The 144,179-nt window shown below is 47.5% G+C and overlaps 1 protein-coding gene across 1 annotated transcript; it reads right to left on the bottom strand.

Moving 5' to 3' along the window:
* Positions 1 to 49,660: 49,660 nt before the first annotated feature.
* LOC142295232 (amine sulfotransferase-like) lies at positions 49,661 to 134,204 on the bottom strand. The gene is made up of 6 exons (XM_075338325.1): positions 134,045 to 134,204; positions 86,559 to 86,767; positions 74,712 to 74,838; positions 70,854 to 70,948; positions 66,973 to 67,153; positions 49,661 to 49,791 (listed from the first exon to the last, which is right to left on the bottom strand). The coding sequence occupies exons 1-6, from the start codon at positions 134,202 to 134,204 to the stop codon at positions 49,661 to 49,663; spliced, it is 903 nt and encodes a 300-aa protein (XP_075194440.1).
* Between the last annotated feature and the right edge of the window lie 9,975 nt (positions 134,205 to 144,179).

The following is a 144,179-nucleotide window of genomic DNA, read 5'->3' as shown; positions in this document are numbered from 1 at the left end:
AAATTTATTTTATATTTTGATATAGAGCGGGCATTTCTAAAAGAGGGGATTCAAAATATGTGTTTTTGTTTGTCTTTTAATTGTTTTATTTTCAATGGAGCAAAAGGGAGGTGATTTGCACTAAATATTTGTTTTTTAATTTTCATCATATTTTTTTTTTTAAAAAATTTTTTTTGACACATTATTGTTTTTACAAATCCATTTGCTTAAATGCAGCCCCAAGCGTTCAAGGAGACTCCACCGTGTTTTACAGTTGCTTGTCGACACTCATTATCTGTGATGTACTGAAGTGCCATGTGTCCACCAGAAACATTGACTTTGAGGGCCCATTGTTCAGTTACATGCAAATATTACTTTGTTCTCTTTCACAAATTTGAATATGGCTCTATATAATAATAAACTGGGTAGTTTGTTAAATGAGTCACAACATTCTTCGGGTCTGCACCTAGTTACAGGTGTGGCCAGAAACTAAAACCTATTTTAAAGGGAACCTGTCACCACTTTTTTGGACTATAAGCTGTGGCCACCACCACCGGGTTCTTATATACAGCATTCTAACATGCTGTATATAAGAGCCCAGGCCGCTGTGACAACATAAAAAACACTTTCTAATACTTACCTAACGGTCGCGCTGTGGTGGAATAGGGCCATATGGGCGTCTCCGTTGTCCGGTGCCAGCGCCTCCCCTTTCGGCCCTAGCCACACTCCTAGCCACACCCAGTTGGCAGTAAGGGTCATTCAGCAGATGCCCCGGACTGTTCATTCATACTCATAGCAGTCATAATTTTCTTATATTTCTATGTGTCACTATATGACATGTTGCTTATTTGTGTCTATAAGGCCGTGCTCACACGTTGCATAAATTCTGTGTCTTTTTGTTTCTGCCGCTGTCTGCACCAAACTACACAATAACAATCTTCTCAGATTTTTCCATTTTTGCTGCATTTTTTCTGCCTTTTCTCCATTATTTAATGTGTTTTTGGTTCAGATGTGAATCTGCGTTTTTAAGTGTTTTTATGTACAGAGAAGCTTTTTCCTGCATTTTTTTAAGCTCCACATAGAAACCTCCAGAGAAAAAAACCCTGAAAACCGCAGAATTCAGGAGCGTCTTTTCATGGAATCACATCCACTTTGCTTGGACAATTAAACACAGCAGAATAAATGTGCAAAAAAACCAGCAGAAAAAAATGCAGCATTTACACTACATGTGAATATGGACTAATTGTCCAAGTAAACTGGATGAGACGTCATGAAATCTCCGCCCCTGGTGCGTGTATAGATGCCGCTGATCTGTGTGGATTTGCTGTTTTTTTCTTTATAAGCTTCAGGATTCACATCTGCAACAAACATGTATCAAATAAGGGGGACAATGTATAAATAATACCGCAAACACACAATAATCAGAGGAGATTGCTGCTCGTGGTGCAGACACCTGCAGAAAAAATGCAGCATTTACGCTACGTGTGAACACGGCCTCAGTGATACATTTTTATCACATTTTTTATGGGTTTTAATAAAGAAAAATATTAAATTGCGCCATTTTTTTCCGCCATTTACCGATCCCCATAAATAATCTGATCACTGCATTGTTCGGGTCGTTACGATTACAGGGACACGAAATATGTCCATGTTATTTGCTGATTTGTGATGTTTAATATTTTATAAAAAAGTGTAATAAAATTACATTATTCTATTTTTTTTATTATTTTTAGTAATTTTATTAGAAGAAAAAAAAACCCCTCTTTTCCTCTCCCTCTAGAATACAGGAGATAGACGCTGCTCTGTACAATGGAGCTCTGTGTCCTGTGTAATCAGGGCTTCTTTGTAGGTTCATTTATGTAAAATCCTCCTTTTGACATCATCACTTCCTAGTCGTGGCTCAACAGCTTAGACCAGGAAGAAAGCCTAGGAGGGCTGCTGGGCACAAGTTTTGATAGTTGCTGGTTTGAATCCAAGGTGGTGAAGATAAAAAAAAATAATTGTATTTGTATTTTTTTCCCCTCATTTCTTTATAGTAGTTTTACGGGAACAAATTAATCTGACTCCTTCACCTACAAAGAGATGCAGTATCTATCTATCTATCTATCTATCTATCTATCTATCTATCTATCTATCTATCTATATCTATCCCTCTATCTATCTATCTATATCTATCCCTCTATCTATCTATATCTATCCCTCTATCTATTCATCTGTCCATCTACCTATCTGTCTGTCTATCTATCTATCTGTCTGTCTGTCTATCTAGCTATCTATCTATCCCTCTGTCTGTTATTGATCTATTATATATCTATCATGTATCTATCTATCTATCTATGATTCTTTCTATCTATCTATGATTCTATCTATCTATCTATCCATCTATCAATGATTCTATCTATCTATCTATGATTTTAGCATTCTATCTATCAATGATTCTATCTATCAATGATTCTATCTATCTATCTATGATTCTATCTATCTATCAATGACTCTATCTATCTATGATTCTATCTATCTATCATGTATGTATCTATCTATTATCTGTCATGTATCTATATATCCCTCTATCATCCATCCATCCCACAATCATCCATCCCACAATCATCCATCCATCCCTCTATCATCCATTCATCCCTCTATCATTCATCCATCCATTCCTCCTTCTATTCCTCCCTCTATCCCTCCCTCTATCCATCCCTCCCTCCATTCATCCATCCATCCATCCATCCATCCCTCCATTCATCCATCCCTCCATCCATCTTTGCAGCTGAATAATCTGCTTCTGGTTTTTCACCTGCAATATAAAGGTCAAGATAACCAAAACTTCCTATGCTTTTCAATACAGGCAGTGGCTCAGTGGTAGAGCTGCTGCCTATGGAACAATGAGCTGCCCCGAAAATCCAGACCTGATGAGAATTTAATTTGATTTATTCACTGCACTGAGGGGAGGAGCCGGGACATCAGCTGTGGGCTGCGGGACACACCTCTAAAATCGGAGCAGTCCCGAAAGAATCCCGAACGGTTGGGAGGTATGTCACTAGGCACCACCAGTTGTCTACACTTTATACCCAACCCCCATTTCCTTCACTATACATCATTTACTCCCATTTTTTTCTAAACTTTTACTTTAGATACATACAGTTAGTTCCTATTGATGAAGGTCAATATTGTGACTGAAACGTCTGATGATGACTGAACTGTTGGCTGTTGTTAGTTGTTAATAATAAAAAAATCATCAATTTTGCATCGTTTTGGAGTGCCTAGCCTGATTATATGGTTTTAAGTTACAACATATGCCCAGTAGTTCCTGGTCAGTTTGCAATATGCACAGTGACCTTTCACTTATTCAAAGGCACTGTTTAGAAATAACAAGCTTGCAAGACAGTGCACTGTCAGTGTGCATTGCAAGAAGAATAGCAAGAAAAGCAGAAATCAGTCACTCCCCCACAAATGACATCACATGCAGTGACCAGAATCTACTGAGCATATGCTGGAATTGACAACCGATGCATGCTGAGTGGATGTGCAGCATAGCCCAAACCCTGATACAGACGTCACTGATAATGTTTAATTTCATGGAGAAAGCAGAGGCTGCTGCTTCTGATGATTACTCATTTAACTATCCCAACATTCACTGTGATTCTCAAACAAAGCAGGGAAGTAGAAAACAAAAGCATTAGAGTAATGGGGAAGGGGTATGGATTTATTAACCAAAGTACAGGGTGGGCCATTTATATGGATACACCTAAATAAAACGGGAATGGTTGGTGATATCAACTTCCTGTTTCTTGTTCATTAGTATATGAGAGGGTGGGAAACTTTTCACTATGGGTGGTGACCATGGCAGCCATTTTGAAGTTGGCAATTTTTGATTCAACTTTATTTTTTCCAATGGGAAGAGGGTCATGTAGCACATCAAACTTATTGAGAATTTCACAAGAAAAACAATGGTATACTTGGTTTTAACGTAACCTTATTCTTTGATTAGTTATTTATAATTTTATGACCACTTATAAAATGTGTTCAAAGTGCTGCCCATTGTGTGGAATTGTCAATGCAACCCTCTTCTCCCACTCTTGACACACTGATAGCAACGTTGCAGAAGAAATGCTAGCACAGGCATCCAGTATCCGTTGTTTCAGATGCTGCACATCTTGTATCTTCACAGCATAGACCATTGCCTTCAGATGACCCCAAAGATAAAAGTCTAAGGGGTCAGATCGGAAGACCTTGGTGGTCATTCAACTGGCCCACGATGACTAATCCACTTTCCAGGACACTGTTCATGTAGGAATGCTCGGACCTGACACCCATAATGTGATGGTGCACCATCTCCCTGCCGAGTTCTACTAAAAAATATTGCATGCCACTGTGCCTAGAGTAATATAGGCTTTGTTACTGTTTTGAAGACACATGGTGGTCACTCCAATAAAATAATGATTTAAATTAAGATTTCTGTATTGTTCATGCAATTTGACATTTCTTAATTGATAAAGAAATAAACTCTAAACACTTTTATTAAGTATTTTATTTCTATAATGCCAGCCAAAGGCATAGCTAGGGGTTCAGCTCAAGGGAGGCAAAACACTTGATCGGCCCCATAACAAGATAGCCACTTTACAACTAAGGTTGCGAACCTTGACTGTATGTATATGGGACTCCAGCAGATAATGATGGTGTTTATGAAAAAGGCCACTAAAGGGACAAAAATAAATGAAAAATAAAAAAAAAACAAGTTTTTAAAAAAATTTAAAAACTTAAGAACTAAAAAATTTGAATAATAATTTAGAAAATAATAAATATATATTTGGTATTGCCACATCCATACAAGTTGGATATATTAAAATATGAAATTGTTCGCCCCGCAACTCTTCTTTGCCACTTTGTCCCATCACACCGGATGTATAGTATCTGAAATTCTCAGCTCTGCTACATCTGAGTGAGAAAGTCAGATATAGCAGAGCCAAATCAAATGTAGCGTCTCTGAGAGTCTCAGCTTTCCTACATCTGAATGAGAGAGTCAGATATATGATCCTGAAGTTTATTTCTTATCTGTCCAGTTTCTTATTCGGGGCTGCAGTTGGTTTCTTATTCGGCAGTTTCTTATTTGGCAATTAATTCTTTTCTTTTTTTTTTACAGGTTTAACAACAAAAATACGGTATCTCAACAATAAAATAAAATGCAGTGAGGTACCCTAATGTGAATACACGTAAAAGCAGCTAAAATAATAAAACTGGCACAAAAATGTGCATCAAATTGGGCAATAAAGTATGTCATTGAAAGGGATAAATTGCTTTGGGCCACTGATATGGCAAAGAGCACACACACACAGAAAGTGATGCCCTACATCTCATTCAGGTCACTCAAGCCCGGCCCAAATGAGTTCTGGGCATTAGAACTGGCATCAAAATGGGCAAAAAGCCAATTTTCAAGGATTTGAATAAGTAACTGGTGTTTTTATGGCTTTGAGCCACTTATCTCACATCGCCAATACACTAAGGCTATGTGCCCACGGGGACAGTGTCCTGCGGATATATCCGCAGGACATTCCGCAGGTGCTCCCAGGAAACAGCACCACAACTTCTGTCTGTTTCCATGCTGCGGAATGTCCTGCGGATATGGTGCGGGCATTCTGCATTGAGGATACAGTACCATGGCTTCGGCTCTGCATCTTCAATGCAGAACAAGTGCTGCAGTGATCTGGGGAGTTCATACTTACCTCCATCATGCAGCACCTTGCTTTCCGGCAGCCGGGTCACTCTCTCAGCGTCTGCAGGAGAAGGTGGGTGGACCTGAACTAGCTCTGGCTGTCACATGACCGCCCACCTCTTCCTTCCTGTACCTGGATTCACCGCGCTTCTGTACACCGGACGAAGAAAGTGACTCTGGTGAGGCAGGTAAGTATATGGGACCCTGCGGAGAAATCCGCAACAATAATTGACATGCTGCAGATTTTTCCACACGAAAATCCGCACGATTTCCACTGCAGAAAAATCCGCAGCGTGGGCACAGCATTTCCCAAATGCCATAGAAATGGCTGGGGAGTAGCTGTGCTGCAGATTTCTGGAAAATCCGCGGCAAAATCCGCGCATTTTCCGCAGCGTGGGCACATAGCCTTATAGTGATGCCCACTTCAAATTCAGGGCACTCATGCCTGATCCAAATGGTTTCTGGGCATCAGAACTGGCATCAAAGTTAGCAAAAAGCCAATTTTCACAGATTTGAATATACTAGAGGTCAAAATTAGAGAACAATGTGCTTTTTCAGAAATAATGTAATCTACATTGATGAACATTTGAAAGCTTTTTTGTAAGGGGTACACCATGCCACCAGAACAGTGTTTTACAAAAGAGCCAAAGTTTATCAACATAAACACTTTATTTTGCCCAAAACGGGATTATCATAATCAGAGAACAACAATGACTGTAGCACAGAGAAATATTATAAGTAAATTTTCTGAAATTAACAACCGTCATCAATCAGTAGGATGTGTACAGGCCTTTGCTCTTAATGACTTCAGCACATCTGCGGCCACAGGACATCTCTAATCTTTCACACTGCTCTGGTGTGATTTTGGTCCTCTCTTCTTCCAGCCTCTTCAACAGTTTTTTGACTGTTGTGGGTTTCTTGGCCATAACTTTGTCACCAAGGATATTCCAGAGGTTTTCTATTGGGTTTAGATCAGGACTCTTGGCTAGACATTTCATTTTTTCAATGTTTTCTGTTTCAAGGAACGGCTTTACCCATTTTGCTGTGTGACCGGGGATATTGTCCTGCATGAAGATTGCTGGCTGAGTGATGAACTCAAGTAATGAACCATGTGTTGTTGAAGAAGGTTCTGGTACTCACTTGTGTTTACTCTACCATGCAGCTGTAAGAGAGGTCCAACTCCTCCTGCAGAAAACATTCCCCAAACCATGACACTTCCTCCACCACCTTTCACTGACTTCTTAACACACTTTGGGTTCAGTCTTTCCCCAGGTTGTTGATGAACATAATGTTTCCCATCAAGCCCGAATGATTAAACTTGCTTTCAACACTAAAATGAACTGTGGACCACTTCTCCTCTGTCCACACAACACTCTCCGTTTGATTCTTTCTGCTAATGAGAGGTTTTGTCACGGTACAGTGAAATTCAGCCCTAATACTCTTAAACGTCATGATACTGTATGACAAGACATATCCTTACTAGAGATGAGCGAGCCTCTAGAGGCTCGAGTTCGGTTCAGTTCGTCGAACGGACGCAACGTTTGAGTTCGGTTCGGCGAGCCGTTTGACGAACCTCTCGAACCCCATTGAAAACAATGGGAGGCAATCACAAACACATAAAAACACATTATAAATGCACACATACAGTTAAACATTGCCATAACACTTACTGGTCACCGTGATGCGTCTTGCACTCTGTCTCCTGCCGCTATTCCTTCCGATGATCGCTGCATCCTCCCTATAACCAGCACTGATGATAGGACCTATCGTGACGTCAAAATAGCATGTAACCAGTCACGTGTCTGTTATCTCATTGGCTACAGACTGGTCACATGGCTTTGACGTCATGCTAGGACCTGTCAGTGCATCTCTCCAGTACGCGGTGATCGTTTGTGTATCTCCGTGTACCGGCGACATGCTCTGGTACACGGTCGGGTTCCCGGTCTGCTTCCCCGTTCCCTTATTCACCGGCTGCCACAGCCAGTCAATAACGGAGATCATCGTTGCTATAGCAACGCGCCTGTCAGTGGTGATGTCACCGCTGACAGCACGCAGCCTCTGATCAGTCACGAAGTGAAAAGACTGCATGGGAAGCAGCACCGTCTTCTTCCAATGCAGCGCTACTGATGTAGCAAAGCTGCATGTGTTGAAGGAGAAAGAAGACAGAAGAGTAGGATCGTGGAGGGATAAGAGGGAGTAATAAACATGGAGTCTCTAAGTGTGTCTGTGTATTTATTTCTATTAAAGTATTTTTTCTCTGTGTGGTGTCTTTTTTAACCCTTTATTGGAGATTCTTAATGGCCGGGTCAAACTTGCCTGACATTAAGAATCTCTGGCTTAATACTAGCTAGTAAAACAAAGCTAGTATTAACTCATGATTACCCAGCAAGCCACCCGGCTCCAGAGCTGTTGGAAGATTTGGATACAGCGCCAGATGATGGCGCTTCTATGAAAGCGCCATTTTCTGGGGTGGCTGCGGATTGCAATTCGCAGCAGAGGCACCCGGAAACCTCGGGCTAGCCTGTGCTGCGGATTCCAATCCCCAGCTGCCTAGTTGTACCTGGCTGGACACAAAAATATGGCGAAGCCCACGTCATTTGTTTTTTAATTATTTCATGAAATAAGTGAAATAATTAAAAAAACGGGCTTCCATATATTTTTGGTTCCCAGCCAGGTACAAATAGGCAGCTAGGAGTTGGGGGCAGCCCGTAGCTGCCTGCTGTACCTGGCTAGCATACAAAAACATGGCGAAGCCCATGTCATTTTTTTTGGTGGGCAAAAACTCCTGCATACAGTCCTGGATGGAGTATGCTGAGCCTTGTAGTTCTGCAGCTGCTGTCTACTCTCCTGCATACACTAGTGAATGGAGCATGCTGAGCCTTGTCGTTCTTCAGCTGCTGTCTTCTCTCCTCCATACAGACAGCAGCTGCAGAATTACAAGGCTGAGCATACTCCATCCAGGACTGTATACAGGAGTTCTTTGCCCCCCAAAACAATTATGTGGGCTTTGCCATATTTTTGTATGCTAGACAGGTACAGCAGGCAGCTACGGGCTGCCCCAACCCCAGCTGCCTATTTGTACCCGGCTTGGAACCAAAAATATAGGGCAGCCCTTTTTTTATTAATTGTTTCATGAATTTCATGAAATAATTAAAAAACAAATGACGTGGGCTTTGCCATATTTTTGTATGCTAGCCAGGTACAGCAGGCACCTATGAGCTGCCCCCAACCCCCAGCTGCCTATTTGTACCCGGCTGGGAACCAAAAATATAGGGAAGCCCTTTTTTATTATTTCATGAATTTCATGAAATAATTAAAGAACAAATGACGTGGGCTTCGCCATATTTTTGAGTCCAGCCAGGTACAACTAGGCAGCTGGGGATTGGAATCCACAGCACAGGTTGGGTTTTCTGGGCCCCTCTGCTGCGAATTTCAGTGTACAGCCGCCCCAGAAAATGGCACTTTCATAGAAGCGCCATCTTCTGACGTTGTATCCAACTCTTCCAGCTGCCCTGGTGACGGGTGGCTCCCTGGGTAATAATGGGGTTAGGGCTAGCTGTATATTATCAACTGGCCCTAAGCCCGAAATTCATGGTGTCATGCCAATATTAGACATGGCCACCATGGATTTCTAGTACCGATAAAAAGAACCCCAACACACAGAAAAATATTTTTATTTATTTTTATTCTAAATAAAACACAACACAATGAGTGACTCCATCTTTATTGAAATAAAGAACCCCCCTCCGCAGTAATCCTAGGTCAAGGGTCCCGCGCCATCCAATCCGGATCCAATATCACCTGATCGGTTTGCTGGAAGGCAAAGCGATCAGATGATGTGTCAGGTTCAAGGGCCTGAATCACATGACACAGCAGCTGATTGTATAAACGGCTTTCATACAATCAGCTGATGCATCAGTGAAAACAAAACAAACTACACACTTCAGTGCAGACTCCTGTCCGACAGCATCAGCTGATATTTTAGCCGGCTCGGCGGTAAAAAGCCGGCCTCACTGCTCGACTTATAGTGTCAGCTAATTCCGTCACGTGACCGCATCAGCTGATCATCACCAGGTCTGAGAAAGAGAGAGAGAAAGAAGAGAGAGAGAGAAAGAAGAGAGAGCGAAAGAGAGAGAAAGAAGAGAGAGAGAAAGAGAGAAAGAGAGAAAGAAGAGAGAGAGAAGGAGAGAAAGAAGAGAGAGAGAAGGAGAGAAAGAAGAGAGAGAGAGAAAGAGAATGAAGAGAGAGAGAAAGAAGCGAAAGAGGAGAAAGAAGAGAAAGAGAGAAGGAAGAGAGAGAAGAGAAAGAGGAGAAAGAAGAGAAAGTAGAGAAAGAAAGGAGAGAGAGAAAGGAGAGAGAGAAAGAAGAGAAAGAGAGAGAGAGAAAGAAAGAAGAGAGAGAGAAAGAAGAGAGAGAAAGAAAGGAGAGAGAGAAAGGAGAGAGAGAGAGTGAGAGAGCTCACAGCTGATGTTCCGCTCTTCCCCTCAGTGTATAATTAAATTATAATTATAAATATATTATAAATATAATTTAAAATTAAAAATAAAATAAAAAATTCTTTACCGGGTCTAGAACTCATGACCTTATGCTTCTTAGGTGAGCGCTCTATCCACTCAGCTATTGCCTCTAATTTGAATGACAGGCAGTAATTTGGTAATCTTGAAGTCTGGATTGCTGAAGTCTAAGCTGACCACGCGATTCATTTGATTGATACGTGGACCTGATAGAGCACTCGTGTTCTGTAGCAGAGATGACAGTGTCGTGTGGATTACGTCAGACCTGGAGGGGTATTGGAGGATTTTAATAAAATGGTAAAACTGTGTTTTTTTGTCTTTTATTCCAAATAAAGGATTTTTCGCGGTGTGTGTTTATTTATAAATAGATAATAATTATAATTTAAAAAAAAAAAAAAAAATTAAATTCTTTACCGGGACCGGGACCAGAACTCCCAACATTCTTCTTCTTAGGCAGGCACTTTATCCACTAGTCTAGTGCCTCTAATGATACAGATAGGCAGATTTGGTAATCTTGAAGTCTGCAGTGCTGACTTAAGTCTGCCAACCACGTGAGTCACTTCATTGCTATGGTGCCACTACATCTTCACGGAGCAGAGCTGACAGTGTCGTGTGGATTACTTCGGACCTGGAGGGGTATTTTGGGGATTAATAAAGGAGTGAACCAGGGTGTTTTTTGTCTTTTATTCCAAATAAAGGATTTTTCAGTTTAATCATGAAAAATATCTCAGGGAGACGCCTTACATGATTAAACTCATTATTACCCTGATTGCCACCGCACCAGGGCAAATCGGGATGAGCTGGGTGGAGTCTACCGGGACTATCGCACCTAATGGATGCGGCTATTCCGGCTGGCTGCTGGGTGATATTGTTAGGCTGGAGGGCTCCCCATACCGTGGCGCTCTCCATCCTGACAATACCAGCCTCCAGCCGTGTGGCTTTATCCTGGCTGGTATCAAATATGGGTGAAACCGCATTTTTTTTTTATTTATTTATTTTACTGCACAAAATAGACCCGCCCACTGTGATTGGTTGCAGTGAGACAGCTGTCACTCAGCTTGGGGACGTGTCTGACTGCAACCAATCATAAGCGCCGGTGGGCGGGGAAAGCACGGAATAACTAAGTCACTAATCAAGCGGCAGCCATTTTCTAAAGAGGAAAAGACGCCGCAGATTTGTGACAGACGTGGAGCGAGACGCACGTGATCAGTAAGTAGGAAAGGGAGAGGGATTGTGCTGGGGACGCAGGACGCATGCAGATAGTAACATGTGGACATAGCCTTACTGTGAAAAGCCACGTTTATAGTGATCGAACTGTTCTCGAACGTAACTCGAACTGTCGAGCTTTTAGCAAAAAGCTCGAATTCGAGTTCGATCTCGAGCTCCCCCCAAAAATCACTCGAACATGAAATTGGCGAACCTCGAACATCACTCATCTCTAATCCTTACACTGTTCAGTGCTGAACTGGCGAATAATTTGAGCTGCAATGTTGAAACGATTGCTCATGGAGGTTCTCCACATTATCCTGTCCTCTCTTGAATTAGTCTTTAGAAGGCGAACAGCCTTCTTAGGGAATTTTAAAGAATTTGTGATGTTGTAAAGAAGCAATATTCTAGAAATCAAAGACTTGGAACGACCGACTTCTCTTGCTATAGCCAATAGGGTCACCCCTTTGACCATCATCTGGACAACCTGCTGCCAGAGGCTTTCAGTCACTTTGGAACCGCACACCATTTTTGCAAGTTAGTACAAACTGGAAAGCTTGGCTGCCAGTTAAATAGGGTGTTTCAGATAATTAAGGAACTTAGCACCAGATGTCAGATTAACAACAATAACTTGCAGGTATCTGAAAGTGTTCTCTAATTTTGATCAGTGTTTACATTTTTATTATGTGCTTTAAAAAAAATTCAATTTATGAAATAAGTTTAAAATACTGCTAGTTTACTCATGTTAGGATATAAACAGATAGGACTACACAATGACCTTAACATTTAGGAAATTGTGTGTTGTTCTCTAATTTTGATCTTCAGTGTATGGAACGGGTGTTTTTAAGGGATTAAATAACTTTAATAAGTCTTTATCCAAGTCGATAAATTACTTTGGATAAGTCTTTATCAGCTTTCCACATTCTCTGCCACTGGGATTCTTGCCCATTCCACAAGTCAACACTGCTCCAGCTTCTTCAAGTTAGATAGTTTCCTCTGGTGAACTGCAATCTCCAAGTCCGACCACAGACTCTCAATTGGAGTCTCAATTGGAGTGACTTGGCCACTCCAATGCATTGACACGTTTCTCCTTAAACCACTCGGGTGTTGCTTTAGCAGTATGCTTTGGGTCATTGTCTTGTTGGAAAGTGAACCTCTGTCCCAGTCTCTCAAATCACCAGCAAACAGTTTTTGCTCAAGAATATCCCTGTATTTTGCACCAATTATCTTCCCCTTGACTGGCACCATTTCAGCTGTCCCTGCTCCTGAAAAATGTCTTCACAGCATAATGCTGCCACCATTATATTTCACTTTGGGAATCGTGTCTTGGGGTGATGGGCTGTGTTGGTTTGGTGCCAGACATATTGTTCACTTTGGTGGCCAAAAAGTTCAATTTTGGTTCCATTTTACCACCTCTATACATTGGGGGAGGCTCCCACAAGTCTTTTGGCAAACTCAAAACGAGCCTTCCAATTTTTGGCTGTAAGTTATGACTTTTTTATGGCTACTCTTCCATTAAGGCCAGTTCTATGGAGTGTATAGCTTATTGATCATATGCACAGATACTCTAGTCTCTGCTTCAGAAGTCTGCAGCTCCTTCAGAATTACCTATGGTCACTGTGCTGCCTCCCAGCGGAGTCCACGGCCTGAGAAAACTGTTAAGGTTGCCGAGGAGCAGCGAGTGTCCAGGAGTGGACCCACTGGGCCGTACACTGGACTTCTCTGGAGGCGCTCACTTTGAGCTACTTCCTATATAGGGAGTATCAGGCGCTGCCCCAGGGGTCCTACATGCACGACTGCTAGGACCAGTGGTATCGACTCTTATGGACAGGAGAGTCTCTGAAGTCCTATACGGGTGTGCACAGATGTAATGGCATGGACGAGGAATCACAGACGTGGTATCAGGGACGTGGCAGCACGGAGGTGGTAACTCAGATGTGGCAGCATGGAAGTAGTGGTAGTGGCAGGCTCTAGGAAGAGACACAGATTAGCGGGTACAGGTAACTGGTACTGTGACATGTGATGTAGGACTAGACACAGTGATGCGTAAGGGCAGGGCCGGCTCCAGGTTTTTGTGGGCCCTGGGCGAAAGAGTCTCAGTGGGCCCCATGCACACGTAGACACCCACATACACAGATACATACACATACAGGCATACATACACATACATATTTAAAGACAAATTCACAAAAAATACATATAGACAGACATAAACCTACACAGTCATATACACTGACATACATAGATACACATCTTGGAAAATCTCCAATTCTGCAGAAAGTCCTTACCAATCAAAGATTAACCGCTAGTCGTCATTTTCACAGCCCGAAAAAAGCTGCATGCACCGTTTTTTGGGTCATCAAAATGAAGAGCCCCAGGCAGAATCGTCAGCTGTATGTGTACGTCTAATATATAAAGCTGAGTGAATGTGTATGTGTGTATGTGTAACAAACTGTGGAAATTTCTTTCCTTATCCAGCAACACGTCCGAGAGTATTTGTGTAGAATTAAAACTTCATTTTATTGAAACATTTTTAAAACTAACAATCGTTAGAAGGATATCCAACATTAAAAGAAGGCGTCTTACGCGTATCAGGCCAGTGTGGCCCTTAGTCATAGACATATGCTAGCCAAATGAAACACATAATATATAGGGAAAAAAAAACCATCACTCTCAGGAATGCTACATCCGGTCAAAGATGCACAGGTTCACTTAATTAAATTAGCAAGGCAACAGCCAGAACATTGCAACAAGTGTGCTTCCAGAATCAATTTAACCCATCAAAATACGCTTAGTATAATCCATTACATTCCATAAGATCCCATTAAATAACAATATTACTATTCATTAGACTTGTTAAGTTTGCATTTGCCAAAAAAACACATCAGTTATAAATTAACTATTACAGTCATGAATATACTTGTATATAATCAATACCAGACCATTAGGACAATACTCAATACAATCAATATATATACATTAAATCGCTTTTAATATTCATACCTGTTGGCATACAGGTGTTGTATGTCAAAATCCACCTGGCTTCTCTATCCCGCAGCATGTGAATGCGGTCACCACCTCTTCTTGGGGAATGGAATCTGCTCTATAGCATTTACCCGAAAGGAGCTAACATCCCCATTATAATTATATAAAAACTGTTGCGACACTCCCGACAGGTTTCTAGAGGTGGAATTCATGATATCATATAAATGTTCCCCAATGCATCTCCTTAAAGTGCGGCTTGTAGAGCCTACATACTGCTTGCGACATTTTTCGCAGGTTATGACATAAACGCAGTGGTCTGAACTGCAGTTGATGAAGGAATTGATTTTATAACGCTTCCCAGTAGTGGAACTGACACACTCTTTAGTGTTATACATATGAGAGCACGTTCCACATTGCTTCTTGCCGCACTTAAAGGAGCCGCATGTAGGTAACCAGTTTTTTACTGTACTACATGCAGATTTTGCCAAGTATGCATCCACAGTTTGTTGCTTTGCATTCCTGAACACAGAGTTTATGTCCCTGCACTGTCCTGGATCCCGGAGCCAGTTGGAATGATCATGTGGGTGAGCTGAAAAAGACTTTTTTCCTTGCTACTAATTGTGTTCGTTTCTTGCTCCCCTTGGATGTGATTTTTCCTGAATAAGAATGATGGAGATTTTCTTTCTATCTGGATTTTGAATCTATATACTGGCTCCAGGGTATACATACATAATTAATGACTATTTTTTTTACATAAAAAACTATTTGTGAAAAAATCCTTGTCACTTTTCAGTATAAAATGGCCCTTTTCATTCCAGACAATACTGATAGACTCAACAGGGCAGCTGCCATTTTTTCAATGGATCATTCCACTATTGGTGTTGAACCTGTGGATTTAAAAGAGTGCATGCAGAAAATGGAGAAATCAATGTCCTCCAGGGTGCGCACCTGGTGGGATTGCATGACGCTACAAAAGTACATTGAGAATTCTATGATACCTTGAGGCTTGCGAATCCAGAAGTAGCCTACTTTTATGTTTGATTCGGAATTTTTGGTATCATGGAATGCAATTTTATCGGAGTGCTCCACTAAATTAATGAAGCTCATAGTGGAGAAAGAACAATCCAGGATCACAACTCTGGAGGAAGAGATTAAAGAATTGGATGCATCGCTTGTGAAATACAAAGATGATTCCTCATATACAAAACTCAAAAAAGATGTTTTTGAACGACTTGAGAAATTAGAAAATAATATTACTGAGACGAAACGGAGAAAGTGCACTCATGATAGGAGAGATTATGATAATAACGAGGTGTACACTTGGCGGGACACCAGAGGTATGAGAAATCCTAAATCCATACTAAGAAATAACTCGGATAAGTACAGATCAAACCGGCATGAATCACGAGTGAGTTTTTCTTCTACAGAATTGGACACTACTGAGGGAGAATCAGACCCTGAATCCGTGGCTGGAACATCAGAGCGCAATAGTAATTTTTTAGGCCAGGGAGGAAAAAAAGCCAAAAATCAACAAGGAGGTCGAGGAGGAAGCATAAACCAAATAAAAACTCATGGTTATTCGTTCAGGAACCGCAAGTTCTGATCCGACAGGGATGTGACCGTAGTTTGGAGAGTATACAGACAGGTGTCCACTGATGTCATAAAAGCCAACATGCAAAATTGGGTCTCGCCTAGTCGTGTCATCTCTTGTTGTAATTCGGCCAGCTGGGACGCTAGTGTTCCGGCGGAATCCATAGCTTGATCAATCTGTAACGTCCTGGTGGTGGATTCACTTGGCCGTGCACCGGAATCCCCCAGCGAGGCAACCCGGAGCTAACCCCTATACAGGGACTGTCCGGTCACTCCGCCAGAGGGCCTAGATGCATGGTAGCCGGAACACGGGAGGTACGGAGTCCAAGTCCTACAGACGTCTGCTAGAGTCCAAAGGGAACCATAGGCAGGACGGATGATGGGAACCGGGTTCAGGTGGCGAGTAGGAACAGCAGACAGGATCCGGATCCAGGCGAGATGTGCAGGGTGAGGATACCAGAAGCCGGTGATGGGATCAGGCTGGCGGATGATGGCGGGATCCACAGCAGACAGTCACGGGACATTTTCTGGGGACTCCGTAATCGGAAGAATGTCAGGACGATAGACAGGCTCTGCGGAAGAGATAGAGTTATTTGGGAGACAAGCACAAAGGGACCTGAACACCAAGCTATGGGATCACGTTGATCAGGCAACGCCTACCTGGAAAGGGAAGTCTTATATACCCTGTACCTGTATCAGCAATTTCCTGTTCCCGGGACGCTGGCCCTTTAAGACAAGGTGAGTGAGCGCGTGCGCGCCCTAATGCGCATGCGCGAGTCCCGAGTGCCGGAGACCAGCGCAGGAAGAAGAGAGGAGATGCAGGGGAGCCAGGCAGTGAGATCCGGGTTGCAGCTGGATGCCGTGGCCGGCGTTCGGGAGGCACGGAGGACGCACAGGAGGGAAAGCGGGATGCACAGCCATGGACAGAAGGATCAGGGACCAGAGCGGTGAGTGTCAGCCGACGCCGGGACCCGGGGAGCGTGACAGACACACAGGGAATGAGAGGGACAGGGAGACAGGGAATGAGAGAGAGAGACAGGGAATGAGAGAGAGAGACTGGGAATGAGAGAGAGAGACTGGGAATGAGGGAGACAGGGAATGAGAGAGACAGACAGGGAATGAGGGAGACAGGGAATGAGGGAGACAGGGAATGAGGGAGACAGGGAATGGGGGAGACAGGGAATGAGGGAGACAGGGAGACAGGGAATGAGACAGAGAGATAGGGAATGAGAGAGACAGGGAATGAGAAAGACAGGGAATGAGAGAGACAGGGAATGAGAGAGAGACAGGGAGTGAGAGAGAGACAGGGAGTGAGAGAGAGAGACAGGGAGTGAGAGAGAGACAGGGAATGAGAGAGAGACAGGGAATGAGAGAGAGACAGGGAATGAGAGAGAGACAGGGAATGAGAGAGACAGGGAATGAGAGAGACAGGGAATGAGAAAAACAGAGACAGGGAAACAAACAATGAGAGAGACAGACAGACTACATGCACAGTTACACACATTATACATTACCTCATCTTGCAGTTCCTGATTGTTGGAGAGCAGGAGAGAAGTCACTAGGAGCTGCACGGAAGTTGCAGCAGCTGAACAGCAGGACCTGCCATTTCACCGGTCATGTGATCAGGCAAGGTCCTTCACCTTCTCAGCCTATGTTCTGGTCAGTACATTTCCTGTCCTGCTCTAACGATTACATAGATCAGTGCAGAGCAGGAAGAGAGAGGGCAGCTCTGTGAGCGACCTGCGCCCCCTCATTGCCCTGATGGCGGATCCGACCCCTGGGGCCCAGTGAGCTGAGAGATGAAAGTGGAGGGGCCTGGGCTGTCAGCAGCTCCGCCACCTCCTGGATTCTGCTCGTGGGGCCCCTTACAAGAGTCACGGTTGAAATGCCCTGACGGCGGTCCTGAGTGCGGCTGCCAACCAAAGCACTGCAGTCGCCGAAACTCAGCCTGGGGCCTGCAGGACTGAAGATGGCAAGTGGACCCACGCAGCTGTCCAGGGCCCCGGCATTTGCCCGTGTGTGTCGGGTGCTGACGCCGGCCCTGCGTATGGGGCCTGAGAACTCCTGGCAACACACTGTAGACAGGTAACATTGCTCAGGGACCCCCCCCTAATGCGAGGGTGCCTTAAATACCTGCAGGGACATTGCTGACCTCAAGGGTCACTTTTGGGTAATAGGACGCTGGCCCTTTAAGAAAGGGGGCGTGACTGCACACGCACCCTTCGGGCACTCCCAGAAGGCTTGCGTGTGGTTTGGAAGCAGGAGGAGGCTACATAATTCACCACACCTTTGAACAACTGTGCAGATATGGAGTTTCTATTAAGGCCTACTTCACACATCCGTGTCTCTGGTATGTGTGACGTCCATTTTCACACGTACTGGAGACACGGACACACGTAAACCCATTAAAATCAATAAGTCTGCACACGTCCATGTTTTCATAAAAAAATGTGTGTCTAGGTGGAGCCCACTAAAACCTGGCAAATAATATGGGCCAAAGAAGTTAAATCATCCTTATGTTCTAAATAAAAGGAACAACAGTACAATATTTAATTTTTTGGTACCATACCTTTTTTTCTCATAGAGTTAACACTAGAACTACTGGACTCGTGACACCTATATAGAAATACATAGTGCAAAGTAGTCAAAATGACTATCTCAGTAGTTCTAGTGTTAATGCCACCTAATGTATGTTGGTGATGTGGAGAGTCAGGGGCTGACACTACTCACATATTTTAGTACTGTGATTTAATCAAATCTTACTGGATAGAAGTCCAAAACCTTTTTTTAATGGTAACCAATAGGAAATTTAAATTTTGAGTCCCAATGAGAACAGTGTTGCTGGTTTATGTGAGGGCTGCGGAATATGTTGGCAATATATAGTAGAAGTGTGACGACCTGGCCTATCAGGTCATCACAGGGTATTGTGCAATCTGCTCTTCTGTGCAATATCCACCTCCTCTTTGGTTAGGGGTCCTCCAACCAATGGTGTTGCCAAACCCAGCTAATTAAAAACCTAGAAACACTCTGCACCACACACACCAGACACACCAGTGGACAGCCTGAGTGGAATAGGGTCGCCCACTTGGGGGGGTTGGTTAAGGGGAGGTCAGAAGTGTCAGGAGTCAGTCAGAGAAAGGGAGAGTGTAGTGTTGGAAGTGAAGGAGAGAGGAGGTCAGGAGCTGGGCTCCTTGGAGTTACTAGGTAGCAGACGTTGGTCTGGGCCTAGTAGGAGCTGGACCCCCGATCGCAGGGGATCGTGACAAGGGGCTCGCCATTATCGTGAAGTACAGCCGGCGGCCTTGTACCATCACCGGGCTGGGACCAGGGCATGTCGGGGTACGTGGACCCTAGGTCAGGGAGTAGCTTCAGGCAACCTGACAATTTACCTAACGAGAACAGAGTCTTCAAGATCCACTCCCCACCTGCTCCAAAATCGGGGTACTAGCGCAACGAGGGGGATAGGACTTTCCACACATACGGTCCAGGAAATCCCAAGCGTGAACCCTGAGAGCAAGCTCCCTCAGTTAGCCATACTGGGGAGCAGGACCCAACTAGTTTCAAGCTAGAGGGGCCAACTAGGGAGAGAACAAGGTGCCAAGGGAAAGGTCACAGATCAACAGGCAACACCAGGAGAAACGGGACCCAAACGTGCTCCCATCAGCAGCAGCGGTGTCTAGAACTTTGGTTTACTAAGTTGTCGGTGTCAGCGTCCTTGGACTGAGTGACTACGGTACGCAAGTGACCCTGACCTCCCCAACGGCACCCCCCCGTCACCATTACCGAGTCCCGGGGCACCCCCCTACCCGTGGAGGAGTTAAACACCTGGCTGCCCACTCCATCACCACCGGGTACTCCCCAGCTGCAGCGGTGGTACTCCACCTTACCACACACCACGGGTGGCATCACGAACTGTAAATACACCGCCCCCTGTAAATATCCTCTTAATTGGAGTGGCCGAACGACCCCCAGGTCCAGACGCTCCTTGAGCCACCGCGGATCCGGATCCGAGCAGCCCGGCTGCTGATGCGGGGGCGGCACAGAAGCACCCCTCTCCGATATGACAGATTTTTTGGTGGAGCTTTGCTGGATACATTTGAGACAACTCCATGGGCTCAGAAGGAGTACCAGAGACCACGGGTAGTGGCATGATGGGACTGTGAAATAAAGGAGCAAGGTGCAATGACCTCCTCTCTTGGTTCATTTCACTTGATCATTCTTGGAAACCGAGGTTAATGCGGTGTAAGATGGTGACAGGTGATGTGGTTAATGGAAGGTATGTACCACGCGAGTGGTGTGAGCCTCGAAAATGCTGGCACTTGTAGTACCACAGTTTATGTTTTTTTCTTTCTTATTTTTGCTTCAGGATTCACAGAGGAGGCTCACAGGTGGTTAGAGAGATGGGCGGTTCTGGCCACCTACATAGCCCTGCCCATGGGAGGTCTACACAGGAATGTAATGGAGTCCGGTTTTTGGCACATGGTATGTGAGAGTGTTCTGGGAGACAGTTTGGTGGAGACTGAAAAGACAGCAGCCTGGCTGGAAATTGCTGGGGCTGCAAGAACCTCTGCTAGAGGTACGTACACTTGCAGGAGCTAGTGTGGGGAATGTTGCAATACTTCTCATATGGACTTTTAAATGGACTGAAGCCCACGGTGTGTGGCGGAGTGTGTTTTTCCTTTTTTTTTAAGCCAGGAGAGGCTTCTTTATGTTTGTTGTTTATGACGTGTTTTAATAAACGGCTAGAATTTTTAAATTTGTGTCTCTGCCTGTGCGAATCCCTACAATGGTGGCCTGAAGCAGGCAGGTGGTCCAGTGGTACGGTTGGGAAGATCACAGCTCTATATTGTGGTGCATCAGCTGGATCCACAAAGCTTGCTGGATACTGAGAGGTGTTGTTTCTGTGAATCAGCCAGGTCCACAAAAAGTTTTGTTTCTGTCTACACTGCATAGGTGCTATTGCTGTGGATTAGCCGGGTCCACGAAAACTCCGGAGAGGCGGCCATGAGTGTAGTAGCATGGTCAGAGATAGTGGAGGAGCTGTTCACATGCCTACTGCAGGAGCTGGCAGGGTATCCCAAATCCTGTGGCGCAAATGGACAGTCACCAGAGATAATGGTGTGGCTGGGACTCTGAATTTTTTTTAAGACTTGTGAGAGCAAGGGGAGGTGTCTAGCTGCTGAGGTAAGAGGCGGAATTGCCCCAAGGAAGCCTCCCCCACAGCGGGAGGCTAAAAGGGTTCCTTGTTGTATAATTATGTGTGATAAGGAGGAGCTAGCGCCTCTTAAAGTTGACTGTCCTAAGTTAGTGGGGAGCAAAGAAAACGGTGGACATGCACAACTTAGCAAAATGATGTGTAAAGAAATAATTGACAATGTGACCGTTAGTAACGGAGGAGCTCCAGAAATGGGCGCCGACACCTGGTTAAGTGGGAACATGTTAGTCCAGGACACCAGGAGGCATGACGATGACTCCAGTAAGGACAATCTCTCTAATAAAGTGACGTACAATGAGGTACAGATGAGCAAGAAGGGTAACTCCTCCCACCGCAGAAGGTGCAACAGGCGCGTAGGGGCAGAGCAAGTTGCACTCTCTGAAAATATGGTCTGGGTAGAGACAGTGTTGTGTGTTTCTGTCCAAAATTTAGATTTTCTTCCAGAATCTGAGTGTGCAGAGAAGGTTGAGGAAGGAACGTTGCCAGTAGCATCCGCTAATGTAGAGTCAGACAGCGATATCCTGCAAAAGAAAGAATCAGACCTGGAACTGACACATTGTAACAACAGAAATCAGCAGGGTGAAAAGGAGCCGACCAAGGCAGTAGTATTGGTGTCCCTTATGATTTCCAAGTATGAAGCTGATGGGTCTGTCAGATGCAAGTGCTATAGGAGATGAAATCCTGGGAAGCGCTGTAAAAGATGACATCCTAGAGAGTCGTAACAGGAGAAGGAATCCTGCTGGTGAAGGAAAAATCCACAAAGGTCATGGAGAGCGGCCCAGTGAACCACCCATTGCTGGGGTGGTTAACAGTGAATACAGCGCCCAAGCTCTAAAAGGAACAGAGTACAACACTGAAGGGTGGGATACGCTGGTGTTACGCCCTGGCCTATCAGGTCATCACAGGGTATTGTGCAACCTGACCTTCAGGACAGTATCCACCCTCCTTGGTTACGGGTCCTGGTCATTTGGTGTTGCCAACAACTGAGCCAATCGATACCCTAGGAACACTTTGCACTGTACCCACCAGACACACCATTGGTGGCTTCAAGGGAATAGGGCCGCCCACATGGGGGGTTAGTAGAGGAGAGTGAGAAAGTGAAGTGGTAATGGAAGGAGAAGGAGGTGAATCTCGTGAGGAGAGGTCACAGGTGGAGCAGGGCTCCCAAGTACTAGGTGGCAGATGTTGGTCTGGCCTGGTAGGAGCTGGAACCCCGGTCACAGGGGAAAGTGTCAGGGGGCATGGACTGCCGAGGAGGGCGGCCGGCGGCCTTGAGCTATCACCGGGCAGGGGCCAGGGCACGACGGGGTATGTGGACTCTAGGCCGGGAAGTAGCTTCATGCGTCCTGGTAATTTACCTGACGGGGGGTGAAGACGTCAAGTGTCATCCCCAACCTGCTCCAAAATTGGGGTACTAGCACACCGATGGGATAGGACTTTCCCAATACAGTCGAAAGAAATCCTACGCGTGAACCCTGAGAGCAAGCTCACTCCGTTAGCCATACGGGTGAGCGGGACCCAAAAAGTTTCAGACTTGAGGGTGCAAAGAAGTAAACCCAGGTGCCAAGGAAAGGATCACGGACTAGCTGCAACACCAAAGACATGGACCCAAGCGTGCTTTCTCACAGCTGCAGAGGTGCTCAGAACTCTGGTTTACAAGCTGTCGGTGTGGTTATTTCTGGACTGAGTGAGTACACTGAACAACCCTTCTCCTATCCTCAGCGGCACCCCTACATCACCATCCTCAACGGCACTCCTACATCATCATCACCAGGCTCCCGGGGCAAAAACCCGCTACCCATGGAGGGGTTAAAACACCTTGCTGCCATACTACCGCTACCGGGTGTCCCCCAACTGCAGCAGTGGTACTCCAAATTACCACGCACCGTGGGTGGCATCACAAACTTTCCTAATCCCGTGTATATACTCCCCCACTCCTTTTTAATTCGAGTCTCCGCGCGGACCCCCCGGGTCTGGAGACCCCTCGAACCACCGCGGCTCCGGATCCGAGTGGCTCGGCTGCTGCCACGGGGGTGGTACACTGGCAGAAGGTGATGCTGCAGAGACCCAAAAGAAAGCTGAACGTGACACTGCAGAGACCCAAGAAGTTGAAGGCAGTGGTGTAGCAACTAGTGGAGAACTACAAGGCTCAGCTAGCAAACCGGAGGCTAAGGCTACTGCAAGTACCGAAGCCACGTCCATACATAACCCGCTGAAAAGGTGACCACATAGGACCAAGGGACAAGGCAGGAAAGCCACCTGTAGCACCCAGGGATATGGGGTACTCGGTTTTGGGCAGTTTGTCACAATGGTGGCCATTACCTGGTTCCGTGCCCTTGTCCCTTTTTGTAATGGGGATATTTACAGGGGATTAGTGAATAAAGTTTATTCGTGATGCCACTTGCAGTGTTGCGGCTATATATAGGGAGCCGCCGCTGCAAAATGTCTCCACTGGGGATGATGGTATTAGCAGCTAGTATGGTAGTCCCTCCGCAAGTAGGGTGTTGCCCCAGCGGGTGTATGGTGCGGTGGGCGTCGGAACCAGTGCAACTGGTTTACTCACTTGGGATCTTAACTGGTTTCCGGAGGCCGGATGGTTTCGCCTCCAGGTCCCCTTCGTCCCAGTGCCAGTCTGGTTCTCTGGTACCTTCTTCCCCTGCACCTGTCTCTGGTAAGTGGGTCCCTGTGGTATGGAACACTGGGGGTCCCCGGTCTGTGGTTTGTCCACTTCTGTCCGCCTGACAGTAGCGTGCACCCTCTGGGGTTGGAGTCTCTGGTCCTGTCCCCGGTTATCCCTTGCTTCTGAGTCTTCGGATTCTTTAGGGTCAGCAAGGTCCTTGATGGTCCCCTTTGCTGTGCAGGTGTTAACAGGTTGGCTTGAAGCTCTTCCTGTCCTAGGGTCCTGTACCCCGTCGGTGCATAGTTACGGGAGTAATCCACCGGCAACCACTTCTCCTGGGTATCAGGTCACAGTCAACCCGAGTCAGGACGTTGCTCAGTCACACCTTCACACTTAACTGTCAACTCTGATGTCACTACTCTCCACAGTTTGCCCCTCCCACCTAGTCAACTAGTGGACTGGAGTGGCTCCACCTGTAGGCGGCCATCCATTGGCCCCACCCTAGCTAAGTACCATTGTATGGGGGATTGTTGGGGAAAATTGGGATTACCTGGGTTCTTGATGCTACCGGAACTGGGGTTCTGGGTCCCTAAGGGGGTAGGCTCTGCTTCCTGGTGGGGATGCAGAACCTTGTAGTAGTCTGATGGGTTCGGGGGTGCTACAGACCCATAAAAAGGAACCGTGGACACTGGCTCAGGACACTGTGTGTGAGGCACGGGGAAGGCAGGAGAGGCCAGCGCAGGAAGACGACCAGGGAAGGAATACAGAAGGGTGTACCGGGATGTGCCTCCAAACTATCCGAGGTCTCCTGGGGCCCATCACAGCAGGACTCGGCAGTCCAAGGGCAACATTTGACTGGTCATGTTAATCTGGAACTCTTAACTGTGAGTAAAGAACTTGTGACTGCATTCCTGTGTTGCCCAGTTATTGTCTATGCCTCTGGCCCTGCACCTCGGCATTACTCCACAATACCATCTTCAGCCCTGGGGCTCAGATCTACCTGTGGAGAGCTATACCAACTCAGCTGCATCACCATCAACCCCACGGGAAACTGAATAGCAGCGGTGGCAGCTAGGTTGCCGCATACCACAGGTGGCATCACAAACTATTTCCCCTTGTTAATAATAACTTCCTTCATTTAAACGACACCGCCAGGCTCACGGAGCCGGGCCTAGCTGCTGTGATTTAACCTAATAACATAACCAGCGTGGTAACGAGTAGCCCCACGGCCCTGGTTGGACGTTTCAAATTTGTTCTTCAAAATATTGTAATTCCCTCGTACTACTACAAAGATTTGTAGTTCATCTGCAAGCTCTTCTCACCATATTTGTAAAGATACTGCATTGGTTCAATGAGGTTTTGTTTTTGCATTTGTGAAATCTTTCAATACAAGCCCAGTTTTTTTGTATGTATGTATGTATATGTGTGCGTGTGTGTGTGTGTGTGTGTGTGTGTGTGTATGTGTATGTATGTGTGTGTGTGTATATATATATTATTATATAAAATTACATATATGTGTATATAAACAAACATAACTTAACTATAATGGGGACCATTTAGTTTCAAGTAAGGTATCCAGCATGTGGCGGCTGTACTTTATGAAAAATACACAGACATAGTTACAGATAGTGATATGTTGAATGGTTTTTCTGTCCATTATGTAACACAACTTGCAACAAAACCATTGTTGATTCTGGTGCCATATACCTGTACTGATGATGGTTCTGGTGCCATATCCCTGTAGTTCTGGTTCCATATTCCTGTTCTGATAGTGGTCCTGCTGACAAATGTATGTAGTAATGTTCGCTCTACTGTTGTATTCATGCATACAACCTCTCCTGCATCCTCACCATAAAATTCAGCATCCGAAGTATGCAAAAAAACATCTGTACAAGCCTGAGGCATTTTGGAAACAAGTCCTGTAGGCCAGTGAGGTTAAAATAGTACTCTTTGGCTACAATGACCAACAATGACCAAAGGTATGTGTGGAGAGAGAAAAAAGGTCACAGAATTTCAGGAAAAGAGCTTATCACTAACCATTAAGCATGGGGGTGAATCAATCATGCTTTGAGGTTGTGTTGCAGCCAATGGCACAGGAAACATTTCACAGGTAAAGAGAAGAATGGATTCAATGAAATTTCAACAAATTCTTGATGGAAACATTACACCATCTGTAAAAAAGCTGAAGTTGAGAAGACAGCTTCTACAAATGGATAAGGATCCTAAACAAACATCAAAATCCCCAGTAGACTACCTCAAAAGGCACAAGCTAAAGGGTTCAAAGGGTTCACAGAACTCGAAGACTTTTCCAAGAAGAATGGATGAAAATTCATCACAATAGAACTGAAAGACTATAGGTTGGCTACAAAAAGCATTTACAAGCTGTGATACTTGTCAAAGGGGGCAGGGGCATAATGACCGCAGTTGCAGAGGTCGATATTGCGACCGGCCCCACAGGGTTAGTGGCCCTGCACCCGCCCTGCAGATCAGCAGCCGGGTCCTCTGAGAGAGGAGCTGCGCTGTTCTGTGGCAGACCACGCAGCCGCTATATGGCCTGTGAGTCAGGAAAGCCCGGTGTCAGCGGTTGCGGCACTGGGCCCCTCTTGCCAGTCATCGCACACAGCAATGATGAAGCATCGACCGGCGGGCTCCGATCCATGCTTTATCATTCTCCCCATGCCTGCGCTCAATGTCACACTGCAGCCGAACGCTGTCATGTCACCACTAGAGATGAGCCACCCCCCTAGTGTTCGAGTTCGGTTCGGTTCCTCGAACGGCGGCTTAGTTCAGCGAACGTTCGACGCACACCTTCGAACTCCATTGAAAACAATGGGAGGCAAACACAAACACATACAAACACATTATACATGTACACATACAGTTAATAAACAATGCCATTACACTTACAGGTGCCCGCGATGCGTCCTGCACTCTGTCTCCTGCCGCTTTTCCTTCCGATCATCGCTGCACCCTCCCGGTGACCAGCACTGATGATAGGACCTTCCGTGATGTCGTCATAGCATGTGACCAGTCACATGTGTATTATCTCATAATGGCTAGGGATGAATGGATGGAGAGATAGATGGAGGGAGGGATGACTGGATGGAGGGAGGGATGACTGGATGGAGGGAGGGAGGGAGGGATGGAGGGATGGAGGGATGGAGGGAGGGAGGGAGGGAGGGAGGGGGGGAAGGGAGGGAGGGATGGAGGGGGGGGGGGGAAGGGATGGAGGGAGGGATGGATGAATAGATGAATGGATGGAGAGATGGAGGGAAGGATGGATGGATGGGAGGGCAAACACCGGCACTATCACGCTCATCCTCGCACACATGCAGGCACTACAACCCCCATCATCCTCACATACACGCAGGCATTACCTCAGTGACGTCCCGCTGACAGCGCGGCTCACGTCAGTTGCTCCGTGTATCTGACACAGAGCGCTCGTGTTCTACGGCGCTCCTTTCAGCTTCATGTAGCAGAGCTGGATGCGTCGCGGGACCTCGTGGATTACGCCGGACCTGGAGGGGTATTTGGGGATTTTAATAAAATGGTGAAAGAGGGTGTTTTTTTTTGTCTTTTATTCCAAATAAAGGATTTTTCGTTGTGTGTGTGTGTGTTTATTTACTTTCACTTACAGGTTAATCATGGAAGGTATCTCGGCGAGACGCCTGCCATTATTAACCCCTTACTACCCCAATTTCCACCGCACCAGGGTATTTCGGGATGAGCCGGGTAGAGTCCCGGTACTGTCGCATCTAATGGATGCGGCAATTCCGGGTGGCTGCCTGCTGATATTAGGGTGGTGGGCTCCCCATAACGTGACGCTCCCCATCCTGACAATACCAGCCTCCAGCTGTGTGGCTTTATCCTGGCTGGTATCAAAATTGGGGGGACCGCAGGTTGTTTTTTTTTCTGTAATTTATTAATTTATTGTATTTATTGTACTGCACGATATAGACCCGGCGGCTGTGATTGGTTGCAGTGAGACAGCGGTCACTCATCGTGGGGGCGTGTCTGACTGCAATTAATCATGGGCGCTGGTGGGCGGGCAAAGCAGGGAATACCAGATTGAAAAATTAAGCAGCAGCCATTTTCAAAAGAGGAAAAGCCGCCAAAGCTTTGTGACAGCCGTGCCCGTGATCGGTGAGTAGGAAAGACAGAGGGATTGTGCTGGGGATGCAGGACGCATGCAAATACACAATGTGCGCACATAGCCTTACTGTGAAAAGCCACGCTTTTGGTGATCGAACAGTTATCGAACGTAACTCGAACAGCCGAACTTGAAGCAAATCGTTCGAGTTTGTGGAACGACTCGAACACCGATTAAAATCACTCGAATTTGAAATTGGCGAACCGTTCGAATCGAACATCGCTCAACTCTAGTCACCACTGTGACTGCTGTACTGAAACTGCAGAATGCAGGACAAGGGATGCTCTGACCGTAGCAGTGGGGGAACGAGGTGAGGTTAGAACTTGTGTTTTTTTTTTTTGTTTTTTTTTTTTTTTTTTTTTTTTAAATCCATGAGTACACTGTGGCCAGAGGCTATGGGAATGCATTATAAAACATGGACTATGGGGGTGCAGTATAATATATGGAGTACTATGAGGTGAATTATAATACATGGAGGACTATGAGAGATGCATTATAATAATTGGAGGGCTATGTGAGCTACTTTATACAAGGAGGACTATGGGAAATCTATTATAATACATGGAGGACTATGGGGGTGTATTTTAATATACAGTGTCCACCAACAAGAGAGAGAGGAAAAAAAGTGAATTACAAAGTTGTAGGGCATCATCAATTCAATACAAATCGACACCTTGCATTCAGAAATGCTGTGATATGAAACCCATGAGCCCCCCCAAAAACATTGAGTGCTGGTCACGCATATGGCGCTCTTTTAACTTTGATGCTCAAAGTGGCCATCGTCAGCTGCAATGCACATCTGGACAGCATACTCTATCTTGCTGCACATTTTGCAATATGGTAGGTGACATGTTTGCACACGCATCTGTGATAAGTCGTCGTAGGTTCTGCAATGTTGGTGGTGGGGTCGCATACACCTGCTGTTTGATGTGACCTCACAGAAAGAAGTCCAATGGGGTCAGGTCAGGTGAGCGTGGAGGCCACTCCACGCAGCCACCATACTCAATGACTTGTAGGAAGGTCTCCATGAGGTATCGCTTCACGTCCGCAGCCTTGTGAGATTTACACGTTATAATCATAGCAAACTTCCCTTACCACTATACTTAAAATAACGACACAGACTACGATTTTATTGCATGAATGGCCACAGCTTCATTAAACAGCATATATGTACCCAAACTCGTGGCTCAACATGCCACCCATTGTTAACAACTAAACCGGTACATATATACTTATTCTCCACAAAAGCCGTAACCTCCAACCGGCCCAGGGGACCACCTCGGCCATGACCAACCGACCCGAGGTGTGGGGTAATTAACGCTCCATCGTTAATTACCCCTCCCCAGAACCTGCAGGAACTCTGCCCACAAGTTCCCATCCAACCGAATCCACTCCCCCTGAGTGGCTTCATACCAACAAACCTACTGTCGGTACACCAAACCTCTCTGAACGGACCTATCACCCCGCCACAGACCGGCCAAGTGACACCTTACTTGGCCCGGGTCCTCCACACCCCCAATGCCTGCTCCAATCCATCCCTCAAACCCAACATCCACAAGTCCAAACCTATGTCCGTGAGATGGACCTCATCCCGCCTTAAATACTGCTCAGTGGACTCTTCCAGTTCTCTATGCCGGACCACCAATCCTCCGTTCCTCGCTACAAACCTGCCAATTGCCCGATTCAATTTCACCCGGGCCCTGTTAATTCGATCCACCGATCTCCCAAAACCCCACTGCGTCCGGGCTATGATATCGGACCACACAATCAAGATGCCAGGGAACGCCTTCCACAAATGCAGCAAATCTAACTTGATATCCCTCTTTAACTCTCTCGCCGTCCTCACTCCAAGGTCATTTCCCCCCACATGCAGGATTAAAACATCCGGTTCCCGGTCAATACGGCTGTAATACGTCACTTCAGGGCGAACTCTTCCCCCAGGTCATGCCCCGAATTCCGAGCCATTTCACACGGGCTTCCGACATCGCCACACCGCCACACCGAGCCACACCGAGCTGCCGACCGTCCCGACGAACATCCGCCCGCAACGCTCCCCAAAACACAAAGGAGTGCCCAAGAATCCACACAAGGCATGGACCTACAAAATATAAAGACCATGAATACAACCACAATTGAACAAGAAAACTGCCCACCAGAACCATAACACCATCAAGTACCCCTATCACCACCATTACTTAATCAGATGTGGTCTAATATACAAACGAAACCTGGAAGATTCCCATCTCCCAATCCACCGGATCCAATCCTCACTCAGCCCCCACCTAGCGGCTTCAGTTGCTGCCCCAATCCGGAAGGAGTGGGAACCGTAATCCCTTGGCTCCTCCCCCGCCTGTACCAAAGCCGTCTTGAGCACTGCAATAAACTGAAATCGCGATAAAGCGGATCCATCCCCATGCCTGAGGAAAACACCGGGGCAGCCGCCCCGCACCTTCAAAAACTCATTCACTTGAACCACAGGGCAAAGGTGGTGCCCTGGCAATTCAAACAACACCACCAGGCGACCCCTCCCTCCTTGATGCGTCTTTGAAAACCGTAACCGACACTCCACTCTATCCCTCCCAAGCATAACATCCTCCAACAACAGCCCTCCTACTGCATGCCTGGCAGGGCTAATCAACTCTCCGATGCGGAAAGCTCCAAGAACGCCAATACGAATGCAACCGAAAACAAGGCTCGTTCATAAGGGGACGAGCATATATCCCCCAAACACCCCACCAAACGAACCAACAGTGGGAACGCTATCGGCCGCCTCGTGTCCCACAACCGAGCCCCCTTTCGAAAACCCTTCATAGACTGTCGCACCAGAAAATTCTTCGTCGCATCCCGAACCCCTTGCATTTTAAACAAAAAAGCCAACGCCGCCAACTTGTACCCTATCACCGAAATAGACCGACCCACCAAAAAATCCCCACTAATCAACGACAGGACCCCCATCACTCGGCCCGTGTACCCAGGTTCCATAAAATCCGCCTTCACCAACTCCTCCCATTCCTGCCACACAGCCTGGTATCGGCGCCAAGTAGCCTCAGCCACCGATCTGATTCCCTCAAATGCTACACCGACGCCAGGTCCCACAGCCATTCCGGGCATAGTTCTCCATCCTCGTCCGCTCCTGGCACCAGACTCCTGAACCTGCGGAACTGAAACCGAGACAGCGCATCAGCCACCTCATTCTGCACCCTGGGCACATGCCGCGCCACCACACAAATGTTTAGCTCCAAACAACGCAACACCAAATGTCTCAAATAACCCACTACCGGGGGCGATTTTGCTGAGAAGGAATTGATCGAATGCACCACCGCCATGTTATCACAATGCATACACAATTTCTTGCCTGCAAATTCGGGGCCCCACAATTCCACTGCCACTATGATGGGAAACAGTTCTAGCAGCACCAGATTCTTCACCAACCTCATTTCCACCCAATGCCGTGGCCATTTGCTTACACACCAGTGCGTCTGAAAGATTGCCCCAAAACCCGCCGCCCCCGCCGCATCCGTAAACAACTCCAGCTGGCTATTTGACAATGCATTGCTCATCCATAATGTCCTTCCATTATAGCGTCGAGAAACACATCCCACACCAGCAAATCTCCTGTCATCCCCTTTGTCACTCTGACAAAATGATTCGGAGCTGTCACCCCCGCCGTCGCGCTCGCCAATCGCCTATTAAATATTCGCCCCATCGGCATAATGCGACAAGCAAAATTCAACTTCCCAATCACTGACTGCAAATCCTGTAACCGAACCTTCTTAGCCCGATACAACCGCTGCACCGCCGCCTTCAAATCACACAGCTTGCCCTCCGGCAAGCGGCATTCCATAGCCACCGTGTCAATTTCAATACCCAGGAAACACAAGGACGTCACTGGCCCTTCCGTTTTTTCCCGAGCCAGCGGAAAAACCAGGCTTCCCGCTATCCGTTCTAACGTAAATAACAACAAGGAACAAACCGAGGAGCCCGCCGGGCCAACGCAAAAGAAATCATCCAAGTAGTGTATCACTGAGTGGACTCCTGCCACATCCCTGACTACCCATTCCACAAAAGAACTAAATGCTTCAAAATAAGCGCACGAAATGGAACAACCCATGGGCAATATCCACATAATATTCACCATCCCACATGCACCCTAAGAGGTGAAGACTCTCTGGGTGCACCGGAAGTAAACGAAAAGCTGCTTCCACGTCCGCCTTCGCCATCAGGGCCCCTTGTCCAGCTACCCGCACCAACTCTAATGCCTTGTCAAACGATACATAACAGACCGCTGACAATTCAGGTGCAATCCCATCATTCACCGACAACCCTTCCGGATAAGACAAATGATGAATGAGCCGAAATTTATTCGGCTCTTTCTTGGGTACCACCCCCAGTGGCGAAATCCTTAAGTTGGAGAACGGCGGGTCCTTGAACGGGCCTGCCATCCTCCCCACCTCCTTTTTGCAGCTTTTCCCTCACCACCTCTGTATGCTCTTTTGCGGATCTCAAGTTACCCGGGCGAAACACCGGCGCTTCAGATTCAAACGGAATCCGAAAACCCTCCGTAAAACCTTTTGCCAACAGCTCCGCCGCCCGCACATCCGGATATCTATTTAAATAGGGAAGCATCACCTCTACCCTCACCGGCGTCCTCTCTTTTACCAGACCCCTCCCCTGCCTTTCCTTTCCCTTTTTTGAAACACCTGGCGAAAGAGTGGGAACCTCCACAACCGGAACACTCGTGTATGAACCGACATGATGCCCCAAACTTACATTGCAGTTCATTAAATTGCCAACAGGCACCTTTTCTCTGGCCTGCCGGGGACCCGCCACTCGCACCCGGGCTCCCGGCTCCCCCACGAAAGGGCTGAGCCGGAGCCGTCATTAATCGCATCCACAAGGAAATATCCTTGTGGTCCCACCGGATGCCAGGCCGAAGAGCCTTCCGTTGCCGGAACTGCTCGTCATATCTCAGCCACCCTAAACCGCCGAACACTCTGTATGCCTCCCCTATGGAATCCATGTAACCGAAAAGGGCGGAGCAATGCTCCGGCTCCTTTTCCCCAATCACACTGGCTAAGATCGCAAATGCCTGTAGCCAGTTCATAAAAGTTCTTGGTATCAGCCTATACCTCCTCTTCTCCTCATCCTCCTTTTCTTTCTTGGAGTCACTTGGCTTCACTTTGTCAAAGTTAAACTTCTCCAAGGGGAGCAGGGAAAAAAGTTCCACATACTCCCCTTTCCATATCTTCTCCCTCACCTCCTTTTTCAAATGGACCCCTAATGGACTTTCAAAACACACGTAAACTTCACTCCGTGCCCTATCGTCCAACCGCCGCCGCAGCTTCCTATACTTCCACCTCACGCGCCGGCACCACCGGCGGGACACCAACGGGGGGGCCCACCCAAGCCCCCGCCGGAGACCCAAGCCCGCTCCGACCTAACCTCTCAGCAGACAACCCCTGTAATACTCCCAACAGCTGACCCCAAAATTCCGATCCGGGTAACCCTAACTGTCCAACTGCACTCGCACCCTGCATAATGCCCCCCGCGGAGGAACCCCCGCCTCCACTACCCGCAACATTAAACCTATCAGTCGTCCTCTCACTTAGCTGCCTCTGAACCGAAGCCGGAGCAGCCATACCGCGAACGTCCCTCAGCCGATCCATCTGTCCTGTCGCCTCCTCCGGTCTTTCTTCCTCTCCTGAGTCCGAAAAGCTGCTGAGGTCCTCCGGGGGGACCAGCGAGGGGACGGCCTGCACCTGGCGGCCGTCAACCCCCACGGTCACCGCACCCTGCTCCTCCGGGTGTCTCCTGCTGGGCCTTCTCCTCTTAGTGCAATGCGGCGTCCTGCCGCCGTCCTTCCCGGTCGGTCTCACCCCTGCCTGCTGCGCTGTCATACTCCCGCTTGCTGCATCTGTGATTAACCCTCCCCACAGACTGCAGGGAGGCCGTGCCGTTCTCGCCGCCTGAAGGGAACTCCCTCCAGCCCGTTCCTCGCTGGGGGGGACCGTAATCACCGACCGCAGCCCAGGGCCCTGCGGACTACAGGACCCCGCGCGATCAGCTGAGCTGTCACTGAGGTTACCCGCTGTTACTGGATCCAGTGACAGCGGGTAACCTCAGTGACAGCTCAGCTGATCGCGCTTCTCACCTCAGTTGCTGCGTGGAGGTGACCGAAGCGGCGGTGTCTTCTGCAGCTCCTGTCACCTCCATGCAGCAGAGCTGGATGCGACGCTGGACCATCCTGGATGACGCCGGACATGGAGGGCTTTTTCGGGCTGATTAAATTGTTGAACCAGGGTATATGTGTGTGTTTTTTATTTCTAATAAAGGATTTTTTCTGGTGTGTGTGTGTTTTATTTACTGTAATTTACAGATTAATCACGAAAGGAATCTCGGGGAGATGCCTGACATGATTAATCTAGGATTTAGTGGCAGCTATGGGCTGCCATTAACTCCTTATTACCCCGATTTGCCAAAGCACCAGGGCAAATCGGGAAGAGCCGGGTACAGCCCCAGAACTGTCGCATATAATGTATGCGGCAATTCTGGGCGGCTGCTGACTGATATTGTTAAGGTGGGGGGCTCCCCATAACGTGGAGCTCCCCATCCTGAGAATACCAGCCTTCAGCCGTATGGCTTTATCTGGCTGGCATTAAAATTGGGGGGGACCGCACGCCTTTTTTTTAATTATTTATTTATTTATTTTACTGCACAGTATAGACACGCCCACCGGCTGCTGTGATTGGGTGCAGTGAGGCACCTGTCACTCAGTGTGGGGGCGTGTCTCACTGCAACCAATCATAGGCGCCGGTGGGCGGAGAAAGCAGGGAATAGGAGATTGTTTAATGAGCGGCCGGCTTTTTCAAAATAGTAAAAGCCGCCGCAGCAGTGTGAATGCCGTGCAGCGCCGCGCCGGGGATCGAGGAACGGTAAGTATGAGAGAGGGGGGGGGGAAACTGACCGACAGACTGTGAGAGAGGGACAGAGAGACCGACAGACGGACTCAGGGAGATTGACCGACATACACAGAAATAGAAAGAATAGCCGACATCACTAGAAATTAAAACGCCAAACGGACACGGACTATAGGTAGATGCATACGTGTTTACTAACGTGTGTGCACATACCCATAGACTTTCATTGTGTCCACGTGTGCGTGCTCTGTGCAGATAATGGACATGCATCCGTGCAAAACGCAAACACATACGGATCACGGACACGCACACACGGACATAATGAAATAACGCACGTGTGACCACAATCATAGATTAACATTGGTGCACGTTTGGCCGTGTCTCCGGTATATACGGAAACGGACCAAACACGCACGTGTATCACGGACGTGTGAAGGGGGCCTAAAGTAGTAAATCCGGCATTTGATGCAGGGGGCGGGGTGTTGTGAGGGCATAGATGAGGCTGCAGTGAGAACAAGAGAAAATTAAAGCAAAGCGCTGATAGGTGAATCCGCAATCAAATGCAGATTGCTTGACTCACTCAGGAATCTGCCAGGAGCATGAAGGCAGCGCTGAGGAAGAGGAGGAAGCTCTGCGTCTCCAGGCAGCAGCTGTGGATCAGTGATGTGCTGCTCCCAGACAGGATAGTGTGAGGAAGGCAGCTCTGCACACACATTGCTGGCTGTGCTTCTGGTGAGTGAAGACTCAAGACAGCACTTCTCTGGGAGGTGATTGTTTCCTGTGAAAACTGGATAAATTCTGTCCTGTTCTTTTTCATATCTGATAGAATCCCCCTTCCTCCTTGTGCAGTGCAAAGGGCTTCAGGGTCCTGAAAGTCAGGAATAGTGTGACCCTGACCTGTGTCTAGACCTGATAGTGGGGGAGGGGGAGTTTAGGGATTTGCAGGTCTGTAACCCTGCCCTGCTACTCTGCCTTGTCACTCTGCCCCACCACTGTATACTGATGTCTTCTGCACGGTGCTCCTGTCCGGACATATACCTCCCAACACTCCCGGATACAGCGGGACTATCATCATTTGCAGAGTTTGTCCCGTTGCCCCGGGCGGGAGGTCTGTATCCCGTGGCTCCACCCACCCACTCTCTCCCCGCCTCGCTGCTTTTCCCTCCTACCATCCTAATTCATGACGTGAGCATTACAGAGCGGAGCGCGCTACCCGAAGCTAGTCTCTGTCTGTGCTGCTGCTGAGGTATGAAAACTGAATCTCCCCAGTCCCCAGCGCTGATTCCCCTCCCTAAGGCCCGGAGCCTTTGCTCCTCTAGCTGTTTCTCTGACTCCCGTGTGTTTGTGTCCTAATCTATCGTGTGTTTGCTTCTCAATGCTGCAGGCACACACCACGGTAGATCAGGACACATTGGAGAGAGGACACAGTGTTCTTACCACTTGTTTCCTCTCCTGCAGGTGCACAGCACTGGCCGGTAATATGCAAAGATAAAGGCATTGCAAATGCTTCATCAGCTACCGACCACATGATCTCCTGCCTGGCAAAGCTGCTGCATCTTAGGCTAAGTTCACACAACACTTTTTTCCAATCAGGCACAATCCGGTTTGTGCCTGATGCAACGGATCCATGTCAGATTGTGAGAAAACTGATGCGACGGATCCGTGGTGTGTTTTTTTTTTTTTTTTTTATGCTGAGAGAGAGACCCCACCATCACAGCACATACAGGTACTACCGCCCCCATCATCATCACCGCACATGCCGGCACTACCCAGCACGCATTATCACGGCACACGCCGGCACTACCTCACACGCATCATCCCCACACACACCCCGGCATTACCTCAGTGACGTCATGCAGCACTCCCTTCAGTTGCTTCATGCAGCAGATAAAGAGAGGCGGTGTTCTACTGCCGTTCCTGTCAGCTTCATGTAGCAGAGCTGAGAGCGTCGCGGGACCTCTGTGGATTATGTCGGTCCTAGAGGGGTATTTGGGGATTAATAAAATTAATTAATAAAATGGTGAAAGAGGGTGTTTTTTTTTGTCTATTATTCAAAATAAAGTATTTTTTGGGGTGTATGTGTTTATTTACTTTCACTTACAGGTTAATCATTGGGGGTGTCTCATAGATGCCTGCCATGATTAACCCCTTATTAGCCCGATTGCCACCGCACCAGGGCAATTCGGGGATGAGCCAGGTAGAGTCCCGGGACTGTCGCATCTAATGGATGCGGCAATTCCGGGCAGCTGCTGGCTGATATTTTTAGGCTGGAGGGCTCCCCATAACGTGAGGTCCCCATCCTGAGAATACCAGCCTTCAGCCGTGTGGCTTTATCTTGGCTGGTATCAAAATTGGGGGGGAACTGCGCGCCTTTTTTTTTTTTAATTTATTTTACTGCACAATATAGACCCGCCCACCGGCGACTGTGATTGGTTGCTGTCACTCAGCGTGGGGGCGTGTCTGACTGCAACCAATCATGGGCACCGGTGGGCGGGGAAAGCAATGAATACGAGATTGAATAATGAGCGGCCGGCATTTTCAATTCAGGAGAAGCCGCCGGAGCAGTGTAATAGCTGTGCAGCCCTGCGCCGGTGATGGGAAAGTGGGTGAGAGAGTGAATGAGTCAGTCAGTGAGTGAGAGAGTTTGAGAGTGAGTGAGTGATTTTTCTGACAAGCAATGAATTTATATCACTTCTGGGCATGCTCAGAAGTAAAAACCAGATACAGTACATGCTTCCGGCGTTTGAAGCATGCCACCGTATCCGGTTCACATAGACTTTCATTATGCACCATGCTGCACAGCGCCGCACCCTATGCATTTTTCCGCCGCTCTGCATCCTGTGCGGCCGCCGGAGTGACGATTTTTGCCGCATCCCCCAAAAAACTGATCAAACGCAAGTACATGTGGCATAATCCGGCGCTAATAAAAGTCTATGAGGAAAAACCGCACCCGGCGGCAAAAAGCAACGGATGCGTTTTTCCCGCAAAGCGCCGGATTGTGCCGCACAGCAGAAACCTGATGTGTGAACATACCCTAAACTGCACACCCTGTTCAGCCCTCCTCCTGGGTCCTAGCTGCCTGCACACCCTGTTCAGCCCTCCTCCTGGGTCCTAGCTGCCTGCACACCCTGTTCAGCCCTCCTCCTGGGTCCTAGCTGCCTGCACACCCTGTTCAGCCCTCCTCCTGGGTTCTAGCTGCCTGCACACCCTGTTCAGCCCTCCTCCTGGGTCCTAGCTGCCTGCACACCCTGTTCAGCTCTCCTCCTGGGTCCTAGCTGCCTGCACACCCTGTTCAGCTCTCCTCCTGGGTCCTAGCTGCCTGCACACCCTGTTCAGCTCTCCTCCTGGGTCCTAGCTGCCTGCACACCCTGTTCAGCCCTCCTCCTGGGTCCTAGCTGCCTGCACACCCTGTTCAGCCCTCCTCCTGGGTCCTAGCTGCCTGCACACCCTGTTCAGCTCTCCTCCTGGGTCCTAGCTGCCTGCACACCCTGTTCAGCTCTCCTCCTGGGTCCTAGCTGCCTGCACACCCTGTAGTTAACTCCTTGACTGTTCTGCACATTGCTGATCTGTGGCGGCTCAGAGTGATCACGGACAGTTTCTGCAGTTTCAGTTTGCTGGATGGGTGTGGATGGGGAGTGGATATGGATGTGGCTGTTTGTAAAATGGGTGTGGTTAGGGGCGTGGCCTAAAAATTGCCATGGCGCGCATTGTCTCTTTCCCTTCTTTAAAAGTTGGGAGGTATGTGTATACTGACGCCTGCTGCATGGTGCTCCTGTCCTGACATTATATACAGATATCTGCTGCACGGTGCTCCTGTCCTGACGCTATATACAGATACCTGCTGCACGGTGCTCTTGTCCTGACACTGTACTAATCTGTAACCATAGAACAATGCCACCAATGCTGGTTCTCTCATACAAGTTTTATCCGTGTTTCTCACAGATAGGGCCCGTACCTGTGGCGCCCTGGACAAGCCAGGATGTCACAGGAACTACAACACACCCCGGTTAGGCACATCAGTCACACAAATCCTTGTTGCCTTCCTCCAGGGGCTGATGTCCACACCAGGTGGGGCGGAGCCAGGCGGTTGGCCCTGCCCATCGAGGAGTTCACAGCCCTGGAGGCGGGAAAAGGAGTTCAGTGTAGTTTTGGAAGTGGAGTTTGACAGTTGAGGAAAGTGGTAGTGGAGCTTCAGACTGACCGTGTCCGGGTACGTGGCCCGGGCACATACAGCAAGGTTAGCAGACGGTGGTGACCGTCTGCAGGCGAGGCCGATTGTCGCACAACCGTAAGGACTGGGGACAGGCGGTGGCCCGCCAGTACCGGATCGGGGAGCGAAGAAAAGAGAGCACCACTCGGCAGGGCCTAAGGACCCCGACCAGGCTTGGAGTCGCCGTTAAACCGGTCAAATCCGTCAGCGACGGGAACCTCCGGGGTTCCTCAGCAACAAAGACCCGACTGATGGCAACCGCTCAACCGTGAAGGGAAATACAGCTACCGCCACAGCTAGAGTTCCCAGGGCCAGAGCCTGCGGGCAAAAGGGAGATCCTCTAGCAACCACACCGCTGGGGAGCGGGCTACCGGTGGGAAGCCATCGGAGCTGACAACACATCCAAGGTGCAGGGAGAGCCAATCACCGCCAACCTATCGGGAGTGACCACCGCAGCAGTCTGTGGGACCCGTCCATCCAGCCGTTTGTTTGACCAGAGACTCCGTGTATGTTACTGGCTGAGTGAGTACCACTGTGCCGCCTGGCACCGCGCTGCCCCCGCGACCCTGCACCCCCCCCCCCCCAACTCCCGCAATCCACCTTCCAGTCCACATCACCGGGCCCCGGGACCACCAAATTCCCCTACCCACGGAGGGGAGAGAAACATCTCAGCTGCTCCCTGTCATCGCTCCCGAGATCCCCGTCCAGAGCAGCGGTGGTGTCCCATTATCACCACAAACCGTGGGTGGCGTCACGGTCTACATCCCAACAATCTCCCTTTCACTCACAGGCGAGGAACGCCGCTCGAGTCCCCGGATCCGGCCCACCGCTCGAGCCACCGAGCAGCGCCGGACCCGAGCATGGTGAGCGCAGCGCACCCCCCGCCCGCGACATACCTATGATAGTCTATGGGGCTGATCACAGGTCTGTGTATTTGTGAAAACATAGGCCCGTTTCACATATCCGGCATTTCGCTGGATCAGGCACACTCCAGTACAGTATTAATACTGTACAATGGCATCGTGGCAAGCTCTGCTCACATGACAGCATTTTACCGGAGGTTGCCGTGATGCCATTGTACTGTGTTACACTGTATTAGAGTGAGAGAGAGATCCAATGTTTCAGGACATGTTTTGTACAGCAAACTGGATCCTTCAAGCTGCATACAATCGCAACTGTGAAAACCAGATCCGGCGCGTTTTTGATAAAAGGTAAAAAACTGCAACTCACCGGATCCTGACACTGCCGCACGCAAACGCATATTGCTGCAAGTCCATTGACATTGCATTAAGCAGACAACGGATCCGGTAACATGCGTTTTGCATTTTATTGCTGACAAGCAGAATAGGCTGGTTTCACATCAGGGTTTTTCTGCAAAGTTAATAGCGTTCTAATGCAGCAGTTGCACAGAAAGTCCGGCTACTTGAAGGAAATAATTTTCTGCCACCCTTCAGCTTTGGTTATAGGGGTGCGGGTTCTGTCAACGCTCAGTACATAGTGAGCAGCAGCTGTAACTGTGGGGCCCCGAGGTTCGATGTCGGTGCAGCGGTGCATTACCTTCAGGGACTCCACTCGGCTGGATCTCGTCACAGGTAGGAAATCCTCTATTTTGATTGTCGTGACGCCACTCTCAGAATTGCGGTCAATGGGGACCGCCACTGCAGATTAGGGGTGCCTGGGGCTGATGGTAGGTGCAGTCAGTTGTAATAGCCTCCTGAGAGTGAGGCATGCCCCAGGGTCCCGTGTAGGTGTGTGGAACTACAAGTCGCAGAATGACTCACACGTACAAGCAGGATGTCTTTCAGGGATTTTACTCACTGATGGTGGCAGGGTGAGTAACCCGGGCGTAGCTGGGATGAACCAGGCTGGAACCAGGTGTCCTTCAGGCTGACTTATGAGGGTGGCTACCAACTCGCCTTCCTTAGCCCGTTGTGTTTTGGGGTAACCCCTGCTTGAAGCCCTGCTGGGGTCGCCCAGGGAAGTTGCTGGTGCCTCTCTCCCCTTCTTTTGGCCCGTTTGCTTGTAGCCTGGACCAGGTCACTCCGGCTGCTTGCCTCCTGTGAGCTATGGGCCCTAACTTTGGCTACGTGGCTGCGGACTCTGTGGTGTTGTCTTGGGGGTGTAAAGTGCCCCCTCATGCAGGTTTGGCAAAGGAAAGGTGAATCTATCCCTGCACTGGGACCTGCTACCCGTTTGGGCCTGGTTCTCCCTGACAGTCTCCTTACTTTCCACTCCGTTGCTCTCTCTTTAGCTGTGTGTGGATTTCGGGCAGCACTCCCAGGTGACCGTTCTCCCCCGTCGGTAGTCACTGCGCGTACGTTGTCAGCATTGTGTAGAGCTACAGGGTCTGCTTCTGCCCTCCCTGAACTTCACCACTCAACTGTCTTCGGCTCACTCTTCCCTCCTCTCCTGTTCTTGCCTACGTCACCTAGCAACCAGGCTCTCTACCACACCCCTCGAGTGGAGATGGAGGCTTCGCCCCCTCCTGGGATTCCCAGGGGTCCTCTCAAAGGTAAATGTGTGAGACCTGATCACCATGCGCCTGTGTAGTCACACCTCGGTCAGCCTTCTGGATTACCTGTTTTGTACTGTCCCCAGCATGGGTGCAGTACTCAGTGGTGCCTGACCAGGTCAGGGGCGCCACATTCCCCCTTAGTTATCACCAGCACGTCCTCGGGCTGCAAGACAACATTTTAAAATGCGTAAAACAGTAAAACAGGGTAAAACGTTTTTAAAACCAACAGGTACCATACATCACCACCCTCCACCCACAAGTCCGTTAACCCACCCTAAACCCTCTCAGGCGGCAGGTCACCGGTTTCTTTTGGTAACCAGGTCTGGGCCATCAGCTTCCCCAGACCTTTCTTCCCATCTGCCTCTCCCGTTGGCCGCGCCTTCAGCCACTTCTGGCAGGATGTAGAGGCGGCTTTCATGGTCTGGTGGTTTCAGGGTATACCTGGCCTGGTGGAGCCGCGCCTTCAGCCACTTCTGGCAGGATGTAGAGGCGGCCTCCACAGTTGGTGCTGACCAGGTACCCTCTTTGTGGTGGAGAGCCAGGCCCCATAAACAGGCGTGCTCCCTGGTAGTGGTTGTACCTCTGGGGTAACTATAAACACTGCGAGAGTTTGTGGCTATAGCCAGTTCATAGCCTTAAGGTTCATGGGTTAAAGTGCAAAAGGGTTTCTCACATAAGTTCATGTGGGCACATGCTTGAACTTGTAAACGTTGCAAAACTGTACTTTAACTTGCTGTACTTCTTACTTTACTTTACATGGACTTTGCTCCTTCTTCCTCCTTACCAGGGCTTGGGCCTGTAGGGCTGTGGCACCTGTCGTCATCATCTGTGGTGGTTTCATCAATGAGTTCTTTGTATTTTCTTTCCTCTTCTTCTGTGTCTTTATCCTTTTCTGTTGTTGAGATAGCAGGTTTACTGTAGGGATTTCTGGTACATGGTCTGACATCTAGTGCGTACCATCCGCGTTCTCCTTGATGTTTTGTAAATTCTACTGAGTCTCCTATCTGTAGGTTTCTTCCTGGATGTCCTCTAGGTTAATGCGCTCTAACATCCCTTCTGTTCACAAAGATGCCTTCTTTCATTCCAGGTACAACTATAAAGCCATATCCTGATTTTAAACTAAAGTCTTCCACTACTCCACGACAAAGTGGGCCTCTGACCTGGGATTTAGCTCTCCTTAATGACTGCTTCTCCTCCAAGTCTCTGGCTGTTACTTCGTCTTTTCTATCTGGAGATTGCTGTGCAGGTGGATCCCTTGTCCTGCTGCGGCGCCGTGTCTTGCGGACTGGATTCTGCTGGGCTGCTACTTCACTGCTTGCAGGCTCCCAGGTGTGGTATCTGGGCAAATCTTCCTCAGCGGAGGATGTCGGGCCCTCTTCATCCCAGCGGGAGTACGGCAGCATCTCTGGCTCTTGGACTGGTGCTGCATCCACTGCTGATGGCTCTGGGGTCAGCTTCTCAGCTTCCTGGCCTCCCCTCCCCCTTAGTTCTTCTGGGCACTCCTCTTGTGGCAGCGCTAGGGATGGATTTTCATCAGCAGGCCAGGGCGGGGGACCCTTTGGCATGAATGTTGCAGGAGTCTTCCTGTGAGTATGCGGAGGGAGCAGATACCGGTCCACCATCTCCTTTGGGAAGTGGGCCTCTAGATCAGCCTTCAGCTTCCAGTATTCGGGGTCCTCCCCCAGCAGGGACTTACTAGCAGGGACTTCCTTGGGCTGAGGAGCGGTGTCTGCTCTGGCCTTGCAGGCCGGGGTAAATACTTGTACAGTCTTGTCTTGGCGGGCCGAGCCTGGCGTGGCAGCGGCCTGGTCTTGGCGGGCCGAGCCTGGCGTGGCAGCGGCCTGGTCTTGGCGGGCCGAGCAGGGCATCGCTGCGGCGGCCTGGATTGGCGTCGCAGCTGCGATGGGATCTGTGCGGGCCGGGCTGGGCGCTTCTGCGGCCTGGATTGGCGTCGCAGCTGCGATGGAATCTGTGCGGGCCGGGCTGGGCGCTTCTGTGGCCTGGATTGGCGTCGCAGCTGCAGCCGGTCCTTGGCGGGCCGCACCTGACGTGGCTGCGGCCTGGTTCAGCACCTCACTTGCGGCGTGGACGAGCGTCGCTGCTGCGGTGGGGTCTTGGCGGGCCGGGCCTAGCATGGCGGCGGCCTGGGTCAGCGTCACACCTGCGGCGTGGAGGAGGGTCGCGGCGGCAGCCGGATCTTTACGGGCCGGGCTGGGCATCGTTGCGGCGGCCTGGGCTCGGCGGGCCGCACATGGCGTGGCTGCGGCCTGATTCAGCGTCGCCGCGCCGGGCATCTCTCCAGGGACCGCGGGCATGGCAGCAAGGGTCGGGGCACTCGCGCTGACAGGGGCAACACAGGACTCACCCATCGGTAACATCGTCGGGGCCTGAGTCGTCGCCGCTCGGTCTGGCACTCGTCGTGCGGTTCCCCTCTCATAGGCCTGAACCGCCGCAGCCATCTCCTGCAGCTCCGCACGTCCCTCTCGGATCTGCTGCACGATCCTCGCTTCCAGTCGGTTACTGAACTGGGCAAGCTCCCAGGACCACCAGGCAGCGGAACCCGGCTCTGGGCTCCTATCTTCAGACGCCATCTTCACCACGTCGTCGCCGCTCTGCAGATCTTTTCTCAGCAGCAGACCTCCGACTCTTCCTTGCAGTCTCAGTGCCAGTTCCTTCACTGCCTTGAACTCTTCTCCCAACAGCAGGCTTATCAGTTTCTGCTCTGCCTTTTCCAGCAGCAGGCTTCTGGCTCCCTTTCCTTCCCGACGTCTCTGAACGCCTCCGCTCTCATCACTTGCGAGGACAGGACTCTTCAGGGGATCTCTGGGTAGCCACACCTCTTCGTGGGCGGTAACTTCTCCCAGCGCGGGCTGCTGTTGTTTTTCAGCGCGCTTTTCATGGTGGCAATATGGCGGCGCTTCCAATTTTCCAAGCGGACCGCCCAGGCACATGGTCACCTGTCTGAACAGGTCTAGTCCTTATCCTGTTCGTGACGCCAGATGTGTGGGGCCCCGAGGTTCGATGTCGGTGCAGCGGTGCATTACCTTCAGGGACTCCACTCGGCTGGATCTCGTCACAGGTAGGAAATCCTCTATTTTGATTGTCGTGACGCCACTCTCAGAATTGCGGTCAATGGGGACCGCCACTGCAGATTAGGGGTGCCTGGGGCTGATGGTAGGTGCAGTCAGTTGTAATAGCCTCCTGAGAGTGAGGCATGCCCCAGGGTCCCGTGTAGGTGTGTGGAACTACAAGTCGCAGAATGACTCACACGCACAAGCAGGATGTCTTTCAGGGATTTTACTCACTGATGGTGGCAGGGTGAGTAACCCGGGCGTAGCTGGGATGAACCAGGCTGGAACCAGGTGTCCTTCAGGCTGACTTATGAGGGTGGCTACCAACTCGCCTTCCTTAGCCCGTTGTGTTTTGGGGTAACCCCTGCTTGAAGCCCTGCTGGGGTCGCCCAGGGAAGTTGCTGGTGCCTCTCTCCCCTTCTTTTGGCCCGTTTGCTTGTAGCCTGGACCAGGTCACTCCGGCTGCTTGCCTCCTGTGAGCTATGGGCCCTAACTTTGGCTACGTGGCTGCGGACTCTGTGGTGTTGTCTTGGGGGTGTAAAGTGCCCCCTCATGCAGGTTTGGCAAAGGAAAGGTGAATCTATCCCTGCACTGGGACCTGCTACCCGTTTGGGCCTGGTTCTCCCTGACAGTCTCCTTACTTTCCACTCCGTTGCTCTCTCTTTAGCTGTGTGTGGATTTCGGGCAGCACTCCCAGGTGACCGTTCTCCCCCGTCGGTAGTCACTGCGCGTACGTTGTCAGCATTGTGTAGAGCTACAGGGTCTGCTTCTGCCCTCCCTGAACTTCACCACTCAACTGTCTTCGGCTCACTCTTCCCTCCTCTCCTGTTCTTGCCTACGTCACCTAGCAACCAGGCTCTCTACCACACCCCTCGAGTGGAGATGGAGGCTTCGCCCCCTCCTGGGATCCCCAGGGGTCCTCTCAAAGGTAAATGTGTGAGACCTGATCACCATGCGACTGTGTAGTCACACCTCGGTCAGCCTTCTGGATTACCTGTTTTGTACTGTCCCCAGCATGGGTGCAGTACTCAGTGGTGCCTGACCAGGTCAGGGGCGCCACATAACCACACCCCGGCACTGAACGACAGCGGGCTCACCACTGATGGACACGTGTTTTAACCACTATGATGTTCACAGCTTGGCAGCTGATCTAGCAATGCAGTAGTCACTATTGTGTGCTGCCCCTGCAGCGGTCGATCCGGGGGTTGCTGCTGTGGCTTGAGTGTCTCTGGACCCAGGGGCTCACGGGCACTTCAAATGAAAAGGGGGTATTTACAGGGGATAAGAGCTCGTGGCGTCACCCTTAGTTTGCGGTAAGGGGAAAAGCGCCGCTGCCGAATGGAGTACCCGGGGGCGATGAGGGGGGGAGGAGGCCCCGGGACTCTGAATGATGGAGGTGGTGGATAGGAGTGTGGTGCAGATTGGAAGCAGGGGAGAATAGCGTACTCACTCAGGCAGTGTTGGTAGTGCTGCGACTGCAAAGCAGACTCTGACTCAAAGGTAAAGCAAGTCTCTGGGTGCCGCTGCCACTTCAGGGAAGCTCGTCCGGGAGTCCGCTCACTTTGGTATTGCTGATGATCTGTACCTTGCCTCCATGCACTGAATTTTAGTTTTCGTTGTGACCCCTATGCTTGAAGCTGTCGGGGTCCTGCTCCCCACTGTTTAGTGAAGCTGTGCTCTCTATGGCTTCCAGTGGGCCGCATAAGCTGGAAAGCCCTATCCCCCTCGTTGTGTTGATGCCTTCGATCTCTGAGGTCTTCGGGAAAGTCCATAAAGAAACTATCCTCCACAGGTTAATTAACAGGTTGCGTGAAGCTACTCCCTGATCTAGGGTCCAGAACCCCATTGTGTTCAGTCCGGTTCGGTTACTAGGTACTCCGGTGCCCGCCGTTCCCCAAAACTAAGCCTGGCACCTTTCTCCAATACCCTGCGACCGGGTCTCCGACTCCTCCGGTCCCAGACCACAGTCTGTGACCTAGCCAAAAGTCCCCAGGGAGCTCCAACTCCCAGCTCCTCACCCTTTGGGAGCTACTTCTCGTCTCCAGGGAGCTGCTACACCAATCTCCTCGCTCTTTGGGAGATACTGCTGAACTCACTAAGCTTTGCTCTCCACTTCCTCTCACTGACTTCCTCTCTCCCACCAGTCTGCCTGACCCCCTAGGCGAGTGGCCTTTTTCCAGCTAGACCACCCACTGGTGTGCCTGACAGGGTGTGGTGTGAGGTGTGACTAGGATTTGCATGCTGGTGGAGCAATACCAAAAGTTAGGATCCCAGAACCATGAGGGTTGAGTCCTGCACTAAAACATAGAGGGGTGCAGTACCCTGTTACACCCTGACCATTTCAGGGGTGTCACAATTGCAATGTCTAGGAGGAAGGGGTAAAATGCATGTCCCAGAGAAAACTCAGAAGACATGTCTAATTGCAGTACAAGCAAAGATTTCACATACTGAGCTTCAAAAGCAATAAAAGTGAAGAAGCAGCAGCAGAATCAGGGGAGCCTAAGGATTTTTTTTACAAGGTTTTAAACTCCATTTTATTTTCTGAAGTGACAGGTCATCTTTAAATAGACAGATCATAGACCCAGAGTTTTGTCGATCCAGGAGGATTAAGGAGCCATGTATCTAATTTATGAGATTCATAGCCTGTCCTATTTTTTTATTTTGCAGATCAGGCTTGTCCATTAAAGTTCATGGGGATCCATTTAAAAATGAAAAAATTGAAGACCTACTTTTTACATCAGTGTTCCATGTTTCAGATGTTTTTCACTGATAAAAATGACTGGAGAAATGGAAGTACTCCAATTTTTAAAACAGATTCGAAAAAAATAACATGTAACATGTAGGCAAAACGGATTGACATTAGAGAAAAATTGCCCTTTTTACACAGATGTAAAACTACAGTAGACATGGATGTGTGAATATAGCCAAGGTAATGTTCCATGGGATTAATATAGAGTTGCTGATTTTCATGCAGAAAATCCTCTGGAAATTGCAGCTGTGGAAAAAGCATGCGGCAGAATATTCCCTGAAGAGCAGATTTAACATGCAAAAGGTGAAGTCTGTAGTAAATCAGTAGCATATCTACAACAAGAAATGCACAATTTGTTGCAATTTTTACTTATATGTTGCAATCGCAGTTCAATGACATTGTTTTACCAATATTTCCCAATATTGCTACAAGAAATGTTGCGTTTGTACCACGATTGAAGAATGTGTAATTTTAACTTAAAATCTAGAGCACAGCCATAAAATTCTAGTAGTTAATGTAGTCAGCAACAATATTATAGAAGTTGTCTGTCCTTGGGGTACAGGTCTGCAGGAAATCTATGTGACTGCGGACTCGCGAATCCTCACTGAGCACTTTACCTGCACTCAGGATTCTCTAGTGTTGGTGACAGGAGTGGGTGCGTGACCGTAAGTATGTGATTTACGTATACACGGTCACGAGCAGACTAGACGTGCATGGTCTTCCTCAATGTAAGCGAATTAAGCAAGGCTAGACACATCTAGCCACAATTATTGCTCGAAGTATGCAAATCGCATACTGGCGATCACATGACTGCCCGCTCCCAGTGATGGCACCAGAAAAATCACTGCGCACTGAGGATTCAAGTCTGTAGTCCCATAGGGTGACTGCAGACTTGTACCCTAAGGCCAAATCACCCATTCAAGGGAATACATATGTGGCAGATTCTGTTGCTGAAATTTCTGCAACTAACAATCAGTTCAATACGGAATACGTTTTTTTGGGAACAAGTAAATGGATTTCTATAAGTTTCTGTTAGGCTACGTTCACACATCAGTTTTTTTCCATCCGGCACAATCCGGAAAAAAATGGATAAAACTGATCCGGCGACGGATCCGTTTTATCACCATTGATTTGTATTAGCGCCGCATTGTGCCTGATGGCCTTGCGTTGCATCTGGCTTTTGACGGATCCAGCGTAATTACTCAATGCGGCGGCTAGATGGAACGTCTCCTTTCTAAGTTTTATGTCTCTGACAAAAAAGCGTATCACGCCGATACGGCGTGATTTACAATGGAAGCCTATGGACGCCGGATGCGGCGCAATGTGGCAAAAAACGGATGTAGCCGCCGGATCAGTTTATTTAAACTGAGCATGCTCCAATTTATTGAAAAAAACGGACAAAACGGATGCAAAAACCGGATACACTGGATCCGTTTTTTGACGGATCAGGTATACCGGATCCATAAAAAAAAAAAAAGGATCAGGCGCATCAGTTTTTGCATATTCTGCGCTTGATCCGTTGCATCAGGCACACGCTGGATTGTGCCTGATGCCAAAAAACTGATGTGTGAATGTAGCCTTAAAGGGACACTGTCACCAGTTTTTTCACTATGAAACCAAAAGTGTCCCCTTCTGCAGCCCCTTGGCTGTATTCTATGAAGGTGTACCTTGTGCACTGACTCCCCTTGCAGACCCCGAATGTAACTTTATAAAACCTGTCCTTGTGGCCTTTTTCGCCATCCTCCTTTCATGATTGACGTGATGATGCCGCCGTCGTCATGCACGCTGCTTGGCCAAATCTCGCATCTGTGCAGTCAGTCCCTCGACTCGCGGAGTTCGCCCTCGCGCGAGCTGGTGCGGTGTTTGCGCATGCGTGAGATTATGGTCGGTGATGTGCATGAGGTCCCCTGCATCATCCTCGTACCCAACCATAATCTCACGCAGACGCGCGATTTGGCCGAACAGCGTGCATGATCAATCATGAAAGGAGGATGGCGAAGAAGGCCACAAGGAGGGGCAGGAGACAAAAATGAGCACACCCATTTGAGCCCCACAGAAGCCCCTGCAGAAGGTGACACTTTTGGTGAAAAGATTTTTTTAGTGGAAAAAACTGGTGACACGTTCCCTTTAAGTAAGATAGTCACAGAAATGTACTCATTTCAATCTGTTACATGTGAATCCCCACAACGAGATACAGTTTATGGTTATTAGGAAGAAATCAGAATTCTAGGATGTAGATTCTTCTTCAAGGTCCCAAGAAACCTTGATTGGCAGATCTCCAATTTTCTCTTTGTACACTTTATCAAACATCCCACTCTGTGCCATGGTCATGATCGTTTTCCAGTCACCAACAACCCCTGGGAAAGAGTATAGAGAAAAGATAAACGAATTTTGCTCTTAAATGTCATATCTAACTGCTTCTGTTACAAATACAATGATATACACTTTTTTGTGCTATATATATTCTCAATTTAAAAGGAAATGTGTAATGAGATAAATACCTAATAAAAGTAGTTAAATCAGGTTTTTGTGTATATATTTAAATTTTGGCATTTTTTTTAACACTATAATCTGCAATAAAACAAACTGAGTAATCTTGCACTTTACACACTGGCCTCTGGCGCCATTTTAAACTCATTTCCTATCTTTTCAAGAAGAGTTTTCAGCAGGCTGATTATCAAAGGCAGGAATACAAAGATATATAGCACCTATATACATTTTATAACTCAGCCCACCATTCACACCTGGTAGATTTGAGCGAGTATCAAACTATTCGTATCACTATACTCATAACGAGTGCTATCTAATACTTGCGTATTCATTCCAAATAGCAGATGCAATGCAAGTCAATGGGGAATTCTCGAAATGTAACGAGAAACCCAAATGCCGTACTATTAGCTACTCGCATGAATAGTACGGCATTCAGGTTACTCATTACATTGCAAGTTTTCTCTATTGACTTGCATTGCACACACTATTCGGAATAAATACGCGAGTATTAGATTGTGTTCATTATGAGTATAGCGAGTACAAATAGTTAGATACTCGCTCAATTCTAATAATGACTTTTGCAAACACCTATTAGGAGCCTCAAAACAAAAATATTGTCTGAGTCAGTCTATTGCTACTAATGTACCTGTGGATTTCTTGAATCAGGAATTTACAGTCTAAAATAAGTTCAGTGGCCACTGTAAAGCGGGCTTTACACGCAACGACATCGCTAACGAGATGTCGTTGGGGTCACGGAATTCATGACGCACATCCGGCCTCGTTAGCGCCGTCTTTGCGTGTGAAACGCAGGAACGACCATTAACTATCAAAATTACTTACCTGATCATTGACAGGTCGTTCCTTTCCCGATTTATCGTTGCTGTTGCAGGACTCAGGTTGTTCGTCATTCCTGCGGCAACACACATCTTTACATGTGACACCGCAGGAACGAGGAACAACACCTTACCTTCGGCCGCCCGCAATGAGGAAGCAAGGAGGTGGGTGGGATGTTCAGCCCGCTCATCTCCGCCTCTCCGCTTCTATTGGGCGGCCGCTTAGTGACGCAGCTGTGACGCCGCACGAACCGCCCCCTTAGAAAGGAGGCGGTTTGCCGGCCACAGCGATGTCACTAGTCAGGTAAGTATGTGTGATGGGTGTAAGTGATGTTGTGCGCCATGGGCAGCGATTTGCCAGTGACGCATAACCGACGGGGGCCGGGTGCTTTCACCAGCGACATCGCTAGCGATGTCGCTGTGTGTAAAGCCCGCTTAAGAATTGCTAAATTTCTCATTTTTATTTATAACTCTCTTGTGGCGCTGCCAACATTTATTGTTGTTTTGGTTTTTTTTTTTTTTTATTTTTTTTTTTCTCCCTTTCTTCCAAAAGCCAACATTGCCAGACAGAGCTTGTTTCCTGAAAGACAAGATGAAGTTTTGAATTACTCCCTTTATTTTACCGTACAATATATTGGAAATCAAGAAAAGGATCCAACTGAGGTACAATTGACAAAAAACGCAATTGTGATACTGCTCTCTGGCTTTTGTACTTCTGGCATTTTTTGTATGTTAAAATGAGTCTGGATGATTGCCGCCATACCCAACTTGTTCAGTTTCCTTATTATATTAGTGTTGAAATAAAATTGGAAAATTAAAGTGTTTGTTTTTTTTTTTTTTTGTTTGTTTTTTTTTTTTCCATTTGTATCACCATTTTCAGAGACCTGTAATATTTCATTTTTTTTCCGATGAGAAAGATGTAAAAGGACTTTATTCTTTTTGTACCCTGAGCTGAAGTTTTTACTGGTACAATTTTGGGGTAGATACAAGTGTTTTGATTACTTTTTGCATTTTATTTTTGCGCAGTTGTGATAATAGAAGCACTAGTGCAGTTTTTCAGTTAATTTTTACACCTTACTGCATTTACTGACCGGGTTACTAACTTTTATGGATGCAGCAATACCACATATGTAAATAATCATTAATATCTTTATTTTTAAGGTTCTTTCACACGAGCATATAAATTGTGTAATTTTTCTAGGTAAGGATTGCGTGTTTGGTAGGTCTTTGCTTAAAGTCTCGCTCACACATAAGCATATAGCATGTTCAATATTTGATCTTTTGCCGGATAACACTTGGCCCCATGTTATACTATGGGGCAATGCTAGCCAGCAATTTTTTTTTTTTTCATGCTGAATCTGCATGAGAAATAAAATCATAGCATGCTACGAGTCCATCCAATAATTGAATGACACACTCCTGTCACAGGTGTGTTACGCATGACAGACAATCCTGTAGTTTCCCGCTGTAGAAGGTCGCAGCGTTTGGCTACACAAGTTGCTCTCTGAATTTCCAGTTTTCCCTGCATGGAGTTTATCCTTTTCTCACTAGGACCTTGCACATTTCCTCACGTTTTCAGGTGTCAATCTTCAGCACTTCCTTTTTGTGTCTTTAAATACCTTCATTCCCCCTTACTCTGTGCTGGTAATAGGTCTAATATCCTTATCCAGTCTTCAGTGCTAGCAGTCGGCTAGTATTCATCTGGAAAACTTTGTTGTTGTTGCAATTCCTTTCCCCATGTCATCTGGAGATAAGTTATTTGTTCACTTATCCCCTGTTATCCCTGTGTGCTCTTTAGAGCTTAGTGGGATTGACTAAGCTCTCATCCCATCTTTTCCCTACCTAAGGCCTACTAAAAGGCGCGGTGCATAGGTGTGGAACCTATCAGGGTGGTGAGTGAAGACAGCGGTGGGTTTAGTCAGGGGTCACCATCTCCCCCTTCCCTAGACACAGAGTTACCCCTCCCTTTCACTGTTCGCTTGATAATTACCCATATTTAGAGTGACAGGTATCATACAGGTCATTCATGAGATAATGTATGCCCATGTGAGCAAGCACTTAGAGCTTGCAAGTACTGCTCAGATACATACAATATTGAAGGATCTTGTCAGCTTCAGTCCTCTGCACTTGTCATCCTATAGAAGAGAAAATAATTTGTGCCAGCAGTGCAGTCATGCATCTACCTGAATGGCCAAGCAACAGAGGAGCACCATTTCTCAGCAATCAGGGGCAGAGTAGTCATGGGCGAACTCAGATACCTGGGATTGGTGGGCCCAACAGGATTTAAAAAAAAACAAACCTTGGTTCAGGTCCGAAATTAATCCCTGATATCTGGCTGGATGTTGGTCCCGATGAAAGTCTATGGGGACCAAATCATGCACTTTAAATTGGTGGTAGAAAGGTCTAAGGGGCTTAGAGCATGTGAGTTATACTTTTTAGTCATGGCTGTAACACTATTTCCAGGGCTGCTTATTAACCTCATGAAAATGCACTGCTTGCACCATCCACCAGCATTCCCGGCGTCTGTGATTGGTTGTAGTCAGACCACACCCAAACCCTGTGTGACTGCGTGTCTGACTGATTGCAATCACAAACACTGTGTGTGTCCCTCTCATGATGTATGGTGTACAAAATAAAGAGAAAAATTGGTGCAGGGTCCCCCCATATTATGATACCCAGCAGAGATAAAGCATACAGCTATAGACTGCAGCCCACAGCTGTGTGCTTATCTTGACTGTGCATCAAAATAAAAGGACTCCATGTGGATTTTTTTAAATGATTTACAGTTAGGTCCAGAAATATTTGGACAGTGACACAATTTTCGCGAGTTGGGCTCTGCATGCCACCACATTGGATTTGAAATGAAATCTCTACAACAGAATTCAAGTGCAGATTGTAACGTTTAATTTGAAGGTTTGAACAAAAATATCTGATAGAAATTGTAGGAATTGTACACATTTCTTTACAAACACTCCACATTTTAGGAGGTCAAAAGTAATTGGACAAATAAACCAAACCCAAACAAAATATTTTTATTTTCAATATTTTGTTGCGAATCCTTTGGAGGCAATCACTGCCTTAAGTCTGGAACCCATGGACATCACCAAACGCTGGGTTTCCTCCTTCTTAATGCTTTTCCAGGCCTTTACAGCCGCAGCCTTCAGGTCTTGCTTGTTTGTGGGTCTTTCCGTCTTAAGTCTGGATTAGAGCAAGTGAAATGCATGCTCAATTGGGTTAAGATCTGGTGATTGACTTGGCCATTGCATAATGTTCCACTTTTTTGCACTCATGAACTCCTAGGTAGCTTTGGCTGTATGCTTGGGGTCATTGTCCATCTGTACTATGAAGCGCCGTCCGATCAACTTTGCGGCATTTGGCTGAATCTGGGCTGAAAGTATATCCCGGTACACTTCAGAATTCATCCGGCTACTCTTCTCTGCTGTTATGTCATCAATAAACACAAGTGACCCAGTGCCATTGAAAGCCATGCATGCCCATGCCATCACGTTGCCTCCACCATGTTTTACAGAGGATGTGGTGTGCCTTGGATCATGTGCCGTTTCCCTTCTTCTCCAAACTTTTATCTTCCCATCATTCTGGTACAGGTTGATCTTTGTCTCATCTGTCCATAGAATACTTTTCCAGAACTGAGCTGGCTTCATGAGGTGTTTTTCAGCAAATTTAACTCTGGCCTGTCTATTTTTGGAATTGATGAATGGTTTGCATCTAGATGTGAACCCTTTGTCTTTACTTTCATGGAGTCTTCTCTTTACTGTTGACTTAGAGACAGATACACCTACTTCACTGAGAGTGTTCTGGACTTCAGTTGATGTTGTGAATGGCTTCTTCTTCACCAAAGAAAGTATGCGGCGATCATCCACCACTGTTGTCATCTGTGGACGCCCAGGCCTTTTTGAGTTCCCAAGCTCACCAGTCAATTCCTTTTTTCTCAGAATGTACCCGACTGTTGATTTTGCTACTCCAAGCATGTCTGCTATCTCTCTGATGGATTTTTTCTATTTTTTCAGCCTCAGGATGTTCTCCTTCACCTCAATTGAGAGTTCCTTAGACCGCATGTTGTCTTGTCACAGCAACAGCTTCCAAATGCAAAACCACACACCTGTAATCAACCCCAGACCTTTTAACTACTTCATTGATTACAGGTTAACGAGGGAGACGCCTTCAGAGTTAATTGCAGCCCTTAGAGTCCCTTGTCCAATTACTTTTGGTCCCTTGAAAAAGAGGAGGCTATGCATTACAGAGCTATGATTCCTAAACCCTTTCTCCGATTTGGATGTGAAAACTCTCATATTGCAGCTGGGAGTGTGCACTTTCAGCCCATATTATATATATATATAATTGTATTTCTGAACTTGTTTTTGTAAACAGCTAAAATAACAAAACTTGTGTCACTGTCCAAATATTTCTGGACCTAACTGTAATTCAATAATTTAAAAAAATAGGATCTCATAGTAGACCCTCCCCATTACTAATCAATGGCATAGTGGCAGCTGTGAGCTGTTGTTAACCCCTTTTTACCCCAATTGCCACTGCACCAGGGCAATCGGGATGAGCCTGGTAAAGTACTGGGATTGTTGTATTTAATGGATGTGATCATTCTGGGTGGCTGCAGACTGCTATTTTTTGGCTAGAGAGGCCCAATTACCATGACAGCTGTTGGCTTTATCATGGCTGGGTATCAAATATGTGGGGACTGCACGCCTATTTGTAAAATTATTTCTTTAAATAATTTTTTAAAGAGCCACATGGGGTCCCTTTTAATTTTGATACACCGACAAGATAAGCACACGGCTGAGGGCTGCAGCCTGTAGCCATATGCTTTATCTGTGCTGCGTATGTCATATGTAGGGATAGGACGCCATTTATTTTTTTTTTCTACACCATGATAGAGACACACACACCATCTGTGGTCAGACTGCAACCAATCACACACTAAGAACTGCCAGTGTGCGGTGGAAGCAGTGCATATGCATTAGGTTAATCAGTGGCCCTGGAAGTAGTATTACAGCTGCACAACGACTGGCAAGAATAACGTGCCTGGTTTATTCTTATTTTCTTTCTTTCTTTTTTTTTTAATTACCCAGGTGGCTGGATCCAGATATTTACCCAGAGCTCCCTAAGAACTCCGGGTCTGGGATTGGTGCACGGTTACTTGGTAATCTGTGCAAATCGAGACACTTACAGTCTGGGTCCACCCATCACTGCTCCTGAGCAAGGAACTTGAGAAAATCACCTAAAGACCAAAACATGCAAGATCTATAAATTTTGGACATTTTATTTTCTCTATGTAGATTCCACTCCTGGTCTTGGCTTACAGAAGTTGATGTAAAATACTGATTAAAATATTGCTCTATGAAAGTCTCCTTAGAAAAAGTTGTGTCCACACAACTCCATGTAGTAATGTTAGTGTAATTATACAACCCCAAAAAATTATGGAATCACCTGGCACTGAGGATGTTCATTCAGTTGTTTACTTTTATTTAAAAAAAAAAAAACAGATCACAGACATGGCACAAAACTAAAGTCATTTCAAATGTCAACTTTCTGGCTTTAAGAAACACTTTTAAAAATCATGAAAACATAATGTGCTAGCCAGTATCTGTTACTTTTCATGACCAAACGGGGGGAAATTATGGAATTACTCAATTATTAGGAAAAAATTATGGAATCATGCAAAACAAACAAAAGAACACTCCAATACATCACTAGTATTTTTTTTGCACCACCTCTGGCTTTTATAACAGCTTGCAGTCTCTGAGGCATGGACTTAATGAGTGACAAACAGTACTCATCATCAATCTGGCTTCAACTTTCTCTGCTTACTGTTGCCAGATCAGTTTTGCAGGTTGGAGCCTTGTCATGGACCATTTTTCTTCAACTTCCACCAAAGATTTTCAATTAAATTGAGATCCGGACTATTTGCAGGCCATGACATTGACCTTCAGTGTCTCCTTTCAAGGAATGTTTTCACAGTTTTTGCTCTATGGTAGGATGCATTATCATCTTGATAAATGATTTCATCATCCCCAAACATTCTTTCTATTGATGGGATAAGAAAAGTGTCCAAAATTTCAATGTCAACTTGGGCATTTATTGAAGATGTAATGACAGCCATCTCCCCAGTGCCTTTATCTGACATGCAGCCCCATATCATCAATGACTGTGCAAATTTGCATGTTCTTTTCAGGCAGCCATCTTTTTATTGTTTTTAGCTTTTCAGTATGTAAATTCCATTTCCTTTAGGCGGTTTCTTACAGTTCGGTCACAGACATTGACTGCAGTTTCCTCCCATTTGTTCCTCATTTGTTTTGTTGTGCATTTCCGGTTTTGGAGATATATTGCTTTAAGTTTCTTGTCTTGACGCTTTGATGTCTTCCTTGGTCTACCAGTATGTTTGCCTTTAACAACCTTCCCATTTAACAACCTTTCCCTTTTTTGTATTGAATTACTGAAATAAACTAACTTTTTGATGATTTCCTAATTTATTGAGATGCACTTGTAGATAGATTCAATTCCCACAATATCTGCCTACATGTAAATGTCCCTTTTACATTCCCATACCTCTGTCCCTCATTTACATGCTTTACAAGTCCCCAAAAGGTTTCCCACAATATTTGCCTTTGTGTACAATAAGAGACCATCTCCTGACACTGGTAATTACCATGTTAAGAGATATGTACAGGATGTTGGACAAAGAACTGAAAAATACTTTATGTGGAAAGCCTGCAGGTAGCCCGGAGAGCTGTGGTAGTCAAATTATTAAAACAGGCGCCCAGCACTTCAAAGTGTATTGCCACCCTTGGGAGCTGGCCCCGCCCTATTTAAAATATTGGCCACAGTATAGTACAGATAGGGGTTTCACTTCATCTTCTTACTTTCTCATACACTGCTCTCATCCTCCAGTTTTTGTCGCCTCTATAGCTCTCACTCGCTGGTCCCCTTTTTGGCTCTTCGCCTCCACCACACTCCCCTGCGCCTCTCAGTTGATAATCGTCCAACAGCCTGAAGCCTCTTTGACTGCCCTACTGCAGAGGCTTTCCCAACCAGCTTGTTAAACCCCCAACCCATAAAATTCCCTTTCCGCATCTGATAATAAACACTTAACACCATTATTGGATAAATTGGCCAGATTGGCCCCCTTTATTAACAAATAATACAAATAAATAACCATTTATATAAACACAAGGGAGGTTCTTGGAGCCCCAAAGCCTTACTGACACCAAATATTGTTTATCAAAACCATCCGGCATATTTGCTCCCAGCCACGACCACAAGCTTGGGGGCACCACTTTTGCCAGAAAACTTTGTCCCTAACAGACTCTCAGAAGTCCCCTACCCTGGAGCGCCCCCAAGTCCGCCAGGCAATTACCATTCTAGAATAAATGAGGAGGGTGGTCGCCATCTATCCGATATACCACCCCCCCACCCTGATATTTCCACCAACTCCAAGAACCCCGCTCGCCGAAATGACCCGAACACATCACAGTAAATCACATTTACCCCCCCCCCCCCCGCCCCAAAAGGAAAGTCATGGGTCACTACGCCCATGGCTGTGCCTTGGCTCCATTCTGCCTTTTCCTCAAACAGCCTCAAGTATGAAGCAATACTAAGTATCGTTACCGTGTTCCTATAACCCCTGCTCTGCTATTAACCCCTTGATATTCATCTGCTATTGCTGTGGTTTGTGTTAACTCTTCCTGTTACTGCAATCCCTGCATTAACCCCTACATTGCTGTATAATCTCTTAACCTCTTAAGCCCTGTAGGGAAAGCGAGTGACAGATGGGTTGGAAGATCGTGTGTGTAATGTGGGTGGGAATTATTCATAGATTATTGTGGGTTTTTGTGTGAAAGGTATTGTGCTTTTTGTGTGGTATGGATAAGAAAATATATTAAATGTATATGTATATGTATATGTATATGTATATATATATATATATATATATATATATATATATATATATATATATATATATATATATATATATATATATATATATATATATATATATATATATATATATATATATATATATACACAGTTAGTTCCAGAAATATTTGGACAGTGACACAATTTTCGCGAGTTGGGCTCTGCATGCCACCACATTGGATTTGAAATGAAATCTCTACAACAGAATTCAAGTGCAGATTGTAACGTTTAATTTCATAGTATCATAGTATCATAGTTTTTAAGGTTGAAGGGAGACTCTAAGGGGTACTTTGCACACACAGATAAATCTTTGGCAGATCTGTGGTTGCAGTGAAATCATGGACATATTGTTCCATTTGTACACAGCCACAAACCTGGCACTGATTGTCCACAATTTCACTGCAACCACAGATCTGCCGCAGATTTATCTCTGTGTGCAAAGTGGCCCTAAGTCCATCTAGTTCAACCCGTAGCCTAACATGTTGATCCAGAGGAAGGCAAAAAAACCCCAATGTGGCAAACAAGTTCCAATGGGGAAAAAATTTCCTTCCTGACTCCACATCCGGCAATCAGACTAGTTTCCTGGATCAATACACTGTCATAAAATCTAATATACATAACTGGTAATATTAAATTTTTCAAGAAAGGCATCCAGGCTCTGCTTAAATGTTAGTAGTGAATCACTCATTACAACATCATGCGGCAGAGAGTTCCATAGTCTCACTGCTCGTACAGTAAAGAATCCTCGTCTGTGATTATGATTAAACCTTCTTTCCTCAAGACGTAGCGGATGCCCCTGTGTTCCAGTTGCAGGCCTAAGTGTAAAAAGATCTTTGGAAAGGTCTCTGTACTGTCCCCTCATATATTATTGAAGTTTTGAAATAAATTTGAAAGTTTGAACAAAAACATCTGATAGAAATTGTAGGAATTGTACACATTTCTTTACAAACACTCCACATTTTAGGAGGTCAAAAGTAATTGGACAAATAAACCAAACCCAAACAAAATATTTTTATTTTCAATATTTTGTTGCGAATCCTTTGGAGGCAATCACTGCCTTAAGTCTGGAACCCATGGACATCACCAAACGCTGGGTTTCCTCCTTCTTAATGCTTTGCCAGGCCTTTACAGCCGCAGCCTTCAGGTCTTGCTTGTTTGTGGGTCTTTCTGTCTTAAGTCTGGATTTGAGCAAGTGAAATGCATGCTCAATTGGGTTAAGATCTGGTGATTGACTTGGCCATTGCAGAAGGTTCCACTTTTTTGCACTCATGAACTCCTGGGTAGCTTTGGCTGTATGCTTGGGGTCATTGTCCATCTGTACTATGAAGCGCCATCCGATCAACTTTGCGGCATTTGGCTGAATCTGGGCTGAAAGTATATCCCGGTACACTTCAGAATTCATCCGGCTACTCTTGTCTACTGTTATGTCATCAATAAACACAAGTGACCCAGTGCCATTGAAAGCCATGCATGCCCATGCCATCACGTTGCCTCCACCATGTTTTACAGAGGATGTGGTGTGCCTTGGATCATGTGCCGTTCCCTTTCTTCTCCAAACTTTTTTCTTCCCATCATTCTGGTACAGGTTGATCTTTGTCTCATCTGTCCATAGAATACTTTTCCAGAACTGAGCTGGCTTCATGATGTGTTTTTCAGCAAATTTAACTCTGGCCTGTCTATTTTTGGAATTGATGAATGGTTTGCATCTAGATGTGAACCCTTTGTATTTACTTTCATGGAGTCTTCTCTTTACTGTTGACTCTGGACTTCAGTTGATGTTGTGAACGGGTTCTTCTTCACCAAAGAAAGTATGCGGCGATCATCCACCACTGTTGTCATCCGTGGACGCCCAGGCCTTTTTGAGTTCCCAAGCTCACCAGTCAATTCCTTTTTTCTCAGAATGTACCCGACTGTTGATTTTGCTACTCCAAGCATGTCTGCTATCTCTGTGATGGATTTTTTCTATTTTTTCAGCCTCAGGATGTTCTGCTTCACCTCAATTGAGAGTTCCTTAGACCGCATGTTGTCTGGTCACAGCAACAGCTTCTAAATGCAAAACCACACACCTGTAATCAACCCCAGACCTTTTAACTACTTCATTGATTACAGGTTAACGAGGGAGACGCCTTCAGAGTTAATTGCAGCCCTTAGAGTCCCTTGTCCAATTACTTTTTGGTCCCTTGAAAAAGAGGAGGCTATGCATTACAGAGCTATGATTCCTAAACCCTTTCTCCGATTTGGATGTGAAAACTCTCATATTGCAGCTGGGAGTGTGCACTTTCAGCCCATATTATATATATAATTGTATTTCTGAACACGTTTTTGTAAACAGCTAAAATAACTAAACTTGTGTCACTGTCCAAATATTTCTGGACCTAACTGTATATGTATATATATGTGTGTGTGTATATATATATATATATATATATATACATACATGTTTTACTCTGTTGAAATCTGGGGTCATCTTCTGCGAACTGACCAGGCCGGAGGCATGGGGGACAGAAAACAGACACGGTGTAGTGTTATGTTAATCTGTGTGTTCGGTCCCTGGTAGTCCAAACAGATGACGAAGATGTTCACCTTTTAGCTATACGTGAAACAAAAAAAGTTCAACAGAGAACCCAATCTTCTTTGTTTTTTTCCAGATTTTTTTTTAACTTGCTTCTGATTCCTTTGCCCGCTCTTTGCCACGTACAGTCTACGGCGAAGAAGATCATCACGTCAAATCATTCGAAGACCATCAAGGTTCAGGTCATCTAAGGAGTCCAGCTGGTTGGAAAACAAGGTGATCCGGTATTGGACCTCTCTTCAAGCAGCACAAGAAGAATGAAGAAACAGAAGAGCGATTATGATCTTCTCCAGAGTCAAAGACCTATGTAAAAATAGTACACTTAACCCTGTAATTCCCAACACATAGAAGTCCACAGAGATGCTCTGGTCTGCTTTGCTGGACCAGGCATACACCCACAAGGTATGTCGTAGTAGAAGTGTTTTCCACAAAACAAAAAAAAGCTTACAAATGCTGGCAAAATTGGTGTACACATTTGAGGGCAGCAGTTGCAAGTCAAATCACGTGGAAAAACTTGCTGTTATGGGTGTGTCACAGATGACAGACAGTCATGGGGTTTCTGCCAATAGAGCGTCACATCGTTTGGCTGCGCAAAATGCTCCCTGACTTTCTATTGATCCTGCTGTTAGTATTCTTGTACTATGTAGCTTTCCTGCTGGATTTTCATCTATTCCCCTTTAGGACCCAGGGGTGCACTCCTTCCGTCCAGCTGATGATCATCAGTATTTTCCTTGTGCTTAAATACTCCCATCTTCCCTGGACTTGTGCTGGTGATATTATTCCGTTCATGCAGCTCTGATTGCAAGCAGGTGACTTGTACTGATCTATGATATTGTTGCTTTAATTTTGCTGAACTTCTACCTTAGTTATCTGTGGATAAGTAGTTCATACACTTTCCCCTGTGTGCTCTCCTTATGTCCTCTATAGTGTTTAGTGGGAATGACAAAGAGCTTGTCCCATTCATTCCCTATTTAAGGCCTAGCACTAGGGATACCTAGGGTCAGATATCCAGATTGGCGCATAGGTTGCGGAAACTTTCTAGGGTGCTGAGGGACCCCAGGGACCAGCTGTAGGTTTGGTCAGGGGTCACCAACCTCCTCTACCCTAGACACAGGGTTTCCCTTCCCTTTCGTTGTTCGCTTGGTACTTCCCTGTACCTAGTGTGACACTTTCTAGTAAAAGAAATGCAGAGAAAGTGTCCATGCCAGATAGCTTCCACTATGATTGTTGTGTGGAGAACATGAAACAAATCCACACACTTGAAACAGAATTACAAGAAAAGGTCCAGGGTTCAGTGTCCAGTGTGTTGGAATCTAAGATCTCGGGGAAAGAGACATATTATTGAGACAAGGACAGAGAGCTCCTCCAACTGTACACTGCGATCAATTAGTTTAAAAACAGAGTTGCATCCATGGATGCACTGGTACCCACACTTAGAGAGAATCTGGCTTCAAAGACGCAAATCATTGAGGATTTTTAAACAGGTCATCTCTAATCTGTCACGGACTGGTATGAATAGCATGTCACTTGTGTCCACGAAGCAGGTTTGTGTTTCGGGAATGGCACAGGATGAGATGACGGTAACAGTTTCCACGCCTCCTAGAGATCATAGATCCAGAGCTAAAGAGACCAGGGGACAGGTGGCACAGTCGCTACAGTTTACTCAAACACCATTGGAAGACAGATGTAGCATCCGATTCCTGAGTCAGGATGACAGTTGAAGATTTGGAAGTAGGTGGGATACAGATTGCACCACTTCCAATCCTCCAAATCATCTGGAAAGACCGGAGGAATTTTATCTTAACCATAACAGTATAGAAAAAATATGTTTCCTGTTATGGATTTGCAAGGAGATCCCAAAATAAGATCATGAAGTGATTTGTTTACCTCATGTGATATCTTTGAGGGTCATTGCAATAAATATTTTGTGGCCCATGAATATCGCATGGAATTATTCAAATTGTGGTTGCTTAAACCTCTCAATTAGAGGTATGAGGCAACTTGGAGAACGCAACCCAGGAATGGCCAGTTTCATGATGAGGAAGAACGACTTTCTTGACTCATGACACTGACTACGGAACACCAGGATGTTATTTTGGAAAGACCAACTTCAAGCCAACTATACACTATGAGCTATTGTCTCGGTGTGGACGGTTTGAAGCTATGTACAGGAAGGTCACAATGGATCAAGGTATCGCTATTCCACTAGGCATGATCCACGTGTTTGTGGAAAAATTCCCACACCTTGATACTGCAATTTGCACTGATGTGGCCATGATTATTGAACAGTGTAGACATGATCTACTGTACAATACGAAGTCTATCAAAGTTAGGGACCATGTGCCCAAACACATTAAATCACAAGATGAATGTGTACACCATGCTAAAAACAAACAAACTGTTTGCCCCACGGCTCAGTCATGGGAAAAGACAGGAAGCATTCAATGCTTTCTTTGTTTGCAATACGCACACATGAAAATAGATTGTCCTCAATGGGTACAGAACGGTAACAGCCCTGAAAATCTGTCAATAATGGTTTCAAGATGAAACCTAATTATACCAGAACAGTGGGGGAACAGACAGACAGGAATCAGGGCCATTTGCAAGAGCAGGCACAAATGTGTGGCCACTGTAAATATCCAGCTCAAGGTACCGTTTGTGTGGACTCTACTGATTCCACAAAAAGAACCACAGATGAGATCCCACAAGTGACAGTATGTGTGCCACAGGTACTTACTGAGAATCTTGTCAACCTCGATTGACAAGTAGTGATCCCTAAAGAGCTGACACCTGTATGTCCTGTCATATTGAATCCTTATGGGAGACCCCACATAAAGTCCAAAATCAAAGATCAGGACATGCAAATTATGCTTGATACTGGGGCGGAAATCTCCATCACCAATATCTAACCCGATTTACATCCCAACAGCCCTCAGTGTATGGTGATCGGATTTGATCACCAACAAGGGGGAGTGAAGGCCCACAGAATTGAGGAAGTGAGTCATTGACCAGATTGCCAAACACTTAACCCTTAGGATGCCAGTGTGGTATTAACCCCGGTTCTGATAACATCATCGAAACTGATGTAATGACCCAAAACAGATGGATCCTGGATTTGGCAAACTGCATTGTATGGAAGTGATCCAGACTATCCAAGATGTGTAGTAAACAACGCCAATGTCTTGGTCCACCGTTACCAAATATGGAAAGTTCAGCAGATGTCCTCAAACACAAATGGCCAAACTTCTCACACAACTGAGACCTCAAACCCATTGTGTACAAACCTCCTGATCTGTGGGCAGAGTAAAAATGACTGTGGCTGATTGATTGGTGTCCAGGTGAACATACAGTGACCAGTCCCACTCCGTCAACATCAATATTGCTTCCCATTAGAAGCGACCCAGTTGATAGTCAACACTGTCCTGGAATTGGAGACAAGGGGTATAGTAATAGAGGGAAATTCAAAGTGCAACAACCCTCTATGGCCGGTGAAGAAAAATGACACCAAAGCGTTGAGTCTCATGATAGACCTACGTATCCTTAACAAACACACCCCGATGTCTGCCCTTGTAATTGCATAGATTCCGGACATTATGGCAAGGATAAGTGGCAAAAGCCGCATATTCTCGACCACTGATACTGTTAATGGGTTATTTTCTATCAAAAACTGTGGGTACAAATTTGCCATTACAGTGGGGAACAAACAGTACCATGTTTGTTGTACTTCCCCAGGGCTTCCACAGCAGTCTTACATATTTTTATCAGGCATTGGCAGTCGTGCTGAGCGTGTTTTCACGGCTGGAATGTCTGCTACAATATGTAACTGACCTGCTTCTGCACTCAGAAACCATGGAAGAATACTTGGTTCTGTTAAGCTTGAGGGACAGCTTGGGAGCAACGGTTCCCCGCTACCCCAAAGTCAGCATGATACTACTTTGACATAATTTAAAGTGTCATATCTTCAGTATCATCTCATGAAAAGATATAATAAAATTACCAAAATTTGAGGTGTGTACTCTCCTTTTGTCATACTGTATATCATACAATGCACCAACTTAATACGCATACAGAGTTGCACCGACTGAACAGTCAGGTTCAGTCTTATCTGGCCTTTGTCCTTTCTACAGCAGATGCCCTGGCCAAATGGACTTTTGCGATAGTAAAATGGAGCAGTGGCAATAAATGGAAAGCTACATTCAAAATGTCAAGTAGCTTTATGATGCTCAAGCACATCAGACTGTCCACTAAAGTGCGTAAAATGCTAGTTTTGTCTAAATGAATCAGGCATAGATCATTTTTGATCTTTTGCCTGTGGCTGATGCCAATGATAACCATACATTAGCATAACTTTTGGGTTTTATTCTATACTGTGCTGATGCTTCCTGTGCCAGTGCCCAGAAAAGCTGGACATCTACTGCCTATCCATTATGTTAGATCTGTTCTGTGCTGCCAATGCTGGCTTCACATATCTACTTACCTGTCTCATCATATTGATCAGCCTCATATTTCATGCCTATAGATTGCATTCTTTAACTATAATTGACTTTTGTTGGAAACACTACCCAGCACAAGAAGAAAAACACAAAACCGCTAAAAAAAATGGGATAATATTGCAAAGTTTGTGAAAAATAAATTGCTTCATTTTTTAAAAAGAAAACCTATTTCTGCTCCCAAAACATGGATAGTGTTTGCACAGCTTCTTAATAAGACATTGCATCTTTAATTTCTTATAATGTGCAATACAGGGTAATATTGTGGTACCGTGTTAGCCAGAAAAATCAATTGAAATACTATGTCCCAAGAATGACAAAAGTATTTTAGGAGTGATCCCTTTATAATCAGTATCAGTATATCAGTAATTCATTTGTAATTTGCCTGAAGGAGCCTTGGTGCTCTGAAAGCTTGCTAATATATTTTTGGTTAGCCTATAAAGGTATCACTCCTTAAATACTATGTCCCAAGAATGACAAAAAGTATTTCAATTGATTCTTCTTTAATTTCCAAACCGCAAACCTACTACTGCTTCAAAAAGGGATACTTTTTTTTTAACAGCTTGATAAAAAGGTATTAATTCTTCCTTTCTCTAAACAAGCATATTCTACTTCCAAAGGGGGATCATTTTAGGACAACTTTTCTTAAAAAGTCACGACTTCTTAAGTGTACACTGCCTGTGTATAAAACATCAACAGAACAGCAATCTGCCAACAAAATTTATTATTTTTTTTAACCAATGTTAAATTTAAAAAAAAGTGAAAAATTTATTTTAGTTCAGTTTGTTATACAGGCTGTTGTTCCCACCAATTACCATGTGTTTACTGATAGTAATATCAAGGTGATCTCAACATATAGGACTAGGGTATGTTGGTATTAAAGAGCAATTTTGAATTTCAAAAGATTCACTGATCTCTATTAGCAGGTCCTCTTAAGGAAAAACCGTTCCATCACCAACCAAAAAAATATAATAATAATTATTCAGACAAACTTTCAGCCTTTCTAATGAAGGGAAATATTTGTATTTGAATCCCAAGATAATGTGATTTTATATATATATATATATATATATATATATATATATATGAAAAGGTTTTTGCTTACCGAAATATGTTCATAAATCTTTAATTGTAAAGCTGCATATGAACCTCAGTGCTTATAGATGTAAGTTATTGAGTTTATCTAAATATTATCGACTTTACCTCTACGTAGAAATCCACATTCACTTGCTTCTATAAGGTCAGTTGGGTAAAATGTATAATTGGCATCTGGATCATTTTTCATGGTTTTAAACATTGCTTTTTCCACAACCATGTCAACTGCTTTCTCATCAAGACTTTTGTCTATAAATTTGCATATTTTCAGCACAGCAGATCGAAGGTCCTGAAATGAAAACGAAAAGCTACAAGAATACATACATGGAAAATAGTTCATGTATTTTTGTAAAATTTTCATTAGTATTACAGCATAACCATCCTTTGTCATATTATGATACCCAGCACAGATATAGAATACAACTACAGGATGCAGCCCACAGCCGTGCGCTTAACTTGGCTGTGTACCAAACTAAGAGGACCTGCATGCGTTTTTTTTAAAAAAAATATTTAAATTAAAAAAAAATAGTTTTGTTAGTTTCAAGTTATTTTAGTGACCATTATGGGTTTTTCTTACTTTAAGGCTAAGACCCCACTTTGCGTTCTCCTACTTGCAGTTCAAAACGCACGTTTTGGGCTTAATTGATTTGACCAAAGTTGCCTTTTTCAGAAATTTAGCGCTGAAAACGCATGCGTATTTTCCGCATTTTAGATGCGTTTTCAGCGCTTTTTACATGCTTTATCACCTGCGTTTTGACAGATGCGTTTTGAACATCAAGACACTGCTAAATAAAGTTTAATCTGTCAAACACAATGAAAAAAGAGAAAAGAAAGAAACGCATACAGATTTTTTGAAATAATAAAGAAAATTGAAATATTGAATAAAATTATAGCGGTAATATACTATTTATTGCAAAAATAGCAATAAATTATAATTTTGTTGTAATTTAATTGTCGGACTGTGTGTGTGTGTGTGTGTGTGTGTGTGTGTAAATCATTATTTTAATGTCCAAAAAGCATGCGTTTTTGAAGTCCAAAACACATGTTTCCTGCACATAAAAGCAGGTAAAACGCAGGAATTAGAAGGAATATTGGTTTTTGCCATTTCTCATTGACTTCAATGTTCGTGAAACGCACCCAAAATGGTAAAAACAATTGACATGCTGCTTCTTTGAACACATGGTTTTTGCCACAAAATATGCAAATTAAACGCAGTGTTTAGAAACGCAAAGTGGGTCTAGAAATCCCCATTTTCCTAGACTTTGCTGTGAAATCAAAACGCATGCCTTTTGGCATGAAAAAAGTGCTTCTCAAAACGGACCTAAAAAGCATCTAAAACGCAGGTGGAAACGCAAAGTGGGGTCTTAGCCTAACAGAAGGGCACCAACAATTTTGTCTGTGTGTAGATGTACAACCCCTGGCAAAAATTATGGAATCACCTGGCTCTGAGGATGTTGATTCAGTTGTTTACTTTGTTTAATAAAAGCAAGCAGATCACAGACATGGCACAAAACTAAAGTAATTTCAAATGTCAACTTTCTGGCTTTAAGAAACACTAAAAAAAAAAATAATCATGAAAACATAATGGGCTAGCCAGTAACTGTTACTTTTCAAGACCAAACAGGGGGAAAAAATTATGGAATCACTCAATTCTGAGGAAAAAATTATGGAATCCTGAAAAATAAACGAACACTCCAATACATCACTAGTATTTTGTTGCACCACCTCTGGCTTTTATAACATCTTGCAGTCTCTGAGGCATGGACTTAATGACTGACAAACAATACTCTTCATCAATCGGGCTCCAACTTTCTCTGATTGCTGTTGCCAGGTCAGCTCTGCAAGTTGGAGCCTTGTCATGGACCATTTTCTTCAACTTCCACCAAAGATTTTCAATTGGATTAAGATATGGACTATTAGCAGGCTGTCGACCTTATGTGTCTTCTTTAAAGGAATGTTTTCACAGTTTTTGCTCTCTGGCAGGATGCATTATTATCTTGATAAATGATTTCATCGTCCCCAAACATCCTTTCAATTGATGGGATAAAAAAAAGTGTCCAAAATTTCAATGTAAACTTGGGCATTTGTTGAAGATTTAATAACAGCCATCTCCCCAGTGCCTTTACCTGACATGCAGCCCAATATCATCAATGACTGTGAAAATGTACATGTTCTCTTCAGGCAGTCATCTTTTTATTGTTTAGCTTTTCTGTATGTAAATCCCATTTCCTTTAGGCTTTTTCTTACAGTTCGGTCACAGACATTGACTCCAGTTTCCTCCCATTCGTTCATCATTTTTTTTGTTGTGCATTTCCTGTTTTGGAGACATATTGCTTTAAGTTTCCTGTGTTGACGCTTTGATGTCTTCCATGGTCTACCAGTATGTTTGCCTTTTAACAACCTTCCCATGTTGTTTGTATTTGGTCCAGATTTTAGACACAATAACCAATATCTTTTGCAACATTGCGTGATGATTTACCGTACCCTCTTTTAAGAGTTTGATATTAATCTCCTTTTGTTTAAATTGACATCTCTCGTATTGGAGCCATGATTCATGTCAGTCCACTTGGTGCAACCGCTTTCCAAGGTGTGATCACTGCTTCTTAGATGCAGACTAATGAGCAGATCTTATTTAATGCAGGTGTTAGTTTTGGGAATGAAAATTTACAGGGTGATTCCATAATTTTTTTCCCCACTGTTTGGTCTTGAAAAGTTACCGTTACTGGCTAGCACAATATGTTTTCATGATTTTTTTTTTTTTTTTTTTGTGTTTCTTAAAGCCGGAGAGTTTACATTTGAAATGACTTTAGTTTTGTGCCATGTCTGTGATCTGCTTTTTTTAAACAAAAGTAAACAACTGACCTGAACATTCTCAGAGCCAAGTGACTCCATAATTTTTTAGTATGGCGCTATGCTACATGGTTATGTTTATATAGATAAAAGCGGATGTAAGGAAGAGCTTAAAGGGGTAGTTTACCCATTTTCATTACTGGCCACATTGATGTTATGTTGAGAAACAAGGTTTTTGTCAAATACCTTTTGTTGAAAATAGTGCCTCTTAGCTGCGCTATTGTGGTCTACTCACCCCCTTCGCGTGACCCCTGGGCTCTGTGACCTCTGATGTCTGGTGATGTCATGTCAACTCAGGTGGGCCGCAGTCCGCCTGAGTGACTGGGATGTGGGTGGCGTTTCACCGCTCAGCACAGCCCAGCATCTCCCTGCTCCCTCCTTCACTGCAGAGGAGGAGTGATGCTGGGCTGTGGAGAGCGGTGAAATGCTGCCCACAGTCCAGTCACTCAGGGAGACTGAGGCCGGTCACGGTGATGTCAGTTCAAGAGGAAGTTGATGTGACGTTTCCGGTTCCCAGAGATCACGGAGCTCGGGTTGTCACACGAAGGGGATGAGCGGACCGCAATAGCGCCACTCACATTTTGTTGCCAATAGTGCTTGTATTTGAGAGAAGCCTTGCTTCTCAACATATCGATGTGGCCAGTAATGAAAAGGGGTGAACCACCTCTTTAAGTTTAAAAATAATGATTTGGCACACAAGGCAAGATGCTGTTTCCTTTCTTAGAAATTTATAATGTTTTATTCTTTATCAAAAATGTACATAAGTGCCTTCAATTAGATGAGTTTTGAGTAAATCCCAATTGTAAATTTTCCAATTATTTAGAGCAGTGTTCCCCAGCTCCAGTCCTCAAGGCCCACCAACAGTGCAAGTTTTCAGGATTTCCTTATTATTGGAATTGTTTTGGAATCATCACCTGTGCAATACTAAGGAAATCCTGAAAACATGCACTGTTGGTGGGCCTTGAGGACTGGAGCTGGGGAATACTGCTCTAAATAATTGCAAAATTTACAGCTGATTGGGAACACTAATTGTGAGTGTGCGCGCAGTTTTGTTACTTTTTTTTTTCTGCAAATATTTGTGACATACGACCAAAAAAAGCATTATAAAACCTGCAACCTTTATGAAATGTTATAATTACCTTAACCATTTCCTCATATGTCACAAAAAGGATGTTGAATTCATCTTTGTGGGTATACCAGTCTCTAACATGATCAAACCACGAGCCACCTAGAACTGTAAATTTTTTTGTAATTTAATGTAGAATTGTTATGGCCATATATAAAATCTAATATTGAATTTTAAGGTATAAAAGTTGTAAAGTTACTGCATTTTCAATGGGCTAACAAATGTAAAAAAATAAAAAGTGGCATTTTCCATCTCAAATATTCAATAAGGGGAAACTAATATAAAATTACTTAAGTTAAGTTTTATGTTATGATCAGCAGACATGCATCCAACAGGCGCGGGTGGATCTCCTGTCCACCCGTGCTTGTTAATCCCTAAGATAGCGCCGTCAAACTCTGACTGCAATTAAACGCACTCCAATGGGGAGTAATCATGGGGTGCCAGTGGGTTGCCATAACAGCGTGTGGTCAGATGATCACCCCTATCGCTGTCATAACGTGCTTTCTGTGAATGCCGGCAGAGAGACGGCACTCACAGGATATAAGCATTTCTTCTGATCAGAACAATGCTGAAGCATCGCTATGATCAGCAGAAGTGATCGGATGGTGCAGGCTTAAAGGTACCTAGTAAAATCAATTAAAAAAACATATATAAAAAAAAGTTTTAAAAAATCTGAACAAACACCTAAGTCTTTTGTACGTATCGAATCATATATATTTCATCTTTCTTAACATCTCTATGTACTTACATTTTTTTTATACTTTTTTGTGCCAGAAGCATTGAATATTTATGTGAAATGTCATTTATTGCGGTCATAGTGTGCCTTGCTTACCTTTTATATATCACACTCCCTCCTGTGTTTTAGTTATGTCCATGCGTGTTCTAACTTTCATGTACAATAAAGATTACTTTTATCATTATTTGCTGTGATCAAATTCATAAGTTACACATTTTGTTTTCTGACCACCCTGGTCGATGTTTATTCTCTACTGGCTGTTAGCCACCATATGTATAAGTTTCACAAGTGCTAAAATTGTGTGTAAATTAAAAGTGTATAACTTAACACCAGAAGTCCCAGAGAGGGGTCATTTAATATTTCTACCTTTGGAACCCAGAGACGGGTCGAATGACCTGAAGGATTTTAGCTAATATCCTATAATCACCGTCTTTTGTTCTGTAATTAAGGCTATTACTGTCGCACCACAGGAGGTTGTTGTTTTCCATTGAGTTTAGCCATTTAGTTTCTAGTTAGTTCTATTCAGTTTCGACTAAAGGCCATTTTACACACTGAGATTTTCAGCGATCCCACCAGCGATTCCAACCTGGCCGGGATCGCTATAAAGTCTCTGGTGAGTTTCTGGTGAGCTGTCAAACAGGCAAACCTGGCCAAAGACGCAACAGCGATCCGGACCTGCAGAACGACCTAGCTAGTCAAAATTGGAAACGAGTGATGTGTCACAATATCTGTCAATCACTATTCTCTGTCAGTCGGTCTCTCCCTCTCGGTCTCTATACTCTCTCTGTCGGTCCGTCACTATCTCTGTCCCTCTCTCACAGTCTGTCGGTCATTTTCCCCTCCTCTCTCATACTCCCCGATCCCTGGCGCGGCGCTGCACGGCATTCACACTGCTGCGGCGGCTTTTACTATTTTGAAAAAGCCGGCCGCTCATTAAACAATTTCGTATTCCCTACTTTCCCCGCCCACAGGTGCCTATGATTGGTTGCAGTGAGACACGCCCCCACGCTGAGTGACAGGTGTCTCACTGCACCCAATCACAGCAGCCGGTGGGCGGGTCTATACTGTGCAGTGAAATCAATAATTAAATAACTTAAAAAAACGGCGTGCGGTCCCCGCCAAATTTTAATACCAGCCAGATAAAGCCATACGGCTGAAGGCTGGTATTCTCAGGATGGGGAGCTCCACGTTATGGGGAGCCCCCCAGCCTAACAATATCAGTCAGCAGCCGCCCAGAATTGCCGCATACATTATATGCGACAGTTCTGGGACTGTACCCGGCTCTCCCCGATTTGCCCTGGTGCGTTGGCAAATCGGGGTAATAAGGAGTTATTGGCAGCCCATAGCTGCCAATAAGTCCTAGATTAATCATGTCAGGCGTCTCCCCGAGATACCTTCCATGATTAATCTGTAAATTACAGTAAATAAACACACACAACTGAAAAAATCATTTATTAGAAATAAAAAACACAAACAAATTCCCTCATCACCAATTTAATCAGCCCCAAAAAGCCCTCCTTGTCCGGCGTAATCCACGGACCTCCAGCGTCGCTTCCAGCTCTGCTGCATGGAGGTGACAGGAGCAGCAGAAGACACCACCGCTCCGGTCACCTCCACGCAGCTAATGAAGGCAATAACGCGATCAGCTGAGCTGTCACTGAGGTTACCTGGATCCAGCGGTGGATGCAGCGGTGGCCGCGGGTAACCTCAGTAACAGCTCAGCTGATCGTGCTACTCACCTTAGTTGCTGCGTTTGGCGTGCCTGGAGCGGCGGTGAGTAGCGCGATCAGCTGAGCTGTCACTGAGGTTACCCGCGGCCACCGCTGCATCCACCGCTGGATCCAGTGACAGCAGGTAACCTCAGTGACAGCTCAGCCAATCGCGCGACTGTCTTCATTAGCTGCGTGGAGGTGACAGGAGCGGCGGTGTCTTCTGCTGCTCCTGTCACCTGCATGCAGCACAGCTGGAAGCGACGCTGGAGGTCCGTGGATTACGCCGGACAAGGATGGCTTTTTGGGGCTTATTAAATTGGTGATGAGGGAATGTGTTTGTGTTTTTTATTTCTAATAAAAGATTTTTTTGGGTGTCTGTGTTTATTTACTGTAATTTACAGATTAATCATGGAAGGTATCTCGGGGAGACGCCTGACATGATTAATCTAGGACTTATTGGCAGCTATGGGCTGCCAATAACTCCTTATTACCCCGATTTGCCAACGCACCAGGGCAAATCGGGGAGAGCCGGGTACAGTCCCAGAACTATCGCATATAATGTATGCGGCAATTCTGGGCGGCTGCTGACTGGTATTGTTAGGCTGGGGGGCTCCCCATAACGTGGAGCTCCCCATCCTGAGAATACCAGCCTTCAGCCTTATGGCTTTATCTGGCTGGTATTAAAATTTGGGGGGGACCGCACGCCGTTTTTTTAAATTATTTAATTATTGATTTCACTGCACAGTATAGACCTGCCCACCGGCTGCTGTGATTGGGTGTAGTGAGACACCTGTCACTCAGCGTGGGGGCGTGTCTCACTGCAACCAATCATAGGCGCCTGTGGGCGGGGAAAGTAGGGAATACGAAATTGTTTAATGAGCGGCCGGATTTTTCAAAAGAGGAAAAGCCGCCGCAGCAGTGTGAATGTCGTGCAGTGCCGCGCCGGGGATCGGTGAGTATGAGAGAGGAGGGGAAAATGACCGACCGACAGACTGTGAGAGAAGGACAGAGATAGTGACGGACCGACAGAGAGAGAATAGAGACCGAGAGGGAGAGACCGACTGACAGAGAATAGTGATTGACAGATATTGTGACACATCACTCGTTTCCAGTGTTTTAAGTCCCCTTTACACACTGAGACTTTGCTGCACAGCGGGAAACAAAGGACCAAAGAATGGTCCTGAACGATTTGTAGCGATCAGCAACTTCACAGCAGGGGCCAGGTCGCTGATGTGTTTCACACACTGCAATGTCGCTGAGGAGGTCGCTATTACGTCACAAAACCGGTGACGTTACAGCGATGTCGTTTGCGATGTTGCAGTGTGTAAAGCCACCTTAAGGGTCATTTGACCCTCTTTCGGGACTTCAGGGGGAAGGTTGAAATTTCTCGGACTCCTAGTGTTAAATAGGATATGATAATTACCTCTTCCCGTTGTGAAGAGGTCCATGAATTGTTCAATATTCATTTTAAAATTAAATGTAGAAAATCTTTTGTAGAAGTGATGATAAGACACCATACAATCCTTTGGGTTTCTACTCACATATACAATCTGAAAGCAATAAGAAAAAATTAAGTATACTAAGCTAACAGTTGTTTTGTTAATCAGCATCATCACCTAACAAGTAAAATAAAAAGTAGTCACCTTAAGCAATTAAACCCTTCCAGTCCAGCAATTTGAGATTGTACTTTTGTAACATTTTGCATTTGTCTTTCTTCCATGGATTTTTAAGTTAACAAGCATTGTCCGATATAGGGCGAGAAAAAAAATCACAGCTAAACAAACAGTATTACTGGGGTTACCTTGTGAAAAGATAATAATCTTACCAAAATGAATAATCTGTCAACAATAATGCCCTCGATTGGGACATATGAATGACACAAAAGCAAATGCCCCACTCAGGCCTCATATCAGCTAAAGCAGGGGTGCACAACATTTTTTGGACCAAGGGCAACAGTGGTATGGGTGGCACGGTGGCTCATTGGTTAGCACTGCAGCCTTGCAGCGCTGGGGTCCTGGGTTCAAATCCCACCAAGGACACCATCTGCAAGTGTGACGTCCTGGACTAGCCAGGTAGTCACAGACATACCAACATACACCCCCCCCCACCCTAGACAGTTACAACAGTCAACCAAAAACCCTTGTTGCCTCCCTCCAAGGTCTGATTTCCACACCAGGTGGGGCGGAGTCAGGCGGTTGGCCCCACCCACCAAGGAGTTCACAGGCCTGGATGCGGGAAAAGTGTCAGATCAGTTCTGGAGGTGGAAGTGAGAGGAGTAAACACTTCAGGTGGGTAGGAGCCCAGGCACTGACAGCAAGGTTGGCAGATGGTGGTGGCCATCTGCAGGAGTTGGTGGAACTCTGCGAAGCCGTAAGGACCGGGGTCGGGCGTTGGCCTGCCGGTACCAAACCGGGGCACGGAGTGAAGCTAAGCACACAGGCAGGGCCATCGGACCCCAACCAGGCTTGGAGCCGCCATCAATAGTCAAATCCGAGTGTGACAGGAACCCCAGGGGTTCCCCAACAACCAAGTCCCGACAGAAGGCAACAGTCCACACCGTGAGGATATACAGCCACCGCGACAGGCTAGAGATCCAAGGGCCAGTGCCTGCAGGCAAAATGGGCTCCTACGGCACCTATACGCCAGGGAGCGGACTACCGGTGGGCAACCACAGGAGTCAGAACATTCTAAAAGGTGCAGGGAAAGACAGCCACCATCAGCCGTCTGGGGAGAGAACAACACTGCAAACAACAACGCTGCGGAACCCGTCCATCCGGCCGTTTTGGTTTACCAGAGACTCTGTCAGTGATTGTCTGAGTGAGTACACCAGTGCCGTCCGGCATCGCGCCGCACAGTCCCTGCACCCCAGCCATCCAGCCTCCCCATTACATCACCGGGCCCCGGGATCACCAACCCCCCCCCCCTACCCACGGAGGGGACAACATCCCAGCTGCACCCTACCATCTCTCCCAGGAACCCTGTTACCAGCAGCGGTGGTGCCATCATCACCATGTCCCGTGGGTGGCGTCGCGAACAATCTCCCTAAACATACCACCCCTTTTCACTCACGGGCGAGGAGCGCTGCTCGAGCCACCGAGCAGCAGCAGCAGAAGCCCCGGACCCGAGCGTGGCAAGTGCGTCCCCTCCGCCCGCGACACAAGGAGTTTGTATGTTCTCCCTATATTTGCGTGGGTTTCCTCCGGGTACACCGGTTTCCTCCCACACTCAAAAGACATATAGATAGGGAGTTTAGATTGGCAACACTGTCCCCATTGGGGCTCACAATGTATGTAAAGGGCTGTGGAATTAATAGCGCTATATAAATTTAATAAAATTATTATTATTATTATTATTATACTGAATCAATCTTAAGGTCTGCAAAAAAATATAATATATAAATATAATCACCAGAACCACCTTCAGAACATGTTTTGAGTATTTGAGAAGGATTTGGACACTTTCAAAATAAAATCAGAGTGAACATACCCAAACTTCTACTGTGTTTTTTTAGCAGCGACTTAACCATATTCTCTGGAAAATCTCAAAACTCTTAGTTTTCAGAATTTTCAGTTTTAGCCATGAATCATGTTATGGATTGCTACCTGGGTACAAGATCAAAACTACCACCATTAGTACAAGAATGCCTCCACGAAGGAAGGTGGAGCGCAAGGTCTCTAACATCCAACAGCTCTTTGATGTCATCATGGAGGAGTGGAAGAGGATTCCAGTAGCTCCTGTGAAGGTCTAGTGAACTTCATGTACAAAATGGTTAAGGCAGTGCTTGAAAATAATGGTAGTCACACAAAATATTCACACTTTGGGCACAATTTGGCCATTTTTACTTGGGGTTGTACTCCCTTTTGTTGCCAGCGGTTTAGGCATTAATGGTTGTCTGTGAATTATAAAGAAGGCACATCAAATTGACTCTGGTTTTCAAGCTGTACACTGACTACTTTACATTCTATCAAAGTGTCAGATCCTCAATGTTGTCTCATGACATGATATAATTAAATATTTAAAAAGATGTGAGGAGTGTACTCACTTTTGTGATATACTCTACATTACAAGAATCACTATCAATTCATGAATGCAGAACCACCATCATTACAGGAATAAAGCATCAAGTCACAAACACCGTCAGGTAAGCACTAGATTTGAGCGATGTTCGAGTCGAACGGTTTGCCAATTTCAAGTTCGAGTGATTTTGGGGGGTGTTCGAGTCGTTCAACGAAATCGAACGATTTGCTTAAAGCTCGGCAGTTAGAGTTACCATTCGAGAATGGTTCGATCACCAAAAGCATGGCTTTTCACAGTAAGTATGTGCGCACGTTGCGTATCTGCATGCGTTCTACGTCCCCAGCACAATCCCTCTCTCTTTCCTACTCACCAGTCACGGGCGCGGCGCTGCACGGCTGTCACAAATCTCCGGCGGCTTTTCCTCTTTTGAAAATGGCTGCCGCTTTATTAATCAATCAGGTATTCCCTGCCTTCCCTGCCCACCGGCGCCCATGATTGTTTGCAGTCAGACACACCCCCACGATGAGTGACAGCTGTCTCACTGCAACCAATCACAGCCGCTGGTGGGAGGGTCTATATCATGCAGTAAAATAAATAAAAAATAATAAAAAAAAAAATGCGGTTCCCCCAATTTTGATACCAGCCACGATAAAGCCACACGGCTGGAGGCTGGTATTGTCAGGATGCGGAGCGCCAAGTTATGGGGAGCCCACCACCCTAACAATATCACCCAGCAGCCGCCTGGAATTGCCGCATCCATTAGATGTGACCGTCCTGGGACTCTGCCACCGCACCAGGGCAATTCGGGATGAGCGGGGTAATCGGGGTAATAAGGAGTTAATCATGGCAGGCGTCTCCCTGAGATACCTTCCATGATTAACCTGTAAGTGAAAGTAAAGAAACACACACAACGAAAAATCCTTTATTTGCAATAAAAGACAAAAAAACTCCTAATCTACCTCTTTATTAAACCCCAAACAACAATCCAGGTCCGAAGTAATCCACATGACGCTTTCAGCTATGCTACATGAAGATGACAGGGAGCCCCGTAGAACATGAGTGCTCTGTGTCCTCTCCACGCAGCACCTGAAGTGTGCCGCGCTGTCACCGGAGACTTCACTCTGCAATGCAGAGGTCAAGATAACCAAATCTTCATATGCTTCTCATTAGACGCAGTGGCTCAATGGTTAGAGCTACTGCCTAAAGAGTATTACTTAACGAGTTCAAGTCCCCGCCGCCCCGGTAAAAAAAAATATTTTAAATTATTATTTATTTATAATTTAATTTAATTATGTACTGAGGGGAGGAGCCGGACATCAGCTGTGAGCCGCGGGACACACCTCTAAAATAGGAGCAGTTCACAGAATGAAGCTGCATTGCTCTCTCCTCTCTCTCTCTCTCAGACCTGGCGATGATCAGCTGATGCGGTCACCCGACTGAATCAGCTGACACTATAAGTCGAGCGGTGAGGCCGGCTTCTTACCAACCGGCCGGCTAAACTATCAGCTGCTGCTGTCGGACAGGAGTCTGCACAGAAGTGTGTAGTGTTTTTGTTTTTTTTTTTTGCACTGATGCATCAGCTGATTGTATAAACGGCTTTTATACAATCAGCTGCTGTGTCATGTGATTCAGGCCCTTAAAGCTGACACATCATCTGATCGCTTTGCCTTCCAGCAAACCGATCAGATGATATTGGATTCGGATTGGACGGCGCGGGACCCTTGACCCAGGATTACTGCGGAGGGGGTTCTTTATTTCAATAAAGATGGAGTCACTAATTGTGTTGTGTTTTATTTCTAATAAAAATATTTTTGTGTGTTTTATTTTATCTGTACTAGAAATTCATGGTGGCCATGTCTAATATTGGCGTGACACCATGAATTTCGGGCTTAGGGCCAGTTGATAATATACAGCTAGCCCTAACCCCATTATTACCCAGCGAGCCACCCGTCACCAGGGCGGCTGGAAGAGTTGGATACAGCGCCAGAAAATGGCGCTTCTATGAATGAGCCATTTTCTGGGGTGGCTGTGAACTGCAATTCGCAGCATGGGTGCCCAAAAAGCTTGGGCACCCTGCGCTGTGGATTCCAATCCCCAGCTGCCTAGTGTTACCTGGGTGGACACAAAAATTGGGCGAAGCCCACGTCCTTTTATTTTTTTTTTTTTAATTATTTCATGAAATTCATGAAATAATTTAAAAAAAAAAAAGGGCTTCCCTATATTTTTGGTTCCCAGCTGGGTACAAATACGCAGTTGACGGTTGGGGGCAGCCCGGCAAGCATACAAAAACATGGCGAAGGCCATGTAATTTTTTTTGGGCGGCAAAAAACTCCTGCATACTTTCCTGGATGGAGTATGCTGAGCCTTGTAGTTCTGCAGCTGCTGTCTGTTTGTATGGAGGAGAGCAGACAGCAGCTGCAGAACTACAAGACTCACCATGCTCCATTCACTAGTGTATGCAGGAGAGCAGACAGCAGTTGCAGAACTACAAGGCTCAGCATACTCCATCCAGCACTGTATGCTGGAGTTTTTTGCCCCCCCAAAAAAATGACGTGGGCTTCGCCATATTTTTGTATGCTAGCCAGGTACAGCAGGCAGGAACAGCTGCCCCCAACCCCCAGCTGCCTATTTGTACCCGGCTGGGAACTAAAAAAATAGGGAAGCCCTTTTTTTTAATTATTTCATGGATTTCATGAAATAATAATAAAAAAAAAATGACATGGGCTTCGCCCCATTTTTGTGACCAGCCAGGTAGAACTAGGCAGCTGGGGATTGGAATCCGCAGCACAGGTTGGCCCGAGCTTTCTGGGCCTGTCTGCTGCGAAAGGCAGTCCGCAGCCGCCCCAGAAAATGGCGCTTTCATAGAAGCGCCATCATCTGGCGCTGTATCCAACTCTTCCAGCAGCCCTGAAGCCGGGTGGCTTGCTGGGTAATAATGGGTTAATACTAGCTTTGTTTTACTAGCTAGTATAAAGCCAGAGATTCTTAATGTCAGACAAGTTTGACCCGGCCATTAAGAATCTACAATAAAAAAAAGACTCCACACAGAGAAAAAATACTTTAATAGAAATAAATACACAGACACACTTAAAGACTCCATGTTTATTACTCCCTCTCATACCTCCACGATCCTGTTCTTCTGTCTTCTTTCTCCTTCAACCCATGCAGCTCTGCTACATCAGACAGCACTGCATGGGAGGAAGATGCTGTGCTCCCGTGCAGTCTAATCACTCAGTGAGAGTGAGCAGAGGCTGCGGGCTGTAAGCGGTGACGTCACCGCTGCCACTGTTGCTAAAGTAATCTGACAGGCGGATTACTATAGCAACGGTGCTCTGATCATGTGATTCCCGGTGCCGCAATTCACCGGCTGTAACAGCCAGTCCTTGCGTGTGGGCTGACTCTGTAAAGAGCGCCCACATGCAGGAACGGGGAAGCCGACCATGTGCTAGAGCATCTCGCTGCTACATGGAGATTTACAAACGAGCACCGCATACCGGAGACATGCACTGACAGGACCTAGTATTTCGTCTAGCCATGTGACCAGTCTGTAGCCAATGAGATAATACACACGTGACTGGTCACATGCTATTTTGATGTCACAGAAGTTCCTATCATCAGTGCTGGTTACCGGGAGGACGCAGAGATTATCGTAAGGAAAAGCGGCGGGAGACAGAGTACAGGACGCGTCGCGGGGACCTGTAAGTGTAACGGCAATGTTTATTAACTGTATGTGTACATGTATAATGTGTTTTTATGTGTTTGTGTTTGCCTGCCATTGTTTTCAATGGGGTTCGAAGGAGTTCGTCGAACCGAACCGAACTTGAACATTAGGGGGGGTGGCTCAGCTCTAGTAAGCACCACAGACTGTTGTAAACCTGCAACTCCTACTATGTCCTTGCTGATGGTAAGGAAATACTGGGAGTTGTTTCCAGCCATTATCAGATAGGAAACACCATAGTTGTGAGACATAATCAGTATGACAAGTAAACATTTATGTCTATTACATCTGTAATTTATTCTGATTCCCACAACATACAAATACCATAAAGAGATTTCATGTTCACAGCTCATCTCCAGAATATCCTCCCACACTACCTTTCCTTAATGTTCCTCTACACTGCCCTCTCTCCATAATGTCCCCCACACTGCCCCTTTCTATAATGTCTACACTCTGCCCCTTTCCAAAATATCACCTTCACACTATCATTCCATAATATCCCTCCAACACTGCCACTCAGATAATGTCCCACCACACTGCTCTTATTCATAATATCCCTTACACTGCTCCTTTCCAAAATATCCCCCAACTGCCCTTTATTATACTGAGCCCCTTCATAATTTTTTCTCCATTGCCCCAAAATATACCCTCACAGTAACACCAACCCCCCACCCTCCCATGATAGTCATAGCTCCTCCATTAAGCATTTACCATTATGTGGCGCCCCTGAGGCTTCTGTCGCCACAGAGGTGCTGCACCTCATCAAGAGGTCTGGTATCCTATCCCAGGGTAAGGAAGGTGTCATCCACCAGTTCACAAGACACACTCACACACACAGACTCATCACAACACTCCACAAAACCATAGTTAGGGCCTAGTGCAGCTAGCACCATCCCCGAAGCCAGTCTGTGAGTGGAGCTTAGTTGGTGAGGTGTTTCAGGTGAGTGGGAGGAGCTGAGTTGACAGTTGACAGTGTCAGTGAGCGATGTGGTGAGGAGGCGACCGGAGAGTAGAGACCGGGGTCCTGCTCGCCCCGGGTGACACAGAAGAAGGGATCCTAGAGCTTGCTCCACAGAACACTGGGTGGAAGTATCTGGCTGCAAAATAGGGATCCAGTCCCTAGACTAAAAGAAAACGAACGTACTGTTTAGTAACACCGCGGGCCTGGGTGGCTACAAGCATGCAGGACTGAAAATCAGCACACGAATTTGCTGGAAGAGGCCACAGAGGATCAGGGGGCCAAGCAGGCAGAAAACCCGTCGAAGGTGCATGGCCCCTGGATCAGGGCACTGTGTGTGGAGGCACGGGACAGGAGGGCGAGAGTCAGCGCAGTAAAGATGACCAGGAAAGGCACATCTGAGGGGTGCACCGGTATTGACCTTTGAGCTGCCCGGATCGTCGGGAGCCCATCACGGTGGATCCCAGCATATCGCTGGTAATTGCCATCTTACTCTACACCTGTGGAACTAGTAAAGACTTTGACTGCAACCCCCAGTGTCGTCTACGTCCTTCCCGCACCCTCTCATGATCCCCGGGCCTCAAGCTCTACCTGTGGGGAGCAATATCACCTCAGCTGCGCCATCAACATCTGCTCTGGGGAATACACAACGCATCGGCAGCCCACATACCTGCAGTACCACAGGTGGTGTCAAGAAAGACACCGCAAGGGTCATGGATTCGGGCCACGCCACCACGACATCACCGGACTAGCGCATCAAAGGAGGAAGGGCGCTTAGGCTCACACACTGGCCCTGACCTTCCACAGATTCAGGATTTTGTATCACACAGGTAGAAGAGAAGACCGGGTTTATGCCGCGCTAAAAACCACTGATGCGTGTAAATTAAAAGATTTCCTTTTTATTGGACAGTTCCTACGCGTTTCAGAGACATCCGTCTCCTTCCTCAGGAAAAGAAATAGGTACTTGTTACTCATTTATTGTGTTTTATTGAATTAATATTGTATTTCTATTTATAATTTGAAAACCATGTAGTAATTTTTAAATTCACACTGTCCTATATATATCTACAATAAGTATAGTCTTATTGTTTTACCATTTATTATTTATTTCTATTGCGTTTCTGTATTTGTCCCCTATGTTCCTCCATCTCTCGTTAATACTCTTATTCTTCATGCAAATGACTGCTATATGCATCTGGTACACCTTTTTTTTTTGCTGTCTTTCTGCACTCTTTGCACTCATTGCCGCTAGATTGACAAAACCTCCTTTTCTGCTTGTCTAGCGCAAGCGCATTGTATCTGGTTCGCACGGTAGTGAACTCTGGTCACCCCTCGTTTCCTTGAACTTGTAGCACCTCTATCGTGCAGGTGCCCTAGTTTTTTGTTTTTTTTTCTTCTTTTTTCCTGCACTCACTTATTATCGGAGCATGTCTCCTTTACAAAAATAGAATGCATACTAAGCATTAGAAAGCAAAAATCCCTGGACGTCATTTTTATATATAAATGTCCCCCCTCTTTTTAGTGGTTTCCTCACTGAGCCCGCTTTTTTTGTCATTGTCAGACATTATAAAATTTTTAATCAAAATAATTTTCAATCGCAGTGTCCTTGCAGTTCTATTCCTCATTCTGTATAGTTTATATATATATATATATATATATAATAAAAATATTTTTTTCACGTCCCTCTGGATATTCACTCACGATCGCTGTATCCCCATATATAGTTCTATATATATATATATATACTTTTTTACACATTGTGTTGAATTTTCACTCACAATCTCTGTATCCCCATGTAGAGTAGAGGACTAAACACCAGTAAATTCACCTATACTCCATAGGTTTGCACACCATCTTAAACACATCCCTCACATCTCTTCCCCCCTGACTTTATTAAGTAACAGGAGGAACAAGTGTTTTCATGTCTTTATTTATTCATTTATTTATTTTTTATTTTATCAGTATTCCCTTTGTTGGAATTACCCATGTTTCTTGGGATCATGCTGTTTGATACACTTTTTTCTGTTATTCATGATTGTTCCATCTTTCCCTTTTTTTTCTTCTTTTTCTTCTTTTTCTTCTCTTCCTTCCTTTTTTTTTCTTCTTTACCATGTGGCTCTGAGTCATCAGCTCTGAGTCATACAGGCAGTCCTTAATGCATACATGGCTGTTTGCTCCTTATATATAGGTCCAAGCGACCTTGCTGTAATATGATTTCTTTTCCTGAGGAAGGAGACGGATGTCTCTGAAACGCGTAGAAACTGTCCAATAAAAAGGAAATCTTTTAATTTACACGCATCAGTGGTTTTTAGCACGGCATAAACCCGGTCTTCTCTTCTACCTGTGTGATACAAAATTCCTCTCCCGGGGCTGCAGCTAAACCACCGGGCACTCACAGGCTATCATAAGGGGTTGTGACTGGCACAACCTCACCAGGTGAGTGCTTCTTTGTCTTGTCTGCCCACCCTCATATCGGGTAAGACCCTATTGCGCTTTTTTCTCCTTTACAGTTTTACATGGATTCAGGATTGGCTGGAGCCCATCGTGCCGAAGACAGGTATTCTGGGGCAGCACCTGAACTACCAGTGAGTAAAAGACCTGGAACCGCAGCCCCTTTATCTACCCCTCCTTTACTGGCACCGTCGCCCAGCACTGCGGCACCAACGGGGACTACCATCACCCCCGTTCTTCCTCCGTCATCCTTCCCGGGGTAACCCCGTTCCGCCTGTGGGAAGCGACACCAACTCGGCTGCAACCTACACCATTACCCCCGGAAAGTAGCACCCGCAGCGGCGGCCCATCTCTGGCTGTGGATCACAGGTGGTGTCATGATCCAAAAAGACTTTCCTCATCATCACTAATCCCATGCTTCATCCTTCCTCCCGTTCACCGCCTTCCCTCCCTCCTGTATGCCTCGGGGTCACGAAACCGGGCCTGGCGGCCACCCTGTGACGACCCAGAGTATCTGCGACCCCTGGTCCAGCAACTAGTCGGATTAACCCCCTCGACCACAGGGTGTTACATTTTTATTGGCTGTAAGCCATAATCATCAATATAAACCGAAATAAACACTTAAAATAGATCACTCTGTGTGTAATGACTATCTAATATATTTTTGTATTTGTATACTTTTTTGTATTGAATTACTGAAATAAATTTAACTTTTTGATGATTTTCTAATTTATTGAGATGCACTTGTAACTATAGCAGTTAATGGCTGCTTTGACATCTCAGTCACTGCAAGAGGTTCCTATGCAGAGTGCATCTGTGAAGATGAATTTGTCCTTGGCTTCTGCTCTCTGCTTAGGCAGCGACAGAAATGACAAAGGTGTCAGAAAAATGGATTAATTTTATCATCTCATTGACTAACTATACAGAGCGTTGGAGTTGATCACAGACCCCTCTTACCTGCAACCCTGAGGAAAGGCAATGACTGTGATGACAAAGGCAGCACTCTGCTATCCCACAGCACCCAGCCTGTCCTCTCATTTGGAATTTTGGAAGGGTAAAGACAGTGACCTCCTGAGAAAGTTCTCAAAGTTCGAAAAGTTAAAAATCAAAAAACCTACACTTAAAAATTATCAATGTGGTGTTGCACTTGATCCAGTTTTTGGTTCGATGGAGTTTAGCAGCGACTTAAGGGTACTTTAAAAAGCGACATCACTAGCGATGTCGCTGGTGAAAGCAACCGCCCCCGTCGGTTGTGCATCACGGGTAAATCGCTGCCCGTGGCGCACAACATCGCTAAGAACGGTCACACGGACTTACCTGCCTAGCGACGTTGCTGTGGCCAGCAAACCGCCTCCTTTCTAAGGGGGCGGTTCATTCGGCGTCACAGCAGCGTCACTAAGCAGACGCCCAATAGAAGCGGAGGGGCGGAGATGAGCGGGACGAATATCCCACACACCTCCTTCCTTCCTCATTGCCGGCGGCCACAGGTACGGTGATGTTCCTCGTTCCTGCAGTGTCACACATAGCGATGTGTGCTGCCGCAGGAACGACGAACAACCTGCGTCCTGCAACAGCAACAATAATTGGGAATTGAACGACACGTCAACGATCAACGATAAGGTAAGTAATTTTGATCGTTAACGGTTGTTCGTGCGTTTCACACGCAACGACGTCGTTACCGAGGCGGGATGTGCGTCACAAATTCCGTGACCCCAATGACATCTCGTTAGCGATGTCGTTGTGTGTAAAGCGGCCTTTACTAGATTTAACCCATTCACACTGACTCTGCATTCAGTTATCACTACACATCAGTAGATGTTAATGTTAATAAAATTCTGAGTGCACCAATTTGGATTTTGACAGTGTTTTTCCTGCTCTCCTTCTACACTGCACCTACAGTATAACTTATTTCCCCCAGGACGGTTTTCCAAGAAACCTTCTCCATGAGTAGTATTAATCTGTATATAGCTTTGTTTCTTATAGGAACCTCCACATTAGCAAAATAGAGGAAAGCAGCATTAGGACCACAAGTTCAATTTGTTCTGCACAATGTCACAAATACATTATATGCATTCATTCAAATTAGGAAAATAAATAGTATTTTTAATAATACTTCTGGTATTTACTTTTCCTTTCTTGAGCAGGAGGTCTCTTGGCATTAGATAATACGGCAGATGAGATGTGAAAAGACGAGGAGATGGACGGTTACTGAAGTTCACATTGAATATGTTATATTCAAGCCATGGCGCTCTGGTCATGTTATCAATGTGTTCCGTTCCATTCCGATGCCCTTCATTCATGATCAGAGATAGAATTTGCTGTGTCCACACTGTTCCTAGAACAATAGTTTGAATAATTATTTGTACATTTTCTATTGAAGAAAAAAAAAAATTAGATGGTGGAAAGTAAATTCTTATGTAATTGGTAACTACAGACACAAAATATAAGTAGTATGTTACTGTCTATCTGGTCAACATTAGGAGTTTTATAAGTTGTATCACCCAAAAATGCAAAATGGTCCCAGTTTTGAAGCTGATTTTTTTTAACAAATCTATTCAATGTAAATAAAGTCTAATTGTCAAATTGTGAGGCAGATCTCACTAGTGAGGCACACTACAGTGCTTATAACAGCACTCTTGTATTTATTTTTATATTGCACCACTTGGCACTTTAAATGTAAGTCCCCTGTTCCCAGTCTGATACTCACCTGCCACCAGTCTACATCTGTTTCCAGCGTTGATTTAGTCTAACTTCAGCAGTTGGTGATCTCCTGGGAGCTCCAGTGTTTCATGGAAAAGGCCAAAGGTTAAAAATCAATACAACTCTATGAGAGCCACCTTCAGGCTGTCATAGAGTTTTATACAGTGCTTGTGATGTAACTTTTGGCTTCGGGCCAGTCGGCACTTCCAGGCACAGGAAGGTACCAAAGGACTGGAGTGGCGCTGATAAAACCGCCAAAGGGTGAACACAAGACAGACGACAGCAACATTTTTTTTTAAATTGTGTCTATTGGTTCATATTCCTTGGGTTCTTTTTTGGAATAGACATAGAACTGTGCATCTGTTTTGATTATAATATTTGTAATGACATATTTATAGATAAGAGAATTTTGATTACATTTCTCATATGTAGATCAACAGAGGAGATGGAATTTACAAGTTTGCAGCAGCACAGGTGACAAGTACGTATAAAGGTAAATGTTATGAACATTGTGAAACTGTTGTTATCACTGTTGCGAGCAATCTTTTGGGGAATACGTAACCAAATGAATTTTCCAGACCATATGTACATATGCCTCATTATCCTAAATGTCAACCTCAGGTGAGTTCCATGTCTATATGTTCCTTTGTTACGAGGTGCATGCATGCATAAATATATAGTTAGTCTAAAAATGATAAAAATGTAATTCATCATGATAGATCAGTACTGTTATAGCAGTATGATTTTGAAACAAAGCCACCAAGATATGGGTTCTAACTCTGGGACCATCAGCTACTTTGCTTTTTTTTTTTTTAAAAAAAAACAGTCCTTCATCCATCTCAATCAGAGGTAGAAGTGGCTTTGTATGCAGAGATATGTTCATTATTTTTTTACTGGAGCTCTGAGAATTTCAAGACGAAACAAACCACCAATCACCTGAAGAATGTTCTCTAGATAAGGCCCTTCTCCAACAACATCATTATGGACCAGAGGTCTCGAAATAATGTCAGCTTTACAAAAACTTCAAAAGTCCCTCAAAAAGTTTATACTCTCAGTGGCAACAAGTGCCACTTCATTTTTCAAGCTTATCACCTTCAATGTCAAACAGTTTTTTCAGCACTACCAGAAGTGGTTTAGAGTGCGAAATTTCTGAGTTATCATTAGGCATAAGAGTTTCAACAAAAACCTGAAGAACTTTAATACAGTACACAACTTGCTTGTTAAAAAAAAGTCCGGCCTTTAAACAATAATATGAATGCACAAAAACTTGTAGGATATGGTCATAATATAAAAAAAACATCTAGAAAAAAAAATGAAATTTATCAAAGACATTGTTCTAAAGGCCACTTTACACACAGCGCCATTGCTAGCGATGTTGCTGGTGAAAGCACCAGCCCTTGTCGGTTGTGCATCATGGGCAAATCGCTGCCCGTGGCGCACAACATCGCTAGGACCCGTCACACGGACTTACCTGCCTAGCGACGTCGCTGTGGCCGGCGAACCGCCTCCTTTCTAAGGGGGCAGTACGTACGGCGTCACAGCGACATCACACGGTAGCTGTCCAATAGATGTGGAGGGGCGGAGATGAGCGGCCGTAACATCCCGCCCACCTCCTTGCTTCCTCATTGCCGGAGGCCGCAGTTACGATGTAGTTCCTCGTTCCTGCGGTGTCACACGTAGCGATGTGTGCTGCTGCAGGAATGACGAACAAACTGCGTCCTGCAACAGCAACGATATTTGGGATTAGAACAGCGTGTCAACGATCAATGATTAGGTAAGTAATTTTGATCGATAACGTTCGTTCGTGCGTTTCACACGCAACGACGTCTCTAACGAGGCCAGATGTGCGTCACGAATTCCATGACCCCAACGACATCTCGTTAGCGATGTCGTTGCGTGTAAAGCCCCCTTTAGGTAGTTTTATTTATGATAAGGGCCAGGAGGTTGCCCAAGAAATCTCCTTATTTTGATAACTATTTTCCTTATGCTATTTACTGTATGGAAAAGTTTATTCAGTATTTTGACCTGATAATTCATTTTACTTTTTTAAATCTTTTTATTTATTTGTTACAAATAAAAAAAAAACGTGAGCACCAACCAAAACATATTGAGTATTGAAACAACAAAGAGCCAGCACCAATGTGCACTAAGGCATCAAATATTCCAAACTGCATTATAAAAATTTTTTTTGAGATTTTTGGCAAAAAATTGCAATTTCTTGAGCTGCTTCGCCACGTCACGGCAAATCTCATTTGAAGCAGTCCTACACTAAAATATTTTTATAAAATGTGCCATGCGGCCTCACATATAAATAGCAGAACTGCTCTCAGCAGCACTCACCTGGTCTATTGCAGTCCCGTACCCATGACTGAGTCATGGCTGTGGGCGGGACAGGTCCAAGCAAATGCTGCATGAAGTATATATATAGCCTGTGGACAAAGCCTGATGACCCAATGTGAACAGTCACCAAACGCCAAAATCTATACAGATGGAATACATCCCAAATTGGGGTGCATAGCAAGGTGGAGGTCAACCACCGACCAATTCAACAAAGAAACAACAAAGAGCCAGCACCAATGTGCACTAAGGCATCAAATATTCCAAACTGCATTATAAAAATTTTTTTTTTTTTGAGATTTTTGGCAAAAAATTGCAATTTCTTGAGCTGCTTCGCCACGTCACGGCAAATCTCATTTGAAGCAGTCCTACACTAAAATATTTTTATAAAATGTGCCATGCGGCCTCACATATAAATAGCAGAACTGCTCTCAGCAGCACTCACCTGGTCTATTGCAGTCCCGTACCCATGACTGAGTCATGGCTGTGGGCGGGACAGGTCCAAGCAAATGCTGCATGAAGTATATATATAGCCTGTGGACAAAGCCTGATGACCCAATGTGAACAGTCACCAAACGCCAAAATCTATACAGATGGAATACATCCCAAATTGGGGTGCATAGCAAGGTGGAGGTCAACCACCGACCAATTCAACAAAGAAACAACAAAGAGCCAGCACCAATGTGCACTAAGGCATCAAATATTCCAAACTGCATTATAAAAATCTGTCTAGATTTTGGCGGTTGGTGACTGTTCTCATTAAGTCATCAGGCTTTGCCCACAGGCTATTTACTTCATGCAGCATTTGCTTGGACCTGTCCCGCCCACAGCCATGACTCAGTCATGGGTACGGGATTGAAATAGACCAGGTGAGTGCTGCTAAGAGCAGTTCTACTATTCATATGTGAGGCCGTATGGCACATTTTATAAAAATATTTTAGTGTAGGACTGCCTCTAATGAGATTTGCCGTGACGTGGCGAGGCAGCTCAAGAAATTGCAATTTTTTGCCAAAAATCTCAAAATTTTTATAATAAGTACAGTTTGGAATGTTTAGTGCTGAAGTGCACAATTGGTGCTGGCTTTTTGTTTTTTCTATATTGAGTATTGAGTCAGGTATAATGCTTCTCAAAGAGGGTGAGATATTCAATATATTAATCAAAAAACATTTATATTCAATACATTTTAGGACTAGTAAAGGTCTAAAGAAGGCAATGAAAACTACATCTGGAAATTTAGTTCTAATTTTAAACACAAATAGGGAACATAAACACAATTTGGCCTCATTTAAATGTCTGTGTTACACATACATTTAGTCTCTGATTTTTTTTTTCACAGATATAACACATATTCATTATAATTAGAGTTGAGCGAGTACCTAATTATTCGTACTCGCTATACTCATAACTGTCTACTACTTGCGTATTCGTTCCGAATAGCATGTGTAATGCAAGTCAATGGGGAAAAATTTGCGAAGTAACAAGTAACCCGAATGCTGTACTATTTGTATGAGTAGTGAATAGTGCAAAATTTGGGTTACTCGTTACATTGCGCTATTCGAAATGAATACGCGAGTATTAGACAGTTTTCGTTATGAGTATAGCAAGTATAAATTGTTAGGTACTCGCTCAACTCTAATTATAATCCATGGTGATATTGAAATATCTATGTTTTTACGTGGGCCATGTGTCCATTCAAAACTCATGGAGATGTGTCTATATTTTTCCAGTATTACAGAGAAAAATAATTAATATTTGTCTATGAGTCAGTGAAAAACATGTACAGCACATGGATGACATTAGTGTGCCATCCATGTGCTGTCTGTACTTAACATTGGCAATGATAGGAGAAGCTTTGTAATTTATTTATCCATATATGTGAAAACCACTACTGATGACACACTGATTGTCACCAGTGCATGGTCCATGTAAAATGTTACAATTAGTGTGTCACCAGTGCATGGTCCATTTAAAATTTTACACACTGATCTAAAAGATAGAGGTAATAAAAACTATTTTATGCCCATACTGTGTAGGGAAAGGAGCTCAGAGTGCAGTCATAGAAATAGAAAAAGGCCTATTCGATTGTTGTGTACTACATCAGTGCTGATGACATTTTAAAAATTGGAGTGATACTCTAAGGGCTCCTTTCCACTTGCGTACCACTTCTGATGCGAGATCATCGGAAGCGATATGCTTAATGACCCTCTGCTGCGGGTGTCAGCCGAGGGTCATGCATGATGCGATCCTGTGATTGTATCACAGGTGCGGAGAAGAGGGAGGGAGCACTTTCTCCCATCTCCTCCGCTGACTGTCTCTGCGTGCACCGCACTGCAGTCGGATGACATGCGAGTGCAGTGTGATGTTTCACACGCTCCCATAGACTTGTATTGGGGTGCGTGAGCTGAGATTTGCTGCCAAACACAGGAGCACGATTCGTGACGAGAAATAACAGGAAAGAGGAAACTGACTCATTGATTAACACTGGTGCAAATTTTTCATCAGATTACACTCGCACAAGAAAAACGCAGGTGGAAAAGAGCCCCAAGTCTAAGAATACTAATCCAAAGATTCAAGTGATAAGTAGGGAACGTCTGTAGCTATACAGTCACTCAGTGTGACTGTGAAGTGATTTATCTATGATATACTGCATTAAAAGCACCTTAGTAGCCTTATTTTTAAACGGCTCAAGCAAGGAGAGTCAGTATTAAATCCCTCATTGAAAATTGTGCAGATAATGAAAATTTATGAATATTAAACATGTGTGTCACTCAGCTTGTGATCACAGTATTTTGAAATGTGCAGGCAACATTAATTTTTTTAGAAAAAAATTCTATAACTCTGAAACTTAAACACAACTGTTTACCTAACAAAGTGTGCACATTGGTTAGAATACATTTTTGTAGCCCGCTAGAGCAACGTGACACAGTAGGAACCCCAGGGTAGTGTCATGTGGCGCCCCTGAGGCTTCCGTCGCCACAGAGACATTGCACCCCAGTCAGAGGTTTGATGTCCCATCCTGGGTAAGGAAAGGGGTACATGCCAGTTCACAGGTAAAACTGCACTACACCCATTGCTAGGCACACACTGGGACAAGGGATAGTGGCAGTAACCCTCCCATGCTGCATGCTGGGAGGGGTCGTAAGACCCATCACTGCTCCCATAGGGTGGTAGCTTAGCAACTGGGGGGTGGGGAGAGCCAGCCGAGTGTAGAGCAGAGAGGAAGGTCAGAGTTTCAGTTTACCTCAGAGAGTGAGAGAGTGAGGAGCCAGCATGTAGCTGTGAAAGAGAAAGGAGCTCTGTGAGTTCAGAGTGTCCGCAACAGAGAAAGAAAGCAACAGAAGAAAGAGAGGAACAGAGAGTAGAAGAAGAGATCTAGTCAGGCAGGAGCTAAAGAAAGAAGAAAGTGACGCTTCCTGGTGAAGACCCTGGGACTCGGAGGGTCCAGGTGACACCAAGCAGGAAACGAAGGGATTCCAGGGCCACAGATAGCTTCAGAGCTGGTGGCCAGTGAAGTCAGCTGAGAAAGGACACAATTAGAGGGGTGCACTGGCATCAACCCCCAGATCTACCCGGGATCGGCGGAGGTCCCTGACGGTGGTCCCAGCAGTCCAAAGGCTCCTGCAGGCCTTGACAAGAACTGTGAGTAAAGACCTTGAAACTGCACCCCTGGTGTTGCCTCAGTTATTTCTCTGCATAGACACGAATAAGCACCAACAGTGTCCCCGGGGCACCGCTCCACCTGTGGGGAGCAGTACCACCATTGCTGCCATATCATCACTCCGGAGGCCTCACACAGCAGCGGCGGCTTAATAGCCGCATACCACAGGTGGCGTCACGAACACAAACCCCAAGTCATCAGCCATATTTAACTGACACCCACCAGGGCCACGGAGTCGGGCCCCGCCACCACTGATTACCCCCGGACTAGTCCGGCCCGGCACCGGGTGTCCCATAGCCCTGGGGTGGGCGAGTCAGTCACGCCGGGGTAAGGGAGGACCACGGGGGAGCGAAGCAACACACAAGTTACATCAGGTAAACAATACAATGGTGGGCCCTCACGCTAGGGAGAGGGGAGCAGGGTCACTTACTAGCATTCACTTGAGGCTTAACTGTGCCCTCCCTAACATCCCTAGAGGGGTCCTTCAACCCCGTTTGCCGATCATGGGCCTAGGCCTTCGCTAACTCTAAACTCCCCTCGTCTGGTGAAGGCCTGCAAGACACTAGTCTCGACACTACAAAAAGACAACATGAGGTAGATAATACAAAAGAGTGGGGAAAGACAACAAACACTCCTAGGTTTCTTCAGTAAAGACCTTTGCAGCTGCAATAGAAAAGACACCACAGCTATACAGGGGACAAGTTCCTTCAACATAGTCAACATAGCAATAAGTGGCTGCAGCTTAGGTTACAACTACCTATTGGAACACAGCAGGATGGAAATAACAAGCGGACACTGAAGTGGATTTGCAATCCACAATGTGCAGTGACTATCTGATCCCAGATCGCCCTGATATCACATCAGGCCATGCCCCATTCATGACACAAAGTTGTTGAGGAGTACAAGTCAGAATTTGGTTCTAAAAAAATATCTCAGTCTCTAATGATTCCCAGAGCACCATCAAATCCATTACCATCAAATGGAAAGAACATGGCACCACAACAAATCTGCCAAGAGAGGGCCAACCACCAACATGTTCAGCCTGGGAAAAGAGAGCATAAATCAGAGAAGCAGCATAGAGAGCATAGGTAACCCTAAAAGCTGCAAAGTTCCCAGTTAGAGACTGGAGTATCTGCCAATACGACCACAATAATCTTTACACACCACAGAGCTGGCATTTATGGAAAAATAGCCAGAAAAATGCCTTTACTTAAAGTAAAAAATTGGAAGACTCATTTTGATTTTGCTAAAAGACATGTGGGAGACTCCTGAAATGTATGGTGGAAGGTGCTGGGGTTAGATGAGAGCAATATGAAATTATTTGGCCACAAAGTTAAACGCTATGTCTCGCGTCAAACCAACATGGCTCATCACCCCAAGAACACCATCCCCACAGTGAAAAATGGTAGTGGCAGCATCATGCTGTGGAGATAATTTTCAGCAGCAGAGGCAGGGAGAAATGGTCCAAGTTGAGGGGAAAATGGAGGGTGTGAAAAGGTTTCTTGAGCAAAACCTGCTACAGACTGTCAGTGATTTGAGACTGGGACAGAGGTTCACCTACTGACAAGCCAATGATCCAAAGCATGCTGCTAAAGCAACACTCGAGTTGTTTAAGGGGAAATGAGCAAATGTATTGGAGTGGCCTAGTCAAAGTCCAGACCTTAATTCATTTGAGAATTTGTGGTCAGACTTGAAGACTGTTGTTCACCACAGAAAACCCATCTAACTTGAAAGAGCTGGAGCAGTTTTGCCTTGAGAAATGGACACAAATAACAGTGGCAAGATGTGGAAATCTTATAGAGACATTCAAAGGGACATGCTGCTGTAATTGCCACGAAAATAGGCTCTAAAAAGTACTGAGTTTACAGGGTGAATACTTATACACACTGAAGTTATTATTTCAGTTATTTTGTTTGCTACACAAGAAGATGAAAACCACATGTTCTTAGTTGTAGGAATGATCTTTACATGAACTGATGCACACCTTCCCAAAAAACCTGTGAAATTCCAGGTTGTGATATAGCAAAGCACAAAAAGTATCAATGGGGGTGAATACATCTCAATGTACTGTATACTATTCTAAAATGCCTATACAGTCATATGAAAAAGTTTGGGCACCCCTATTAATCTTAACTTTTTTTCTTTATAACAATTTGGGTTTTTGCAACAGCTATTTCAGTTTCATATATCTAATAAATGATGGACTGAGTAATATTTCTGGATTGAAATGAGGTTTATTGTACTAACAGAAAATGTGCAATCCGCATTTAAACAAAATTTGACCGGTGCAAAAGTATGGGCACCTCAACATAAAAGTGACATTAATATTTTGTAGATCCTCCTTTTGCAAAAATAACAGCCTCTAGTCGCTTCCTGTAGCTTTTAATGAGTTCCTGGATCCTGGATGAAGGTATATTTGACCATTCCTGTTTACAAAACAATTCCAGTTCAGTTAGGTGTGATGGTCGCCGAGCATGGACAGCACGCTTCAAATCATCCCACAGATGTTCAATGATATTCAGGTCTGGGGACTGGGATGGCCATTCCAGAACATTGTAATTGTTCCTCTGCATGAATGCCTGAGTAGATTTGGAGCGGTGTTTTGGATCATTGTCTTGCTGAAATATTCATCCCCTGCGTAACTTCAACTTCGTCACTGATTCTTGCACATTATTGTCAAGAATCTGCTGATACTGAGTTGAATCCATGCGACCCTCAACTTTAACAAGATTCCCAGGGCAATATTGGCCACACAGCCCCAAAGCATGATGGAACCTCCACCAAATTGTACTGTGGGTAGCAAGTGCTTTTCTTGGAATGCTGTGTTTTTTTGCCTCCATGCATAACGCCTTTTTGTATGACCAAACAACTCAATCTTTGTTTCATCAGTCCATGGGACCTTCTTCCAAAATGTAACTGGCTTGTCCAAATGTGCTTTTGCATACCTCAGGCGACTCTGTTTGTGGCGTACTTGTAGAAATGACTTCTTTCACATCACTCTCCCATACAGCTTCTCCTTGTGCAAAGTGCGCTATATTGTTGACCGATGCCCATTGACACCATCTGCAGCAAGATGATGCTGCAGGTCTTTGGAGGTGGTCTGTGGATTGTCCTTGACTGTTATCACCATTCTTCTTCTCTGCCTTTCTGATATTTTTCTTGGCCTGCAACTTCTGGGCTTAACAAGAACTGTACCTGTGTTCTTCCATTTCCTTACTATGTTCCTCACAGTGGAAACTGACAGTTTAAATCTCTGAGACAATTTTTTGTATCCTTCCCCTGAACAACTATGTTGAATAATCTTTGTTTTCAGATCATTTGAGAGTTGTTTTGAGGAGCCCATGATACCACTCTTCATAGGAGATTCAAATAGGAGAACAACTTGCAAGTGGCCACCTTAAATACCTTTTCTCATGATTGGATACACCTGCCTATGAAGTTCAAAGCTCAATGAGGTTACAAAACCAATTTAGTGCTTTAATAAGTCAGTAAAATGTAGTTAGGAGTGTTCAAATCAAGAAATTGATAAGGGTGCCCATACTTTTGCACCAGTCAAATTTTGTTTAAATGCGGATTGCACATTTTCTGTTAGTACAATAAACCTCATTTTAATCCAGAAATATTACTGAGTCCATCAGTTATTAGATATATGAAACAGAAATAGCTGTTGCAAAAACCCAAATTGTTATAAAGAAAAAAGGTTAACATTAATAGGGGTGCCGAAACTTTTTCATATGACTGTATAATGCTCAGCAGTAATAGTGCCTGTCAAAATGTGTAAGATGTGCATATTACAGACAGTAATGCAAAGTCATCCCGCTTTTCAGGATTTCATTGAGATATGTATGGCTTTTCAATCTATGAGACTTGACTTGCATTAGTAGATTGCACGGCGAATAATGTTCACAGACAATGATTTCTGGAAGTGTTCTTGCCCATGCAGTGATTTGTATGACAAAATCATGCCTCTTTTTATTGCCGTGCCATATGAGAGACTATAGATAACAAAGAACCAATTTTGACAGTCAACATTGTTCCTTGTGTGCATGAATCTCTGATTTTTTTTTATATTACTATGCACTGTAGGTAGTGACATGATCAAAGTCTTTGCAATATTCTGCTGAGAAATAGGGTTGAGTGATCCCGAACTACAAAGATCGGGGTTCGTACCAAATACCGGGTGTCAAACCCAAACATGGACTTTTAACTGTACATCCATTTTCCTCTTCTAGTTTGTCATCCAAATAAACCTTGTTGAAAGGTTGCAACACAGCCAATCACCAAGTTTTTAGGCTGTGGACACATATGGAGCCATCGCAGCCATGCCAAGTATTTGCATGGCTGTGATTGTCTGGCACACCACATGACCTAGACTGTATAAAGGCCGGATTACGGGTGGCATAGCCATTTTGCTGTGGATAAAGCAGGGATCGTACACAGTTGGAGTGAGGCACAGTGATGGGTTCCAGTGTGGTATATTGCTACAAAAGGCTCAGGGGGACACTGCACCAGTTTTTGTGTGCTCAATTTCAGAAAAAGCTTTTAATGCACTGCACCAGGCACTGTGTGGCTAATCTATAACAAGCTCTATTTGGCCACTGTGCGCCAGTTTCTGTGGGCTGAATCTCCAAAAAAGCTCCGTTACTCCACTCACCAGGCTCTGTTTGGGCACTCAGAAAAAAGGGTCTGTGTAGGTGCACTTTGAAAAAGGTCTGTGGGGAGACTCAGCATACAGGCGATGTAATAATTTGCTGTGCAGTCTCTCTCCATATATAGGCCATCTAAAATTCTACACTGGATACGTCTGTGTCAGTGTTGCCTTCTCCTCCTACTCTGTTTCCTCCACCGCCTCCTCATCTGGTCATAGAAAGACCTGTCTCACCAACTTCAGCACAGCCAGAGGGAATCAACAGCAGGCTGTTCTAAGACCTGTCTATGGTACAAATACCACACTGCGCAAGAGCTGTGGACAGAGATGAAACAACAGACGGATGAGAGGCTACTGCCGGTGAACCTCAGGGCTAGCTGGGTGTTGTGCGATAATGGGAGAAATCTTGTAGCAGCTGTGGGCCTAGGTAGTTTGACGCATTTCCCTTGCCTGTGCTGAAGTTTAGTGGTGCAAAGGTTCCTTAAAAATTATCCACATATGTCAGAGTTGCTGCTGAAAGTGTGGGCAGTGTCTGTGTATTTTCGGTGTCCTCATCTTGCTGCTCACTTGTCTGTGCTACAGAGTCACTTCGGAGTTCCTGTTCACTTCCTCATATGCGATGTTCCAACAAGATGGAACTCCTCCTTACATATACTGGGGAGACTGCGAGTAGCAGCAGGTAATAATGGAATTTCAGCTGCAGCACGCACAGCAGATTCACAACTTGGAAGAACATCACTTCACTACCAGTGACTTGGCCTACATGCAGGATCTGTGTGCCATGTTTTGCTGCTTCAAATACTCAAGCAACATGGCCAGTGCCAATTACACCATCATCAGCATTACTATACCACTTCTATGCCTGGTTTAAAAAATGCTTTAAACCATGAAGGAGTAAGTTGTGGGACAGGAGGAAGAGGAGCAGGAGGAAAAGGTAACATTGACACCTTTATCTGTGTAGTCGTCCCCACAGGGCTCTAAGGTTGAATTCCTTGCCCAACAGCGGGTATGTCCCTACTTTCCAGCCAGGGGACAGTTTTTTAGCAGGAGAAGGAACAGTCTGCATAGTAAGGTGGTAATGAAATTTGCTCCATGGCATCACTTTAGTGTGGCTGGGGAGATGCAAAGGACCCAGGCCACACACCTGCGATTGAGGACAACTTTTCCTTAATTCTGTGCAGCCTGGAACACAAGAGACAACACATACAGTTGTGCCTGCGCAATGACCGGCGAGTTTCCAGGATTCTGACCAGTACTGATTACTGGGTGGCCACCCTGTTGGATCCACACTACAAAGACAATGTAGCATCGCTAATTTTCCACTGGAGCAGGCTTGTAAAATGTGTGAATATAAGTGCATGCTGGTGCAGGCTCTGCCTATGGCATAAACAGCGGGGGCTCAGCGGAAGAACAAGGCAGAGGAAGAGGAGGAGGAAGTGGCCAATGCAGCTGTTGCACCAGCACCACCTTGGAAGGCAGGCTTATTATGGCCCCAATTTGACACCAATTCATCTGTAGCCCTCCACAACATCCAGCAACACTATATGCTATGGTGCGTATTAACAAAAGGGAGCATTTATTCAACATGGTGTAAAAGTAAGTGTCCACATTTCTATCAGTGCTTACTGAAGGGACTGCACCATTTATTTTCTGGTCTTAAAAATTGGACACATAGCCTGAGCTTGCACAATACGCCTTGAAAGTTCTCCCCTGCCACAAGTGTACTGTCTGAATACTTGAATAGCACGGTGATGGGGGGGGGGGGGGGGTCATAACATATAAGCACATCTGTAGCTCCCCTGAGCAAGTCAGGGCACTACAAGGAACTGCATCCTCTTGGGGACGTAGGACCTACCCCCTGAGACCTGGAGTACCAGTGCCGATACCACCAAAGCACAACCAAAATCCTAGCTATCTACTCCACACCGGGCATAGAGGGTTAACCATGTAAGGGGATGGTCACCATGGAAGGAAGGAGTACCAGTATTAGCCAGCCTGGTGGGAGGGGTCAGCAGTCAGTCTAGAGAAGTGAAGCGCACAGAGAGGTGTGAGGATGTGCCAGAGCTGGGTCCATGCAGCGGTGACCCCGGGGCATGGGAGAGAGGTCACCAGGGCGGGTACGGACAAATACCACTGGGACCGCACGCACGGGGCACAGAGCCCCAGATCAGGTGCCAGTTCTACATGACTTGATAAATACCTGCCCGGTGAGAACACCTTCATGGACTTCACTGAACCAAATAATTCGGGGGCATCAGCAGTAAACTAGGATCGGGGTTCGGACACTTACCTCCCCACAGGGTCCGCACTGCCCGCTTTACGGACAAGGAGACTGTACCCCCAAAAGTGACAGTCGGGTCCCAAACGCTCCACGCTACGGGGACCCAACCAACAGAGAGTGCCGGGGACAGAGCAACCTGGGTCACTACATCAGCACTGATACTCCAAGGGATCTGAACCAGTAATCTAAGGGCCTAAGTGAGTAGAGACTGTTCAAGATAACCTGGTGTGGTCTCCATTATTACCCCGTCACATCTCCGAGGCATAGCCCAACCTGCGGTGGGCCTAACACCATTGCTGCAACCATCACCAGCTCTAGGAGTACCCACATTGAGCAGCGGCGGTTCTCCATCATTAACCGCAACCCGCAAGGGGCATCACGAACAATAACTCTTATCTCCCATGTAAACAGCCCTTTTACAAAAGAAGCCACAGGTCACGGGACCAGGCAATGGCTACCAGAGTGACATCCCCATTTGCAACTGCCCTGGACCGAGTACCCTCTTCTCTGCGATAGCTTCTTTTTCTGGCGTCACGAACAGGATACGAACAAGGCCCGCTAATTTGGGTGATGTGTGCCTTAAGGAACTGTATTTAATGGACTGTTTGTGTAAAGACTGTCGCCATCTTTAATTCTGAAAAAACTGCTGCGCCATCACTGTGCCTAAAAGACCGCGAAAAGCTGCCCCTGCCCCCTGGGAGTGGCAACATGCAAAAGTGAAACTAAACACAGGAAGCCAGAAGTGCGCCGGCAAAATGCACCCTGGCATGCGGAAGCGACACCAGCTCTGCAGCGCTAAAGCAGCACTCCTGCAAAAGACAAGATGTCTGTCCCTCTGGCCCGTGGAACTATGCCCTGGCTCAAAGTGGAGCTGGATCGGCTGTGTCTCCGGATGCGGCTGCAGATGATTCAGCAGATCGGGGACTGGCGCAGGGAGATGATGGGGATGGTGGTGGCAGTGCAGACCCAAGCAGAATGGGTTCTGCACGAGAAGCGGCACCAGGAGCCGATAAGCATGGGAACCTCCTCTGCCCTGCTCGTCCCCATGGTCTTGGAACCAGTTATACCCGTGCCCGCTGACCTGCCAGTAACACCGGATAATCTGACCACGGCCAGACCAGACCGGGCGGCAGCGTCTCCGTTCACAGCCACACCAGACCAGGCCGCAACGCCTCCATCCACGGCCAGACCAGACCAGGCCGCAATGCCTCTGTCCACAACCAGACCGGACCCAGCTAGGCTGCAGGATGCAGCCCTGGAAGACCCGACGACCACAAGAGAAGGCGCCGGTGACCAGCCCAACCTGAAATCCGCTAATGGTGATCCAGATGTGGGTTATTCGGGTCCGAGGAGCGTGAGGTTCGAGAGGGAGTCCAGTATGGCTACTGCGGCACAGAGGGCTGTCGTTGATGAGGAGGTCGAGAGAGCCTGCCAAGTCACTATCCGGCAGCTGAACCAGGAGCAGCAGACTCGGGCTGCCAAGAAAAGGCAAGTGACAGCCCGATATTTGCAAAAAAAGCAGAGCTTGCGCCAAGCCACCTGGGGTGCCCGTGGGTTCGGGTACCAGGGCACCGTCGATAAGTTTGACCAGCAGAAAGTTTGGGAGTTTATAAAGGAGCCCGGTATGCATGCTGGCATATTTGTGTCCCGCAGAGATGTGCTGGACCAGCTGAAACAGGGACATCCCGACCGTGACCTGCACCTGGTTGATGTGGTCACGTATACCAGGCACCACGCAGAGAGGGGCTGGTATGCTCTGGGTGTGCAGAAGATCCGTAATCTGTCCCTGCCAGCTCCTCTGCCAGCACCATTTCCAAAATCCTCCACGCTGTGATAGCGGAACAAGGCTACCCCAGCAGTTGAAAAGTTGAAATGTTGTGTGTTTGCTATATGCTTTAAAAATCTGCATAATCATTTGAAATTGTTTTGAAAAATGTGATAATCCCTGGAAAAGTAACCTGATTTTCTACAAGTTAATGTAAAAATTGACCCAGGCTGCAAGACTGGCAGCAGCCAACACAAACTTGAGTCTTGTAAATAGTTGCACCATGTGTGCCTCCCAGAGTAATCCTTTTTGCCATCAGGACACTGATACACCACCAAGGAGAGGCAGATTGGAGGAAAGGTCTGGGATAGAGATGGCCCAGATTTGGTCACCACTGGAACCGGTGACCTGCCTCCTTAGAGGGTTCTGGAGATCAGGACCTTTGGTTGGTGGGTTGATGTGGGGGTTACTGCAATGTTTAAGAAATGATCCTCCCCTGTGTGGGAAGAATGTTATGCATTAACCTGTTTTTATTAAAAGGTTTATTAACCTTTTATTGCAGTTAACTAAAAAAAAAAAAAAAACAACTTTATTTTTGCTTACAGCCTGAGAACGTGCTGTGTTTAACCAAGGGGGAATGTAGCGCCCCTGAGCCACTCAGGGCACTACAAGGAACTGCATCCTCTTGGGGATGCAGTACCTACCCCCTGGTACCTAGAGTACGAGTGCCGATACCACCAAAGCACAACCAAAATCCTAGTTCTCCACACCAGGCATAGAGGGTTAACCATGTAAGGGGATGGTCGCCATGGAAGGAACGAGTCCTAGGATTAGCCAGCCTGGTGGCAGGGGTCAGCAGTAAGTCTAGAGAAGTGAAGTGCACAGAAAGGTGTGCGGACGTGCCTTAGCTGGGTCCGTGCAGCGGTGACCCCGGGGCATGGGAGAGAGGTTGCCAGGGCCACCCGCAAATGGCGTCATGAACATTAACTCTTATCTCCACTGAAAATACCCTTTTTACAAAAAAAGCCCCAGGGCACGGGACCACGAAACGGCCACCAGAGCGACATCCCCATTTGCAACCGCCCAGGACTGAGTACCCCCTTCCCTGGGCGCGACACATCCACCTGTCCTCAGCTAACATGAACAAGCTCCCTTTCATTAAATGAATAATTTGTGAATTACACAGGACTTGTCTGTACCTTTGGCTGACTAGACAACTATACCACCCTTAATCAGACATTGGTATACTCTGTTTGCCATTGCAAATGTTTTGGTGCCTTAAAAAATATAGTAACACCATAAAAAAGCAATAAAATTGACCCCCATAAAAAATGGTTGTCTTCCTCCTCCTCCACTTCTTGTGCCTACACTGCCATGTTTACCTCAACCTCCCCCTCCATGTAGACCTCCTCCCGGTACAACTTTTGTTGTTTTGTGGGGTTCTACCCTTATGTAAGTTCTTTAGAGAAATAAAGCCCAAAACAAAACTGCAAAACTACATTGGAAAAACACAAAACACCAAAATGTGTTGACTACCTCCTGGTTCAAACCTTTTATGTTTATTGTATTCTATCTTATTTTAAAGGGGTTCTGTATGCCCTGTGTGTCAACTGAGAAAACAGGCTTTGTAGAGGCCTTTGTTTAAAAATGTTGTTCGGGGGACTCTGACAATATAGGTTGTCTCTGGGTCAACCCAGAGAAAAGTCTATGTAGAGGCAATTTTTATAATTGTTGCTCTGTGAGGGAACTCTGAAAGCTAAGCTGTGAGGTTCAACTGTGGAAAGAGGCTCTGTAAGGGTGTTTTGATTAAAATTGTTTTCCGTGGGTTAACTCTGGCAATCTTGGCTGTGTGGATCTATTGTGGAAAGATGCTCTGTTGGTGCCTATATTTAAAATTTGTGCTCTGTGGTTGAAGTCTGGCAATCTTGGATGTGTGGGTCAACTGTGGAAAATGGCTTTATTGGGGTCTATATTTAAAATTTTTGCTTTGTGGGGGGAACTCTGTCAATCTTAGCTGTGTGGGTCAACTTGGAAAATGGGCTCTGTAGGGAACTTTTGAGAACTGTTGCTCTGTGGGGAACTCTAACAATCTTGGCTGTGTGAATCAAATGGGAAAACTGGCTCTGTAGGGGTTTCTGTTAAACTTGTTACTCTATGGGAGAACTCTGCCAGTCTTCACTGTTTGGGTGAATTGAGAATACAGGCTCTTTATGGGACTTTTCTTAAACGTGTTGCTCTGTTGGAGAACACTGACAATCTTGACTATATGGGTGAACTGGGAATATAGGTCTTTTGTTAAAATTGTTGCTCTGTGAAGGAACTCTGGCAATCTTGGCTGTGTGATTCAACTGTGTAAACAGTCTTTGTAAGGGCCTTTTTATAAAATTGTTGCTCTGTGGAGAAACTCTGAGGGGTCACTGTTAAAAATGTGTTTATTTATTTACTTGCGGTGTTGGCTGGTTTCAGACGTCCATGTTTCAGGTACGTGTGACATTCGTTTTTTACATGGATGCCACACGTACCCATGTTATTATTTGCTGTTACTCATACATCCGTGTTTTCACACGGACCGTGTGACCCCTCATGGCCCCACACGCACACACGCAGGCATGTCCGTTTTTTCTCTGGCAGCACGGGTGTCACATGGATCACACACTGATATGACCCGTGTGACATCAGTGTGATATATACCGGAGAAAACGGGGTCTTTTTAATAAAAAGATTTTCTATATTTACCTCTCTCCAGCAATGATGTCTCCGGCTCTGCTGTCTCCCGCTCCTGACCCCCGCTCATTATACTCACTGAATATTCAGTGCCCTGTGGATCTTGTAGCACGAGCAGTGCTGGGGACTTCAGTGCCTGGGACCGCATCGCTGGGTGAGTATACAGCAGAGTGTGTGTGTGTGTGTTCAGTGTATACATGCATGTGCGCTATGTGTGTTTATGTGCTCGGTGTATCCATGTGTGCTGCTATGTGTGTATACATATGTGTGTATATGTACTCAGTGTATACGTGTGTGTGTGTGAACACTGAGAACCTGGAAGCCGGAGCATCGCGGACACAGCATCGAGGATTCATCACAGTTCCCAATTAACTCCCGTGAACCTGTCGCGTGGGTGTCGCGGGGGTCATCGAGATGTCATCCGAGTTCATTGGATCTCCGATGACCTCCTGGCCGTCACTGCACACACACTGCTTGCAGAATACTCACCCATCCCCCGCGGTGCTGTACCTAGCACTGTCCCCGCGCTGCTCCGGGTTCCAGGTCTTGAGAGCGGTGAATAATCGATGAATATAATGAGCGGCAGTCAGGAGCGGGAGGCAGGAGAGCCTGAGACAGCAGGTAAATATGGAAAATCTTTTTATTTCACAGACCTGTGTTTTCTCCGGTACCTGTCACACGTATGCAAACACGGATGTCACACGGGTGACACACGTACGACCATAACCATGTGTGTGACTGGTACCTGATTAAACACGGACGTCTGAAACTTGCCTAATGAAAGTAATGATGATTGTTAAGCTGACAGAACCCATTTAAGTCATTTACCTAGCCACATTTGTTTGCAGAGCAAATGACATGCTCTTACCCTCATCTTGCTTCCTTTTACATCCCCTAGCCCATAGTACAACTATTTTAGAGCCATTTTACAGCACAGAAGTTTGAGTCCCCATTGACTTGTATGTAGTTGTCGCGGGCGGAGGAGGGGACGCTGCGCTCACCCACTGCTCGGGTCCGGCTGCTGCTGCTGCTGCTCGGTTCCTCGAGCGACAGGCCGGATCCCGGGGACTCGAGCGGCGCTCCTCGCCCGTGAGTGAAAAGGGGAATGGTTTTGGGGATTGATTGTCCGTGACGCCACTCACGGTTGTGGTGAGGTTGTGACACCACCGCTGCTCTGGACGGGGATCCCGGGAGCGGTGACAGGGAGCAGCGCAGTTGTTGTTCTCCCCTCCGTGGGTAGGGGGGTTGGTTGTCCCGGGGCCCGGTGAGGGAGGGATGTGTAGCAGGCGGGTTACGGGGCCTGGTGAGGTGCAGGGTCGCGGGGGCAGCGCGGTGCCGCACGGCACGGTGGTACTCACTCAGCCAATGACGAATGCAAAGTCCTTGGTAAAACACACGGCTGGATGGACGGGGCCCACTGACGGCTGCGGTGATTTCTGCTCCTGGTAGGTTGATGGTGACTGTCTTTTCCTGCACCTTTGGTTTGTTTGTGGTACTGATGGCTTCCCACCGGTAACCCGCTCCCCAGCTTGGATGGATGCTGAGGGAGCCCCTTTTGCCCGCAGGCTCTGGCCCTGGGAACTGTAGCCTTGGCGGTGACTGTGTTTCCCTTCACGGAGTGAGCTGTTGCCTTTAATCGGGTCTTGACTGCTGGGAAACCCCGGAGGTTCTCTTCGCTAACGGATTTGACCAGTTTTACGGCGACTCCTAGCCTGGTCGGGGTCCGTAAGCCCTGCCGAATGGTGCTGGCTTCTCTTTGTTCCCCGGTCCGGTACCGGCGGGCCACTGCCCGTCCCCAGTCCTTACGGTTCACTCCAATCAGCCTCTCCTGCAGACGGTCACCACCGTCTGCCAACCTTGCTGTAGGTGCCCGGGCCACGTACCCGGACACGGTCAGTCTCCTCTACTACTACTTCACCTCTCACTTCAACTCCTCTCAAAACTCTATCTGAAACTGCCTTCCTTTTCCCGCCTCCAGGACTGTGAACTCCTCGGTGGGCGGGACCAACCACCTGGCCCACCCCCAGGTGTGAATATCAGCCCCTGGAGGAAGGCAACAAGGATTTTATGTTTGGCTTCGGTGTGCCTAACCGGGGTGTGGGGTGTGTTGGTGTAATTCTGTGACGACCTGGCTTGTCCAGGGCGCCACATTCCCCCTTAGTAAAATGCAGACCGTCCGCGGGCTGCCCGTCCATCACCGGTTTTATTTTTGTTTCTGTAGAAAAGGGGGTAAAAACATGTAAAACATATAAAACATTGGAACATAAGCATTTTCAGGAGTCTTCCCATAACGGGAGGTACGGTATTTAAATGTTGCAAAACGGTTACGGCTTCCGCTCTTCTCCCACCCAAACAACCTGGCCCTAATCAAATGGGCAGCACCCCTTGACCCCAGTCCATCACCAGGCTGCCCGAGCAGGTTCTGTCCCTTTCAGGGGACATGGGGTCATGGGGACATGGGTCCATGGGGACCCCTGAACCCCCGGAGGATCGCCACTGGTTACGGTAGTGGCGGGCCTGGGCCATCACTTTCCTCCAGGCCCATCCTCCCAAATCTGCCTCTCCGGAGGCGGTCACGGTATCAAGCCAACAACATTTTTATTTACATTCCACTAAGTTTGTGGTTGCCCTGCAAGTTCTCGGGCTTGTCCGTAAGCAGTTCCTTACACAATGGTTGCAGAAAGTCCCTACAGGGACTACAGTGCTTTGTAGCCAACGGGCTACCACAAACAAAACTGTAGGGTCCCGACGGAGACTTGCCGTAGAGTCCCAACGGGGACTGTCAGCTGGGTCCCAGGGGCCATCCAGAACACCTGGCTCCGGTACAGCTTCCTCCTGCAGCTTTCCCACAGTCCACCATCGAACAACACGAGCCCCCAATGCCACCCTCACACAGGGGTGACACTGTCCCACAGGACTCCATTTTCAGCTGCCGATGATGCGGGTATGACTGCTCCTCCAACCGGACTCCTTAGCCTTGAGGGCCGTCTGGAACGTCAGCAGAGTCCCAATGGGGACCGACAGCAAGGTAACCAGGAACCGCTACCATGCTCTAACTTTTCTTTCTTAATCAGCAATCCCGCAGCGCAGCTGCCGTTGCTGCCGCTCCCGGTGCGGAGCACTTTCTGCTTGCTCCGGTTCAGGCGGGGTGGGGGATGGGCCCAGCCGGAATCCCCCCGTGCCAGCTACGACCGGTACCTCCGGTAATGAGGGACCCCGCTGTGACATGGCCTGCTCTGCCTCCTGGCAGCTGCATCCCCGCCGTGCCTCAGCCGAGGCCGGGTGTCTGGGAGCAGTCAGCGGGACTCGCGGTGCTGGCTTCTGGGCGAGGGTCGCCTCCGTTGCGGCTGGGCGGGCTGCCAGGGCCGTTGTCCTCTCCATCGCGGCTGAGATGGAAGCCGGGACAGGTGCCAGGGCGGTGGTAAAGGTAGGGTCCGGGGGCCGCAGGTCTGGGCCCTCTCCCACAGACGCTGCGGGCTCCGCTACCGGTGGCAGGGGTAACGGGTCGGTCGGGGCATGGGCAGTGAGGGAGGTAGCGTGGTGGACGGCAGCAGGCCGGGCCCCTCAGCCATATTGACCAATCCTTCGGGGATATAGGGGCGTGGGTCGCTTACCCGCTCCTCTGAGACCACCTCCACTTCGGATGCCCAAACGGTTGCGGCCAGGCCCTTCATCTCCGACGTCCACTTTGCCAGCATGAAGTGGACTTGGGCCGGGAGCTCCTGGCACATCTTGCTTCTGGATCCAGGAACGTGTTTCAGCAGAGTCCTGGCGTCCCTGCACGCTGCAGCACTAGTTACATGCGGCTGCGACCACCGTTCCTTCAGCGGCTCCGTCGGGCGCAGACATCTTGTTTCCGTCCCCCTTAGTCTTTTTCCGGCTCCTCCTCTACAGGGGCGGGGTTGCGGCTTTCGCGCCTCCACTACTCGGGGGATCCTGGGAGCGGTGACAGGGAGCAGCGCAGTTGTTGTTCTCCCCTCCGTGGGTAGGGGGGTTGGTTGTCCCGGGGTCCGGTGAGGGAGGGATGTGTAGCAGGCGGGTTACGGGGTCTGGTGAGGTGCAGGGTCGCGGGGGCAGCGCGGTGCCGCACGGCACGGTGGTACTTACTCAGCCAATGACGAATGCAAAGTCCTTGGTAAAACACACGGCTGGATGGACGGGGCCCACTGACGGCTGCGGTGGTTTCTGCTCCCGGTAGGTTGATGGTGACTGTCTTTCCCTGCACCTTTGGTTTGTTTGTGGTACTGATGGCTTCCCACCAGTAACCCGCTCCCCAGCTTGGATGGATGCTGAGGGAGCCCCTTTTGCCCGCAGGCTCTGGCCCTGGGAACTGTAGCCTTGGCGGTGACTGTGTTTCCCTTCACGGAGTGAGCTGTTGCCTTTAATCGGGTCTTGACTGCTGGGAAACCCCGGGAGGTTCCCTTCGCTAACGGATTTGACCAGTTGACCACCGCCCATCCCCGGTCCTTACGGTTCACTCCAATCAGCCTCTCCTGCAGACGGTCACCACTGTCTGCCAACCTTGCTGTAGGTTCCCGGGCCACGTACCCGGACACGGTCAGTCTCCTCTACTACTACTTCACCTCTCACTTCAACTCCTCTCAAAACTCTATCTGAAACTGCCTTCCTTTTCCCGTCTCCAGGACTGTGAACTCCTCGGTGAGTGGGACCAACTGCCTGGCCCACCCCCTGAAGTGGACATCAGCCCCTGGAGAAAGGCAACAAGGATTTTATGTTTGGCTTCGGTGTGCCTAACCGGGGTGTGGGGTGTGTTGGTGTAATTCTGTGACGACCTGGCTTGTCCAGGGCGCCACATAGTTCAGCATCTGGTGACAACTTCGAATCAAATCCGGATCCCAAACCAATTTTTTTTTTAAAGACCAGCCGAGCTCGCCAACTACAAAAATTCAGGGTTTGATCATCTCTATAGAAGAACAGTTTTCTGGAATTGTTCCACAATTTTTAAATGCAATTATTCACAGATTGGTGAATCTTTGACCAGCTACAGTATGCTTCTGAGAGACTCTGCCACTCTAACAAGCTCTGTTTACACCCAGTAATGCCACTTACTTTTCAGGCTCTCGAGAATGTGTTTCTACCTTCAATTTTTAAATTAAGATATTTTATTACTAATGAAATAAAAAATGTCTTTTCTTTCAATGTCTGATCTACGTTCTGTTGTGAGATAAATATGACTATGGGGCTATGTGCCCACGGGGGAAAGTTTCCTGTGGTTATATCCGCAGGACATTCCGCAGGAGCTCCCAGAAAACCGCAGCACAACTTTGTCTGTTTACATGCTACGGTTTATTTGCAGAATGTCCTGCGGATATGGTGCGGGCATTCTCCATTGAGGATACTGTACTATGGCTTCGGCACTGCATCCTCAATGCAGAACAACTGCTGAGTGATCGGGGAGTTCATACCTCCATCATGCAGCACTTCTCTCCCGTCCCCGGCCGTGTTTACACTGTGAAGGAGAAGGTGGGCGGGCCTGAACTAGCTCTGGCTGTCACATGACCGGAGCTCGTGCAGGCCCCGCCCAACTCCTCCTTCCTGCTCCTGTGCACCGAGGGAAAATGACCGGGTGTCTGCTATCAAGGCAGGTAAGAATGGGCCAAAGCAGGGGATTTCCGCAGGTAATGCCGCAGGAATAATTGACATGCAGTTATGTGCGGCTGCAGGATATCCGCAGTATATTCCGCAACCGCACATTCCGCAACGTGGACACAGCATTCCCCATGTCCCATAGGATAACATGGGGAGTGTCTGTACATGCTGAAACCTGCGGATTTATCTGGAAAATCCAGATAAAGCTGCAGGTTTTCTGCGGCAAAATCCGCAGAAGCAAGCTCCCATGGACACAGGACCTAAAAGATTTTCAAATCATTGTATTCTTGTTTTTATTTTTATCTTGTACACAGCATCCCAACTTTTTGGGAATTGGGGTTGCATCATAAAGACACAGAAACATTTGAATTACATATATTATGTCGCGGGCGGGGAGGAGGGTGTCAGCACACTACGCTCGCCCCCTTCTGCTCGGGTCCGGCGGCCGCTGCTCAGTGGTGGCTCGAGCCGTAGGCCGGATCCCGGGGGTTTCTCGAGCGGCACTCCTCGCCCGTGAGTGAAAGGGGTTTGTTGGGTGCGGGGATTGTTATAGTTCGTGACGCCACCCACGGTTGTGGTGATTTCACCACCGCTGCTCAATGCGGGGGTCCCGGGGATGGTGATGCGGAGCAGCCAGGTGTTGTGTTGCCCCTCCGTGGGCAGGGGCTGGTGATCCCGGGCCCGGTGATGGTTTGAGAGGTGCGGGGCCTGGTGGGCGCAGGGACGCGGGGGCAGCGCTGTGCCTTGCGGCACTGTGGTACTCACTCAGCCTGAGACACGGACACAGTTTGTACAGTAAACCAAACGGCTGGTAGGACGGTCCCACAGACGGCTGCACCTGCACTCCCGGTAGGTGACGGTGATGTCCCTCTTCCTTGCACCTATGGTTGACTTGTGGTAGCGGTGGATTCCCTCCGGTTACCCGCTCCCCGACTACAATCTGGGCCGGAGGAGCTCTACACTTTGCCCGCAGGCGCTGGCCCTGAGAAACTGGTGCCTTGGCGGTGGCGATATCTCTCTGCTTCAGGTTGAGCTGTTGCCTTCAATCGGGACTTGGTTGCTGGGGGATCTACGTCCCCTTCACTGACGGATTCGGCAAATTTGGCGACTCCTAGCCTTGCCGGGGTCCGAGAGGCCCCTGCCCTGGTGCTGACTGTCCTTCGGAACACTGCTCCAGACCACCGGGCACACAGCCAACGGGGTCCTTCCAGGAACTTCCAAACGGTCCCACTCCAGACGGTCACCGCCGTCGCTGACCTTGCTGTTCTGGCCCTACACAAAGCTGGACCCTTCAGGCTTTCCTTCCTTCTTGTCACCTCACTTGCTTTCCTCCTTTACCACCTTTCCACTTTCACTACTTGTTTACTCTTGCCCTCCCGGGCTACTCTCTAGCTCTTCCCTGAGCTAACTGCCTGGTACTTCCCGCCTCCAGAGCTGTGATCTCCTTGGTGGGCGGAGCCAACCGCCTGGCCCACCCCCTGGTGTGAATCATCAGCCTCTGGAGGAAGGCAACAAGGATTTGTAGTTTAGCTGTGATGTGCCTACCTGGAGTGTGGGGTGTGGTGGTGTTGTGACCTGTGACCCCTGGCTTGCCCAGGGCGTCACATTCCCCCTTAGCAAAATTCAGACCGTCCGCGGGCTGCCGTCCTACACCGGTTTTATTTTTCTGAAAAAGATAACATTTGGGAAAATCAACATATATACATTTTTAATAACTCTTCCCAAGACGGGAGGCACATTTCTTAAACGTTGCAACGGTTTACGGTTACGGTTTCCGCTCTCTCCCACCCAAGCAACCTGGCCCTGATGCTGCCCCTAAAACCCAGGCAGCACCCCTTGACCCACAGTCCAGCACACGGTACCCGAGCGGGATCTGTCCTTCCCTCCAGAGGGTAGCCACCGGTTCCTTTGGTGGCTGGGCCCCAGCCTGCTCTGCTGAGGGCCCTCCCTCCAACCTGCCTCTCCGGAGGTGGCCTGCGGAAAACGGTAACGGTAACCAACATATTTACAAGCCACTAACGTCTGTGGTTGCCCTGCAAGTTCACGGGCTTGTCCATGGATAGTTCCCATGCATTTTTAAACGGGTACAACGGTGCCGGCTCCGGCCGGTTCAATCACTATAGACAATCAGGTAACTTCTTCTTGGATCAATCATTTTCATTTTCAACTTTTAAACAAACACACAACTCACTCTACACACTCCCTGACCCCTTTTATCACAGAAGGGTCTCCCTGTACCTAAGTGGGGGTCTACCTAGGTTGGAACGGGTGGACCTTCGGGGCCCGGTGTCAGTGGTGCTGGGCAGTGGGGTAGAGGGAACAACTGGTTCCACCTCCCGGCTTTCGTGTGGGACAGGTGGAGGCATAGGGGAGCTGGGCATAGGTTCATCCCTGGGCGCTGGCATCGGTTCTGGCTCACGGTTGACCGCTTCCAATACTTCTTCATCAACAGGTTGTGGGAACAGTATCACTGGAAGAATCACCGCGCCGTTCTGCATAGGCCAGTCTGCGGGGAAGTCACCCATCACCGTGTGGATCACCTCTTTTTCCTTTTCCGCTGGGGGAGGAGCTGGCACCTCCGGCATGGTCCTCAAGGCTGGTGGGCACCTTTTCAAATGGTCCCGAGAAACCGTGGCTAAAGTGCCCCCTTGGTCGCGACTGATCTGGTAAGTCTTTCCATTTTCCCATCCGGTGGGCTGAATGACGTAGGGGGTTTGTTCCCACTGATCATCCAGCTTGTGGGTTTTTCTCTTCCGCTTCAACACCACATCTCCAGGCTGGAAAGGCCCGGCAGCCGCTCTCTGATTGAAGTGCCGCTCCTGCTGTTTTCGACTCTGACCCAGGTTCTTCTCCACATACTCCTGAATCTGTCGGTACTGCACCCTCCGCCGGGCATCCCATTCAGCCGTTGCGGGGAGCGTCTCTGGGGCTTCCAATCCCATTTCCAAATCCACTGGCAGCCGGCCAGGCCGAGCTCTCATCAGATACGCTGGGGTGCACTTTGTCGAGCTGGACGAGATATTATTGTACATATCGACCAAGTCAGGCAGCTTCTCCGGCCACAGGTTCCGTTCCTCTAGTGGCAACGTCTTGAGGAGACCCAGGACTAGATGGTTCATCTTCTCACACATACTGTTGGTCTGGGCATGGTAAGGAGTGGTCCGGATCTTCTTGCAACCATACAGCTGACAAAACTCATGGAATACCTCCGCTTCAAAGGCTGGACCTTGGTCGGTGAGCACCCTCTCGGGGTATCCATGGGGCCGACAGAAGTACGCCTGGAACGCTCTCGCAGCGGTACGGCCGGTTAAGTCCTTGACCGGGACAACCACCATGAACCGAGAATAATGGTCCACTATGGTCAGAGCGTAGGTATACCCACTCTGGCTGGGGGTGAGCTTCACATGGTCCAAGGCGACCAGCTCCAACGGTTGGTGTGTAACGATGGGATGCAGGGGGGCCTTCTGGCTAGCTTCATCCTTCCTCCTCAGCGTGCAAGGACCACATTCTCGGCACCAGGCTTCTACCGATTCCCGCATCCCACTCCAATAGAACCGCTCTCTTAACAGCATCTCCAGCTTCTTCCATCCGAAGTGGCCGGCTCCATCATGGTACGCCTGCAGAACGGTGGGCACATCAGCCTGGGGAATAACCAGCTGGCGGGTCCTCTCGTGGGTCTTTGGGTTAATCAGCTCCCGGTACAGCCTCCCCTGATGCAGGCACAGTCGGGCCCGTTCTTTCCACAAGCGTTGGGCCTCCGCTGGGGCGGCAGGGTCCATCCCGGCGGCGCCTTGCTCTACCAGGTTCTTGACCAAGCGGACCGCAGGCGCCTGATTTTGAGCTTCTTGCCACTTCTGACTAGGTAGCGGATCCAGATTCACCCGTTGTTGATGGACATGGATCTTCTCACCTGATGGCCGGTGGAATGCAGGCAACTCTATCTCCTCGAGGTCATCATCTTTGCACTCGCCTTCTGACAAGTGGGGCATTCGAGAGAGGGCATCAGCATTGATGTTGACACGACCAGCCCTATATTTGATGGTGAAGTCGTAGTTGGCTAGTCTGGCTACCCACCGCTGTTCTAATGCACCCAGTTTGGCCGTGTCCAGGTGAGTCAACGGATTGTTATCCGTAAAAGCGGTGAACTTTGCGGCGGCCAGGTAGTGGCGGAACCGCTCGGTGATAGCCCACACCAGTGCCAGGAGCTCAAGCTTGAAAGAGCTATAGTTCTCAGGGTTCCTTTCGGTCGGCCGGAGTTTTCGACTAGCATAGGCAATCACTTTCTCTTTGCCTTCCTGGACCTGGGATAGGACTGCCCCCAAACCCACATTGCTGGCATCAGTGTGGAGAATGAATGGGCAGCCGTAGTCCGGATACGCCAGGACCTCTTCTCCGGTCAAAGCCTCCTTCAGCTGACGGAAGGACTCCTCATGCCTGTCCTCCCACACCAGTGGGGCTGGTCTCCCTCCTTTGGTCTGTCCCACGATGAGGTCTTGCATGGAGGCAGCCATCTTCGTGTACCCCTTGATGAAGCGCCGGTAGTACCCCACCAGACCCAGGAACTGCCTTACTTCTCTTACTGTAGTTGGTCTCGGCCAGCTCTGGATGGCAGTGATCTTCTCAGGGTCGGGAGCGACACCATCCGCACTCACCACATGCCCGAGATACTGCACCCTGGGCTTCAGCAGGTGGCATTTAGAGGGCTTCAATTTCATCCCGTACTTGGCAAGGGACGTGAACACCTCGGCCAGGTGCTCCAGATGGGCCTCATACGTCTGGGAATAAACAATCACATCATCCAAGTACAACAGGACGGTCTCGAAGTTTAAATGTCCCAAACAGCACTCCATCAGCCGTTGGAAGGTCCTAGGGGCATTGCACAGCGCCCAAACGGCATGCTATTGAATTCGCAAAGCCCCATCGGGGTGGTGAAGGCGGTCTTCTCCCGGTCTTCTGGGGCCACGGCCACTTGCCAGTACCCACTGGTGAGGTCTAGGGTAGAGAAATAATTTGCCGTCCGCAGCGCGGCCAACGATTCTTCAATACGGGGCAGCGGGTAGGCATCTTTGTGGGTTATCTGATTAATCTTCCGGTAGTCCACACACATCCGCATGGTACCATCCTTCTTCTTGACCAGTACCAACGGAGCGGCCCAGGAACTACAGCTATCCCGAATGACCCCTGCCTCCTTCATATTCCTCAACATATCTTTGGCACACTGGTAATGTGCAGGGGGAATAGGCCGGTACCTCTCTTTGATAGGGGGGTGTTCACCAGTGGGGATGTGATGTTGGACCCCTTTGATCTGCCCGAAGTCTAGTGGGTGCTTACTGAATACCTGTTCATACTCCTGCACCACCCTGTATACCCCCGCTTTGTGATGTGTAGGGGTATCGTCAGTGCCCACATGTAGCTGTTGGTGCCACTCTTTCACCTCCCCCTGCGGTGGGGAAGTGCTGGTAGCAGGTGGGGAAACTGAGGGACTGGTTTCATGGATGGTGTGAGGATCTAGGGTGAGCAGTTTGGCGATGGTAGCATACCGGGGGAGCCTGACCTCCTCCTCCCCACAATTCAACACCCTCACGGGCACCCTCCCCTTTTTCACGTCTACCACCCCTCGGGCGGCTATTACGGTGGGCCAGTGCTCGGAGGGTATGGGCTCCATCATGGCAGGGTAGTCACGCCCCTGAGGCCCTACGGCTGCCCTACACCAAATCATCATCTCACTTCTGGGGGGCACAAGCAACGGGGCCGCATCCATCACTCTCACGCCACCAATCTCTCCTCCTGTTGAATTTACATGCTGGCGGTACATCAAGGCACGAATTTCACGCTGCACAGCTCTCTGTCGGCTCCCTGCTGCCGTGGCGGCCAGCTGTTGCAATAGGGCCAACACATCACCCATACAGTGCTCCATCACATTGGTTCCCAGCACTATCTTTGGGTTATGATCACTGGGCTCATTCATGATCACAATCATACCCTGGTGTTGCAGTTCAGCTTGCCCCACTGTCATGGCCACCTGCTTATACCCCACTTGGGTCAAAGGGAGTCCATTGGCAGCAATCAGCGTTATACTAGTATCTGGGGGTGCCAACTCGTCCGTCCCCCAATACCGCTGGTACAATGTGTATGGTATGGTGGTTACCTGGGATCCAGTGTCCAAGAGAGCCATCACCGGTATACCGTCCACAACCACGGGAATGATGGGTCGAGCTCCGATATACCGATCCCGCCAGTCCGAGGGGCCACGGGGTTCTACTCCTGAGGATTGGCCCGGGGCCCCAGGGGTTGCTCGTTTAACGGGCACTCTCGATAGTAATGCCCCGGCTTACGGCACTTGTAGCAGATTGGAGGCCTGCTCCGCGGGGGATTAGCACCTCTCCGCTGCATCCAGGGTACATCTTCAGGGCTGTCAGCAAGCTGTATCTGTGCTGAAGGCTGAGATCTAGTCAGAGGTTGTAGTGCAGCAAGGATTTTGGCAAGGTCTCCGTCCATACGACGGACTTGGGCTGCCAGTTCTTCTACCGTGCTGCTCGGGGCTGCAGGTATTGGAGAGGTCGGTTTGGCTGAGGCCGCCACAACGGGAGCCGTCTCAACGGGCCACGGGGCGGGTTCCATAACTTCGGCAGCTGGGGGCTGTAGTGCTTTAATGGCCCGCTCCTTTAACACAGCAAAGTCCACATCAGGGTGTTCCAGGGCCCACAGCCGGAGTTGTTTACGATCCTCAGGGGACCTCATCCCCTGCGCAAATTGCTCCACTAACATCTTGTTGCTATCCGCCTCATTAATAGGGTTCACCCGCTTCAGCGTGCGGAGGGCGGTCTGCAGACGTAGAGCATAGTCCCGAATGCTATCCCCACCTCGTTGCCAGCACTGGTAAAACTGCATCCTCAGCTCAGCTTCAGTCCGGGTCTCAAAGGCAGTCTGTAGCTTCTCAAAGATGGCGGCTACAGAGAGCCGGTCCCCCTCGGCCCAGGTCTCCGCTTCCTGCTCCGCCGCACCGGTTAGCTGGCCTAGCACTATCGCTGCACGTTGCTTATCAGTCAGGGGGTACAGCTCTAGCAACGGGTTAAGCTTTTTCCGGAAGGCCTGTAGGGCATCCGGTTTCCCGTCATACTGCGGTAGCCAGGCAGCTCCGGGCGCATAGGGCAAGGAGAACGGCATGACCTGAGCGAGCGTGGGGGCCGCGGCACCTCCCGCCGGTACGGCCGGGACCTGGGCAGGCCCATTCCCATCCGCGGGTGCCGCTGCGGCTGCGACCACCGCTCCTCCAGCGGCTCCGTCGGGCGCAGACATCTTGTTTCCGTCCCCCTTAGCTCTTTCCGGCCCCTCCTCTCTCGGGGCGGGGTCTTGGCCTTCGCGCCTCTACTGCTCGAGAAGACGCTCGAGCGGGAACTTTTCGCGCCAAAGATGGCGGCTTCTGCAATTTTTCTGCCGGATACCTCCGGCGGTAACAAGGCGCACCTCTACCAGACGGCAGAGCGGTAAGATCCTGTTCGTGACGCCAAGTTGTCGCGGGCGGGGAGGAGGGTGTCAGCACACTACGCTCGCCCCCTTCTGCTCGGGTCCGGTGGCCGCTGATCAGTGGTGGCTCGAGCCGTAGGCCGGATCCCGGGGGTTTCTCGAGCGGCACTCCTCGCCCGTGAGTGAAAGGGGTTTGTTGGGTGCGGGGATTTTTATAGTTCATGACGCCACCCACAGTTGTGGTGATTTCACCACCGCTGCTCAATGCGGGGGTCCCGGGGATGGTGATGCGGAGCAGCCAGGTGTTGTGTTGCCCCTCCGTGGGCAGGGGCTGGTGATCCCGGGCCCGGTGATGGTTTGAGAGGTGCGGGGCCTGGTGGGCGCAGGGACGCGGGGGCAGCGCTGTGCCTTGCGGCACTGTGGTACTCACTCAGCCTGAGACACGGACACAGTTTGTACGGTAAACCAAACGGCTGGTAGGACGGTCCCACAGACGGCTGCACCTGCACTCCCGGTAGGTGACGGTGATGTCCCTCTTCCTTGCACCTATGGTTGACTTGTGGTAGCGGTGGATTCCCTCCGGTTACCCGCTCCCCGACTACAATCTGGGCCGGAGGAGCTCTACACTTTGCCCGCAGGCGCTGGCCCTGAGAAACTGGTGCCTTGGCGGTGGCGATGTCTCTCTGCTTCAGGTTGAGCTGTTGCCTTCAATCGGGACTTGGTTGCTGGGGGATCTACGTCCCCTTCACTGACGGATTCGGCAAATTTGGCGACTCCTAGCCTTGCCGGGGTCCGAGAGGCCCCTGCCCTGGTGCTGACTGTCCTTCAGAACACTGCTCCAGACCACCGGGCACACAGCCAACGGGGTCCTTCCAGGAACTTCCAAACGGTCCCACTCCAGACGGTCACCGCCGTCGCTGACCTTGCTGTTCTGGCCCTACACAAAGCTGGACCCTTCAGGCTTTCCTTCCTTCTTGTCACCTCACTTGCGTTCCTCCTTTACCACCTTTCCACTTTCACTACTTGTTTACTCTAGCCCTCCCCGGGCTACTCTCTAGCTCTTCCCTGAGCTAACTGCCTGGTACTTCCCGCCTCCAGAGCTGTGATCTCCTTGGTGGGCGGAGCCAACCGCCTGGCCCACCCCCTGGTGTGAATCATCAGCCTCTGGAGGAAGGCAACAAGGATTTGTAGTTTAGCTGTGATGTGCCTACCTGGAGTGTGGGGTGTGGTGGTGTTGTGACCTGTGACCCCTGGCTTGCCCAGGGCGTCACAATTACACATACTCCTAATTCATTTTAATAGCCTGAATAATTCATACCTTAAAAACAAAACAAAACAAAACACAGGTGTTCTAGCTAGAACAGGGCCTGAGGGTGTAATGCATGAGGCATACAGCAAAAAAAGAAAAAGAGAATCTTTCAGTCATATGGTATAGAGCCCCCTTAGCCCCCTTTCTTTAAATGTCAGTTAATATCTACAGTAGCTTCAAAATTAAAAATTATTCAGAGAAAGTCTAATGCCATGTTATTCATTATAAGAATATTGGCCTAGAAGAGCAAACAAATGTAGGTGGAAGACTTTGATGAGTCAGAGTAGAATGTGAGTCAAAGGTGTTGGCAGGACATGTTCTGTGCTTTGTATAAACTATCTTTTTGTTATCTGCTCTTTGAACAGTCAATTCTTACAGACTTCTAAGTATTACTTTAAATGAGCAAATATTGCATACAAAGAACAATAAATCTGAGCACATGTGTACAGCATCTTTTAACCATGCTCCAAGCTTCAATCAGAAACACCTAGGACAAATCCCTCTTCTATTCAATGACTGGGCATATACAGTACATTTCTTGAACTTTTGGCAATGTTACTTAAGGCCGCTTTACACACAACGATATCGCTAGCGATCTCGTTAGCGATGTGACACGCCCAGATCGTTGCTACGATTTGCCGAGATCGCTAATAGGTGTGTAGCGGTCACACGTACCCATCTCACAAACGATGCTACATCATTCACAGATATATTGCGTGAGCAAGGCGGTCGTGTGGACACCGTCACACAGCAATCCTCCCAACGATTCCGGCAACGACAGAGGCGTATAATTGTCAACCATGGCTCCCAAATCAGAACACAGTTGGGACCACCAATCAGAGCGGAGGAGGCGTGGAGCATTGCTCATAACGACACGCCCGCGTCGCTGATGATGAACGCACTAACGATGTCTGTTACCCTGAAATTTTGTTTTATGGCACTAACGATGTTCGTCGTTGGCAGGGTGTCAAACGTAGCAATATGTCTGCTGTGTTCGAAACGACGAACAATATTTTGAAAATGAACGATGTGTCAACGATAAACGTTTTTCGCTATTTTTACAATCATTCGGAGTCGCTTGTAGGTGTCACACGCAACGACGTCGCTAACGACGACGAAAGTGCATCACGAAAACCGTGACCTCGACTACATATCGTCAGATAAATCGTAGCGTGTAACGGGGCCTTTAGTCTGGAGAGTTGAAGCACCACAAGGCTTTCCATGGTAATGATGGAGCACTGCACTGCCACTGTAGTAGGGCACTACGCTGAAATTTTAAAGTGGCACTGTAGTGAAGAGACAATGCCCGGGTGTTGTTAGGAGGTGAGGTGTCTGGCATTGTTTCAGCAGACGCTGTAGGTGGGAATGTGATGGGGGATTGTGATTACCAACGTGATTGTGTTTCAGCTTTCATACATTACTGTGTCTTTACCTTTACAACTAAATATGAACCACAGGTTAAATACAATAATCATTCTTTTTGTAATTTTATTCTTTAATAATTGTTTAATGATACGACTATACAGGGTGGGCCATAAGTATGGATACACCCTGATAAAAATGGAAGTGGTTGCTGATATCACCTTACTGTTTGTGGCATATTAGTACATGGGAGGGGCCAAACATTTGTGGCCAGGTGACGCCCATAGTGGCCATCTGCAAAACTGACATTTTGAATTCAACTTTACTTTTTCAATGGGAAGGGGGTCATGTGAAACATTAAAAACAGAGGATTGCACAAGAAAAACAATGGTGTGCTCATTATTAATGTAGCTTTATTCATTATCGAGTTATTGACATGTTTGTGATAAGGACGACAGTAATCCACTAAAGGATGTGCTCAAAGTGCTGCCCATTGTGTTGAATTGTCAACGCGATTCTCTTCTAAAATGCTACCATAGGCCTCCTGTATCCGTTGTTTCGGGTGCCCCACATCCTGGATCCTGGATCTGCGGTATTGCTCTCGGTGTGTCAAGAGTGGGAGAAGAGAATCGCGTTGACAATTCAACACAATGGGCATGACTTTGAGCACATCCTTTAGTGGGTTACTGTAATTTTTCCATGTCACAAACATGTCAATAACTCAAAAATGAATAAAGCTACATTAAAAATTAGCACACCATTGTTTTTCTTGTGCAATTCTCTATGTGTTTGATGACTCCCTTCCCATTGAAAAAGTAAAGTTGAACTCAAAATGGCAGCTTTGCAGATGGCTACCATGGGCATCACCTGGCCTCAAATGTTTGGCCCCCTCCCATGTACTAATATGCCACAAATGGTAAGGTGATATCAGCATCCACTTCTATTTTATCAGGGTGTATCTGTGATGCCCTGGACTAGCCAGGTAGTCACAGGTAGACCCCCTGCACAAACACCAGCCCCTAAAAAGATGTAACCAGCCAACCTAAAAACTCTGAGTCACCCCTCTCAGATCTTGACGTTCACACCCGGGGGTGGAGCCAGGTGGTTGGCTACGCCCTCCGAGGAGTTCAGAGAGCCTGATGTGGGAAAAACACAAAAACAGATGAGTTAGGGAGTAGAGGAGAGTAGAAGCACTGTGTCCACGTCTGTCAGGGATCTGGGTAGGAGCCCAGATTCCCTGGGACCAGGAGGCAGACGGTGGTTGCCGTCTGCTGGAGCCGGGAAGACGGCTGGTGGAACCGTAAGGAACCGGGACAGGGTAGTGGCCCACCGGTACTGAACCGGGGAGCCAACCGGAAACCGGAGCAGCAGGAGGGGTACTCAGACCCAGAACGAGGTCCAGAAGCCACTGGACCATGTCAAATTCACTGATTGAGGTCTGGACCTTAGGTCCTTTCCCGTCCCAAGACCCGAAAGACGGCAACAGCGCACCGAGGGGGATAGAAAGCCACCGCACAGGCAGAAAGATCCCAAGGGTCAGCGCTTGCGGGCAAACGGGTTCCCCGACACACATCAAGCCGGGGAGCGGACTACCATTGCTGAAGCATAGGCAGTCAAGTTCTACCGCAGGAGAAAGGCGGGAACCACCAACCTGAGAAAGGGGCAAAGTGCAGCCGCCTGCGGGCACTGACCACGATCCTTTTTGGTTTACCAGAGAATCCGGTGTATCTGTCATAGTGAGTACAACAGTGCCCTCAGGCCGTGCACCGCACCACACCATCTTGCCTGCACCTCACAACCACCGGACCCCGGGACCATCACCCCCTGCCCACGGAGGGGTCAACACCGTCCCCTGGAGCCTAGTTAACGGCAGCGGTGGTGTCCACATTCACCACAAACCGTGGGTGGCATCACGAACTTACATCACTAAATGCCACGGCCTCGGCCGTGAACCTTCCCCACAGAAATCCCTACACGTAGCGCCAACTCCCCTTCAGAGCGACATGACCCCCGGGTCCGGGAGGAGCTCGAGCCACCCACCGACGAGCACGGATCCGAGCGGCTAGGCAGCCAGCCGAGCCCCGGGGCAGTACACATCGACTCTTCTGGCGTCACGAACAGGATTGAACCCATCCACTTACCAGTGGAAGTGCACCTTAAAGCAGAAGTCAGCAGTGACCCGTTGAAAAATTTCAGAATCCGCCATCTTGTCACTATCCCTTGGCGCAAATTTTCCCGCCAGGCCCGTCTTCCCCGCGAAAAGAGTGCGAGAGGTGAAGCCCCGCCCCCTGGGAACAGGGCGGTGCAGAAGTTTGTGCGGCTGAAAAGTGAAGCTGAACAGAAAGAGAGCGAAGTGCCCCGAAAAGACCAAGGGGGAGAAGCGGGAAGATGTCCGCGCCCAATCTCGATGGCAGAGTGGCGTCGGCCGCTGGAGTGGCGGCGCCCGCGGATGTGCCCGGTGATGGGAATGCTGCGGCGCTCGCTCCGGTCGCAGGAGCGGGGGAGGCCGCGGCTCCAGCAGTTGCCCAGGTAATGCCAATCTCCTTGCCCTATGTGCCCGGTGCAGTCTGGTTACCCCAGTATGATGGGAAGCCTGATGCTTTGCAGGTGTTCCGGTAGAAAATGGCCACGATCCTAGATTTGTATGCTATGACTGGCAAGCAGCAGGCAGATGCGGACCGGGCCTCGGTAACCGCCATTTTTGATGAACTCCAGGTTGCCTTTGAAACCCGCATGGAAGCAGAGTTGCGGATGCAGTTTTACCATTGCCGACAGCGGCCAAAGGACAATATAAGAGACTATGCCTTGCGGCTGCAAACAGCCCTACGCACGCTAAAGCGGGTGGATCCCATCAAGATGGCAATAAGAGGCTAGTGGAGCAGTTCCTGCAGGGGCTGGGGTCCACCAAAGATGGCAAACAACTGCGGCTTTGGTTGTTGGAGCACGCTGATCTAGACTTTGCTGTGCTGAAGGAACAGGCCATCAAGGCCCTAGAAACATCAGAAGCTGGTACCCTCGACCCGCCAGCTTGGCCGGTGGATACCGCTTCTGTCTCGGTAGCGCCCCCCCCCCCCCCGTTGGCCCTGCCAGCCCCTGCTGCAGAAACCGGAGCTCTGGGAGAACTGACATCGCAAGTCCGGCGCCTGAATGAGGACATGATCTGGATCCTCGCCGCTCTCCAGCTACCGATGAGAGTCAAGCCCCCGGAGAAGATCCAGCTCGCCGACAGCCCGGAGGATGTCCCTTGGATGCAGCGGAGGAGGAAACAACGACCCACGGTATGGACCACCCATCTGCTACAAGTGTAACAAGACCGGCCATTACTCCCGACGGTGTCCGTTAAACGAGCAACCCCTGAGGCCAAGGGCCAATCCTCAGGAGTAGACCCTCAAGGCCCAGCTGATTGGTGGGATCGGTACGTTGGAGGCCGCCCCATCATCTCCCTGGCGATGGATGGTGTCCCGACCATGGCCCTGCTTGACACTGGATCACGGGTAATGACTATGCCTTATTCATTGTACCAGCGATATTGGGCTGATAGTGAACTTTACCCTCCAGATGATGGGCTAACCATCATTGCAGCCAATGGGCTCCCTATGATCTAGATGGGATTCAAGGAGGTGACCCTGACTGTGGGACGAACAGAGCTGAGACGTCAAAGGATGATTGTGGTGTTGAATGACTGTAGTGACCGTAACTCAAAGGTGGTCCTCGGGACCAATGTGATTGAGCACTGCATGGGGGAGGTGTTGAGTCTGTTGCAGCAGTTGTCTGCCACTGCAGGAGGGGGCCGACAGAGGGCTTTGCAGCGTGAAATCCGAGCCCTCCTGCAGCGACAGCAGGTGAACATGACAGGTGGAGAGATTGGTGGTGTGCGGGTGATGGATGTGTTGGGACCGGGGCCAGCTTCCCCGTCGCGGGGGTTGCTCGGATCCGGTGCCTTCTCCTCAGTGGCTCGAGAGGGCCGGACCCGAGGCTCGAGCAGCGCTCCTCGCCCACGAGTGAAAAGGGGGTGGAATTGGACTTTTTTTTGGGATAGATAGAGTTCGTGACGCCACCCACGGGTTGTGGTGATGGTGGGCACCACCGCTGCTGGTGACGGGGTTCCCAGGAGCGATGGTGGGGAGCAGCTAGCTGTTGACCCCTCCATGGGTAGGGGCTGTTGGTCCCGGTGCCCGCTAGGAGGGAGGGTCCCGCAGGATGGGTTTTGGCATTGTGCAGTGTTGTGGTGCAGCGCAACGCGGTGCCGGATGGCACAGGTGTACTCACTCAGACACTGATGGACAGAGTCTCTGGTAAACCAAATGGCTGAATGGACGGGGCCCGCAGCCGGCTGCGGTGTTCTCCCTGGATGGGTTGATGGTGGCTGTCGTTTCCCTGCACCTGTGTTTTGTATCTTGACTCCAATGCCTGGGCACCGGTAGTCCTCTCCCCGACGTATATGTGCCAGAGGAGCCAGTTTGCCCGCAGACGCTGGCCCTGTGGATCTTTGGCCCTTGGCGGTGGCACTTATCCGGAACGGTTGGGCTGTAGCCTTCAATCGGGACTTGGGTGGGAATGAACCCCTGAGGTCCAGACCGCAATCAGTAAATTTGACTAAAGGTTGGCTTCGAGCCTAGTCGGGGTCTGAGTACCCTGCCTGGTGCTTGGCTCCAATCGGCTCCCCGGCTCGGTACTGGCGGGCCCCCGCCCGACCCCGGTCCTACGGTTCCGCTGACCTTCACCAACTCCTGCAGACGGCCACCACCGTCTGCCTACCTTGCTGGAAGTGCCTGGGCTCCAACCCAGACACCAACAATTTCACTCCTCTCACTCTACTGCCCACAACTGGACTGACTACTGTGTTTTCCCGCCTCCAGGCCTGTGAACTCATCGGTGGGCGGGGTCGACCGCCTGGCTCCGCCCCACCTGGTGTGAACATCAACCCTGGAGGGTGGCAACAAGGGTTTAATGTGTGACTGGTGTGACCTGTCCAGGGAAAGGGGTGTATGGTGTTGTGTCAGTGACTACCTGGCCCGGCCAGGGCGTCACAGATGCCGCACCCCTAGTGGTGCCGCCACGGAGTGAAATGATGATCTGGTGCAGGGCAGCAGTAGGATCTCGAAGGCAGGATTACCCGGCAATGGTAGAGCCTTTCCCTTCGGATCATTGGCCCATGGTAATGGCAGCCAGGGGGGTGATTGATGTCAAAAAGGGGAGAGTGCCTTTGAGAGTGCTGAACTGTGGAGAGGAAGAGGTCAGGCTTCCCCGCTATGCCACCATAGCCAAGTTGTTCACCATAAATGCACATGCTATCCATGACATGACCCCCGCAGCTACTACACCACACTCAGGCAGTGATCTCCCACCCGGGCATTTAGAGGAATGGTGCCAAGAATTGCATGTCGGCACCGAGACTACCCCCATGCACCATAAGGAGGGGGTATACAGGGTAGTGCACGAGTACGGGCAGGTCTTCAGCAAGCACCCGCTAGATTTTGGGAGAATTAAGGGGGTTCAACACCATATCCCCATGGGTATGCATCCACCCATTAAAGAGAGGTACAGGCCCATCCCACCTGAACACTACCAGTGCGCCAAAGACATGTTGAGGAACATGAAGAAGGCAGGGGTCATCCGGGATAGTTGTAGTCCCTGGGCAGCTCCATTGGTGCTGGTTAGGAAGAAGGATGGTACCATGAGACTGTGTGTGGATTACCGGAAGATCAACCAGATAACGCATAAAGATGCATACCCTCTCCCCCATATTGAAGAATCGCTCGCTACACTAAAGACTGCTAATTATTTCTCTACCCTAGACCTCACTAGTGGCTACTGGCAGGTGGCGGTTGCGCAGGAAGACCATGAGAAGACTGCGTTTGCTACCCCCATGGGGCTTTGTGAGTTTAACAGTATGCCATTCGGGCTATGCAATGCCCCGGGAACCTTACAGAGGCTCATGGAGTCTTGCTTGGGACATCTCAACTTCGAGACGGTGTTGGAGTACACAATCATGTCGTCCAAGTACAGCAAGACATATGAAGCTCACCTGGAACACCTGGCAGAGGTGTTTGCAGCCCTCGCCAAGTACGGGATGAAGCTGAAACCCTCCAAGTGTCATCTGTTGAAGCCCAAGGTGCAGTACCTCGGGCATGTGGTGAGCGCAGAAGGCGTAGCCCCAGATCCTGAGAAGATTACTGCTATCCAGAGCTGGCCGCGACCAACCACGGTGAAAGAGGTGAGGCAGTTTTTGGGTCTGGTGGGCTACTACCGTCATTTCATCAAAGGATACACGAAGATGGCCGCGCCCATGCAAGACCTCCTCGTGGGACAGACCAAGAATATTAGATCCTCCAGACCCCCGTTTGTCTGGGGTGAGGGGCACGGAGAATCTTTTCAACAGCTGAAGTCGGCCCTGACAGGGGAAGAAACTTGGCCTATCCTGACTACAGCCTACCGTTCGTCCTTTATACTGACGCCAGCAATGTGGGCCTGGATGCGGTCCTGTCCCAAATACAGGATGGAAAAGAGAAGGTGATCGCCTATGCCAGTCGGAAGCTCTGGCCAACAGAGAGGAACCCCCGAGAATTACAGTTCCTTCAAGCTCGATTTCTTGGCCCTTGTGTGGGCCATAACGGAGAGGTTTAAACACTACCTTGCAGCGGCGAAGTTTACGGCCTATATGGACAACAACCCATTGATGCACCTGGATGCGGCCAAGCTGGGCGCCTTGGAACAGCGGTGGATGGCGCGGCTGTCTAATTACGACTTCACCATCAAATACAGGGCTGGCCGCAAGAACACCAACGCGGACGCGCTGTCCCGGATGCCACATCTACCTGATGAAGGGATGGAGGAAGACACCTTAGAGGAAATCAAGCTGCCCGCATTCCATCGGCCCCGAGGTGATAAGCCCTGCGTTCACCAGCAGCAGGCGAACTTTGACCCGCTGCCCAGCCAGGGGTGGCAGGAATCCCAGGATCAGGAGCCTGCAGTTCAACTGGTCAAGACAATGATTGCCCAGGATGAACCCCACAGCTCACTCCGAAGCCCAGCGGTTGTGGAAAGAGAGAGACCGGCTGTACCTGTATCAAGGAAAGCTTTAAAGTGGATCAATCAACCCGAAGACCCACGAGAAGGTTCGCCAGCTGGTGGTGCCCCAGGCGTGCGTACCCAAGGTCCTGCTGGCCTACCATGATGGCGCAGGACACTTCGGCTGGAAGAAGCTGGAAATGCTATTGAGGAAGCGGTTTTACTGGAGCGAGATGCGCGAGTCCGTGGAAGCCTGGTGCCGAGAGTGTGGCCCCTGTACAATGAGGAGGCGGGACGAAGCCAGTCAGAAGGCCCCGCTACAACCAATTGTCACCCGCCAGCTGCTGGAATTGGTCGCCTTGGACCACGTCAAGCTTACGCCCAGCTGAAGCAGGTACACTTATGCCTTGACCATTGTCGACCACTACTCCAGATTTATGGTGGTTGTTCCCGTTAAGGACTTAACAGGCTGCACTGCAGCTAGAGCTTTCCAGGCCTACTTCTGCCGGCCACATGGCTATTCCGAAAAGGTGTTCACGGATCAGGGACCATCCTTTGAAGCGGAGGTGTTCCAGGAGTTCTGCCACTTGTATAGGTGCAAGAAGATCCGGACCACGCCTTACCATGCCCAAACCAATGGGATGTGTGAGAAGATGAACGATCCGGTCCTAAACCTCCATAAGACATTACCACTCAAAGAACGGAATCTGTGGCGGGAGAGGCTCCCTGATCTAGTGGACATGTACAATAACATACCCTGCAGCTCCACCAAGTGCACCCCCGTGTACCTGATGAGGGCCCGGCCAGGACGGCTACCAGTGGATCTGGAAATGGATGTAAAAGTGCCCGAAACTCTCCCTCCGACTGGCAATTGGGATGCCAAGCGGCAGACGCAGTACCGACGGATCCAAGAGTATGTGGAAGGGAATCTGCGTCAAAGTCGAGAAAATCAGGAGCGGCGCTTCAACAAGCAGGCTCAGGCTGTTCCCTATGGGCCTGGAGATGTGGTGCTGAAGCGCAAACGGAGAACCCATAAGCTTCACGATCAATGGGAGAGGACTCCCTACATTGTCCAGCCAACTGGATGGGAGAACGAGAAAACCTACCTGATTAGTTGTGACCAGGGCAAAACCACAGCCACCATTTCCAGGGACCACCTGAAGAGATGCCCGGGTCCCCTGAGGCTGGTGGAAGAGGGCCCTGTGCCCATGTCAAGCGTGGAGGAGAAGAAGGGGGTGATCCGTACAGTGATGGGAGACTTCCCAGCTGACTGGCCTACGCAGAATGGCGCTGTGATTGTTCCTGTAATAATGTTCCCACAACCCGTGGAAGAAATTGAGCCACAAGTGCCTGCCAGTGAGCCACTCGAGCTAGCGCCCAGAGATGCATCTACGCCACGCCCCTGCAGGTCTCTTCCCACCATACCTGACATTAGGGAAGAGGAACTGGCCGTTTCCTCTCCCCCGTTGCTTTCCCCTGAGAATAGGGGACCCCGGAGGTCCACACGCCTAACCTAGGTCAGCCCCCACTTAGGTACAGGGAACCTGCTATCTAGAAGGGGACAGTTGTTGATTATGTACATATGTGTGCGAATGAATGCCAATCACCCGATGCTCTCACCTGATTCACAAAAGCAGCAGGAGTAAAAAGTAGCGGATCCTGGCTACCTCAGTTGTTGTCCTCGTTGGGACTATGCTGCCCGTCCCCGTTGGGACCTTACTGTTTTACCCCGTTCTAACATAGATAAGGCCGTGAACTTGGAGGCCACCCAAAAACTTTTGGGTTTGTAAATAATTTCCGGACCACCCTTCAGATCCCACAACCTCCGGAGAGGCAGACTGGAGGAAGGGCCTGCGGCAGTGGAGGCAGAGGTCCCATCACCAATGCAACCGGTGACAACCCTCCGGGTCAGGGGTCCCCGGGACGTGGGGCCTCTGAGAGACTGCCGGGTAAGGAACTTTTTTCCCGGCCCGCAAGGGCAATACCCGGGCCTTGACCCGTTCCTGGACTGGGGAAAAGGCGTGCTGCCTATTTCCTAGAGGCAGCATCAAGGCTAGGTTTGTTTGGGTGGGCAATTGAAGAACCTGGTCCCGTTCCCGTTAAATAAAACTGTTTTATTATGCAACGTTTAAAAAATGTGCCTCCCGCAAGGGATGATTCTACCAAAACATGCTTGAATTGTAAAAAGTTTAGTATACTTGTATTTATGTTTTTCCCGTTTTATCTTTACAGCAAACAAAAATAAACCGGTGGTGGTCGGGCAGCCCGCGGACGGTCTGCATTAAACCACGGGGGAATGTGATGCCCTGGACTAGCCAGGTAGTCACAGGTAGACCCCCTTCACAAACACCAGCCCCTAAAAAGGTGTAACCAGCCAACCTAAAAACCCTGAGTCACCCCTCTCAGGTCTTGACGTTCACACCCGGGGGCGGAGCCAGGCAGTTGGCCACGCCTTCCGAGGAGTTCGGAGAGCCTGAGGTAGGAAAAAACACAAAAACAGATGAGTTAGGGAGTAGAGGAGCATAGAAGCACTGTGTCAACGTCTGTCAGGGATCTGGGTAGGAGCCCAGATTCCCTGGGACCAGGAGGCAGACGGTGGTTGCCGTCTGCAGGAGCCGGGAAGACGGCTGGTGGAACCGTAAGGGACCCGGACAGGGTAGTGGCCCACCGGTACTGAGAAGGGGAGCCAACCGAAAACCGGAGCACCAGGAGGGGTACTCAGACCCAAAACGAGGTCCAGAAGCCACTGGACCACGTCGAATTCACTGATTGAGGTCTGGACCTTAGGTCCTTTCCCATCCCAAGACCTGTAAGACGGCAACAGCCCCCTGAGGGGGATAGAAAGCCACCGCACAGGCAGAGAGATCCCAAGGGCCAGCACCTGCGGGCAAATGGGTTCCCCGACACACATCAAGCCGGGGAGCGGACTACCGTTGCTGAAGCATAGGCAGTCAAGTTCTACCAAAGAGGTGCAGTAAAAAGGCGGGAACCATCAACCTGAGAAAGGGGCAAAGCGCAGCCAGCTGCGGGCACCGACCACCATCCTTTTTGGTTTACCAGAGACTCCGGTGTATCTGTCATAGTGAGTACAACAGTGCCCTCAGGCCGCTCACCGCACCACACCATCTTGCCTGCACCTCACAACCACCGGACCCCGGGACCATCAGCCCCTGCCCACGGAGGGGTCAACACCAGGCTGCATAACACCGTCCCCGGGAGCCTAGTTAACGGCAGCGGTGGTGTCCACATTCACCACAACCCGTGGGTGGCGTCACGAACTTCAAAATTATTTTAGCTCTAAGGCCCTGGGGATAACAGTAATCTATTTAAGCGTATAGTACTCCCCAATAATTGAAAATATTTTATTCAATTAGAAAAATTAACACATTACACCACTTAGTGCATACTGACAATACATAGATCAATTGTCTTAGCCACCTAGATGGCCACCCCTGGTCTTGAATATCAAGAACAGGGTTTACAATGAAATTTTATAAGACAAATTGATACAATTTAAAACATGTAGCCGATTACTGGTTCACAAAAGGACACAGAGTACGTAAATCCAAACTTAACTCGGTAGCTCCCAAAATAACTGTGCTGGCACGTTAGTGCTGATTCTGAAGTCACAGTCATAGAAATTCATCCAGGAGTATCCACACGATGCTTTGGAAAAAGGGTCCTTTAGTCATTATTGTGAACCGCCAACCATATCCTATCAGTTAAAGACGTCTCCACCTCGACGCATTTCCCCACAAGGGTATGTGGTTCATCAGGAGGTTGTCAGATAGTATAATAGGGGATATGCAGGTCCATGGCGCCACACAAACAGATCAGCAGCAGTCCGATCAATACCGTCTTGATGACATGCTCCTGTCCTCCAGGCGTCATCAACTTACATCACTAAACGCCACGGCCTCGGCCGTGAACCTTCAACACCGAAATCCCTACTTGTAGCGCCAACTCCCCTTCAGAGCGACGTGACCCCCGGGTCCAGGAGGAGCTCGAGCCACCCACCGACGAGCACGGATCCGAGCGGCTCGGCAGCCGGCCGAGCCCCGGGGCGGTACATATCCATACTTATGGCCCACCCTGTATTTTGCCACAGAATAAAACAGGAGTTTTCTGGGACTTAGGTCATTAATTTGAGAGCAGTGGAAAAGCCCCCTCAGGGATCAGCTGTTATGTATTCTGGATGTATATAAGAAGCATACATTCTTTAGTGCCTGCTACATAATACTGTGCCTTCTCTCCTATTCATTTGATCCCAAGCGTTGGTGATGCTGGTTGAGGGCATGTGGAACCATTATATAATCACACAGGGGCAAACATACCACTGGTGCAGCCGCACTGGGGACCAAGAGGTGAGGGGGCCCATTTCTACCTCCAAAGCAGGTGGAATTGTGCAATTTGATGAACTATTGGATTGCAAAGGGCCCATATATTGTTCTTGCATAGGGTCCTTTTCTGTTGGTGTCCACAAATGTAATCACAAGCAGTGGTTGTGCCACCTTCTTTGCAGCACAGCTTTAACACAAATTACTGTGCTTTTATGGCAACCTTAGAAACTAATTTTAACCAAGAAACCATGACAAGTAGAGGTACAGTGAAAGAAATAATTATTTGATCCCTTGCTGATTTTTTACGTTTGCCCACTGACAAAGACATGAAGAGTCTATAATTTTAAGGGTAGGTTAATTTTAACAGTGAGAATAAGAATATCACATTGTATAAATTATATAAATTTATTTGCATTTTGCAGAGAGAAATAACTATTTGATCCCTCTGGCAAACAAGACTTAATAATTGGTGGCAAAACCCTTATTGGCAAGCACAGCAGCCAGACGTTTTTTGTAGTTGATGATGAGGTTTGTGCACATGCCAGGAGGAATTTTGGTCCACAGATCATCTCTAAAGCATTAAGATTTTGAGGCTGTCTTTTGCCAACTCGGAGCTTCAGCTTCCTCCATAAGTTTTCTATGGGATTAAGGTCTGGAGACTGGTTAGACAACTCCATGACCTTAATGTGCTTCTTTTTGAGCCACTCCTTTGTTGCCTTGGCTGTATATTTTGGGTCATTGTTGTGCTAGAAGACCCAGCCACAACTCATTTTTAATGTCCTAGAAGGAGGTTGTCACTCAGGATTTTACGGTACATGGCTCCATCTATTGTGCCATTGATGCGGTGAAGTAGTCATGTGCCCTTAGCAGAGAAACACCCCCAAAACATAATGTTTCCACCGCCATGTTTGACAGTGGGAATAGTGTTATTTGGGTCATAGGCAGCATTTCTCTTCCCCCAAACACGGTGAGTTGAGTTAATGCCAAAGAGCTCAATTTTTGTCTCATCTGACAACAGCATTTTCTCCTAATCACTCTTAAAATCATCCAGGTGTTCATTGGCAAACTTCAGATGGGCCTGCACATGTGCCTTCTTGAGCAGTGGGACTTTGCGGGCACTGCAGGATTTTAATCCATTACAGCGTAATGTGTTACCAACGGTTTTCTTGTTGACAGAGGTCCCAGCTGCCTTGAGATCATTAACAAGTTCCACCTGTGTAGTTCTAGGCTGATCTCTCACCTTCCTCATGATCCTGGATACCCCGCGAGTATGCAGCCCCAGATCGATGTTGATTGACAGTCATTTTGTATTTCTTCCATTTTCTTACTATTGCACCAACAGTTGTCTCCTTCCCACCCAGCGTCTTACTTATGGTTTTGTAGCCCATTCCAGCCTTGTGCAGGTCTATGATCTTGTCCCTGACATCCTTAGAAAGCTCTTTGGTCTTCTCCGTGTTGTAGAGGTTAGAGCCTGACTAATTAATTGAGTCTGTGGACAGGAGTCTTATATACAGGTGACAATTTAAGACCGCTGTCTTTAATGCAGGTAACAAGTTGATTAGGAGGGTCTAACTGGTCTGTAGGAGCCAGAACTCTTAATGGTTGGTAGGAGATCAAATACTCATTTCTCTCTGCAAAATGCAAATCAATTTATATAATTTATGCAATGTGATTTTCTGGATTTTATTTTGGATATTCTAGCTCTCACTGTTAAAATTAACCTACCCTTAATATTATAGACAGTTCATGTCTTTGTCAGTGGGCAAACTTACAAATTCAGCAAGGGCTCAAATAATTATTTTCTTCACTGTATATACCCTATTCATTAAGAAGTGTTATTGAGAGTAGTGCAGGAGTTTGATGCACTGAATTCATGAAAAGGCCTGTGCCTTCAAGGATTTAATTTCATCTTACAACTACTCTGCACCTTTACCAGAAATATTAGTCAAGGCAGGGGCCGGCACAATGTTTCCGGAGTAATTTATGCCATTTTAGTGGCCTAAATTATGATGACCCTGACTGGCTGGCTTTGGCATGCCTTATTCCATCCCAACCCTGACATTAACTCACACAGCACTGCCCATTTTGTCAGTGGTGGCGAGGACTGGCATAAAAATTCCAAAAGTTTCAAGGTACTTTAGGACAAAATTCTGGTGACAACACCATGTTGAATTGGGGCCTATGTGTCTGTAATATGTTTTGCAAAAATGTATTAGATTACATAGACAAATGTACATACAGTGTTCCCCTTAATTATGATGATGCCGTTTTACTGCAATGACTGTTAAGAAAAAATACAGGAAACATTTTTTTTTTAATATTTTTTTTTTGCTATAAAGGTTTTATTACTTCATTAATATGCATAAAGTAATATTCACTAGTGGAACTAGTGGAACTTACCAGATTTTGGGTAGGTGACAAGAAACACATCACTTTCTCTAACTTCCATAAATTCTATTGCTTCTACAATTTGAGGTGATGTAATCCGAGTTTCAAAGTATATACCTTTATATTCAAACATTAATTTCTTCAGAGCTTCTTCAATTGCATCTCTGTCCATTTCCAATTCCTAAAACTTAAAGAGACATAGAAAAGACAAACATTAAGAAAAAAAGGTAAAATACATTGGTGCACTGTTGTTTAACTCTTAACGCCTGCCAGTTGCATCAAAACAGCTGTGAATGGGCTTTGGTCCTCAGCTTTGTTTTAAAAATGGTGGTAAGTATTGAGTGTATAGTGTAGCGCCCCTGAACCAATCAGGGTGCTACAAGGTTCTGCAACTCCACCATGATGCAGGGCCTACCCACTTAGGGACCCAGAACCCCAGTGCCGGCAACACCAAAAACCCAGGTAATCCCAGTTTTCCCCAACAATTCCCCATACAATGGTACCCAGCTAGGGTGGGACCATGGATGGCCGCCTAGAGGTGGAGCCACTCTAGTCCACTAGTTGACCAGATGGGAGGGGCAGACTGTGGAGAGTAGTCAGTTGAGCAGTGACTGTAGAGGTGTAAAGGTGGAAGTGAAGTGAAACCCTGACTCGGGTTAACGGTGACCTGGTACCCAGGAGAAGTGGTTGCCGGTGTAGCACGGCGGAGTACTCCTGGAACTACACACCAATGGGGTACAGGACCCTAGGACAGGAAAGAGCTTCAAGCCGACCTGTTAACACTTGCACAGCAAAGGGGACCATCAAGGACCTTGCTGAACCTAAAGAATCCGAAGACTTAGTAGCAAAGGGAGAACCAGAGACAGGACCAGAGACTCCAACCCCACAGGGTTCACGCTACCATCAGGAGGACATAAGTGGACAAACCACAGAACGGGGACCCCCAGTGTTCCATACCACAGGGACGCACTTACCAGAGACAGGTGCAGGGGAAGAAGGTACCAGAGAAACCAGACTGGCATTGGGACGAAGGTTGTGCCGCCCCCACGCCCGCAGCAGCCGGGCTGCTCGGATCCGGACCCGCTGTGTGGCTCGAGCGATCCTCTGGACCTGGGGGTCACGCGGACATGCCGAATGAAAAGGGGGACGTAGTTGTACGGCCTTGACCATATTCGGTTCGTGACGCCACCCACGGTGTGTGGTGAAGTGGGACACCACCGCTGCTGTTGTGGGATACCCGGGGGAGATGTAGTGGCAGCCGGATGTTAACCCCTCCGTGGGTAGGGATGGTTACCCCGGGGCCCAGTGTCTCTGTGCAGGGTATGACAGTGGCAGGGGCTTGCGCGCCCGGATGGATCAGGGGATGTTTATTTACTCACAATTAAATGAATCACACGAGTCTTTTGGTAAACCAAGTTGCTGGTGGCCGGCCGCCGTGGCCGGTTGTACTCTGGTACCCCACCCGGACTGGTGGTCGCCGTCTTTTCCTCTGCACTAGTTGTGGTTGTGTTTTTTTTCCTGGTATGGAACACGGGAGTCCGCTCCCGGCTTTCTGTGTGCCTCAGGAGCCGTGCCCGCTGACACTGACACGTGGGATCTATGGGCCCTGGCGGTTGCCCTATCCCTGTCTGTGGGTGGTTGTTTGCTTTTGGGACTTTGGTTGGGACAGGACCTGTAATCCTGCCTTCAATCGGTTGATTAGCTAGCCCGTTGGTTCCGGTCCTGGCTTCAGGGTCCGAGTACCCCCTCTGTGCCCAGTTTCCGGTCGGGTCTTCGATGTCGGTACCGGCAGGCTCCAACCCTGTCCTGGTCCTCCTCGGATCTGCCAAACCGTCTTCCCGTCTCCTGCTGACGGAGACCACCGTCTGCCACCTAGCCAAGGTACCAGGGCTCCGACCCTTGTACCGTCCAACTTGAACTTCTCCTCCGCTGGAGCTACACCTAGCTCCATCCTCCACTCCTCTCAACTTGAACTCCAACTTCAATCTGAAGCTTAACTTCAACTGTTTGTTTTCCTGCCCCGGGCTGTCTAGACCCCTAGGTGGGCATTTCCTAACCGCCTGGTCCCTCCCACTGGTGTGCTAGTCTTGCCCTGAGGGGGGTGACTGGGTTTCAGGTCAGCTGTATGTGACCTAGGTGAGGGAAGGTGTTATGCAGGGGCCTAATGTGTGACTACCTGGTTTTGCCAGGGCGTCACAAGGTAACCTGGAGGCGAAACCAGCTGGCCTCAGGAACCCAGTTACCAACGCAAAACAAGTGAGTAAACCAGTTGCACGGAATACCTGCTTAGACTCCCTTCTTCCGACGCCCACTGCACCATACACCCGCTGGGGCAAATTTCTACTTGCAGAGGGGCCACCATACCAGCTGCCAATATCACCAGCATCAGTAGAGACATTCTGCAGCGGCAGCTCCCTATACTTAACCGCAACACCGCAAGTGGCGTCACATAAAGACTTTATTCAACAATCCCCTGTAAATATCCCCATGACCAAAAGGGCCCAGGGCACGGAACCGGGCAACGGCCACCACCGTGACCTTCCCAAGAGAGACACTGCCCGGGACCGAGTACCCCATATCCCTGGGTACTACAATAGTGTAACCCATCGGGCAAAAATCCTGTAAATGACAGAGGTATATGACAGCTGACACCCTGTGGCATTGACCTTGACCCATTTTGGAAAAGACCACAGTTACCGCCCACATATTTGGCATTACTGTAGCAAGGAGAGCAACTGAATTTATGGGGTCCATGTTTCCAGAAGCACGAGCTGGGCACAATGTACGGGCATTACAATGTACTGGGCACTGCAATTGTAAAAACGGCAATTTTTAATTCTGCAACATTCACTGTGCTTGATGCTATGGGGTTTTCCAGAGACAAAACCATTAGACTGGTAGATGAATTCCCAGAGGGGTGTAATTTTCAAAATCTGGTCACTTGAGATGATTGCTGCTGTTCTGGCACTTAGGTGCTCTGCAAATTGGGTTTACAAACTATTCTAGGAAAATCTCTGCTCCAAAAGTCAAATGGCGCGCCTTCCCTCCCGAGCCCTGCAGTATGGCTAAACAGTACTGTGATGTCACTTGTGGGGTATTGCCATGTTCAGGAGACATTATATAACACGTTTTTTACATATTCCTCTTGTGAAAATTGAAAATCTGGGATTAAAATAACATTCATGGTAAAAAAATGGTAAAAAAAACTCCTCGTTTCAGCTTTACACTAAACATTAAAAATGGCTCCCGAACTCAAGAAAAATTAGACAAAAAACTGTAGTCCATTTTTTCTTATTAGCCCATGTTAAAGATAATAACTTGGGTCTGAAACAACAAAAAATTTAAACATTCTTTCTTCACTGCCCAATGGTATTAAATTCTGTGGTACACCTGTGGTGTTACTATGCTCACTGCACCCCTAGATGAATTCATTGAGGGGTGTACTTTGTAAAATGGGGTCACTTATGGACTCCAATGTGCTCTATCCCTTTTCAGCTTTGCACTGTGCCTGAAAAGTATTTTTTTTCATCACCTGTGGGGTATTGGTGAACTCAGAAGAAATGGTGTAACAAATTGTATGATCCATTTATGCCTATTACCTTATTAAAACTTTGGGGGCAAAGCAACATTTTAGTGGAAAAAAAAATTGTAATTTTTTTTTTATTTCCATAGACCAATTTTATACAATTCTGTTAACCCTGCTGTTCTGTTCGGGTCTACTATACACTTATAACGTTCCAACCATTTTTGACTGGACCTATTAAAGTCTTGATTTTTAGCTAATTTAAGTATTTTATTTGAATACCTGTTGCATTATTATACTGTATGTGAACATGGTTGTTCATAAACAAATGAAATAAAAAACATAATTTTTTTGTGTAAAAAAAATGTTGCATGACCTTACTGCAATATTCACGCAAAAAAATAAAGTTCCGTTTTTTCTATGTAAAATGGTAAATAAGGTTCAAAGGTGCTAAATTTTCTGTTTGCATGCGTCACAAGTATAATTTACGTGTGTTTTGTGTGACGCCCCTGGACTTATCAGGTCGTCACAGGGTAATACACAATCTGCCCTCCCGTGCAGTATCCACCTCCTTCTTGGTTGTGGGACCCTAACTACATGGTGTTGCCTACATCAGCTGATCAAATCCTAGATACACCCTGCATCACACCCACCAGACACACCAGTGGACGGCTTGAGTGGAATAGAGTCGCCCACCTGGGGGATTAGGGAGGGGAGGTTAGGAGTGTCAGATGGAGAGAGTCGGGTCTGAGAAGTGAAGGAGAGAGGAGGTCAGGAGCAGGGCTCCTAGGAAGCTATCTAGGTGGCAGACGGTGGTCTGGGCCTAGAGGAGCTGGACCCCCGGTCGCAGGGGATCGTGGCAAGGGGCATGGATCTGTCGAGTAGGACAGCCGGTGGCCTTGAACCATCATGGGCTGGGACCAAGATACGACGGGGTACGTGGACCCTAAGTCGGGGAGTAGCTTCAGGCAACCCGATAATTTACCTGAGGAGAACGGAGTCTTTAAGAGCCGTTCCCACCCGCTCCAAAATCGGGGTACTAGCGCAACGAGGGGGATAAGATTTTCCACTCAAAACGGTCCAGAAAATCCCAAGCGTGAACCCGGAGAGCAAGCTCCCACACTTAGCCACAGTGAGGAGCGGGATCCGGCAATTTTCATACTACCGGGACCACAAGAGAAGTAAACTTACTGCCAGGAGGCAGGTCACGAATCACCAGGCAGCACCATTGGGGACGGGGCCCAAACTAAGCTCCCCTCAGTGGCAGCGGTGTACAGAACTTTGGTTTATGCTTTTGTCGGTGTCAGCTTAATGGACTGAGTGAGTACGCAAGTGACCCCTTTGCATCCAACGGCACTCCCCCTCACTATCTCCGAGTCCTGGGGTATTCCTCCTACCCGTGGAGGGTCACAACACCTGGCTGACCCGTTCCATCATCCCCGGGTACTCCCATCTGCAGCGGTGGTACTCCTAGTTACCACATACCACGGGTAGCGTCATGAACTCTAATACATCCCCTGTAAATAACCCCCTTTATTTGAGTGGCCGCATGACCCCCGGGTCCGGAGACCCTCATAGCACTGCTGGTGGAGGTCGTGGGTATCGTAGCAGTGCTGGTGGAGGCTGTGGGCATTGTAGCAGTGCTGGTGAAGGCTGTGGGTATCGTAGCAGTGCTGGTGGAGGCTGTGGGCATTGTAGCAGTGCTGGTGAAGGCTGTGGGCATCGTAGCAGTGCTGGTGGAGGCTTTGGGTATTGTAGCAGTGCTGGTGGAGGCTGTGGGTATCGCAGCAGTGCTGGTGGAAGCCGTTGGTACACTTTCTTCAGCATGCTGTTGGATCCTGTGGACAATAGCTGCCGCTCCATCATCTCTGGGTGTTACTTTTCTCTTCGATATATGAGCTAACCAGTGATTTTCCCAACTCCTCTATAAAAATTCTTCTTCTTTTATATAGTTTATTTGTGTTCCAATTTGGGTCTATTTCACGCCATAACACGAATGCATTGTATGCCGACACATCAAGAATGTTGTAAAAAATAACCATTGGCCACGGATTTGTTTTGTGTTTACATGTGTAAGATCCTATGAGTTGATCTAGAGCATCAACTGCCCCTTTTGTGGCATTGTAATGTAAAATCATGTTCGGCTTTCTGTTGTCTCGATTACTGATTGCACTATCATGGTGCATTTTGCTCCTTAGAATGACCTGTTTGTGTTTTTTGGGAACGTAAGACACTACTGTTGTATCCTCAGTAAAATAAAACATAGAACTAGAATCGTCCCTCTTACTCAGGATACCTTGCGGCAGTTCTGGCTTATTTTTCTAATAGTACCCAGCATGGTCATTTGTCTTTTGAGCAACATCTGCCCCAGTTGGTATAAAGTGAAAAAATTGTCGCATGTAACATTTTGTCCTTTGAATCCGTGTGTCAAATCCAAAACTACTCGCATACCCTGATTTTTTTCAGCTCTTTCTTCCTATGTATACCTGAGCGTTTACAGTGTATGAACTTTTACTGTCACACAGAGTCCATATTTTGATGCCGTACTTTGCAGGCTTACTTGGAATATACTGTCTGAACAGGCACGTACCTCTGAATGACACCAGTTGTTCATGTACAGTCACATTTTCACCAGTATTCTAAAATGTTGGTAGACTCTCTACCCATTTATTCCACAAATCTCTAATAGGGGCAAATTTGTGTGTGGTTCTTCTTTTAATTCGATTGATTTTATTATCAAACTGAAGGACTCTTGAAATCTTGAAAAATCTTGAAAAGGACATAGATAAATTGATAAATTCTAGTAGATGCAAGATATATAGTCCAAATTGAGATTATAACTCCTTTATTTTCCTCACAAAATGGCTGGAGATTAGTATAAAAGGCTAGCGGTCATTTTAGACCGAACAGTACAAGTGTAAGAAAAAACCTGGAGCAAACCGTAAACAAAAAAAAAAAAATAAAAAAATTGAAAAACCCCTCAAATGAGGAAAAGCCAATTAACCACACGTTTCATAACTGCAGAATGAATATTTTAAAAAATATCAAGTTTCAAATTTGGTCATTTTTGACCGAACAGAACAGTAGGGTTAATCACCTGAGGGTTAAAATTGCTCACTACACCCCAATATGATTCCCTTTTAGAAGTGTAGTTTCCAAAATGGGTTCACTCATGGGGGGATTCTACTGTTTTCCCATATCAAGTGTTCTACAAATCTGGCATTTGCAATCTATTCCAGCCAAAATGGAGCTCCAAAATTCAAATATTGCTCCTTCCCTTCCGAGCTATGTGTGCCCAAACAGTAGCTTCCATTACACATTGGGTACCAATGTTCTCAGAAAAAAATGCAGAACAAATTGTATGGTGCATTTTCTCTTGTTCCCCCTGTAAAAATGCAAAATTTAGGGCTAAAAAATATTTTTGGGAAAAATGTGATTTGTCATTTTCACGGCTCAACGTTATAAAATTCTGTGAAGCACCAGGGGCTTTAAGATGGTCATCGCACATTTAGATAAGCTCCTTTGGGGGTCTAGTTTCCAAAATGTGGTCACTTATGTAGGGGTTCCACTGATTAGGCACATCATGGGGTTTCCAAATGTGACATGGATCTGCTAATGATTCCAACAATTTTGTGTTCCAGAATTCAAATAGCGCTCCTTCCCTTCCGAGCTCCGCCGTGCAACCAAACAATAGTTTTTCACCACATTTGGCATATCTGCGTACTCAGGAGAAACTTCTCAATAAATTGTATGGTGCATATTCCCTTGTTACCTGTGACACTCAAGTAGTGATGGGTAGCCTGGACTGAAGGTCAGCAACAACAGTATGCAAGAAACACTTGGTGCAAGCCCATCCCAGATGCCAAAAGTGGAGTGGCTGGTGGCTAGGCAGAGTGGTGAAAGTTAGTTCAAACACACCAGTAACCTATCCAGATAATACAGATAAGAACCTAACTAATGAACAAGGACGGTAAGGGGAGATAAATCAGGGATGTTATGTAGTGGCCCGGTCCAGATTGTGTCTGTTTCTTTAAGTACATTTACTTATATGTAATATTATGCTATATGTTATAAGTAAAGCATTTTTCATTTGTTGTGTTCTAGCACCATCTACTGGTGAAAACTGTATGAATCTGAAGTGTTCATTGGGTGTTATCCTATTGGCTAGTCCTTGGTCACATGGCTCAATAGGTGGAGCTATTCTCCAGCCTCTGTCTAGAAACAACTGGAATGAGCTGGTTCTGGCTGAGTCTCCTCTGAGGGAAGACATAATGTGGAGAATCTCTTCACCACAAGACTCCTCCTAGGCCCGAGGCCTAGAATTTCATCATTTCCTGATTTTTACAGCCAATATGCTGAAGGCTTCCTATCCTGACATTGTGCATCTCTTCAGACAGTAGGGCATACTGACTATATACTAGACCCTACTGCACGCAGATTGGGGAAGTTTGAGGGTATCCCGCCCCACTGCAATATTAGGGGCTTTCATGCCATTGTCCACGCACCAGCCATCCGCTCCCCGTAGCACGCTGGGCAACTGTCTTCATTTGCTTACAAGTACTGCACGTGTCTGAACTAGCAGTGAAATTAACCCCAGGACTCCAGGTCTGTACAATCTTACCATATCTACCCTCTAAACTCAAGAGACTCTGAACCTAAAGCATACCAGTATTAATTCTGAAACAAATCGTGCACTTAAAGCTCCAGTACCCTAATTGCACTTCAGCATTCAACTCCAAGCTGTATTTGCTGTGGCCTACCCACGAGAGACTGTGAAACATATATTCCGTATTGATTTGCTTTGTTCCTGCTATATTAAAGCAACTGTTATCCCCAAGACCGTATCTGTGGACTGTCCATCAGCTGTGGATACTGTGTGGGGGTGGATAGCAGGGAACATCTGGGCCCTTACAAAGGTCGAATTTGGCGTCACGAACAGGATCATTCCTCTGTGCCTATCTTCTCTTACTGCACTACAAGTCTCAGCATTGCTCATTAACCTCTATCTTGCCAGTGAATACTGCCAAAGACTTTCCTGTTTCATGCTGGGGTTAACAGCACCTGCACCAGCTCTTCTACTCTGCTGCCTTTCAAGTTACTCAAATAAGTGCAAATCCTCATTCACCGCAGTGCTATTTTCAAGAGGTGGAGCCTTACATCTCAGAGACTGTGTTGGTGCATAACAGTGCATCCCTTAAAGCTACAGTGTCATCATTATTCTAAAAGAGATAGTACTTGCATCATCACCAAAATATCTGAACCTCTTCATAATGGCCAGGCCGAGTCTGTTAACTCTGTATCATCATCCTCATCAGCTAGTGCTCCAGTGAAACGGGCTAATGCCACCAACCCAGTTCCAGCCCCTGTCATGGCTACCGGCATGCCATTCTTCATTGGAACCTCTAGTCTCCCAAGCTACAGAGGAGATCCTCATACACTTACTGGGTTCAAAGAAAAGATGATGCATACTCTTGAGCTTTTCTCACTTTCTCCCCATCAGCAGGTACAACTTCTCCTGGGACAGCTTGATGGACCAGCTGCTGAGGAAGTCCGTTCCTGGCCATCTATTGAGAAAACCAATGTAGAACAGATCCTTACCCGCCTGAGAAAAGAATTTGAACGCCAATCACCCACCGAGGTTCGTCTCAAATTTTACAACAGACGTCAGGGACCAGGGGAGACTCTTAGGGACTACGCACTAGCCCTTCAGTCTGCATGCAGGGCCTTACAGCAAATAGACACTATAGATCCTGCTGCTGCAGAAAACATAATCACCGACAGATTCATAGAAGGTGTAGACTCCAGGCTAGTACAAAGTCAACTCCACATGCTAGCAGCACAAAATCCAAACATGACTTTCTTAGACTTTAAAGCTCTAGCCCTGCGAGTAGTGGGTACTTACTCACCTTGTACCAGCTATGCTCTTGCGCCTCGTTCCTCAGACCTTGCTGCTGGAACTTCTACTGTATCTGCTCTTTCACCTGTTTCCCCTATGCAGGCCACACAGTCTGTGCAAGCCCCTACTCTCATTCATGCACCTCCTACCACGGATGCACTTGTCCAAGTCCTTGAATCCGTATGCCAAGCCTTAAAGGAGCTAAAAGGCCAACCCCCTGCATCACGTGAATCATCTGTAAATCGGACATTGTCCCAAGAGCCACATTCTAGTAGGTCAAGTCCTGATAGGCCCCCTCCTGGAAGGCCTCCATCTGGTGATTGTGTGTACTGTACTTATTGTGAGCGTCTTGGACACTACAAGTATCAATGTTATAAGTTAAACGGGCCACCCCCGAGGCCAAGGGCCATCCCTCGGGAGGTGAATACAAGGGCCCAAAGGGACAATCACAATGGATTTCCCGGTTCATCTCCAAATGCCCGTATATAACCATATGGATCGATGGTGTACCTCTAGAAGCTTTAGTGGACACTGGTTCACAAGTCACCACAATTGAGCAACGAGCCTTTGAAAAGAATTGAGACTTTGATCTCCTGAATCCAGTGGGTAAAGCAAAGTTAGACTTAATTGCAAGTAATGGTCGACCTATTTCCCAGCTAGGCTACTGGGAACCCACAATCCAAATTGGTGATCGCAAGTTACCAGGTCAAGGTGTAATTGTTACTGAG

The sequence above is a fragment of the Anomaloglossus baeobatrachus genome, chromosome 3 (genome assembly GCF_048569485.1).
Source record: "Anomaloglossus baeobatrachus isolate aAnoBae1 chromosome 3, aAnoBae1.hap1, whole genome shotgun sequence".
Taxonomy (NCBI): domain Eukaryota; kingdom Metazoa; phylum Chordata; class Amphibia; order Anura; family Aromobatidae; genus Anomaloglossus; species Anomaloglossus baeobatrachus.
Note: the sequence above shows the minus strand (reverse complement) of the source record. Positions and strands in the feature narration are given on the sequence as shown.

Coding starts and splice junctions, on each gene's coding strand:
- LOC142295232 (XM_075338325.1), bottom strand. CDS start 134,204: ATGGACAGAGATGCAATTGAAGAAGCTCTGAAGAAATTAATGTTTGAA. Junction 74,839..86,558: donor TCCTGCTCAAGAAAGGAAAA/GTAAATACCAGA, acceptor TATTGCTTTCAG/ATTGTATATGTGAGTAGAAA. Junction 49,792..66,972: donor ATGTGGATTTCTACGTAGAG/GTAAAGTCGATA, acceptor ACTCTTTCCCAG/GGGTTGTTGGTGACTGGAAA.